Below are 142,830 nucleotides of genomic sequence, written 5' to 3'. Positions count from 1 at the left end.
CTCTGGTCAGGGACCCATGTCAGCAGATGCTGTGAAGAGGGACACTTTTAGCCTTGTCTTTTCAGGGCATTCCTCCTTCTACCAAATGAATGCAGAGATTAGTGCCATACTCATAATTTGACATGAAAAATATTTTTCCCCCAGCCTCTATGAGCTCAGAATACTCAATAGCATTTTCCAAGGTTTTATTTTTGCAGCAGTGCTGCTGTTCCCCCTCCCTAGCACAGGGCAGTCTGTGAGCCCTGGAGTTAAGACGGGGGCAGCCATTTGCTGCTCTGAGAGTCCTATAAGAGGAGGTGGTGACTGCTCCCAAGGAGGAATCTCTGCCAGACTTGAGGTCTTACTCCTTCTTGGCTTTGGAGATGAGGTAGCACAGGCTTGTCTGTGAGCCTCTGTCCACCCAGGGCATCTGCGCTTGCAGGAAGGTAGTCCTGATTATCAAAAAGATTATGTTGCTATATTAGGAAAAATCTGTGATTTTCTTGGCCTTGTGTCTGGGTTTTAGCAGAGCAGTGTCAGTCTATCTTCAACCAAGTGTCTAAGAGACATTTCTTCCTAGATATACAGGAACATACTTTATAGGGAAACATATTCACATATATTTATATTCACATTTTATGTGCTTTAGATCACTGGTTCAAAACTAATGAATTCAAACCAGAAGAAGTTCAGAGAAGGATAAGGGAGACTGGGGTGATTAGGGAATGAGGAGCTTCCATAACAGGGAACTAAAAGAGCTCTTTTCTCCCTTTTATTTTTTAATTCTTTTGCCTTGTAGCCCCCAAAATGAAGGGGCTATGATTGCTCTTTGAGAACATTTCACTGGAGTTAATGCCAGAGTTGAAGTGCTATTTTAATGCAACAGTTTAGTATTCGGAGCCTTTGTATTTGGAGGAGTCCTTAGGACCATGCTGCCTGAGAGCAGGTGAGGCTCTCAGGACAGAGCTGCTCATGGAAAGGCCATGCTCATGGAAAGGGATGGAAAATACATCCCCAAACCAAAGCCGGATGACAACTAACCTTACACCCCTAGCACAGGTCTCCAGTGACTTTCACAGGATGGAATGGATTACCTCAGGCATCATCTGCTGAAACGGGATTCAGGGTTCCTCCCATGAGAAGCACTAATATTCTGCTGTTTCTCCTCAGTAAGACACGGCTGTTTTCATGTGAGCTGAGGAACAAACAAAATTAGGAGAGTGTTTTCAGGATAAGTCCAGTTTAACTAGGCAAGTTACATGGTCTAAATTTCTTTCTTGGTGCACACCAAGAAGTGCTTCTCAATTTGAAGGCAAGAACAGTCATTTCTGCAGCTTTGTCTCTATAAGCCCAGCCTTAGGGGCATAGTGAGAGGAAGAGGAAGAGAATAAATTGAGACAGGGCTTTTGGAAAGATGCACTGGGCTTTTCTTCTTGCCGAGACTTGCCGAGGCGATCGGCTCCGGGGCAGACCCGTTCTGCAGCGGAGCGGGGGATCGGGACAGGCAGGGACTATCGGGACTATCAGGGAGTGTGAGCAGGAGATAGACTGGTGGAGCGACTCCCTGCAGGGCCTGAAGGAGAGGTACCGGGGCGAGACACCCCAAATGGGGGTGGACCCCCTGCCCTGTCGCTGTCGGGCAGTGGGAGGGGACCTAGGAGTTGAGGAGGAATGGAGACAGATCCCTGCTCGACCTCGCAGGCAACGCACCCCCCCACCGGCCCCTCCTTCCCAGGTGCCCTTACATAACAGATTTGAGGCCCTGGAGCTTGAGAGGCCGGTGGGTGAGGACGAGGTAGAAAGTCTACCCAGGAGGATGCCTAGGGCAAGGAAGCTGACTCCACGCCTCAAGACAGCCTCCACCAAGAAAGACAGAAGGGTGATCGTTGTAGGTGACTCCCTTCTCAGGGGAACAGAGGGCCCTATTTGTCGACCTGACCCTACCCGTAGGGAAGTCTGCTGCCTCCCTGGGGCCAGGGTCAGGGATGTTGCCAGGAAGCTTCCCAACCTGGTTCGCCCCTCTGATTACTACCCTCTTTTGATAGTCCAGGCTGGCAGTGATGATATTGAAGAGAGAAGCCTGAAGGCTATCAAAAGGGACTTTAGGGGACTGGGACGGTTAGTGGATGGAGCGGGAGTACAGGTGGTGTTTTCGTCCATCCCTGCAGTGGCAGGGAAGGGTACAGAGAGGACACGGAAAGCCCACCTGATTAACACATGGCTCAGAGGCTGGTGCCAACACAGAAATTTTGGGTTTTTTGACCATGGGGCGCTTTACTCAGCACCCGGCCTGGTGACCGCAGACGGGTCCCTATCTCCAAGGGGAAAATGGATCCTAGCCCAGGAGCTGGCAGGGCTCGTTGAGAGGGCTTTAAACTAGGAAAGAAGGGGGACGGGGCTGAAATAAGGCTTGTTGGAGCTGTACCAGGGGGAACAATGGCAAGGCCAGGGGAGAAGGCAATGGCCCGACTGAAGTGCATCTACACTAATGCACGCAGCCTGGGTAACAAACAAGAGGAGCTGGAAGCCATTATGCAGCAGGAAGGCTATGACTTGGTTGCCATCACTGAAACGTGGTGGGACCACTCTCATGACTGGAGTGCTGCAATGCCTGGCTATAGGCTCTTCAGAAGGGACAGGCAGCACAGGAGGGGTGGTGGTGTGGCTCTCTATATTAGAGAGTGTTTTGATGTTGAGGAACTTGAGGCTGGGAATGATAAGGTTGAGTCTCTGTGGGTTAGGATCAGAGGGAAGGCCAACAAGGCAAGCATCCTGGTGGGGGTCTGTTATAGACCGCCGAACCAGGATGAGGAGACGGATGAGGAGTTCTACAGGCAGCTGGCAGAAGCCGCGAAATCGTCAGCGCTTGTTCTCATGGGGGACTTCAACTTCCCAGACATATCCTGGAAGCACAACACAGCCCAGAGGAAGCAGTCTAAGAGGTTTCTGGAGAGCGTGGAAGATAGCTTCCTGACGCAGCTAGTTAGTGAGCCTACCAGGGGAGGTGCCCCGCTAGACCTTCTGTTCACAAACAGTGACGGACTGGTGGGAGATGTGGTGGTCGAGAGCTGTCTTGGGCAGAGTGACCATGAAATGGTTCAGTTCTCTATTCTTGGCGAAGTCAGGAAGGGGACCAGTAAAACCGCTGTCTTGGACTTCCGGAGGGCTGACTTTGAGCTGTTCAGGACAGTGGTTGGCAGAGTCCCTTGGGAGGAGGTTCTGAAGGGCAGAGGAGTCCAGGAAGGCTGGAAGGCAGGAAGGCTCTTCAAGAAGGAAATCGTAATGGCTCAGGAGCGGTCTGTCCCCACGTGCCCAAAGACGAGCCGGCGCGGAACTAGACCGGCCTGGCTGAACAGAGAGTTGTGGCTCGAGCTTAGGAGAAAAAGGAGGGTTTATAATCTTTGGAAAAGAGGGCGGGCTACTCAAGAGGACTATAAGGATGTTGCGAGGCTGTGCAGGGATAAAATTAGAAAGGCCAAAGCTCATCTGGAGCTCAATCTGGCTACTGCCGTTAAAGATAACAAAAAAAGTTTTTACAAATACATCAACACAAAAAGGAGGACTAAGGAGAATCTCCATCCTTTACTGGATGTGGGGGGAAACTTAGTTACAAAAGATGAGGAAAAGGCTGAGGTACTCAATGCCTTCTTTGCCTCAGTCTTTAGCGGCAAGACCAGTTGTTCTCTGGATACCTGGTACCCTGAGCTGGTGGAAGGGGATGGGGAGCAGGATGTGGCCCTCACTATCCACGAGGAAATGGTTGGCGACCTGCTACAGCACTTGGATGTACGCAAGTCGATGGGGCCGGATGGGATCCACCCGAGGGTACTGAGAGAACTGGCGGAGGAGCTGGCCAAGCCGCTTTCCATCATTTATCAGCAGTCCTGGCTATCGGGGGAGGTCCCAGTCGACTGGCGGCTAGCAAATGTGACGCCCATCTACAAGAAGGGCCGGAGGGTAGACCCGGGGAACTATAGGCCTGTTAATTTGACCTCGGTGCCAGGGAAGCTCATGGAGCAGATTATCTTGAATGTCGTCACGAGGCACTTGCAGGGCAACCAGGCGATCAGGCCCAGTCAGCATGGGTTTATGAAAGGCAGGTCCTGCTTGACGAACCTGATCTCCTTCTATGACCAAGTGACGCGCCTGGTGGATGAGGGGAAGGCTGTGGATGTGATCTACCTTGACTTCAGTAAGGCTTTTGACACTGTTTCCCACAACATTCTCCTCAAGAAACTGGCTGCTCGCGGCTTGGACTGGCGTACGCTTCGTTGGGTTAAAAACTGGCTGGATAGCCGGGCCCAAAGAGTTGTGGTGAATGGAGTCAAATCCAGTTGGAGGCCGGTTACTAGTGGAGTCCCCCAGGGCTCAGTGCTGGGGCCGGTCCTCTTCAATATCTTTATCGATGACCTGGATGAGGGGATCGAGTGCACCCTCAGTAAGTTTGCAGATGACACCAAGTTAGGTGCGTGTGTCTATCTGCCCGAGGGTAGGAAGGCTCTGCAGGAGGATCTGGATAGGCTGGACCGATGGGCTGAGGCCAACTGTATGAAGTTCAACAAGGCCAAGTGCCGGGTCCTGCACTTGGGGCGCGACAACCCCAAGCAGAGCTACAGGCTGGGAGATGAGTGGTTGGAAAGCTGCCTGGCAGAGAAGGACCTGGGAGTACTGGTTGATAGGCAGCTGAATATGAGCCAGCAGTGTGCTCAGGTGGCCAAGAAGGCCAACAGCATCCTGGCTTGTATAAGAAGCAGCATGGCCAGCAGGTCTAGGGAAGTGATTGTCCCCCTGTACGGCTCTGGTGAGGCCGCACCTCGAGTACTGTGTTCAGTTTTGGGCCCCTCGCTACAAGAAGGACATGGAGGTGCTCGAGAGAGTCCAGAGAAAGGCGACAAGGCTGGTGTGGGGTCTGGAGAACAAGTCTTGCGAGGAGCGGCTGAGGGAGCTGGGGTTGTTTAGCCTGGAGAAGAGGAGGCTCAGAGGAGACCTCATCGCTCTCTATAGGTACCTTAAAGGAGGCTGTAGAGAGGTGGGGGTTGGTCTATTCTCCCATGTGCCCGGTGACAGGACGAGGGGGAATGGGCTCAAGTTGCGCCAGGGGAGGTTTAGGTTGGATATTAGGAAGAACTTCTTTACTGAAAGGGTTGTTAGGCATTGGAATGGGCCGCCCAGGGAAGTGGTTGAGTCGCCATCCCTGGAGGTCTTTAAAAGACGTTTAGATGTAGTCCTTAGTGATATGGTTTAGTGGAGGTTTTGTTAGTGTTAGGACAGAGGTTGGACTAGATGATCTTGGAGGTCTCTTCCAACCTAGACGATTCTGTGATTCTGTGATCTCAGAGGGCCTCCCTGGAGCGCGAACATGCTGTGGGAGGCTCCCTGAGTTTGTTTGTAATGCTACTTTTTTCTCCCCTTATATACCCTAGAGCAAAGTGAAGTCCAGGCTGAGGAAAAGGCTGAATTGGCAATGTCTTTCTCAATCATGTGCCTTTGGGTCTGTTATAAATCCACTCTGGGCCTTACTACTGGGGTGACAGTATTAACCCCAGGTGTGCCTTAGGTCCAGCCATACAACCCCCAAATCGATAGTCTCTGTAATACATGTAATTCTGTAGCCTTTTGACTATTTTATACAGAAGCAATTTGGAAGAGATGAGTTTGAAGTAACCTCCTTCCAATCCAATGGTTAATCCTGTTTCTCAAAAGGAGGTCAGTGCCCCCAAACCAACCTCTTCCTGCATCTGCAGTCAGGAGTGCAAGCTCAGAGACATTCCTAGTTGGTCAAGGGACAAGGACTTGGCATTCATCAGTTTGCCCTGTCTTGTCTGCAATGCAAATCTGCTCTTGTTGTAAAAGACCTTTGTCCTCACAGCCATCTCAGGTTTTGTAGCTGGGTAGTAGCCATTTCATTTAGACTTAAAATAGAAGGGCAAAACAAGTTCAGGCACCCATATAGATCAAGTCATAAAATCTAGCACAGAGAAGCCCATATCATGGCTAGGGCTCATGTGAGCCTCCAACACTAGGTGAATTTCCCACCATAACAGACTGAGGCACATGCAGTATTTGACTTGAGGGAAATCATACAAGAAATATCAGAGGCTAAGATGCTATTTCACTGCTGGCATGGGTTGTCCTGCCCTTTACTCCACTGGTGCTGTTGGTCTGAGTAACAGATGAAGCGGGACCTGGTTGCCCTCTCACCCACCCTGCTGCGTGGTGTGGTCAAGATTCAGAGGATATTAGTGAGGGCTCAGAGGCCTCTGCAGAGTTTCTCTGTGCTGGCTGATATTTTGTTTGGGAAAGGTTCATCCGTCAATCACGAGTTGCAGAGAGCAGAAGGCTCCACCAAATCCTATCAATCTGACTGCCAGCAGAGGGACCTGGTGAATTGGTGGTGATCTTGAGATGCTGAGATTTGCTCATGGGTTTTTAACACCAGTACCATAACCAGCAGGGTTACTGGGTGGAAAGCCAGTGTGGCAGCATGAGGATCTGTCCCTCAGTGCTGCTGAGCTGTCTAAATGAAGATTTTTTTGTGCAGAGGACTAAACAGCTTTGGCTGTTATATTTTCTCATCTCCTTTATATAAATTTAGACTTTTCCCTAGTATGGAATTAGAATTTTTGCGCACTAACCATCTGGTATTTAGTAGGAGCTCTCTGCCTTGAGTCTCTGAGCTATCAGTGGAGGCAATCTATGATGGCAAGAGGCCAGCCATGTCCCCACTTCATCTGGTCTGCATACAACACCTTGCTGCCTGTGGTCCCAGTTTTGGCAGTTACAGTATGAAATTGTTTAAGGCCTAATGGAAGGTTTCATCTCCCTGTGTTTAACTCAGCACAGATAAAAAACAAAACAAACAAACAAAAAAAAAAACGTCTGTTGCACCTGCTGCTCTGGGAGGCTCCTTGCAAACTGTGGTATTAAATTTCAGCATAGACAGTGCGAACTAGAGCTGGGACTGGATCTACACTTCAGCAGGCAGGAGCTGCTTGCTAGGGAAGGAGCAAATTCTAATCCAGTTATCTCCCCTGCAAGGAGATATCTAAATAAAGTGAGAGCCTGAGGAAACTGCTGTGATAGTTGGTGCTTCGCCATTCCCTTTGCAGAGGCAATCGTGGCTTTCTGGTTAGGATGATGTCTTTCACAGTCAGCGTCTCCAGTGCTAGAGGAAAAAGGAGAGTGAGGAGAGTATGTGCAGGTAAGCAGACATCCCCGCAACACCCAGACTGGCGTGTGGACTGAGAGTCTTATCAAAGCTGTTCCCAGCACGTCATGCAGCAGCTTTTAATGCTGAGCAGCAGAGGCAGAGCTTTTGCTGAGAGAGCAAGGAAACTCTGAGACTGTGTCACTCTTGTCACATTGTTTACATACAAAGCACCTTCTGCCTGAAGGGGACTTGCAAAGGCTGCATAGGACGTGCAGGGGCTGATAGATCTGTTGGGGAACTTGTTCCAGCTACAACTATTTCAGTGGTTTGACAAGATCTACATTTGATACATATCAGCTGGAAGTGATGTTTGTCCTACATCATTCCTGATTTTGTAAAATATTTTTTTAATAAAAAGAGAATATTGGGATGATTGATTTGTTGCCAGCCTGCTAATTGATCAGAGGTGTTTATAACCATACACGTAGGTTGTTCCTGGGTCTGCTAAAGTGGCGGGATGGGCTGTGGGAGGATGGATCTGAGATAACAGTGCTTTTAATGTGGTATCCTGACTCAGGAAACAATCGGGAAAGAAAGGAAGCTACAGGGGACAACTCAGAGCACCAAGACGCTAGGAAAAGCCCTGTGGGGGGTGGTCGTGCTGGAGATGCAATTCCCGAACTTCTCTGCTATCCTGGAAGGGTGTTCTTACCAGAGGTCTCATGTTGGACGTTTTTCTGAGCTTCTGCTGTCAGTGCATCCGCACAGGCCAGATTTGATTGCCTTCTGCAGCCGGATTTTCTCCAAGCAGCACGCTCTTGCAATTTTACACTCTTGCAAATAACCAAAGCAGCTGAAAGCGCTCGCGGGGGGGGGCGGCTCTTTCTGCCGCTTGCTTCGCCCTGCGGGAGCCCCAACCTTGCGGGCGAGGACTCCCGGGACAGAGCCTCCCCCCAGAGCTGCCCCGGGGGCGGTCACGGCTGGGGGGACCGGGGGGGGCGGACAGCAGCGAGGTCCCGCCTCGGCGCCCGGCTGCAAACAGCGGAGCGGGGAGCGGCACCGGCTGGGTTAGCGGGGCTGGGGCCGGAGGGGGGCCCGGGGGGAACGTGGGGGGCTGGGGATGTTTGCAGGGGATGCTCGCTATTGTGTAATTGTTAAAGGAGAGCTTGAGGACGGTCGTTTGGTCTTTTATGGAGCTCTTCTGTTTGATAGATCCCACCCCCCCAAAAAAAAAAAAATCGATGCCTGTTTTTTTATTTTTCTTTGCATTATTTCGTAATACAGAGGTTTGTGCATGGCTTCTGCTTAACTGCTTGAGAAAGTCCAGCGCAGAGCCACAAGGATGATGAAGGGAGTGGAGCATCTTCCTTACGAGGAAAGGCTGAGGGAGCTGGGTCTCTCTAGCTTGGAGAAGAGGAGACTGAGGGGTGACCTTATTAACGTTTATAAATATGTAAAGGGCGAGTGTCAGGAGGATGGAGCCAGGCTCTTCTCGGTGACACCCAATGATAGGACAAGGGGCAATGGGTGCAAGATGGAACATAGGAGGTTCCACTTAAATATGAGACAAAACTTTTTTTACGGTGAGGGTGACAGAGCACTGGAACAGGCTGCACAGGGGGGTTGTGGAGTCTTCTTCTCTGGAGACTTTCAAAACTCGCCTGGACGTGTTCCTGTGTGACATGATTTAGGTGCTCCTGCTCCGTCAGGGGGATTGGACTAGATGATCTTTCAAGGTCCCTTCCAATCCCTAACATTCTGTGATTCTGTGATTCTGCTGTAGCACCTACTGAGAGAGGGAGTTAGGAGAATCTTATCAAGTAGAGATAGAGCGCTGACGGCATTAAACTGCCTACATTTGGCTAGGCTAAACAAGCCAGGTTCTTACGTTTCTTCTTGTTTGATAGGTTTTCTGTTTCCCACAGGCCCTTTATGCACCTGTTCATTTGAGTTTATCATTTTTAAATGTGGATGACCAGATTTGTTTTGTATGATACTCCTGTCACCAGTGCCTGTACAATTGTGCTGATGGTTCACTGCCTTGTTTAGTCTGCATTTGCTTTTCTTATGGCCACATCATCTCTGCAATCCCCCAGGCAGTTAGTGGTTATTATTCTGAACTTTGCTGTCAATACGCACAGTTGTCCAGCTCTGTACTTGCAGTGAAGCTCTCACTCAGGCAAACTAATACCACAGGACATGGGGAGAATGAAGCTTGAAAATGTACCTTTCCTTCAACACATACTTTTTGAATAGATATAAATTTTGTTCTGACTTTGTAAGCATGTTGTTTACTGCAAAGGGAAGAACGCTTGCTCCAGTCCATGCTGGTGCCTCTGTGAGGAGACTTAACCTGGGACACAACGTTAGAGGGGTGCCCATTTGGGACAACCTCATGGTGCTCAAGACTGGGTGCTTTGGACAGAGGCCCCTGGTAAGGCCACATTCCTGTGCATACATCCATCTAGGGTACCCAGCACTCAGAGTTCCTAAGTGCCTGGATGAAGTTGAGGTATTAGATAAATAAATACTTCTTGTCTTACTGCCTCATGTCTGATAATGTAGGAAGGAGCTGCAGTCATCATAGTCTGTGCATGCTTTAAACTGATGTCCTCAGGAGCTAACCTTCTCCATGAGGGTTGGTAATCACAGAATCACAGAATTGTAGGGGTTGGAAGGGACCTCAAGAGATCATCGGGTCCAACCCCCCTGCCAAAGCAGGTTCCCTAGAGCAGGTTGCCCAGGTAGGCATCCAGATGGACCTTGAATATCTCCAGAGAAGGAGACTCAACAACCTCCCTGGGCAGCCTGTTCCAGTGCTCCGTCACCCTTACCGTGAAGAAGTTCTTTCGCATGCTGGTGCGGAACTTCCCATGATTCATTTTTCTGGCCATTACCCCTTGTCTTGTCCCCACAAACCACTGAAAAGAGGTTGGCCTATCAAACGGGACTTTAGGGTACTGGGACGATTAGTAGATGGAGCGGGAGTACAGGTCGTGTTTTCCTCCATTCCTACAGTGGCAGGGAGGGGTACAGAGAGGACACGGAAAGCTTACCTGATAAACACATGGCTCAGAGGCTGGTGCCAACACAGAAATTTTGTTTTTTTTGACCATAGGGCACTTTACTCAGCACCCGGCCTGATAACTTCAGATGGGTTCCACCTGTCTCTTATTGGAAAATGGATACTAGACCAGGAGCTGGCAGGGCTCATTGAGAGGGCTTTAAACTAGGTAAGAAGGGGGATGGGGATGAAATAGGGGACGGGGATGAAATAAGGCTCGTTAGAGGTGTACCAGGGGGAACAATGGCAAGGCCAGGGGAGAAGGCAATGGCCCGACTGAAGTGCATCTACACTAATGCACGCAGCATGGGCAACAAACAGGACGAGCTGGAAGCCATTGTGCAGCAGGAAGGCTATGACTTGGTTGCCATCACGGAAACGTGGTGGGACCACTCTCATGACTGGAGTGCTGCAATGCCTGGCTATAGGCTCTTCAGAAGGGACAGGCAGCACAGAAGGGGTGGTGGTGTGGCTCTCTATATTAGAGAGTGTTTTGATGTCGAGGAACTTGAGGCTGGGAATGATAAGGTTGAGTCCCTATGGGTTAGGATAGGCGGGAAGGCCAACAAGGCAAGCATCCTGGTGGGGGTCTGTTACAGACTGCCAAACCAGGATGAGGAGACGGATGAGGAGTTCTACAGGCAGCTGGCAGAAGTTGCGAAATCGCCAGCACTTGTTCTCATGGGGGACTTCAACTTCCCAGACATATCCTGGAAATACAATACACCTCAGAGGAAGCAGTTCAGGAGGTTTCTGGAGAGCGTGGAAGATGATAGCTTCCTGATGCAGCTGGTAAGTGAGCCTTCCATGGGAGGTGCCCCGCTAGACCTTCTGTTCACAAACAGAGAAGGACTGGTGGGAGATGTGGTGGTCGGGAGTTGTCTTGGGCAGAGTGACCACGAAATGGTTCAGTTCTCTATTCTTGGCGAAGTCAGGAAGGGGACCAGTAAAACTGCTGTATTGGACTTCCAGAGGGCTGACTTTGAGCTGTTCAGGACACTGGTTGGCAGAGTCCCTTGGGAGGCGGTTCTGAAGGGCAGAGGAGTCCAGGAAGGCTGGGCACTCTTCAAGAAGGAAATCTTAATGGCTCAGGAGCGGTCTGTCCCCACGTGCCCAAAGACAAGCCGGCAGGAAAGAAGACCGGCCTGGCTGAACAGAGAGTTGTGGTTAGAGCTTAGGAGAAAAAAGAGTGTTTATGACCTTTGGAAAAGAGGGCGGGCCACTCAGGAGGACTATAAGGATGTTGTAAGGCTGTGCAGGGACAAAATTAGAAAGGCCAAAGCTCATCTGGAGCTCAATCTGGCTACTGCTGTTAAAGATAACAGAAAATGTTTTTATAAATACATAAACATGAAAAGGAGGACTAAGGAGAATCTCCATCCTTTACTGGATGAGGAGGGAAACTTAGTGACAAGAGATGAGGAAAAGGCTGAGGTGCTTAATGCCTTCTTTGCCTCAGTCTTTAGCGGCAAGACCAGTTGTTCTCTGGATACCCAGTACCCTGAGCTGGTGGAAGGGGATGGGGAGCAGGATGCAGCCCTCATAATCCGCAAGGAAATGGTTGGCGACCTGCTACAGCACTTAGATGTACGCAAGTCGATGGGGCCGGATGGGATCCACCCGAGGGTACTGAGAGAACTGGCGGAAGAGCTGGCCAAGCCGCTTTCCATCATTTATCAGCAGTCCTGGCTATCGGGGGAGGTCCCAGTCGACTGGCGGCTAGCAAATGTGATGCCCATCTACAAGAAGGGCTGGAGGGTAGACCCAGGAAACTATAGGCCTGTTAGTTTGACTTCAGTGCCAGGGAAGCTCATGGAGCAGATTATCTTGAATGTCGTCACGAGGCACTTGCAGGGCAACCAGGCGATCAGGCCCAGTCAGCATGGGTTTATGAAAGGCAGGTCTTGCTTGACGAACCTGATCTCCTTCTATGACCAAGTGACGCGCCTGGTGGATGAGGGAAGGGCTGTGGATGTGATCTACCTTGATTTCATTAACGCTTTTGACACCGTTTCCCACAACATTCTCCTCAAGAAACTGGCTGCTCGTGGCTTGGACTGGCGTACGCTTCGTTGGGTTAAAAACTGGCTGGATAGCCGGGCCCAAAGAGTTGTGGTGAATGGAGTTAAATCCAGTTGGAGGCCGGTCACTAGTGGAGTCCCCCAGGGCTCAGTATTAGGGCCAGTTCTCTTTAATATCTTTATCGATGATCTGGATGAGGGGATCGAGTGCACCCTCAGTAAGTTTGCAGACGTCATAAATTTAGGTGCGTGTGTCGATCTGCTTGAGGGTAGGAAGGCTCTGCAGGAGGATCTGGATAGGCTGGACCGATGGGCTGAGGCCAACTGTATGAAGTTCAACAAGGCCAAGTGCCGGGTCCTGCACTTGGGGCGCGACAACCCCAAGCAGAGCTACAGGCTGGGAGATGAGTGGTTGGAAAGCTGCCTGGCCGAGAAGGACCTGGGAGTACTGGTTGATAGTCGGCTGAATATGAGCCAGCAGTGTGCTCAGGTGGCCAAGAAAGCCAACAGCATCCTGGCTTGTATAAGAAACAGTGTGGCCAGCAGGTCTAGGGAAGTGATTGTCCCCCTGTACTCGGCTCTGGTGAGGCCGCACCTCGAGTACTGTGTTCAGTTTTGGGCCCCTCACTACAAGAAGGACATGGAGGTGCTCGAGCGAGTCCAGAGAAGGGCGACGAAGCTGGTGAGGGGTCTGGAGAACAAGTCGTACGAGGAGCGGCTGAGGGAACTGGGATTGTTTAGCCTGGAGAAGAGGAGGCTCAGGGGCGACCTCATCGCTCTCTATAGGTACCTTAAAGGAGGCTGTAGAGAGGTGGGGGTTGGTCTATTCTCCCACGTGCCTGGTGACAGGACGAGGGGGAATGGGCTCAAGTTGCGCCAGGGGAGGTTTAGGTTGGATATTAGGAAGAACTTCTTTACTGAAAGGGTTGTTAGGCGTTGGAATGGGCTGCAGGGAAGTGGTTGGGTCATCATCCCTGGAGGTCTTTAAGAGACGTTTAGATTTAGAGCTTAGTGATCTGGTTTAGTGGTTTAGTGGAGGACTTGTTAGTGTTAGGTCAGAGGTTGGACTAGGTGATCTTGGAGGTCTCTTCCAACCTAGATGATTCTGTGAGTCTGTGATTCTGTGGCCAAATCCCTCTGTCTCCCACACTTAAGGTATTTGTAAACATTGATAAGATCCCCTCTCAGCCTTCTTTTCTCCAGGCTGAACAGACCCAGGTCTCTCAGCCTTTCCTCATAGGGAAGATGCTCCAGGCCCCGTATCATCTTTGTGGCCCTCCGCTGGACTCTTTCCAGGAGATCCCTGTCTTTTTTGTACCGGGGAGCCCAGAACTGGACACAGTACTCCAGGTGAGGCCTGACCGGGGCAGAGTAGAGGGGGAGGATCACCTCCCTTGACCTGCTGGCCACGCTCCTTTTTATGCACACCAGGATCCCATTGGCCTTCTTGGCCACCAGGGCACACTGCTGGCTCATGGCCAACCTGTCGTCCACCAGGACCCCCAGGTCCTTCTCCTCAGAGCTCCTCTCCAGCAGGTCGCACCCCAGCCTGTACTGATACGTCCGGTTGTTCCTTCCCAGGTGCAGGACTCTACACTTGCTCTTGTTAAACCTCATTTGGTTTCTTCCTACCCATCTCCCCAGCCTGTCCAGGTCTCGCTGAATGGCAGCACAGCCTTCTGGCGTGTCGGCCACTCCTCCCAGCTTTATATCATTGGCGTACTTGCTGAGGGCGGACACTATTCCCTCATCAAGGTCGTCGATGAAGATGTTGAACAAGACCGGACCCAGCACCGACCCCTGGGGAACACCGCTATTCACAGGTCTCCAGCTGGACTCTGCGCCGCCGATCACCACCCTCTGAGCTCGGCCAGTCAGCCAGTTCTCAACCCACCTTACTGTCCACTCATCTATCCCACACTTTCTCAGCTTTTCTAGCAGGATGTCGTGGGAGACAGTATCAAAAGCCTTGCTGAAGTCAAGGTAGATGACATCCACTTGTGGTGTAATTGCCTAAAGTAACTAGGAAAATAAAACTAACATTCACATTTTAAAGAAAATGTACAGCATTGAAGAGGCTTTCAGGGTAGGGCGTAGCTGCATTACCTGAGCATTCGCTAGGCTTCCAACCTTAGATGCTATCGCACTAGGGGAACCTGGTGTGCTGGCTCTAAGGAACAGTACGGAGCATAGAGTGGAGTGGAGACACCATGGCTAGGCTCTGTGACCAGGTGGGGACTCGATTTTTCTTGTGCATACCGAGACCGATAAGCCGCACTTCTTGCTACCCTGAGCCAACGACCTGTCATGTTTTGACAAATGCTGTACTCTAGTGTACTTTTGCTCATTATAATATCATTATAATACCAAAACACACCTCCATCCCAAAAGCTACCCGCCTCCAAGGTGCGACCACCCCTCACTGAGCATGCGCTCTGAATTTCTCGGAGCCTATTACTTTAAATGGAGACGGGAAAACTTTTCACCAGTCATAACTAAGATATGCTTGACTAGAGTCACTCAAGCTCCACCTAAAAGATAGAAAATAATATAAATTGGCCTAAGAGAGAGGGGATGTCAGGGGAAGATACTATCATTAAGATACCACCGTCAGGGGAGATACCATCACGAGGGAATATACCATCCCGAGGACCTCCTGACTCCTGGGATCAGTCGACGGGCTGAGCCTCTCTTCCCCCCGATTGGGACGCATTTGGGTGAGATTTGAACACTTGGTTATACTGTGTGTCTCCGCAGAAACTTAGAAATCTCTATAGAGTCTTTGTGCCTTCTAACGCGTTAATTTCCAGGCTGCGCACCTGTGTATTTCATGCATGCTAGCTTGCTTTTGCAGACAGTAACTATCGCCGGTAATCCAAAGAACCTGTGTACCTGTTGCTGTAATAAATTGTGCATTGTTACTAGTCATGATAGTTCTCATTGAACACGGCTAGAGTAAGGGCGGTTATACGTTACTGGTGAATCCGTGACCGTGGTAGTTCAGTGCTCTGAATCCGACCAGACCCATATTGGTTAATGCCTTATTAGTGAATCTGTGATTGTGATAGTTCAGTACCCTGAATCCGACGGAACCAGAACGGTTAATCAGCTACACCCCTTAACGCGACACCACTGCTCTCCCCCCATCTACCCATCTGGTGATGTGCTGTGGTTTAACCTGTCTGGCAGCTAAACACCACACAGCCATTTGCTCACCCTCCCCCCTCCCTCTCTGGGATGGGGGAGAGAAACGGGAAAGTGAAGCCTGTGAGTTGAGATAAAGACAGTTTATTAAGACAGGAAAATAATAATAATAATAATAATAATAATAATAGAATTAATAATAATAATGTGTACGAAACAAGTGATGCACAATGCAATTGCTCACCACCCGCTGACCGATGCCCAGCCTATCCCCGAGCAGCCGGCCCCCCCACCCCGGCTAGCCACCCCTATATATTGTTTAGCATGACGTCAGATGGTATGGAATACCCCTTTGGCCAGTTTGGGTCAGCTGTCCTGGGTCTGTCCCCTCCCAGCTCCTGCTGCACCCCTAGCCTGCCCGCTGGCAGGACAGAGTGAGAAGCTGAAAAGTCCTTGGCTTGGTGTAAGCACTGCTCTGCAACAATTAAAACATCAGGGTGTTATCAACATTCTTCTCATCCTAAATCCAAAACATAGCACCCTACCAGCTGCTAGGAGGAAAATTAACTCTGTCCTAGCTAAAACCAGGACATATATCCACCCCTTATTTCATACCATTTATGTCATGCTCAGGTTACACCCTTTCCAATACATTCCAATTGATCACCATTTTCATTTATAATATACAGAATGTCCACTGAGTTTGCATAGCCGATGACTGACTTCAGGCTCCATCTGTCATAGCAGTCTTTCAGGGCAGAAGAGATGGTGTGTGATGTTGGATTGTCATACGCTGAAGCCCATTCTCGTTCCATCACATCGCTTTGCTTGTCCAGTTCTATCACAATTCATTCAGCAGTATCTGCATGGTTGTTACTGTGATACCATTACTAGGACATTGACATTTAGTAATGTAATGCATGTCGTCATGGTAGCGATGACATACAGTATTACATAATAAATAACATACTACAATTCAACTCATGGGCTATTCTCACCCAGTATTAAATCCCCTTGAGGTACACACCGGACCTCCCCATTCTTTTGCATTACCCACCAAGTGCATCCAGGTCCCTGAGCAAAAGCAATCCCACGAATGGGTTTGCCTTTTCCTGAGGCAGGAGTAGCCCAGACTGTTTTACCCAGCATGTTTCTTACGTGCACTACAGGGACTTTATCCCCTTCTACAGTACATAACAGGTTTGATTGGGCAGGTCCAGCTCGGTTGGCAGATCCCCTAGTATTGACTAACCAGGTGGCCTTTGCCAAATGCGTATCCCAATTTTTGAATGTCCCAGCACCCATTGCTTTCAGTGTAGTCTTTAACAGTCCATTGTATCTCTCAGCTTTCCCGGAGGCTGGTGCATGAAAGGGGATGTGATACACCCACTCAACACCATGTTCTTTGGCCCAAGTGTCTATAAGGTTGTTTCGGAAATGAGTCCCATTGTCTGACTCAATTCTTTCTGGGGTGCCATGTCGCCATAGGACTTGCTTTTCAAGGCCCAGGATAGTGTTCCGGGCGGTGGCATGGGGCACAGGATATGTTTCCAGCCATCCGGTGGTTGCTTCCACCATTGTGAGTACCTGGCGCTTGCCGTTGCGGGTTTGGGGGAGTGTGATGTAATCAATCTGCCAGGCCTCTCCATATTTGTATTTCAGCCATCGTCCTCCATACCAAAGAGGCTTTGACCGTTTGGCTTGCTTGATTGCAGCACATGTTTCACAATCATGAATAACCTGTGCTGTAGTGTCCATGGTCAGGTCCACCCCTCGATCACGAGCCCATCTGTATGTTGCATCTCTACCTTGATGGCCTGAGGTGTCATGGCCCCATCGAGCAATAAATAATTCACCTTTATGTTGCCAGTCCAGGTCCACCTGAGCCACTTCAATCTTAGCAGCCTGATCCACCTGCTGGTTGTTTTGATGTTCTTCAGTAGCCCGATTCTTGGGCACATGAGCATCTACATGGCGTACCTTTACAGCCAGGTTCTCTACCCGGGCAGCAATATCTTGCCACAATGCAGCAGCCCAGATGGGTTTGCCCCTGCGTTCCCAGTTGTTCTGCTTCCATTGCTGTAACCACCCCCACAGGGCATTTGCTACCATCCATGAATCAGTATAGAGATAGAGAACTGGCCACTTTTCTCGTTCAGCAATATATAAGGCCAGCTGAATGGCTTTCACTTCTGCAAACTGACTCGATTCACCTTCTCCCTCAGCAGCTTCTGCAACTCATCGTGTAGGACTCCATACAGCAGCCTTCCATCGCCGATGCTTTCCCACAATACGACAGGACCCATCAGTGAACAGGGCATATTTCTTCTCATTTTCTGGTAGCTTGTTGTACAGTGGGGCTTCTTCAGCATGGACCACCTCCTCCTCTGACGATATCCCAAAGTACTTGCCTTCTGGCCAGTCCATAATCACTTCCAGGATTCCTGGGCGACTGGGGTTTCCCATTCGAGCCCGCTGAGTAATCAGTGCAACCCACTTGCTCCATGTAGCATCAGTTGCATGATGTGTAGAGGGGACCCTTCCTTTGAACATCCAGCCTAGTACTGGCAGTCGGGGTGCCAGGAGGAGCTGCGCTTCAGTACCGACCACTTCCGAAGCAGATCGAACTCCCTCATACGCTGCCAATATCTCCTTTTCGGTTGGAGTGTAGCGGGCCTCAGATCCTCTGTATCCCCGACTCCAAAACCCCAGGGGTCGACCTCAAGTTTCCCCAGGTTCTTTCTGCCAGAGGCTCCAGGTGGGGCCGTTCTCCCCGGATGCCGTGTAGAGCACATTCTTTACATCTGGTCCTGTTCGGACTGGCCCAAGGGCTACTGCATGAACTATTTCCTGTTTAATTTGTTCAAAGGCTTGTCGTTTGTGGTCCGATGTAGTCAATCTGCCAGGCCTCACCATATCGAAATCCAAGCCATCTCCCCCTATTCCAGGGAGATTTTACTCTCATGGCTTGCTTGATTACAGCACAGGTTTCACACTCATGGGTGACCTGTGTGATGGCCTCAATGGTCAAGTCCACCCCTCGATCACAAGCCCATCTGTATGTGGCATCCCTCCCCAGATGTCCTGATGTTTCATGGGCCCATCGAGCTACAAACAGCTCACCCGTATGTCCCCAGTCCAGATCCACCTGAGCCACTTCAATTTTTGAAACTCAGTCCACCTCTTCGTTGTTCTGATGTTCTTCAGTAGCACAACTCTTGGGCACGTGGGCATCTACATGACGTACCTTTACAGCCAGGTTTTCTACCCGGGCAGCAATATCTTGCCACAGGGTAGCAGCCCAGATAGGTTTACCTCTGCGCTGCCAGTTGTTCTGTTTCCTTTGCTGTAACCACCCCCACAGGGCATTTGCCACCATCCATGAGTCAGTGTAGAGATACAGTACTGGCCATTTTTTTCGTTCAGCAATTTATAGGGCCAGCTGGATGGCTTTTACTTCTGCATACTGACTCAACTCGCCTTCCCCTTCCATGGCCTCCACGACTCGTCGTGTGGGACTCCACGCAGCAGCTTTCCATTTCCGATGGCTCCCTACCATGTGGCAGGATCCGTCAGTGAACAACACATACTGCTTTCTGTCTTCTGGCAACTCATTGTATGGTGGTGCCTCTTCAGCACGGGTTACCTCTTCTGTCGGTACTCCGAAATCTCTTCCTTCCGGCCGGTCCATGATCTCTTCCAGGATTCCAGGTTTTCCCATTCGAGCCCGCTGTGTAATTAACGCTACCCACTTACTCCATGTAGCGTCGGTTGCATGGTGTGTAGTGGGGATTTTCCCTTTGAACATCCAATGTAACACAGGTAGCCGTGGTGCCAAGACGAGCTGTGCTTCTGTACCCACAACTTCTGAAGTTGCTCAAACCCCCTCATATGCTGTTAGTATCTCCTTTTCAGTTGGGGTGTAATTGGCTTCTGATCCTCGATAGCCCCGACTCCAGAACCCCAGAGGTCGACCTTGAGTTTCTCCTGGGGTTTTCTGCCAGAGCCTCCAGGTGAGGCCATGCTCCCCAGCTGCAGTGTAAAGCATGTTTTGCACAGCTGGTCCGGTACGGACAGGCCCAAGGGCTACTGCACGAGCTATTTCTTGTTTGATTTGTTCAAAAGCCTGTTGTTGCTCGGGGCCCCACTCAAAATAGTTTCTCTTTCGAGTCACTCGATATAGAGGACTTGCAAGCTGACTATAGCCTGGCACATGCGTTCTCCAAAATCCCACAAGGCCTAGGAAAGCTTGTGTTTCTTTTTTGATAGATGGCGGAGACATAACCATTATTTTGTTGATCACATCCATCGGAATGTGGAGACGTCCATCCTGCCATTTTACCCCCAAGAACTGGATTTCCTGTGCGGGTCCCTTGACCTTATTCTGTTTAATAGCAAAACCAGCTTTCAGGAGAATTTGGATTATTTTCTTCCCTTTCTCAAAAACTTCCTCTGCTGTGTTACCCCATACGATGATATCATCGATGTACTGCAGGTGTTCAGGAGCGTCCCCCTGTTCCAGTGTCGTCTGGATCAGTCCATGGCAAATGCTAGGGCTGTGTTTCCACCCCGGGGCAATCGATTCCAGGTGTATTGGATGCCCCTCCAAGTGAAAGCAAACTGCGGCCTGCATGCTGGTGCCAGAGGGATGGAGAAAAATACATTAGCGATATCAATTGTGGCGTACCACTTAGCTGCCTTTGACTCTAGTTCATACTGGAGTTCTAGAATGTCTGGCACTGCAGCACTCAATGGTGGTGTGACTTCATTCAGGCCCCGATAGTCCACCGTTAGCCTCCACTCGCCATTAGACTTTTGCACTGGCCATATGGGACTATTAAAGGGTGAGTGAGTCTTGCTGATCACTCCTTGGCTCTCCAGATGATGAACTAACTCATGAATAGGGATCAGGGAGTCTCGGTTGGTGCGATATTGCTGCTGGTGCACAGTTGTAGTCGCAACTGGCACTTGCTGTTCTTCAATCCTCAGCAATCCTACAGCAGAAGAGTCTTCTGAGAGACCAGGCAGGGTAGACAGCTGCTTAATCTTCTCTGTGCTCAAAGCAGCTATGCCAAAAGCCCACCGGTACCCTTTTGGATCCTTGAAGTGCCCTCTCTTGAGGTAGTCTATGCATGGAGCCTCTGGGCCAGTCTCGATGAGGTGCTTTTGCCACTCATTCCCAGTTAGACTCACTTCAGCTTCCAATACAGTTAGCTGTTGGGATCCCCCTGTCACTCCAGAGATACAGATGAGTTCTGTCCCTTGGTGGCCTGATGGCATTAGGGTACACTGTGCACCTCTGTCCACTAAAGCTTTATATTTCTGCGGTTCCGGTGTGCCAGGCCATCGAATCCACACAGTCCAGTCAATCCAGTTGTCCCTCTCCTCTACCTGGCCAGAGAGCCCCACTAGTCCTGGTTGGAGCATCTGTCAATTAATTCTTCCAAATGTGAAGCAGAGGTCTCTTTGTCAGGGTCAGGAGTAATACTAGCCCTTCTACTGCCTCTGGGGGATTGTCCAACAGAAACTGGGGCAGCGATCCTCCTAGGGGCCTCTTTTGCTGCTGTATCTTTCCGCAGTTCACGTACCCGAGCAGCTAGGGCCGAGGTCGGTTCACTGTCCCACTTCCTCATATCTTCCCCGTGGTCACGTAAATAAAACCACAAGGTACCTCGTGGTGTGCGTCCCGGATTCTCCCTTGCTTGAGCTGGAGAATTCTGGCACTTAATGGCTGAAAGATTCTTCCATCTAGGTGAGGAGGAAGTTATGTGTTCTTCTAACCATTGGGACAGTCTCTTCACGGCTGAAATACAGGCCCATACTGGGGCAGAGAGATTTTCTTCATATTTATGGAGCTGGTTGGATATAGTATCCACTGTTGGCCCCATCCCCTCCTCCCAATCCATTGCTGCCAGTGTACTGGCATGTGGTGAGGGTGCAGCCCGTACCAACTTCCGCCGGATGCTGTGCACTGGACTTCATCAGGGTCTTTAGGTGTCTGGGCATTGTCCAAATCACTATAAATCATCTCCAGCACAGCTAATTCCCGCAGATGCTGGAGACCTTTCTCCATGGTGGTCCACTTGCCTACTTGATATACAATATCTTCCTTGTGGGGATACCTTTCTTTGACAGCTGCCAGGAGTTGCCTCCAGAGTCTGAGAACCCGTGTCCCTCTCCCAATTACTCTGTCAATGATCCTTTCTCTAGAGAGGGATCCCAGCTGCTTGGCTTCACTGCCTTCTAGTTGTTGGCTATTGGCCCCAGTATCCCAGCATTGAAGCAGCCGGGTGAGGAGGTGCTCACCTGGATGACTACTGAAATCCTTTCGTATTTCTCGCAACTCACTCAAGGATAGAGATCGAGTGGTTTCTGATTCATTTATGATTTCCGTCTCTTCTCCCTGATGTTGTTGTGATGACGCTGCTTTAGAGCTGCCTGCCTTTTTCTCTTCTCCCTCCTCCTTAGGAGGAGCTTCTTCCCTTACGAAACGAGCTGACTTCAGTTTCCATTGTTTTGTCTTGACTATAGGGGCAACTGATACCATAGATGGTTGGTCCTCTGGGGTGGTCACAGTGTGTGTTATCTCGTCATCGAATTCAGAAACTTCCCTATCCCCTTGAGGGTGCTGGGCAGTGTTAATTGACATTTGATAGGCATAAGCCAGACCCCAGCAGAGTGCAGCAAGCTGATGGAGTTCTCTGGTATTGACAGGGTCAGGGCATACGTCTTTCAAACATTCTACCAGTTTTCTTGGATTTTGCACTTGTTCAGGGGTGAAGTTAAGAACCATCGGAGGAGAAAAGCGTGACCATACCTGCCCATACCCCCACACACACCTTGCCACCCACAACTATTTTGTCTCGGGGCAGGTTCTTGGATGATATTCTTAATAAATTGTTTGACCTTAGGGAGGAAGAAAAACACTAGAACTAGTAATAGGAGGATAACATCCGACCAAGGGTATCCAAAATACTCAAAGGCTGCTGCAATTAGCCCACAGGGAGAGAAGAAGAAGGCACCGCTCCCGATATTATTCACAAATTGACTACTAGGGGAGAAAAAGAAGGCGGTGTAATTCTTAATATTTCCAAAAAGATAATCTCCAGGAGACCAGAATGATAACAATACAGGGCCTGAGTACCAGATGAAACTGAAGGCCAGTATGTTACAGCACAGCATGATAAAGAAACCAAACAGAGATTTTAGCACATTCTCTGATCGGATATAGAGGAGAAAAGAGAACAGAGAACGGACTACATACAACATAGTCACACAGAAAAATATTAACAGCAAACCGAACATTGTGACTAGCAAGTATGTTAGTTATAAATACTTTAACCAATTCTACTGTTATCTCAAGCCTCGAGCCCCACGTTGGGCGCCAAAAAGGACTATGGTGGTTTTACTCAGGTGGGCAGCCGAGCTCCACCACAACCGCTCTCTCACCCCCCCCCCCCCCCCCCATAGAGGGAGGGGGAGAAAATACAACACAAAGAGCTCGAGGTTTGAGATAAGGATGATTTAATTAAAGAGAAAGGGAATGGGGAGAAAAAGAAACAAAAGAAACAATAAGGCCACGCGGAAGCACAGAGAGAAAGAAAAAAAAGTTATTCTCTACTTCCCATCAACGAGCGATGTTCGGCCACATCCTGGGAAGCAGGGCCTCAAAACGCATAGCGGTTGTTCAGGAGGACAGCCCCCTCCCCCATGAGAGCCCCCCCCTTTTTATTGCTGAGTGTGACATCAGGTGTTATGGAATATCCCTTTGGTTGGTTTAGGTCAGCTGCCCTGGCGATGTCCCCTCCCCATCACTTGCCCACCCCCAGCCTGCTGGCTCTTGGGGGCTTGGAGGGAGTCCTGATGCTGTGCCAGTACTATGCAGCAATAGACACAACACTGGAGTGATACCAGTGCTGTTCCAGCTACGAGTGCAGAGCACAGCACTGTGTGGGCTGCTGCAGGGAAACTGGACTCCATCCCAGACAGACCCAGCACAATACCTTTCCTTCACAGCTGACAGGAGACGCCTCCAGAGGCTGTAAGATCATGCTCCATCTCCAATTGCTTTGTCAATGCCTGCGTCTCTAGCAAGGGATCCCAGCCGCCTGGCTTCCCTGCCCTCTAATTCCAGGCTATTGGCTGCAGTGTCCCAGCACCGGAGCAGCCAGGTGACAAGCTGCTCACCTATACAGCGACTGAAATCTTTTCGCACATCTCGTAGCTCACGCTCATATAGGTTTCGGCTAGATACTTCTGTTTTTGCGACATCTTCATCTTCATCCTCCTGCTCCTCTGATGGCCCGGCCTCGTCTTCTCTATACCTAGACCTAGCAGAAGACCCTACGCGTTCTAAATGACCTGACTCTCTATACCATTTTTTCACCTTGGTTACGGGTGCAACCGACACTGGTACAGTTTGTTTCCCTGGCTCAGCCTTGGGTCCCATTTTAGGGCTTGGAGTGGCCGCTGGGCCTGTCTCAGGGGTCGAAGTGGCCTCCGGGTCTGTCACTGGGGTTATATTGGCATTGAGTGCAGCTTGGTAAGCATAGGCCAAGCCCCAGCACGTTGCAGTGATTTCTGTATGTCTGGTACAGCCAGGGTGATGACACACCTTTCTCAAGCATTCTACCAGTTTTTTAGGATTTTTCCACTGTTCAGGGGTAAATTTCCAAAGCACTGGAGGTGCCCACTGCTCTAGATGCCTGCCCATATCCTCCCACTCTCCCTGCCACTCATAACTATCCTGCCTCAGGACAGATCTCTGGATGGCATTCCTAAGTAGTTGTTTAACCTTAGACAAAATCTGAAGTGCATTCAGGAGACATAACAATGAGAACATGCTGGTCTGAACATCCCAAGGATATTCGAAGTTTTGGAAAGCTACCATAACTCGCCTGGAGGAGAAGAAAGCGAGAGTGAACAAATGGGAAAAAACATCTTCCCCTGACCCCTCCATAGATGGGTTCCCTGAAGAAAAAGCATGAAAGATGTAGTTATTAATAGTTTCTGAGGTAGGGTTCCCAAAGTATGGAGTTGATGACAATGCTGAGTACAAATACCAGATTAGTCTCATGGTCGGTAATTTTATCATATCATAAGCCAGTGTTACACAGTACAGCAAAATAATAACCTTGTACCAACCCCCACAAGTGATAAGCAACACAACAGGGAATACATACAGTAAGTAATGTGCTATATAACTCAATTCGGAAAACAGGCACAGCAGACATGAGATCACAAAAATCGGCATCGTGATTAGTAACTATTAAACTGATGTAATGCTTATCAGAATCTTGTTTTAACACACTCTGGTCAAATCTGTCGTTATCTCAACCCTTTGTGCCCCACATTGGGCGCCAAAAGGACTGTTGTGGTTTAACCCGGCCAGCAGCTAAACACCACACAGCCATTTGCTCACCCTTCCCCCTCCGTCTCTGGGATGGCGGAGAGAGAAACGAGAAAACTGAAGCCTGTGGGTTGAGATAGAGACAGTTTATTAGGACAGAAAATAAAAGAAAATAATAATAATAATAATAATATGTACAAAACAAGTGATGCACAGTGCAATTGCTCACCACCCGCTGACCAATGCCCAGCCTATCCCTGAGCAGCCGGCCCCCCCACCCCGGCTAGCCACCCCTATATATTGTTTAGAATGATGTCAGATGGTATGGAATACCCCTTTGGCCAGTTTGGGTCAGCTGTCCTGGGTCTGTCCCCTCCCAGCATGATGCCATCATAGAAGGCAACGAGGTTGGTCAAGCACGATTTCCCCTTGGTGAATCCATGCTCACTACTCCTCATAACCTTCTTCTCTTCCAATTTGTAGTGGGTTTACGTGGCAAGTTATTGGTAGCAGGGGGCCATGGGGTGGCTTCTGTGAGAAGAATCCAGAAGCTGCCCCATGTTAGGTAAGGGCCCCACTGCTGACCAGAGATGAGAAAATAAGTGATGTTGCTTTGCGCCTCTGAGAGAGCATATTTAAGTCAGAAAAACAAAACAAACAAAAAAAAAACACTGCTACACAGCAGCTGGGAGAGTGAGAGGAGTGAGGAACAGCATTGCAGGCACCAAGGTCAGTGAAGAAGGAGGGGGTGAAGTGCTCCAGGCGCCAGAGCAGAAGTCCCCTGCGGCCTGTGGTGAGGACCATGGTGAAGCAGGTTGTCCCCCTGCAGCCCATGGAGTACCACGGTGGAGCAGGGTTCCACGCTGCAGCCCGTGGAGGAGACCACAGTGGAACAGGTGGACCTGCACCGATGGAGACTGCGGCCTGTGGAAGACCCCTGCCGGAGCAGATTCCAGGCCAGACCTGTAGCCCGTGGAGTGGAGACCACGCAGGAGCAGGTGACCTGGCAGGAGCTGCTGCCCGTCGGGGATCCAGGTTGGAGTAGTTCGCTCCTGAGGGATGGACCCCGTGGTACGGACCCATATCTGGAGCAGTTCTTGAAGAGCTGCTGCCTGTGGGCAGCCCACGCCGGATCAGTTCGGGAAGAACTGCATCCCGTGGGAGGGACCCCACAGCACAGGGGACGAGAGTGACCGAGAAGGAGCGGCAGCGAAGAAGTGCTATAGACTGACCATAACCCCCATTCCCCCGTTCCCCTGCACCACTCGGGGGAGGAGGTGGAAGAGGGTGGATGGGGGGAAAGGTGCTTTTGGTTTCTTTCCTTTGTTTCTCACTTTTCTAGCTTGTTAGTAATAGGTAATAAATCTTACTATCTCCCTATGCTGAGTCTGTTTTGCCCATCATAATAATTGTTGAGTGATCTCCCTGTCCTTATCTCAACCCTTGAGCCCTTTTCATCGTATCTTCTCCCCGTTCCTCTTTGAGGAGGGGGAGTGAGAGAGCAGTTGTGGTGGAGCTTGGCTGGCCACCCGAGTAAAACCACCACACAATTGCTTGGAGATGGCATCCAGAACAAGCTTTTCCAACACCTTTCCAGGGACAGAGCTGAGACTGACTGACCTGTAGTTTCCCAGATCCTTCTTCTTGCCCTTCTTGAAGACCAGAGTGACATTGGCTATCCTCCAGTCTTCAGGCACCTCTCCTGTTTTCCAAGACCTTTCAAAGATGATAGAGAGCAGTTCGGCAATCACCTCTGCCAGTTCCCTCAGCACACGTGGATGCATCCCTTCAGGGCCCATGGATTTGTGTGTTGATCCATGCGCTGATTTGTGTGCGTAAGGGCTTTATCTGCATCTGCTGATGTTTCAGCCACTGTGAACATGCTGGAGTGAGGGAACTGTCATTCCTCCTAGCAAAGGCAAGTTCCCGGCCTCAGCCCCCTGCCCAGGATCCGCCTGTATCCCTGTTTCAGTGCTCTGGACTGGGTTCCTGAAGTGGCTGTGGTACAGGGCTCAGAAGAAGGGTACGGAGTCGTTTTGACCAGGCTTGATCCAAGAGTGCCGCTGACTGTAGCGGCAGCTCAGCTGCAGTTTGTTTTTTCCAAAGCTAGCCTGCTGCTGTCCTACTTTTTATAATTTGCACAGAAGTAGAGGATGTTTTTTTCTCTGGCTGGCATTGTGAAGGAGCATCCTCTCTCCTGTGGCTCCCAGCTTGAAGGGAAGTGTTTCTCATCCCCCCGTCTCCCTGCCCAGCTGCTCGTGCTGGATGGAGCTGGCTGCGCTGAGCCTTTCTGCACAGGGCCAAGCCCTCTGCCAGACTCCGGGGCTATAAACGGACCTGGCCTCTTCCACGCCCTCCCAGCACAAGATGTTGCAGGAAATCGGAGCAGGGCCAGGCTTCCTCTGAATTAGGAAAACAAACCTTCCTACTGCTGCCTTGTGGTAGGACCTCTGTAAGTTTTGGCTTCGGGGGCAGCTATCTGTGCCCCCAGGAAGGCAGTGTTGTGGAGCTGCAGGTCTGCGCTGTGAGCGCGGGTGGTCCCCGACTTGCATGCCAAGCTGGGGCAGACCTGGAAGAGCTGTCACCGGTGGCCACCTCATGCATGGCACCGAAGATGTCCGTCTGATCCGAGTGCTATGTCCTGAGGGAAGGCCAATGGTATTGCTGCTGGCTGCATCCTGCTTTCACATCCGTATTAGGCACTTAATAAAAGAAGCCTGACTTTTTGCACAAATCCCCGTTTGCCTCCCTTAGTTTTGGGATTTATGACAGAGATCCTGGGATCTTTGAGCTTTACGTCTCTCCTGAGAGGTGGGGAGGATCAGCGCCGTCTTGTTCAGCAGGCACCAGGACCAGGAGTGTGCAGACCAAGGTGACTCATGGAGACAGTAGCTGCCCTGAATTTTAAACTGAAGTCTTTTGTGTCAGCTTGAGCAGAGTGCTACCCCCCGTCAGGCCATTCATTCCATGCAGAATACGGGTCTGTATTTAGAAAACTAATTTGTAGTCTCATGTTTAAGAAACGGAGTCTGAAAGTCTCCCAGTTATGTGCTTCAGAGAGGCTGCTAGGCCAGGTTCCTGTCTGGTGGCCTTTCACTGAGCAATGGTTTTGCATCCTTCTGGCTTGGTAACACCTAGAGGCTTCCTTACCTGCTGGCTATTGAGTCCTCAACAACCTGCAGGCCGTGGTTAAGGGAACGTTTGATATTCAAAAGGTGTGAGCCTGGTTTGTGGTTTCCAACACCTGCAGTTCTGCTTCTGGTTCAGGTTTTGCTGGGGCAGCAGATGCTATCTGACACTTCTGGCTGTTCAGGGTGCCTGGCTTCTTGTTTTTTTCCTCTACAGGGGCTTGGTTGTGCTGCAGATCGAGTGGGTTGGCAGAGCAGGTGGCTGGGCGGTGTGCAGGGAGCAGTATGTCTGCTCTTTTTTCAAGTGAGCTGCAAAATGTAATAACCCAGTCCGCTCATAGTGCTTATGGTTTGCTAAAACCTCCTTTCTATCTCTCTGCTGGGATCGCAGTCAAAATTTTGCAGGGATGAGGGATAGATGAGGTGTTTCCTTCACCCTTTCCCCACTCCATCAAGCTGCTGTGGCAAGGGTATCTCTGTGGAATCAATGAAATGAAGTTATTGTATGTAGATGTAGCTGCCTGATGTTGTTTCCTGTGGTTAGCTCTGCTGAAGCTGGGCCAGGCATCAGATCCTGTGGGTTTGCCAGCTCGACTTGGAACACTTCAGGGAAAACTTGGCTGGGAGGAGTTTTTCTGCTTGCTCTGTCCCTCCCAGATGTTCAGGGAGGCTGCTTCCCCCAGTTCTGCTTGGACTCACGCAACCTGCCTTCTGCTGAACACTTAATTCCCAGTTCTTCACCAAAGGATACATACAAGGGTGTTTCTTGAGTATACGTCACTGTTCCTCTGACTCTGGAACATGAAGCCTGGTTGGCATTTTGCTTGTGATAGCTGCTGCTCATCTGAAGCCCACAGTTTCTCCTCATCTTCCCATTCTTGTGTGTGCTTGTCTGGACTGGGAATATTGGTTTCCACATCTCGCATTTGATGTGCCTGGGATTGGTATGTACTGATCATCTTCATAGCCCTTATGCCTTGTGCTGGACTCTGCATTTCCTACTGAGTCCTCAGTGGAGCTGGGGAGGGCAGCGTGTGTCCTCCTCAAGACCTGTCTGAACCATCTCTCACCATGGATAACCCTTACAAATGCTCTGCTGACACCAGTATCTTTGCCTGGGCCAGGCTGTAAAGACTGTTGTTGGAGGACACTGCCTTAGGATGCTGTCAACCTGTCTGTTAAAACAATTGCTTTGAGATTTCAGAATTTTCTGCTTAAGAAACTGCCTAAGCACTATGGTAGCGGCATCTCGTGGGTGACTCGTTGGTGTCCTTTGCAAGAAGAACTTCTTGTTGGCTGGTGTCACAGCGGCTGGTTCAAACTGCACCCAGATCCCCCACAAGTGCCAGGGCAAAATACGGTTCAGATGGCAGCATGTGAGCACGGATTTGGTGTGCTGCTAATCCCACCTCAGTGCTGGGATGCGGAGTGTGGCCATCCTACTGCTGGCATGGTTGTGCTACCACACACATGGCTTTGAGACTCTGTCTGGCAAAGCCTGTGGTGTATCTGGCAGGTGTCTGTGATCGGGTGAGGGGCTGGGAGGGTTGGAGCAGAGCATGAAAGTTAGCATCAGAGCTGTCCCATGTGAAGCTCCACAGCTCCCTGCATCATGCCACGGCAGAGTATCCCACTGAGATGGGGCAGCACAGGCTCCGAGGGGACAGTAGTAGGGCTGAGTGTCCAGCTGCCTTGAGCCACATCCTAATGAGAAAGGGGGACAGAGAAGCCAAGCTGTATGGTGTGCACAGAGATGATGGAGGGAGACATCTGCCCAAGCAGAGATTAGAAATACCCTCTCGGTGTGAGAAACATCTCAGATAATTTTCTTCAGACAGGATCTTCTGTGAAGCTATTTTATTCGCGATTGTAATGGCGGGCGTAGCCAGGATTGTGTGTAGGGAGCTCAACTTCAAAATCTGTTCCTTCCCGGGACTGAGTATGATCTGTCATTTTTAGAAATCTAGAGAATCCAGACACAGTTGCTGCTGGAAATAGCAATCAGGGACAAGGCCTCTTCAATCTTTCTAGGCATCTGGGTGCAAATCCAACAAAAGTCGAGTTTCCAGAACTTAGTCAATTGCTTCCTTACTGTCTGATCTGCCCCACCCTTCCAGAAGAGGAAGGATGCCAAGGAGTGTGAAATTTCCACTTAATTCCTAGAGTCCACATTAGCCCTTGCAATATTTCTGACATAAAGTGATTTCTTTGATCAGAGTCAATATTTTCAACAATTCCATACCTGGGAGTTATTTGTTCTAGAATTTCTTTAGTTACTATGTTCGCAGTAGCAGATACTGAAGGGAAAGCTTCCACCCGTACCTGACAAATGATCTACCAAGACTAATAAGTATTTAAATCTACCTGCTCTAAGGAGTTCTGTAAAATCTACCTGTACATTTTGGAAGCGTTGAATTCCTGGTTCTCGCCCCCCTTTGGGCTGACTGCGGATAATTTTCCTATTTACCTTTTGACATACTACACAACTCCTGCATGCTTGTTCAGCCAGAGTATATATATATATATTCCTACACATACATATTTCCATAGCACAGCATCACACGTTGCTTGAATTCCCCAATGACCCTCTCGATGTAAAACAGTTAATATTTGCCTCATTAGCACTTTATTCAGCATTTCTCTCCCATCAGGGAGTATCTGTTTTCCTTTGGACTTTGTGACTCCTAATTCCTTAAAAACCTCTTTCTCTTAAGACTTTTTAGTTCTATTTAGTTTTGGGTAGGGGTAGCTCAAAGATTCCCTGAATCCTCTCTGGATTTATTCTTCATTCCCCCTCAGACACTAGATGCCCTAAATACTTGACTTCTCTTTCTACGAATTTTAATTTATTTTCTAATACTCCCAAGCCCTGTTTTCCCAGAAAGTTGAATAGCTTGTTAGTGGCTTCCTTCACAACTGTTTTCTCCTGTCCTGACAATAAAAGATCATCCACATATTGTAACAGTAACACCTCCTCGGGAGGTTGGAATTGCTCCAAAATTTGTTCTAGAACTTGCCCAAATAAATTGGTGGCCCTGTAAACCCCTGAGGTAAAACTGTCCATCTGTATTGCTGCTTCTGCCCCCATTTCAGGGTCTTTCCACTCAAAGGCAAATATATCTTTGCTCCCAGGATCTGAGAGCACCCCATTAATAACACTGTTATTCCAGCCTAACAATTTAGTATTTGAATGCCCAATTTCATTATCAAATCCTTTCCCAACAAGTTAGTCCCTGCCTTGGGTGCATACAATAATTGCCCAGTACCATTCTATCCCTAGTCTCAGCTTGGTGTCCCCAAAAAGTGGCACTGTTATCCCAGGCCCTTCTACCCCCATCACATTTAGGGTTTCATTAGTTAATTTAATCCCTGATACTTTACAGGCCAGTAATGACCTAGCTGCCTCAGTGTATTGGGTTCACATGGCAAGGTTCTGGTAGTGGAGGGGGCTGCAGTGGTAGCCCCTGTGAGAAGAATCCAGCAGCTGCCCCATGTTAGATAAATAAGGGCCAGTTTCAGCCAGCTCCAAAGGGGCCCACCACTGCCCAGAGACGAGCCATGAGCAATGCAGTTTGTGCCTCTGTGACAGCACATCCAAGAAAAGGAAAAAAAATGCTGCACAACAGCAGCTGAGAGAGTGAGGAGTGAGAAACCTCCCTGCAGACACCAAGGTCAGTGCAGAGGAGGGGGAGTGCAGTGCAGAGGTGCTCCAGGTGCCAGAGCCGAAGTTCCCCGTGGCCCACAGAGAGGCCCCTGGTGGGGAAGGCAGACCCCCACAGCCCATGGTGTACCACAGCGGAGCAGATCTCCACACTGCAGCCCATTTAGGAGCAGCCCAGGAAGGTCGGCACCCCACAAGAGGGACCCCACACCAGAGCAGGTCCCAAAGAGCCCGTTTTTCGCTGTCTGTGGAGAAACCCACACAGGACCAGCCCAGGAAGGTCGGCACCCCACAACAGAGCAGGGGGAAAGTGACCGTGAAGCAGTGGAAGCACCAGGGACTGACTGCTGCCCCCACTCCCGGCTGCCCTCCCCCGTGCCACTCAGGGCAGGGAAGAGGTGGAAGAGAGTGGATGGGGGATGGTGCCCCCAGCTTGTTTCTTTGTTTGTCATCGCTCCAGCCCGTCAGCAATAGGTAATAAATTTTATTAATCTTCCTATGCTAAGCCTGTTTTGCCCGTAACGATAATTGTAGAGTGATCCCCATTGAGGTACACTTGAGGAACCCTCGAGGTACACTTTTTCATTTATCAGGGAACTAGCTTTCTGAGAAGCCCTGACTCCCCTAGTCTGGATTTATAACAGCACTCTCTCCTCCTTCTTCCACTCCGGATACTCCTATTTGAAGTGGCCGGTCCGGCCACACTTAAAACATCTTCTCAAAGCCTGTCCCTGCTAGGATTTAGGCTGCAACACAGGTAGCTTTCCTTGTCTGCCATTCCTTCCTCTCTCTTCCTCTCCTTTCCATCCTGGGCCCTCTATCTCCCCCTCTGCCTCACTACCCAGTACACTGTGAATACCATTTGTTTCACTCTCTGCTTTTCCTTCTCATCTCCCCTCCTGGTGTACGCCTTCATACTACCTGCACTGTTCACTCCATCCCCCCACCTTCTGGAGCTTTTTCTGCATATCTGGCCAGGCTTTAATCACAAAATGAACTTTAAAGAGCCCTTGGGCTACCGGGTCCTCAGGATTCATCCCCGAGTACTTTCTAATTCTGACTCTGAGTCTCTCATATGATTTCTGTGTTGTGGGTTGCTATTATCGCAGTTAGATAAGCAGATATTTCTGCTCTATCGAAATTACTCTCGGTCTGTGGGGGGGGGGGGGAGGGTGTTCGTTCTTTCCCATTCTTGCATAGCTGCTTGCTGAATCATTCCCCTCCTAAACATTCTTCTCCAGGGAATAACATACTCAAGATTGACATTTCCCCCCCAGGAATACAAATTAGTCCTTAGAAACGGATTTGACTGTTCTGCTAGGCCCTCAATTAAAGACTTCATTTCCTTCTTAAAACTCCTAACCTCTCTGCTGGTAAGGGGGGAGTGGCGCTGGCCCCGCGTCAGCCCTGCACGGCCCCGAGGCCCCACCGGGACACCCCCGCCTCCGCTCCTGCTGCTCCGCGCTCCCCGGCGTGACTTCTCCAGGGACAACATCAATTGCAGTCCCTGTCTCCCCTCCTGGAACACCTGCCGCTGCCTCCGGTGCAATATTAGGATTATAGGGAGCATAACTTGATTCCTCCTCCGAAAATGGAACCTTATTGTTTACATATAAATTTCAAGCCTGAATTTTCATCAGACCCGTATTTTGGCCAAAATACTGAAGTTCCTTTTATTAGCTTTTTAGGCCAGACAATTACACAATATCAAACCATTTTCTAATTATATATATTTTTTAATCTTTTTCCCTAGTTTTTGGGTTGTTTTTCCAAATCCTTATCATTCTCTCCAAAGGACTATCTTTAAGCACAATCCCGGGGTCTCCAACCCCACCCTGCTGACTCTTGGAACTCTTAATCCCCAGCTCTTCCTGACGTGCTGCTGTGGACTTGACCACCCACAGGGTACCACACGCCTTCACCTAGGATTAGGACAGAGGTGGGGTGTACTGCCGAGCACCTCACTTCACCCTGCTCGGGGTACCGTACACCTAAGGGCCCAAACCCCCGAGACTCTCTTTCACTCATCTCTCTTTCACTTCGTCCCTCTCCAGCCAAGGGGACCTCGTTCGTCCCCTCGCAGGACTACAGAACCTCGCGGATCGGGACTCCACACTCGCTTCGCACTAAAAGTGCGTCTCATTCACACTCCACACAAGAGTCTCCCCAAACCCACCCCGGGGCAATATACGGTAAAGTTTCCCTTACCTCGGTCCATGCATGGCTTCCCGGTCCGGGTTATCAGCAGTAATCCCAGTGCCTGTTCCCGATCCGGGCTTGACTATATCTGGGCTGTGTCTGTGGTATTTCAGTGCTGGCCTCCCTTCTCCCCAGAGCTTCGCAGAGCCTGTCTTCAGATTAACAGTCTCGGTTCTTTGCCGGCCGTACTGAGACAACCCACCACCCCCGACGGGACCGCTGAAATCAGCAGGGTGCACCTTCCTGTCTGTAGTGGCAAGAAATCTTCGGTAGGCGACAAGATCCCGGACGAGCCCCCAAATTGTGAGAAAAAATCCCAAATAATTTTCTTCAGACAGGATCTTCTGTGAAGCTATTTTATTCATGATTGCAATGGCGGGCGTCCTGCCAATTAGGAGTGCATTTTAGTAAACAAATCATAACCTTTTATTCCCTATTACCCGACACCTGATCACCTCCCCTGTTTCCTCATTGGCTGAGTACTACAGGTTCACGAGCTACTCGACGCTCCTCTATACCATATATGTACAATTTTTCTTTTTTTTCAACCCTTTAATTTCTCCTTTTTCCCTTTAAGTTCTCCTTTCTTATGTTTTGAGAACTTGTGATCTTTGTTTTACTGTTCCCACACTGCTCATCCTGTTTTTCTCAAGCTTCCACCTTATTTTGGAACAGTGAGGCCTTCTACTGTCCACTTATCTACTTAGCATTTCTCCTTGTTATGACTACACAACTACCTTGGAATACAGAAAATGTGCAAAAACACAACTTAGTTTCTCACATCGGTGATATGCCACCTGCTGCAGTCCTCTGCTGTCTCCCTCTGTCAGGCTGGGAAAGTGAGCCAGCCAGTCTGCCCAGCTCCGGTTTATCAGAGGAAGGGCAACGCCTGTCTGTGCCCTTTCCTGTCACTCTTTTCCTCTGTCACTGCTCTGGAGGGAAGGCAGAGGCAAAGGAGCAAATTCTGTCTGGGGTGGTGGGAGTCCTGGTGCCTTTGGCTGGATAGGGTGGTGGCAGCAACACCCGCAGCCTTTGCCTGTGGGGGGGGGGGGGGCGCGTAGGTCTCATTTTGCCCTGCAGCATAGCAGCACTTTTGCCATGGAAGAGGCTGGGATGGATTTGGTAATGCTTGTGTCTCAGCCAAGCTGAGCTGATGTCCCCGGAGCAATGCTTCTCCCAGAGGATGCCACACTAAGTTATGTCCAAGCAGGGGGGGGTATAATACTCCATCACTGCACTTGTGACTGCTGCGTCTCAGCCTTGGTTCCTTCCCTCCCTTCCTCCTCCTGGAGGACAGACCTCACACTGCAAATTTTCTAACATCTTTTTTTTTTTTTTTTTTTTTTTTAGCAAATCTGAAAGCACTTGCAGGTGGAAGAGACTGGTGCAGGCACAGCAGTGTGCCAGGCACAGCTGTGGTTGTTGCAGAGAGCACACCAGCTCAGCCAGCCATTGCTGCCCAACCAGGAGATGAGCGAGGTGTTGGCTGTCTGCTCCTATCTCTGCTCCCCTGGGCTTCTGGTTAGGATGCGATTTATGTTCTGGTGGAACAAAATCTGGATTCTTCGAGTCTCTTCTTCATATAGTGCTCGGTGTTTGTGTTATCCATCCAAATGTCTAGCCATACAGAAAGGGCAAAGAGCAGGCTTGTTTATTCCTCCATCTTTTCCAAGTTCTGTGTTGTAATTTCCTCCACAATCTCAGTAATAAATACCTCCAGTCTCCCTCCACTGAGAACTGTGAAGGGCTGGAAATGCACTGCCTTGAAAAGTCTATTTGCTGATGGCAGAATGCCTGAGATGCTACTTCTAGGACCAATAGCAGGAGCTGCTGTTATTTGCTGCTCACCCCACTGAAAACTTACCAAACCAATGTTTTGGTTCTGTGGAAGCTGGCTGAGGCTGTAGCAAAAGCAACCAGACAATAATGGTCATGCGATTTTTGTCTGTCATTCAGCTTGTTGCAGGTGGACTCTTAACTGCTGAAGCCTGAGTCTGGCATCACAGCAAGACGGAGATTTGGGGAATGCTGGATGTGGAACTGAGTCATAATTTTAATTCTGCCTTATTCTTGTAAAGAGCTGAATGCAAATCTATGCACTCTAAAGTTTGTGCCTCTTTCAGTGGGCCAGATAAAGAGTTTAAAGCCCCTGTAGTGTTGCCCAGATCCCTGCTCCCTGCAGAGAGAGAGAGAGAAAAAAAAAAAGCCTCTTGGCAGCCTCAAGCTGTTTTTAAATGAGACAAATGCCTGGGGTGCCTGTCTGCCAGAGCTTCCAGCCTATACATCGAGTCCCTTTTTAGCATACTTCTCCGTGCATCTATATCTGGCTCCAGTTCCTTGCTCGGGGAACGTGACTTCATCATTGTTTTGGTATTTCCAGTGATTCAGCCTGGTCTGGGACAGGGAGGAGTCATTCCTGGTGCACGAGGACAGGTGTTCGCACATTGCTGGAATTCCAGCATGGTGCAGCCCCAGCCCTTCCACTGCCTTGACAGCTCTCCTCCAGTCCTCAGCTGATGCACTGCATTCCTGCCTGGCAGATGGTCTGGACACAGCTGGGAGAGGCACCCAAGCTCCTGCTTTTGGGGCCGATGGGGATCGCTGTCTTTGCTGCATACAGTCCTTGGTGAGGACGAAGGAAGCTGAGAGCAGTGGCATGTATGCCTGGGAAAGCCACAAGGAGTCTGCTTTATGAGTGGAAAATGAGCTTTGCAGAATGCTTATAACTATTTCCAGACTGCAAGCGTCCCATAATGAACTTAACTTCACAACAGCTGCAGAGACTTGGTGTTATGATGCTTATTTCACAGGTGGGGAAACCGAGGCACGGGACAGGGTAGTGGTCTGCTTGAGGTTTTACGCAGCTAGAGCTGGGAAAGTAAACTCCCATGAAGTGATGCTGACCATGCCTGTCCTCTCCGGTAGTGTCTGGATTCCTCCGGCGACCGTGGGCAGCAAGTCAGACCAAGGTGGAACAGTGCTTGTAGGGAGGAGCAGCTTCTAAAGCAAGACGAGTCCAGGCTGTGCAGATTCCTAAACCACATCTTCCGTGGGTATCACTTTCTTCCATCTCTCTGGGTGTGGTCAGAAGGCAAAGGGGAGAACTTGCAGCCAGTGTTCCCCAGATGAGGTCAGTGCTCGTGGCAGGCTGTGGATGCTGCAGGCCTCTCACTTGTACCTCGGCAGGACTGCAGTTGCTGCTGATGCTGTAAACCTTATTGCAGCCTTGATCTAAACACTTTCTGATGCCTTATTTGAGCCTGGGTTGTTGTGAATGGTTTTAAAACTGTTTGGAACTATCCAGTGGTTAGCCATTCCCTGGCTGAGACCAATTTGGCTGCAGAAGCCTCTTGGTTGAAGATATGGCTTCAGTGTTGTCTTGCTTAGCAGTGAACCAGTCTGTCACTATGCAGGAATAAATCATGAAGGCTCATCATGTTTGGAGAGGCAGCCTCTCTGTGGAGCCCCTATTGATGAACAGGTCCTTGGAGAACCAGTCCTGGCTGCATTTTGTTTCAGACAGACCTGGGGACTGGCACCTGGCACCAGATTTACTGTTGCTACATTGGGAAGTTTTCTCTTTATTTTTGAGCAAGAGCATCCCAGAGCTGGGAGAGTATCCCAACCCAAGCATAGCTGGGCTGTGCAGTGGTGGAGACTCTCTGCACCATGGAAGGGAAAAGCACAAAGCACCTTACTCACTGTAGCCTGGGGAAGGGATATCAGGAGGTGCAGAACAAGGAGTTTTAACCCCAACTGTCCTTCCCCAGTTTTCTGGGAACAGGGGACAACAGGTAATGCAGCCAGGCTGTTCTCATCAATAGGGAGCATTTTGGGCTGGCTTAATGCCTGGCTAGATGGGCCATGCTTGTAGGCATCACCAAGACATAGACCTGTTACAGTGGGGTCCTTGTGCTCTCCTTGAAGCTAGGTTAACAGTATTCACCAATGTGATTGACCTAAGTCAGCTGTTTTCAACCTTTTTCTTTTGAGGCTAGATGGTATTTTTTCAGAGATCTCCCCAGCCTCTACAGTATACACATCAGTTGCTACCAAACTCTATGGACTCCCTGTTCTTTGTCACTGGTGCCACCCAGAGGTCACTGATGTGAGCTGTATGCCTGTCTGGCATCAGCTGTACTGAAAATAGGCTGTGCCCGTTTAGGTATGCACCCTGAAACAGTTCCTTCTCAGCCTCTTGCTGAGGTCTTTCAGTGCTAGTTTAGTGGGTGGTAGTTGAAACCTGCTGAACCCCTCTACTGCTGGTTCCAGCTGTGGGGACAAAAAAGAAAAGCCCCCAAACCCTTTGACACATTGCTTCTTTGCTGAGCTAATCCCTATCCTTCCCATCTTCCTTATGTGGTCCAAGTTTCAATCCAGTTGATAAATTACCCTGAAATGGAAGGGAAAAGAAGAATCCTAGCAGGTGGTGCCAGAGGCAGTGAACTGGAGAAAGATGGTAAATCCCAGTGACCGGGGAGCCCCTGTGCATGGGGAGATGGACAGTGAGGGTGGACTGCTGCCCCATGAGCTGGTCTCACACACACGGATGAAGCAATGCTTTTCTTCCCAGCCGTGATGGGCTGCTGGAGCAGCATGCATCAGAGGAGGAGTGGGGCTGGAGTATCTCATGTTGGGCACAGGGTGGAAAACCGCATAGGTCTGCATTCCTGCTCTCAGTTGCTGTGCCTGGAATTGTAGGAGCTGCAAGGGAGCATGGAGCTGGGTGTCCCCACGGCTGGCAGCTGCCCTCCCACCCCACTGCGGGAGAGGGCAGGCGGTGGAGTCGGCGGCACAGTCCCATCACACTGGCTTCTTTCTGAGCTTGCTCTAAATAGCTCTCTGTAACATGAGCCACATTTCTGCCATAGTCCAGAGTGCATCTGTATTTACACTGGGGTTTTCATTAGCAATCTGGCTCTTGCACTGCTAGCAGCCCACAGCCCTCACTAGTCTCCTGCCCACACGCTCAGGGAGCGAGATGGGCACCCTGGCACCACTGTCCCTGAGGAGAGGCAGGTGATCGGCAGCTGGAGGAATCCCTGAGCCAGCTCCTGTCTGGAAGAAGCGCCTTGTCATCGTGTCCCACCATCCTGCAGCAACAGGGGGGACTGCCGGCGGAGACCCACCCCAGCCAGGCTCACTGATCCCCAAGACAGCACGGGAACAAGCTGGGTTTGCTTTGGATTATCGCTGGCTCTACGTGCTGTGTTCCTCCTGCTGCTCTCATGTAGTTGCTGCTGTGCCTGACTCCCAGCCAGAGCGAGCTGAGCCCGCCATCTGGGGAGATTGTATCTGGCAAGGTAGGAGCTGATCCCTTCCAGTTGTTCTGCTAAAAGTGGTGTGATCAGTCCTATCCCACCTGGAGAGAGTGCTTCAGTTAGTAGTGCATATCCCGTTTGATTGTGTATTCTGCTGTGGCTCTGATGACCAAGCAGTATACTGCTACATGGGAAGAAAATGCATATATCCATCTTGTTTTTACCTATGCACTGGCAAATCAAACCCTGTCTCCCTTTCTGCTCCAGCATGGTGCTCTGATACTCCAGAGTTCAGGTTGCCCAGGTAGGCGTCCAGACGGGCCTTGAATATCTCCAGAGAAGGAGACTCAAAAACCTCCCTGGGCAGTCTGTTCCAGTGCTCCGTCACTCTCACCGTGAAGAAGTTCTTTTGCATGTTGGTGCGGAACTTCCTGCGCTCCATCTTGTGGCCATTACCCCTTGTCCTGTCCCCACAAACCACTGAAAAGAGGTTGGCCAAATCCCTCTGTCTCCCACACCTCAGGTATTTATACACATTGATGAGATCCCCTCTCAGTCTTCTTTTCTCCAGGCTGAACAGACCCAGGTCTCTCAGCCTTTCCTCATAGGGAAGATGCTCCAGGCCCCGTATCATCTTTGTGGCCCTCCGCTGGACTCTTTCCAGGAGATCCCTGTCTTTTTTGTACCGGGGAGCCCAGAACTGGACACAGTACTCCAGGTGAGGCCTGACCGGGGCAGAGTAGAGGGGGAGGATCACCTCCCTTGACCTGCTGGCCACGCTCCTTTTTATGCACACCAGGATCCCGTTGGCCTTCTTGGCCACCAGGGCACACTGCTGGCTCATGGCCAACCTGTCGTCCACCAGGACCCCCAGGTCCTTCTCCTCAGAGCTCCTCTCCAGCAGGTCGCACCCCAGCCTGTACTGATACGTCCGGTTGTTCCTTCCCAGGTGCAGGACTCTACACTTGCTCTTGTTAAACCTCATTTGGTTTCTTCCTACCCATCTCCCCAGCCTGTCCAGGTCTCGCTGAATGGCAGCACAGCCTTCTGGCGTGTCAGCCACTCCTCCCAGCTTTGTGTCATCGGCATACTTGCTGAGGGCAGACACTATTCCCTCATCAAGGTCGTCGATGAAGATGTTGAACAAGACCGGACCCAGCACCGACCCCTGGGGAATGCCGCTAGTCACAGGTCTCCAGCCGGACTCTGCGCCGCCGATCACCACCCTCTGAGCTCGGCCAGTCAGCCAGTTCTCAACCCACCTTACTGTCCACTCCTCTATCCCACACTTTCTCAGCTTTGCTATCAGGATGTCATGGGAGACAGTATCAAAAGCCTTGCTAAAGTCAAGGTAGATGACATCCACTGCTCTCCCCCCATCTACCCAGCTGGTGATACCATCACAGAAGGCAATGAGGTTGGTCGAGCACGATTTCCCCTTGGTGAATCCATGCTGACTACTCCTCATAACTTTCTTCTCTTCCAGCTGCTTGGAGATGGCATCCAGTACAAGCTGTTCCAACACCTTTCCAGGAACAGAGGTGAGACTGACTGGCCTGTTGTTTCCTGGATCCTCCTTCTTGCCCTTCTTGAAGACCGGAGTGACATTGGCTATCCTCCAGTCTTCAGGCACCCTTCTCCCAAGACTTCAGTCTTTGGAGAAGGGCAGAGGGAGAAGAGACTCACAGAAGGCAAAAACCAAGGAAGTTCAGTAGGCATGGAAATGGCATGAGAGAAGTTATTCTTCTAGAATAACCCTATAAAATTAGACAAGGGAAGAGCCTCCTTTCTCTGAATAGTCTCAAAAGGGTATCTTCTTTTTCCTTCAGTCCCTCAAGGCAACGTGTTTTGCTATGGAAAAGCCTGAGGCTGCTGTTGTCCCTGGGGGTGGAGGCCAGTCAGTATTTTTGGTCTGGTGCCTTGTTTTCCAGCCAGCCTCACTGGCGTTTAATGCCCACCAATATACACCTTCACTGGGGCTCACCAAGAACCCCCTGCTGGATTTGCCTGTGGTAGCCCAGGATAGGTAAAATGAGAGGGCAGCAGCATTATATTCCGACCTCGCTGGTGTTTGGGGACAACTGTTCCTTTTTTTTTTTTTTTTTTTTTTTTTTTCTTCTCTACAGCAGCTGGGGTGTGCCTGCCCCTGCATGCACACAGCATTCATCTTCCCCTGCCTCTTGTACCTGGTCTTCCCTCCTATCTGGGGGATAGTCTCCTAAACAGGACAGACAAGGGTATCAGGCCTTCTGCAGGTGATGCTTTCCTTGAGGACTGACCCAAGTAACAAAACCTGTTTTAGGGCCCCCTGCATCCCCAGCTCCTAAGCGTTGAGGAGGGAAGGGGGAGTCTTCCAGCTTTCCCTCCTTAGTGCACCCTGCTCTGCTGCCAGTGGTTGTATAAATAGTGCCCACAGCATACTATTTTGGTAACAAGCTTTTCCCAGGATTCATCCAAATAAGTATGTGAACAAGTGTTAAAAATAACGCCAAGCCCTGCCCAAATGCTGGCATCGGTTCAGGGATGGTGTTTTGGGGCTCTTCATAGAAAGCCCTGGCTCTTGGGTGGGTGCAGCAGAAGGGGGCCAGCAGGGCTCCTACTGCTTCCCTGTCCTCGCTGCCTTGCTGACCACAGAGGATGCTGACCTTCAGCAGATCTGCTCTTCCCCAGGAGGATGTGAGACTTGCACTTCTAATTAGGTTATTTGCTACTGAGCTTTCCCTGCATGTCCTGTGCATTATCTCTGGGTCTAATAGGAGGCACAATGCCAGGAGGAAATGCCAGGAGGGGTTAACCTGGGCTTTGTCTAGTCTGCTGCCAGCTCCCTGCCACTGGCCAGATTTAGCTGCTCCTCCAATGTCTTGTGCCATAGCAATGGCATATGTAGACATTCTGGCCCTATGTTAGGTTTATCCTGAGCTGGAGATTGGTTTAGTTGTGGAAGGCATATTACCTTTGTATGTTGAATTAACATCTATATCTCTGGACATCCTTGTTATCCATATAACCACAAAAAAATAATTGCAAAATTCTGCCCTTTTAATGGGATGGTTGGTGCCTGTAACTGAAAACCAGACCACCCTGCAGAGACCGCAGGGATGCTGGGGAGCCATGCTCCTGGGGCTGTACTATGCAGGCTGCCCCATCCCACTGGGGAGCTGAGAGCTGCAGTTTGTTACCCTCAGGCTGGGTTTTGCTTGTTGATGCTCAAATCCTGTGCTAGGTATGTAATTCTCCTGCTCTCAGGCTGCTGGAGCATCAGCCTCTCTCCTGTTTTCAGGCCATGTGGGCCAGAGCAGCAGACCCCACTGCCTCCTTGTGTATGGAGCCCAGAGCTCATAGAAATGCATCTTGGAGGGCTCCGCTGGTCTAATATGGGATGTAGGAGAAGTTACACCTGTGGAACTGCAACCTCTACTGCTGTGATGTGGTTTAATATGTGGAGCCTTCTGCATGGAAGAAGAGGAAAAGAGCTGAGATGTCTCCTGGCTTTTTCCCTTTCCCTTTCCTTTTCCTTTTCCTTTTCCTTTTCCTTTTTCTTTTTCTTTTTCTTTTTTTCTTTTTTTTTCCCAGATATTGTGAGTATTGTGAGGCAGAATAACCTGCTCTGGGCAACCAGTCCTTCATCAGGGGCATCCTGCTCTTCTGTTCTTCCGCTCCAGCCAACATATGAGGCCTCTGAGTCATCATCACTGCTGTTTATTATTAGGTCTGAGCCAAGGCCCTGTGTATTATCATTACAGAGCTCCTGAGGGCATTTTCAGTGCTCTTTCCACCCTGGTATGCTCTTGTTCCCATGGCTGGAATGCGTCTGGGATGCATGGGGGCACGACCTCGTTTGCCATCTTTAAGCACCTCTTTGCTGGCTGTTTGTTGACAGACTTCTGTGAGGTGCCAGAGCACCACATCACAGTTTCCAGCAATTCCCGAAGTGCTGAGATAGCTCCACGGGGAGCATCACAGAGCATCATGCACCATCTCTTTAGTCTATCTCACCTGAGGGTTGAGCCCTATTTTGGTCTGTCTAATGAAGTCGATGAGTTTGTCAGGAGTCTCCTGTGACCTGCTTTGTCACCGGCACCAGGTCACGGGCACTGTGTGAGCCCAGGCTTTGCCTCTACCAACTTTACTTTCTATTTTAAAGAGCATGTCAGGATTTCCTCCCATGCATGAATCCCCTTTATCTCTATAGCATTTCCTTCACTGTGGGTCTTTTTCCGTCCTGAGCAAAACTGCTGCTCACAGTGTATGGACACATACTGGTATTGAACAGATTCCATTTAGAAAAAACAAACTTGAGTATGTTTTTAATAGCCAGGTGGATTAGCTACTGGATCAGCTGGCATGGGATGCTTTTCCACTCTCAGTCTTCACCTATAGGCTTACTGTGTCTTTCCAGAAGCGTATTTCTGTTTCTTCAGGTATTCTACCTGAATAAATTGCACTAGGCTTTTAATCCTGCATTAGAGGCTTCCTGGTCCTCTGAGTCAAACAGAAATCATATGAGAATAAGACCTCCGGAAGTCATGCAATTACATCTCCCTAACCCAGGCATAGTTTACTTAGACTATGCCATTCCTCATGTTTCTTCATCTCATCTCTCTTGAGAAACTCCCAGGGACTGGGACATCATTGCTGCGTCCAGTCCCTTCCCTTCCTCAGTTTCCCCTGATGCTGTGGCACACAGAGTTGGACAAAATCCTGAGTTGGGCATTTCTTTGTCAACAAACCCAGACAAAAAAAACCTTTCCAATTTCTCACACTAAGGGCCTATGAAAACCAACAGGAATGCGTACCTCTAAATAAGTAAAGCAAAGAGCTTCTGAGACAGACAGAACCATGAACAGTATGAAGAAAACCAGTCTTATCTTCTGTCTTTTTTTTTTTTTTTTTTGTGGAATAATGCATGTTTTATCTGTCATACCTGATGTTTAACCTAAGCTTCCCTTGCTGCCTGTCAGGCAGCCTATTCTTGTTGCCCCGGGATGTGGAGAATGGCTTATTAACTTGTTTTTGGCAGCAGCCTTTTATGCATTTCAGAACTGCTTTAATGTACCCCCTAGTTTTCTACAGACAGCTAACACACTTGCTTTGCATTTTACTTCTTTCTGTTTTTTTGTTGCTGTCTTTGAAGTCTCACCAGTTTGTCTATATTTCTGCCAGACTGGTGGAAAGCTGGGGCATGTACCAATGTTGGGTAGAGATGAAGGATTACTCCATTTCTTGCATATGGCATGCCTGTTCATACAGCTGGACTTATTGTTTGTCTGCTTCAAAGCAAAATGCCACTATTACTCAAGTTCAGCCTGTGATCTATGGTAACCACAAATCCCTTCTAAATGAGCAGGTCATGCACAATGATTATGGGTGAGGATGTGCAGTCTGTGCTGCATGAGGTGTCATGGTAATGATTATAATTTGTGTCCATTTGCTGTTTATGTATAGACCTTTTCCCTTCAGCTAACTGATGGTACAGACAAAGACTAAGAGACAACTACTCCATTTCAGAGCCAGCAGGTTAAATGCCCAAGAGGTGGACTGAGTCTCCAGGATTTAGTTACAAGCCTTCAATACCTGGGCTTTTTAGCAGACGTTTTCAATGGCTTTCCCTTAACTGTTGTTTCCTCTCCTCTTTGCAGCTTTTCTAAGCACCTACTGGGACGTGGGTGTCCATGAACACATGCAGACTTTTGTGTGGCACTATAATCTGCCACTCATGTGCTGCTAGGTTGCTGCTGAGGAATGATTTTTGAGTGTACCTTCAGTGGTCTCTTCTAATCAGAGAGTTCTTTGCAGAAGTACCAGTTATCTAAGGATTGCTTTATTTGGCATTAAAATGTAGCAAGCTGGGGCAGGTATCACTTCAGAGCAGCGCTGCATGTCCAGTTTGGGTGATAAATGTACAATCTTAGGAAAAAAAGCAATATAAACAACCATAATTAATATCATGCAACTCTAATAAATCAGCTGGTAGTTATGTGTTCCCTGGGTTTCATGGTAAAGGTGGGAGTGTTTGAGAGCTGGGAGATCTGCTGGAACACTTTGTGGAGAGCTGACAGCTCTCAGTGCTTGGCTTTTGTTGTTGCTCTGAGCAGCGATGGCAGAGAAGTGCCCAGGCATGCGCAGAGGGAGGCGACTGTGGGTTTTCTGCATGAAATCCAGAGCGATCTTCATACTTGTTGTTGCCTTGGAAAACTGGAATATTTATGACTCGGTACTAAAACAGGAGGCTTTTTCCATTCTTGGATGTGGCCTCTCCTGTGTCCAACAGTGACATTTTTCTCCTTTCCTGTTTGACCCTTTCCTGTTTTCTGTGCTACGTCCCACCCATTTACAGCCTCTGAGCAGAGGCTTGATTGCAGCGCAGTCACCCTCACTTGGAGTCAGCCAGGCGACGCCCCTGCAGAGGGAAGGAAATGTCACTTCAGTGTACATCATGGGAACCAGAAGCAGCCACCTTTCTTGAGCAATGCTCGCTGTGTACGCAGCAGTCTCTGGTTGTGCTTAGTGTGCAGACAATGAACCATCTCAGGGCTGTACAGATTCAGCTCAGCCCTGCAGTTTCTCAGCTGCTTAGCTGGAAGTACACAGTTTTTATTTGTGGTCACAATACGATTAAATGAATACAGCAGATCTGTGGCTGCCAACCAGCTTCAACATATAACGTTGTGGTTTAACCTGGCCAGCAGCTCAGCACCACGCAGCCGTTTGCTCACCCTCCCCCCTCCCTCTCTGGGATGGGGGAGAGAGTTAGAAAGAAATGAAAGCCTGTGAGTTGAGATAAAGACAGTTTATTAGGACAGAAAAGAAAGGAAAATAATAATAATAATGATAATAGTACTACTACGAATAATGTGTACAAAACAAGTGATGCACAGTGCAATTGCTCACCACCTGCTGACCGATGCCCAGCCTATCCCTGAGCAGCCGGTCCCCCCACCCCGGCTATCCACCCCTATATATTGTTCAGCATGACGTCAGATGGTATGGAATACCCCTTTGGCCAGTTTGGGTCAGCTGTCCTGGGTCTGTCCCCTTCCAGCTCCTGCTGCACCCCCAGCCTGCCCGCTGGCAGGACAGAGCGAGAAGCTGAAAAGTCCTTGGCTTGGTGTAAGCACTGCTCTGCAACAATTAAAACATCAGTGTGTTATCAACATTCTTCTCATCCTAAATCCCAAACACAGCACCCTACCAGCTACTAGGAGGAAAATTAACTCTATCCTAGCTGAAACCAGGACAACTGATAAAAAAGAAATCTGGAAGAACTAACAAAGAACTAGAAAGAATATTCATTACCTACTATGGGTTCATTCTTACACTTTTCTTCTAAAGCACGTGTTGCGGTTTAACTCAGCAGACAGCTAAACACCACACAGCCATCTGCTTGCTCACCCTCCAAGGGGGATGGGGGAGAAAATTGAAAAGAAAAGAACAAAAACTGATGGGTTGAGAAAAGGACTGTTTAAACAGAAAACAAAACAAAACAAAACAAAAAAAAGGAAAGAAAAAGAAAAAAAAACACACAAAAAAATAAACAAAGAAAACGATGAGCGACATAGTCGTTCACTGCCAGCTGACCGATGCCCAGCCAATCCCCAAGCAACAACAGCCTCCCTGGCCAACCCCCCAGTTTAATTGTTCAGCATAATATCACATCGTATGGAATATCCCTTTGGCCAGTTTGGGTCAGCTGTCCTGCTTCTTTTCCCTCCCAGGTCCTGCTGCACCCCCAGCCTGCCCACTGGCAGGACAGAGTGAGAAGCTGAAAAGTCCTTGGCTTAGTGTAAACACTGCTCTGCAACAATTAAAACATCAGCATGTTATCAGCGCTCTTCTCATCCTAATCCAAAACATAGCACCCTACCAGCTACTAGGAGGAAAATGAACTCTATCCTAGCCGAAACCAGGACAAATGTGGGAAAGTAAAACTTTCTTCATCGTAGTGGGGAACTCATAGTTTATGGCGTAAATGTATTAGTTAAAATACTTAGGTAAATTGTGATGTAGAGACAGGATTGTTTCCATTTTTGAAAACTGATTTTAACAGAAGTGAAACCAGTAACACCTTCATATCTGTTGTTAACATGGGCTGCTCAGATCAAGTGGTCGATTGCCAGATTAGGTGTATCTTTTTTTGGTAACAATACCCCTTCTATTTTTCTTTTGCCAATGTTTTGATTGGTGAGAGAGTTTTTATTCCCAGTCAGTGTGTCATCAATATTTGAGTGAGTGCTTGAAGATACAGGGTTGCTGTTACAGCTCAGCTCCTGCTTCAGACACTTTGAAATCTCAGGCTGCATCAGTTACATCCAGGTTTTGATTTAATTCAAGGTTTGCTGTACAGCTTTATGAGCTTTATTTATCAGATTGAAGCTGAGACTACAGACAGCGATTCAGGAACTGTTCTGCTGTTTCTGTCCTGATTTCTCTCTTTCTAAAAATGCTCAGCTATTTCTTTGTGCTCCTGCATGGGGAGAGCTGATTATTAGGGCTGAATGATGGGCACTGTCATTCTTGGATCAATTCTTCCTTTCCCACAGCTTTTCAAGGATTCATATCTCCTTCTTGCCCCAGTCTCCTGCACGTAAAATGTTGATAGTATCTCTTTCCTGGAAGAACAGTACAAGCATACTGGAATCCTGGGCTGGAAGGGACTGGAGACAGACAAGCTGGTTGTGGGCTGGATTTGGATTTCCTGTAGCCATCTCAGTATTGATGAGGTATGTGGAACTCAGCCCAGCCCAGTGGGAGCCATGCCAGAGCTAGCCCTATCTGTTAGTTGTGACTTTTTATGGAGCTTGTAGCTGTCTCTGTTCCTGGGCAGTAAGGCAGCAGCCGCTAACATTAGGAAGGATTCGACCTTAGTAGAAGGAAGAAGGAAATCACTATAGTGATTCGGATGAAGGATCCACCTAGCCCAGTATTTATTTTCCAAAAGAGGTTGCAGGTGGTCAGCCAGGGATGAGTGAGAGCAAGCAAGTAAATATGGTATCTCAATAATCTTTTTTTTTTTTCAGGGATTTGCTAAGTCTGTTGTATTTTATCTGTTTATTAACCTGAAATGGATCTCTCAAGTGCTTGTCCTGATTCCCATTGGATCCATGTGGACTTCTGACTTCTTCAGTCCATAATGCCCTTTGCTGAGAGGTGACAAGCAGCAAACAGGCTAAAGGAAGAGTAACCAGAATGCTGAGGAACTACTGGTCTGAAGGGAAGTTGTTGATACAGAATAGCCTTGAAATGGAAGCTATTCAATGTTCAAAATTGCATGGTTATGTGCATGAGAAATGAGCAAAAAGTTCAGCTCCAGCTAGGAGCTCACTGAGGAAAGTGAGAGAGATGGAGAAAAATCCAGGGTCTATCAGCGACCTTCAGGATAACTGAGCAGCCATGAAAAGATAAATGTCATCCACTGTGACATGTTAGAAAAATATTTGTAGCAGAGAATAGGGACATTTTTGTGCTTTAAGGCATGGTGCGATCTGGCTTGGAAGATTGTCAACATTTCCCATCACACTCTGAAGGCTGTATTCAAACTGGGTCATGTCCAGAGAAGGGTTACTTATGATCAAATCATGGAGAGCCTGTCTAATGCAAAGTGATTAAAGAAATGGGATGATATAACTTTAAACACAGTCTGGATAAATGCTGATGTTAAAGATAATTTTTGGAACAGGAGTGAATAGGGGTGAGCAACACATGCATAAAGATAAGCCAGAAATTTAGAGAAGGTTCTTAAACATCAGATAAATGAATTTGGGAATTAATTCTGTTAGACAATGGTTAGCAAACAACAAGAAATGCCCATTTTGGGGGGGGTAAAAAGCAGCAACAATCTTCTCATTTCAAGCCAATTTCTTATTTGGAGGTGTGACTCTGCCTGGGGTTGCTAGCCCTGAAGAAATCACTACTGCTGTTCTGGGCCATAGGCAGGTCTTGCTGGGGCATGACCACCATGGGGTGGGTGCCTGGTGAATCCTGCTGTTACGAATGTGTCTGTGACCTGCACAGCCTCACAGGCTCCTGTCCTGAGACCTGCTCCGAAAGGGAGACCCCATTGCTCTCTACAACGACCTGAAAGGAGGATGTGGGGAGCTGGGGGTCGGCCTCTTCTCTCAGATAACCAGTGATAGGACTAGAGGGAATGGCCTCAAATAGAGCCAGGGGAGGTTTAGGTTGGAAATTAGGAGAAATTTCTTTTCAGAAAGAGTGGTTAGGCATTGGACCTGGTTGCCCAGGGAGGTGGTGGCGTCACTGTTCCTGGGGGTGTTTAAGGAAAAGTTGGACATGGTACTTAGGGACATGGTTTAGTGGGTGATATTGGGGGTAGGGGCATGGTTGGACTAGACAATCCTGCAGGTCTTTTCCAACCCTAATGATTCTATCATTCTATGATTCTATGAAGGCAGGCTTAGCAGGGATCGATAGGTGACCCTCTGGGGAGAATGTGGAGACTGAGAGGTCAGGCATTGGCATGACACCACCGTGTGCTTTCCTCAGTCTGGTTGGATTTTTGACCTGTCGTTCAAGAACTCCCGTATTTGTTCCCACTTCACAACAAACAGAAAAATTGTCAAGTGCACATTGGTAACGATTAGCCTGTATTGATCTCTGTGTTTGAGAGAGAGATGTTCATTGACCTCAAAGAGCAGGGCTTGCAAGGATGAGGAATGCTTTTTTTTTTTTTTCTTTTTGAGGATTTTTATAAAGTTTGTAGCACCCCCTGCTTTCCTGATGGCCTGTGTACTCTGGGGCTCCTTGCTCCAGATGAGAAGGACCATACTGTTGGTTCAGCTGCCACCAACATCCCTCTCTCTGGCATTCCTGAAACAGCTGGAATGGTGGTGGATGGGGTTGCCTTGTCTCAGGGATTCAAATTTCTGCCACAAGCAAACATTGAGCAAGGTGGAAAGGCAGTGAGCTGCTCATGGATGGTCCAGCATCTGTGAAAGAGTAGTAATGTCTTTCCCTTCTGTGGCTGTGCTACAAATGATGTCATGATGAGCCAGAAGCTGTGGCCTGGGCATGTCCTCACAGCTTTTGCTGTGCAATTGCAGTGAAAGTGGGAAGGTTTCTTCCTGTTAGTACATGGGGCGTGCTGACCTTAGTGGCTGATTCCTGCACGGTACTTGAAGGCAGATGAAGGTACTCCTGCCAAGGCAGAACTGAGTTGGGCTTTTTTTCCCATGGTGCTCTGTTCACGTCCTGGTTGCTATCAGGAGAACGAAGTGCTGCAGGTACACATGGGTCATGCCCAGTATGAGTGCAGCACACGGGGCTCCCCTTGAAGGGAGCTCTGCTGCAGCGCAGCACAGCACTGGGAAAAGGATGTGTCTCCTCATTTGGAGTTCATGGGTGGGAGAAGGCATCGTGCATTCACTTCTCATACCTTTAGAGCAAGGGGGAATGAGGTGAGATGGCAAAACCCCTGCCCCACACCTGGGATGCCTATAGGCAATAAGACTAATGTTTCTTGATAGGCAGTTTTTTCCTGCCAAGCTGCACCCCACGATGCTGGAGTGTCCTGTACTTTGCAGGCCAAGCAGGAGGGGAGCCCTGTTACTGTGGGAGCAGGCACATCCTGCATCTCCATCTCCCTTGCCTCACTTCTCCAAGGAGCGCAGTCACCAGCTTGCTGTGTCCCTGCTCCCTGTGCATGTCCGTGGAATCAGCCGCACTCCCCTTCCCACACTGACTCATCTCTGTGATCAGAGAGAAGTCATCTCCTAGAAGACAATCCCCAAGAAAGATCTTTCTTCTTCCTCATTACTGCCTGTAATCTCTTACTGCCTACAAAGCTGTGGGACAGCCCATCAGCTGCTGAGAGGGGCAGGTCCAGGGAGGGAGATGCACCAAAGGGGACCTTGCCACAGCGATGTGAGGCCACACAAGCAAGGGGAAAGTGCTGAACTGAATAACCGTGTTGTGGAGGAGGGCACAGATGTTTATGTTGGGGAACAGTTGAAGAGTCATGTTTCCGAGGGAGCACCTTGCCTGCTGTATTACTGCCTCTATTTTTTAACAAAACGGCCCCAAACTCCATCAGCCTTGGTGTGCAGATCTGCCCCTCGAGGGAGGCATTTGCATTGGTCAGTTGGTCAATGCCAGTGTCCCGTGGTGGGGACAGGGAGGCAGGCAAGTGCTCAGCCTGCCAGCATTTCTGCCGCCTCCGTCAGCGCTGGCAAGGCAGAGAACTGGGGAGGGCACTGACATAGTTTCCATTCTCCTCTATGCTGTGGGAACGAGTCTCCTAGGTAACAAGCACGCCTTGTTTTGCTCCGAGCTCTCGGCTGGGCCTGGCCACCTCCTTCCTCCTCATCCTGGCCGAATGGGCCTGTGGCACCTGCTCGAGCCTGCCTTGGTTAGCGTTGACAGCACAGAGGGACGGGTCTAAATGGGTCTTTCTGGCATAGCTTTTTACATACACCTCTCCAGGGGCAGGAGCTTCTGCAAAGTACTGTGTTGCCTTGTTTTATTTGTTTTATTTGGTTGTCATTTTGAGTGCATCATGGCATAAAGCAAAAAGTACTCGGGCCCGTGACGGTTCTTCCTTTCTTTGCCCTGTGCATCTGTGTGACATTTTTAGCTGTTCTCTGCCTTGCCTGTCCCCTCTGCTTTGGAGGTGGGTTTTGGCTTTTGGACGTGGAGCTTCTTCCTCCACAGATGCTCAGCTTTGCAAGCTCTGCCAAGTACAGGGCAGTGGCTCTGGGAGCAGTGATGGTAGCGGTGATGTCCCTCCAGGATGGCTCCCTCAGTGGAGCTGCTCCAGTGCTGGGAACACCTCCCCTGGGACAACCTTGAGCACATCTGGGTTTGTGGGATGTGTGGTTATGCCCAGATGAGACAACAAAAAAAAAAATTAAAAAAAAAAATTACTGCACTGGGGAGGAAGGAGAGGGCTCCAGGTTCTATCCAGAAGAGAAGCCCTAAAGGAGCCACACGTGTCCCTCCATGAAGCTACCTGTGCCTCTTAAGGAGCTGCACTGACTTGCATATGGAGCAGGTTGTGGCTGCCTTTGGTGAAAGGAAGGTGATGAAAAAATCCTTTCATGTAGTCCTGGGGTAACAGGAGAGCCCGGCCTTTTGCAGGTGGCAATGCTTTGTTTCAGGAAGGAGGGTCTGCCGTGGATTGCTTTACGGACATGCCAGGATTTAGCCCAAGTTATGGGCAGCACTGTAATCACAAGCTCTGCTTAATAGTTACTGGGATCTTGGCTTGAGATTCCTTGTGACAGCTTGAATTTCAGACATCCTGTCACTGCAAGGTATTTGACAGTGGTCAAAGTGCTTGTGGCTGCATCTCACTCTGGGGGTGACTGCATTTCAGGGACACTGTGTAGATGCTGTTGATGAAGCTCTCTAGGACAATGCACCACAGAAATGTAAAAGAAGCTTCAAGAAGCTTCTTGTATTTTTCCTGATCTTTCAGTTTTAAGTCCTCCCATCCTCCTCCCATGCATTACTTTGCAGACGAGTGTTTTATCTCCAAGGGCTCTGGCTGACATTATCAATTGTAGAAACACAGCAGTCTGGTTCCTTTTGCTTTCATTTACAAAGCCAAAAGAGATCAGACAGCTTGCAGTCACGCAGCATCTGAAACCCAAGCTCATCACCTAATAAGATACTTCAGCTCTGTCCTATGGCATAGGCTTTGATTTTATGCTTCTCCTCATGCTACCTTCCTGATTTCCCAGTTCCTGTAAGAATCAATCCTCCATCTTCCAGCCTGATTTGTTCTCTCCCTTCCTCTCCTTCTCTGCTCCCTCCCATGCCCTCCCTTGTCTGAGGTCCCACAGGGGCTGATTGCAAGCTGGAGTGGCTGTGCTGTGGGCATGCTTGCTCCTTCACACGCAGCAACGTCACAGCAGCAGCAGCAGGAGCATTGGAGATGTGATTGCGCAGACCCTCTGCATTGCCAGGGATGCAGCTGTGACAAAAAATAATAATAATAATTGACTCTGTGTTTTCCACAGCATCCTGGTGAGAGAGCACGGAGCCCGCTGGAATCAGAGTGCTCAGCGCTGCCGGAGCAGAGCGTGTGCAGGGAGAGGAGACGGGAAGCAGAGGATCTGTGGAAAGGTGAGATGGAGAAATGAGCGGGGTGGGCGTTTGCCTTACTGATGGTTTTCAGACTGTTCATTGCCCTGTGAAGTGGCTGGCTTGCTTGTTTCTGCAGAGATTGCCAGCTACCCAATGAAGCGTAAAGATTTTAGGATTGCTTTGTCTGTTCGGAGGCTGCATTGTTTTGGAGCTGTCGTGATTATAACTGATGCAAGAGAGTGAAGAGGCTGGTATTGCTGTGCAGAATGCATGTTTATCCATTGTGGCTATGAAATAGCGGTTGTTACGTCCGGGGATGGTTGTGCAGAGGCAATCTGCATTTTGCCCCAACAGTGCAACTGCAACTTGGTGCAGTCGCACAGCTCTCCATTGTGTCTACCATGACAGCTGAGCCCACATGGATTGTTGTGATCCCATGAGCTGTCACGATCTCTGTACATCCCCAGCGGTGATGCTGCTGTGCAGCTCAAGAGCTGTTTTGACAGAGCTGTTTTGACAGACAGCACTTCCATGAAAAGACAGAAACAAAGGACGCGGGCACAAGAAGGGCTGCTGTCATTATGGCTTTTGGCTTTTAAATTTTATTTTATTTTATTTTTTAATGCTAGTAAATCAATTGCTCAAAAGGCATTAGGATAAAATAGCGTGGCAGGTAAAACCTTGCTCTTCTGCAAAATGATACACTGGGATCTGTGCAGGCTGGAATCCTTTGTGTTGCCCAGGGTGTGTCTGTGCTGGCTGTGTAAATGAATGCTTTCTCCCTGCCTCTTTTCGCCGATCAGATGAGAAAGGTTATATCTCAGAATGGAGGAATTGCTATTTTTAATTACTGAGATGAGTGGTCTGGGCTGGGTACCAGTTACTAGAGCTTAATTACATGGTCCTCTTATAACCAAATCCATCTTTTCCCTCCTCCCTGCCTTCCTCCTTCTTTTCCCTCCCCTACCCCCTGCACAAATCCTTCCCTCAAATTGCTGCTGCACATGCAAAAGGAGAAGGGCTTGAACAAAGAGAAGGATATATGTGGGAAAGGGATATAGATTGATCAGGATGACAGTTAGTGAGAACAATAAGGAGGAATGATTTGGGTATCTGTGATGCAGTGACATGGCCTTAGGGGGATGTATACATGAGGATATAGTAATGTAAGTAAATAAGCAAACAGAAGACGCAATCTTTTGGGGTTATAGAAGATGCTGAGCATGTGGGGATGCAGTTGTAGGTGTTTGGGAGGAATGTGGTGTTAATGGAAGTTAACATAGCATTGGCTATTGAGAAACAGATTATACAGGGACTGGATTGATGGGCGTTGCAAAGGTGTGTGGAGTATGGGGGAGTATAGAGATCTTCTGCATTTATTTTTTTTTAACCTCCAAACACCTAGAGCCTTGTCTACCAGTGCTGCTAATGAGTGAGCTTGGCACGTCTAACCTCTTCACAAAACCCTTCTGCAGTGTGCCAGCTTGGCAGAGTTCTTGGGGCAGATTAGCATTGAAATGACCAGAGAATAGTTCAGATAAAGCATCTTTAGGCCTGTCAAGAGCCACAGGATGGTAGGGATCATGTAGATAAAGTGGTGAGTGTTTGGCAGATCTATAGAGGAACCTTGGAGCAGAAAAGGCAGGTGTGAGGAGCATTGCAGATCTAGAGGAACAAAGTTGTGGGTCATAGACCAGCAGTAGAGGGCACAGGGGAGGAAATTTGGGTTCATGGTCAGGGAATGTAAATATGTTGTTTATAGTATCATTCTCAAGCCTCTCTCACTGTGTTCCCTGAGATGGTCAGTGCTGTGTGCATCCCTACCAGTTTTGTCGAGATAGGCGCGATCCTCAGCACAGCCTTTTCTGCAGCAGTTGTCTGAAGGAACCATTTCACTGCTGTGGATTCTCAGACAGTCGCTTCCTCTCCATCCCTGTGGAGCGGCAAGGATCTCCAGCCTTGACATTCAGTAGAGAAGATGCACCCCAGGTTTCAGTTCAGGCTGCCAGGTGGGAAGTGCAGGGCTTCACAGCGCGGAATGAATTCTGCTCACGGCTCTGTGACGATGTCCTGGCAGTGCCATAGGGCTTCCTGAACTGCAACTCCTTCTCCCCCCAGCCTGAAACCTCACCCTGGGACACTCTCTGTGTCATAGAATCATAGAATCATAGAATGGCCTGGGTTGAAAAGGACCTTAAAGATCATCTAGTTTCAACCCCCCTGCTCTGGGCAGGGTTGCCAACCACTAGAGCAGGCTGCCCAGAGCCTCATCCAGCCTGGGATCCCCAGGCCTCTGTCCCATACAGCCTGATGGAAGTCAGTAGTGGGATGTGCTTCTGGTGGTGTGAGAAGAGGGAAACATGCTCTTGGACCGTGTTTGTGCTATGGAAAGGTGGTGCTGCAGAGCAGCCTCTTGCAGGAGGGTGCTGGGGGCAAGAACAGCACGTGTGCATTCATAGGTGCATCATGGGCCAGAGGAAAGGTCATACAGTGAGATAGATCACTGCAGGATACATTCACTTGTGTTGTGCTGTGGAAGAAAATGTGTGTACCGTCTGTTTACCACATTTGCGTAACAGAATAAAAAGAAGGTGGTGCAGCCTGCTTTGCTGCATGGAAGGGAACACTCCTCAGGACGTGCAGGCTGTGCCTAGCTGGTAGGTGCTACTCTTACAGGAACATCTGTTAAGCTGTGAGAGTGCACAGATAATCTCTGCCCTGAGATGCTTGAACCTAAAAGATGGACAAGAGCTTCTGGTGACTGGAGCTTGCTGAACTGATTCACAGCAGGGAGATAAAATCACTGCTGTGTGTCTTCTTCACTGCCTTGATGCAAAATGGAGGGACGAAGTGCAGCTGGTTCCCAGGGTCCAAGGGCCTGGACCTGCATTGCATAAAGTGCAGGTGCCTAAGAGAGTATGCAGTGGTCTCGGAAATGGCCTGCCCATGGTTCCATTGCTGCCTGTCAGGGTGTCTGAGGCTCTGATAGCAAGCAAGGAACAATTTCTCTGTCCCAGAGATATTAATTTTCTTGCAGTCTGATGCTCCTGGTGAGACAAGATCTCACTCTGGTGTTATTCCTGATAGCCAGACAGTAACCCGCCTTTAGCAACCCCATGTCATGTTTTGCCCCATTTTAAATTTATTTCTCAGTCTCATTATTCTTTGCCAATGTTTTCTGAAAGCCTTATGTAGTATTAAGGGCAGGCCGACAGATCTAAGGTGGGTCACTTCCCTTCCTCTTTCAGAACAGGTACAGGCTTTACCTTTATTATTTGTCAGCCACATGACTTCAGCTCCTTTCCCTCTTTTTCCTCATCGGTATTTTTATTGAAAGCTCTGTTGTTAGCTGTGATCATGCAATGATTCTTTCATTGTCCTGGGATCAAGAATATCTTGTCCTTTCTGACTGGAGTGCATTAATCTCCTTGGATTTGTTTCCACTTCAAATGCTCATTTCCTTCTCTGCACTCTCTTTTCCCTGTATTGTCTAACCCCTCATTGACACAGCTTCCATGTCCTTCTTCATGCCAAAACAGTATCAAAGATGCAGTCTCTACTTGACTGTAATATCCTTCTTGGTGTGGTTATTCATTCAGTTTGGTCAGGAGCCCTGTTCTTCTAATTTCCTCACCTTTCTTGGTGATTCCAGATGTTTTTTTACTTACGATGTACATTCAAAGTCTTTTCTGAAGTAATTCCCTGAGCTCCTTGATCTTGTTGGCTTTATAACTGTTTTGCCTGGTATGCCAAAGATCTGCTCTTTAAAAATTAAAAAGGTTTCATTAAAGAGCTGTTTGCTTTTTACCCTTCTATTTAATGTAAACTGGATCAGCTGAGATAGCTCTTTAAATTGATAAACAGACCAATAGGTAGAGCTTCTAGGTGGGGGGAGCTTAAAGAAACACAAAGATGAAGATTATGAGTTCAGGTGGTCATCTGGATAGGAAAATAAAGGACTGAAGTTGTTAACTCTCGCAAACGAGCTGCCCTGAGCTGCAAGGTGGGTAGGAGAACCAGACTAGAGTGTGCTGTGTTCTTGGGAAGGGGTGGGACACATGGACAAGGAATGGGTACTGGACTGGGAAAGTCTGCCTTCCCGCTGGTTCCCAGATGCACAAGAGACTCACCTGTGCATATGTGGCTCTCTTTGCTCAAGAACATTCCTGCATACTTGTTCAAGGAAATTGAAAAGCATACTGTTTCAGGATTTATATTTTTTTTGGGGGGGGGGGGAGGGGGAGGAGAGAAACAAAGTTGTGTTTTTGCAATAGAAGGTGTTTTTGCAGTGGAAAATTCCACTAACCTTGCATATTCAAAAGTGATTGTGCAGCATAGCAGTGGGGAGTATGTTAAGCAGATAAGGGGAAGGTCCCACTGTCCCAAAATAAGGAGGATAGCTAAGAAAAACAGGATGAGCAGTACGAAATCAGTAAAAACAATAATCACGGGCCCTCTAGTCACGAGAGAAGAAGGAAAAAAAAAAAAAGGAAAAGGAGAAATTAATGGTTAGTCAAATCAAATTGTACATATATGGTATAGAAGTATGTCGAGTAGCTTGTGAACCTGTAGTACTCAGCCAATGAGGAAACGGGAGAAATCAGGTGTTGGGTAATAGGGAATATAAGGTTATGATAAACTTTTACTGTGTGCTCCTGCTTGCAGGACACCCACCATTGCAATCGTGACTAAAATAGCTTCACAGAAGAGCCTGTCTGAAGAAAATTATTGAGATTTTTCTCACGGGGGCAAGAACTCAAGTTATCTATGTGATGTTTGAACTGATGAGTTGCTTAACCATGATGCAGTCAACACTGGGAAAATCTTGTGCTCCTGAGTGTTGGCTAACACAGACTTGATTTGACACCAATTAGATCATTGCTCAGCTCCTTCTGGCCCCCAGGGAATGGGCTCTTCAGGTGCTACTCTTGAAGGGAGCAGGGAGTCTGTGCTCCCTACATAATTAGGCTAATCTCACTGGTTTGTTTTAATTCCAGAACCACACCTGCTTATGGGTAAACTGGCACCAACTGCAATTACTTCTGGAGAAGTGTGACCTAAATGCTTTCAGTGGGCAGGCTTTTCTCCATTCTGCTCTGCACACATTGGTGCAGGAGCAACCACATACCTACTTAGCCTCCTTTTACCTGGTACTTCCAATTCACTTAAATTGTTTATTAAGGCACCTTCTTTTGGTCCCCCTCTGGGGCTCCCATGGCAAAGAGCAGGGACACAGGCATTGTGCTTCTTACCATGTGTGTTCTGTGTAGCTCAGATAGCATAGCTGCCCTCACAGATGTCCTTCTCGGCAGGGAAAATGACCCATCTGGACCATTGTGCTAGGGAAATTTGTTGTTCTTCTTAGTGAGGCTATTTCCAGTGCCTGCTTGCACTGTATTTTTCCCCGCGTAGACCAGCTTTCAGACCTTTCCCAGTAACTCAACTGATAAAGTCATAAGCCCACGTATAGGAAGATCCAGTGGAGGTGTAAATAATTCATATCTCTGGTCCCAAGATATTGCTGGCCCACCCTGAGTATCTTCCTTGGCTTTGCCTAGTTTCTTCTTATGATCCATGGCAGGAGCGACACATCTGCCCTGAAGTTTGGCTTGCTGTGGCTGCCATCTCCATCACCGCTTGTTAGCATGTGAACAGTTGTAGTCACTTTTAAGGGATTTCTTGCCTGAATATGGCTTATCATGAGCAGTGATTGTAGCTTGACCCTTCAGAAGAACAGCAAGTGGATTTCAGCAGACATCTGCACTTAGTCATTTTCTATTGCCAACAAAATGTTCTCTCTAGTCCACATTCAGTGGCATCTTACTTAATCTACTGCTAAGAGATATCCTCCAGCTGCAGGTCATAGTGCTTGAAATGGCCATTGAGGGGAGCATCTTCCTTACTCAAATGTCTTGCCTCAGCTCCATGTCATATGCCTCATTTTCATTTCTGCAGACACTTGCTATTTATAATTATTGGATGTATAAAGCACTCTGAAGGTGGTGACTACTCCTTGTTTCTGTAATCCTGACAGCCTTCTTGATCCCACTTGCTTTCCTTCTCTTTTTCCTCTTTTCCCTGCCTTTCAGGGAGGACTTGGGAGAGGAAAGGTGAGGCTGCAGGGAGCACAGAGAGACCTCAGACATTCCTAGAGGTGTCTATCCCTTAGGACAGTAAGCCTAGACAGTTCATGGCACAATAACAGGGGAGGAGATGAGGAACTGTCAGAAACAGGTATGTCCCAGCACTGACAAGCAGTGGGCATGACAGTGGTTATCACACAAAGGTGGCAATACTCTCATCACAGGTCATTCAGCATACTTTTGACCATATCTTGTTGAGACACCGATAGCAGTCATTGATCCATTGGGGTATCTATTCTCTGTGCTTCTGCTGATGACTGCGCAAGCATTACAGACCCCCCAAAAAGCCTCCATCTCTGTAACTGACCCCTCCCAGACTTCGTGCTGCTGACATGGTTTGGTATTGCAGAGTAGTAGAAATACTTTTAACTGAAGCAACATGTTTGTATTTGTCCTGGAGGTACAGAGGGGTGATTCCTCTCTTTACCAGAGGATGTTCCACAGACAGTATTTTGGTCTCCTATCTTGTTGCCTGCTTTCCCCTTGGCACGAGTTGAGGTTAAAAAAAGAAAAACCACAAAAACCTCTTGGCCTGCTGATAAAAGCAAAAGGATAATCTTCTTTCATGGAGGCAGGCCACCAGACCTCGCTGATTAAATAAGCAAATTTCACCAGACAAAATTTCTTTCAGTCCAGACCTTAGTCAGTGATTGAGAACCCTGTTATCTCTTGAGGGCCCACAAAGATAATTTGCATGAAGACAGGTAAAACTCCCCACACACCTACCCCAAGTATTTGTGGAAGTTGAGGATGCAAAACCCCCACAAACCAACATCCAGAGGCAGGGAAAATATACATTCTCTGAGGAAAGGAGTTTATTTGTAAAAACAAAATATCCCTTGGTTTCTTCTATGCTAGTCTTTTTGTAAGCCTGGAGTTTTTGAGCTTGATGCTGACTTAGGTAAATGGTATAAGAGTGTTACAAGGATAGCTACAACAGTGTACTTTGCCAGGTTCCAAATTATCTGGCTTTGAACTACCAAAAGCCATGCTTTTGATGTCACGCTGGCCATGAGGAACTTTACTGATGAACATCTATATTTAAATGTTAAGGTACATAAGAAAAGGAATGGAAAAATATCACACAGTCTTTTAATGTTGATACATAAAGCAGAGGGCATCCCATCATCGATTGGGAAAGCATGTGCAATTAATTAGTCACCCCAGCTCAGAAGGATGACTACAGACTTGGTGGGAACTGAGAAACTGCCCAGGAATCTGCACAAAGTCCTGGAAAACTTTCATAACTGGAGAGACTGAAGAAACTGGAATTATTTGTGTGAAATGGGAAACTGTAGGATTCATGATATGAAATAATGAATGGCCTAGAGAAAGAAGATAGTGATTGATGTGCTGCCCAGCTTGTAGCATCAAAGTATTCAAGAGAATTAAGGAGGATTATTTGAAACTAATAATAGGAATAACTTTCACATACTGTGATTAATTAGTCCGTGAATCTTACTGTTAAACTCAAAGCCCAGCAATATTCCCAAATGGCTTGGCATTTGTGTGAATAACAAGACTACCCAGTGTATTTATAGCACATGTTCAGAACTGAAGTTGCAGAGTTTTGAAACCTCCTGGCTGAGTTGAGGCCTATCTCAGTTTAAGGGCTTAGGAGGGACAAATTCTTCCTCACCACATGATGTAGATACTTCTTCTTTGAGACTTCTGGTACAGAAAGGACACAACTTCAAGAAAGAAGATTTCCAAATGTGTGCATGTCCTATATAGGAAGACCTGGGAGCCTACCGTCTTGAGGGGTCTCTTCTACCCTCTTGAACGTGCTTGAAGTGATTTAAAGCAGAGTAGTCATACCTCTGGTGCATCCCCAGGAACGTTGACCTGATCCTCCAGTACAGAGCCAAGGATCATCTCTGCTCTCCCTTTTTCTCCAGTATAATAGGTCTATGCATCCTCTGCAGCCCAGCAAGACTTTCCTTAGCAGAAGACCTTGGTTAATCCAGATTTATCAGATTTAGTTAGATAGACCATTAATGCTCTGTTGAGCCCAGTCATTCCGAGCCTAATTAGCAAATGAGCCGTCTTCTGGAGCATTTTCCTAAAATAAAAGTCTCACTCAGGGCAGCTGATCACCGTCCCAGCTGGAGCTTTACAAGCCGAGTTTGGTTTGAGTTGCCAGCCCCTGTTGAGGGATAAGTTTCTCCTCTCAGAAGAAAAGTATTTTTAATCATTAGTAGAGCCTGGTCTGCTTCATAAGTATTTTATTAAGGTTCTGGCTTGCCTTTTGTTAGTTCTGTTGCATGGAAAATATTCTGTTATGTAAATTAATGCTGCAGTTTCATCCAGATCTTCTGAGTTCTGCCTTGCCACTGTGCAAACACATACACAAGTGGAGAGAGACGGGTGTCGGGATGGGGGAAAGCTCTTGTATGTGAGCAGGATGAAAAGCTTGGGACTGCTCAGAGGGGTGGCAAATGCAGTAAGAAATATAATGGTCTCCCTGTCCTAACACAAGGACAAATAATGAAGGTAAATATTGGTAAATTCTAAAGGACTGACTGACAGCTACTACTGTGGCATGTAATTATCTATGAAGCTCAATGATTCAGGATGTTATAGGGTTCAAAGGTTCAGAAAAAAATGGACACTATCAGGGATGTCGAGAATATGTAGCATTATGATTGTAAGGGCACCTAGCTGTTTATGGAGGGGTTATGAAACCTGCTTCTGGCATAAAGCATTCTCAAGTGGAGGCTGTCTGTGTCGGGAGGGGGAAAATGGAACAGCCAGTCACTTGTTTGCCCACTTTGGGATTATTACACCTCATGCTGAGCCTCTGAACTCTGCTGGCAAAGGCGAAGGACTGGGCTGTACTGGCCATCTGATTCAGTCCACAGACTTTTGTGCTCCCATGCTGAAATTAAAAATTCCCTGAGGCTGTTGATCCATGAAGGCTAAATATGTTCATCTGTCCACTGCTTCTTTCTCCTCCCTCTGTTTCTGAGCTAGTGGCAACAGTTGGCCTAGATTTTGTAATTCCTGGAAAAAAACAGCATTCTTGGTAGACTTGTTTTGGGCAGGGAGGTCACATCAAGACCTGCTCTGTAGGGCAAAGAGCAGTTTCTAATCTCACACAGTCTCACTGTGCGCTGAGAGCTGGGAAGGGTTAAAGTTTTCTGCAGTCTTGGCAGGAGTCAGCTGCTGGATATGGCTGCTGTTTGAAAAAACATTTAGATTTGCAGTGTGTGGAGGAACATCTAATAAAAACAGCCTGCTGCTGGGATGTTTTTCTGTTTGTGTTTGCTTTTGGGGTTTCTGATCCGGTTGCACACAGTATGTACTAAATTCCTTGTACAACTGAATCATTTAAAAGTAATAAAGCTCTGCAAATGCAGGTATTCTGGATAGCTGGCAGAACTGATGCCCATCACTGCAAGGTAACACCATACCTGCATTGCTTCTGGCTACTGTAACAAACCATTGGCGACTGTAACAAACATGGCTACTGTAACAAACCATTATACCACCACTGTGTTCAAGTCTGAAGATTATCCTGTAAGGGCTTTTTGACATCTCTGTCTGTTTTATTTATGGTGAGTTGTGGGGGTAATACTTTAGTTGTTTCAAGACCCGTGTTACCCATGGTTTTTTTCTTCAATTTCAACTGAATACCATATCCACGTTTGCTGCCCATTCTGCTTTTGCTGTGTTGCTACATTTATAACATAATGTTATACATCTAGGTTGTACATCTATAATCTGCTGTCCCAGAAATGGTTGTTTTTCACTTGACACTGACTGATTCGTATATATGTGGAGCTCTGGGCTAAACAGACAGTGAACATAATTTCACAGCCTCTTTAACTGACCTGTCTTATGACTGAGCTCCTTATTTCTCGCACTTTCATCCATGGTCATTGATACTTTTGCCTTGCAGTAAGGATTCAGGCTTACTTTGCAGCTGTGATTCCTGCCAGGCATGGTCTTGACAGAAAAGCAATGCCATCTTAATCTGGATAGAGAGCAAGTAATAATGAAGTCATGCAGCCATGGAGTGGCTTGTATGTATGTATGTTCTGACCTGCGCTGCAGTAAGATCTTATTTCCTGTGAAGACAGGCCTTTTTTGTCCCTTTTAGGGCTTAGCTCATCTCTTTTCCCCAAGTCATGAAGGTGATAGGGGATCTAGAGATCCATCTTGAGATGGAGCTGTCCTCATTTGCTTTCTTTGTGCATATGAAACTTCTGAAATTATCCTCCCATAACCTTTGGATAAGCAGGACCTCTCTTTTGCCACAGCCTGAGCAAAGTTGAGCTGTCTGAAGCCATCTTCCAGGAAATGTTAGGAAAGTCCTGAGGGCCTAGTGGGAGAGATTTGTGACCTATTAATTCTAGGGATGCTTCACATCCCCAGCAACCCCTGAAATCTCCAATACTGAGAACATTCCCACACATATGAAGCATCTGTGCCCTCTCTGCCTCTTGCTGTGATCTTGGGAACCTTCACCCCTGCAGCACACACCTGAGCAAAAAAGGCTGCTTGTTCACAGTTACATGTAGCCATATAACATATGTTGGGAACAGCCTTGCCATCTTGTGTGCCTCCAGGCAAAAGTCAGGGAACCAGCTTTGATCTATGAAGCCGCAGACATGGTCCTCAGCTGGTCATGTCTGTACAAAGAGCATATTCATGAAGTAGCCAGCTGATAGTCACAGCCCTGCTTTGTGTCTTTGTAGATGGGCATCACATTTGCTAGCCGCCAGTCAACTGGGACCTCCCCTAATAGCCAGGACTGCTGATAAATAATGGAAAGTGGCTTGGCCAGCTCTTCCGCCATTTCTCTCAGTATCCTCGGGTGGATCCCATCTGGCCCCATCGACTTGCGTACATCCAAGTGCTGTAGCAGGTCGCCAACCATTTCCTTGCGGATTATGAGGGTCACATTCTGCTCCCCATCCCCTTCCACCAGCTCAGGGTACTGGGTATCCAGAGAACAAATCATGTAGCAGCCAGGCGCCAGAACCCAGCTGGGTCCATGGTTCAGGAAGGAATTGTGTAATTTCTGCTCTTGCAAAATCTTAGATATGCTTTCAGAGTGCTCAGGCTGGAAGATGCTATGGAAATGTGGTCCCTCCTCCTGCTGCTGCCACTACAGTGTCTGCGATAAGAAAGGATTTACTGTGCTTGGAGTTTAATTCAGCAACAATTGCAGTGACATATTAACAGCTAGCAACATCAGAGTCTCTTTCTCCTCTGTAGATTTGCATATGGTAATTAGGAGTATATGTGGTGAGGGCTGGGGCAGAGGACAGCTGGAGGAGGAGGAGGAGCAGATTCCAACCCAGATCACCGGGGCCATGTCCCTGAGTCACGGCCTGCAAGCGGCTCCTGCTGAGTGCCAGCTGGTGAGTCACAGAGCAAGGGAGCACAGACATGGGAGAAACTGGTTCAGTCACTGTCCAGTGGTGGCTGGTATAGAGCTGCTGTTTGAGCTATTGTTAATGCCTTCTGTAACTCAAAATGCCCCAAACAGCTGAGATTTCCTTTCCTCTGACTAGGAGGCAGTACCTGCTGATCCTAGCTATGTCATCGTTAGGCATGCACGTACTATGTATTATTACTTTCATCTCACTCACCCTGTCATCTCTGCTGGCAAGCTTCTCATCTCTGACCTGAGCAGCTCCTTGCTGTCATGTGCACAAAGCTGTGATTGACCGTCACATGCTGCAGTTTCCATTTTGAACACATCATAATCCTATATAGTTCTGGGATGTAATGATACATTAATAATGGACTTAGTCAGGCTGTCCTGGAAACCTCTGCAAAAATCTCTGGCCCAGGCAGCACCTTGCTGTGGAAAAGGAAGTGGTCTTTTCAGGAATTTGCTCAAGATCACAAGAGGAACCAGCCTGACCTGAGGCAGAAATTTAAGAAGTATCTAGTCCTTCAATCTTGCGGCAGTCCCCTGTAAACACTGGGTGCTGGAATAGTCTCCCTGGAACCAGGCAGACCACCCTCATTCTGCTCCCTGTTTCCTGAGGGAGGTAAGGGCAGCAGGAGCCTTAGGATGAGTCAAACAACTGCTATTTCATCTTGCACCTTTTCTTTCATTAAACATGCAGGATGATTTATTATATCATTTAATGAAGGTGTGAATTTGGCAGAATTGTATTAATTGGCAATAAATGAACATATCTCCAAACAAATACCATTAGGTAGTCCCACCCTACAACAACTTATGGACTTCCCAAGTCCTCAAATCTATTCTCTTTTTACTCACTTGGATAGATCAGTTCTGTCCCCAGGCCATTCACCCTGTGCCCCTTGTTCTATCTTCATCATGCTGTTCTCCGAATGCCCTCCAGATTGCTGGAATTTTCCTATTGAGTTTTTTTTTAAAAAAAAAAAAACACATTCAGTGCTTTCAACCAGTGCTTTTGGCAGCTTTTGGTTTGACAAAGACAGGGCAGGGATGAGCTACATGACTGGGATCCTGGAAACTGGTGGCAGAACCAGTGAGTAGCAGCCCCAAGCACTGAGAATTCCCATGCTACCTGTCCTGCGGAGTGGCTGGAGGGTGACTTTTGGTTTGGGCTCTTCTCCCAGCCCTTTTGCCCAGAGTTGTGAACTGGAGCCCTCTCTCCACATGGAGCAACGAGATGTCTGTATTGTGCCCATGTCTGCAAGCTCAGACAAAGTGCTGCTTTTTGCAGCATTTCTACTCATGCTTGTTTTGTAGAGCTGTATGGCTTCAGCTGTGTTAGTGCAAATGTTCTGCAGAAGTCAGGGATTCACATGGAACGATGCTGAAATAACAAGCAGCTCCAATACAAAAGGATTTTGCCAGTTCATCTATGGAACTAAATGCCCAGCTTTTAACCCTGTTCTTCCATCTTTCACCTTTGTTTGATCTTGGTTCATGTGAGGAAGATGATGATGACTGAAACCATAGACATTCATAAAGAGGCAGCAAGAACCATCACAGGTAAAAGATTTATATTGGACATTTGATTTCTGTCCTGGTTTCAGTTAGGACAGAGTTAATTTTCCTCCTAGTAGCTGGTGGGGTGCTATGTTTTGGATTAGGATGAGAAGAGTGCTGGTAACATGCTGATGTTTTAATTGTTGCAGAGCAGTGCTTACACCAAGCCAAGGACTTTTCAGCTTCTCGCTCTGTCCTGCCAGCGAGCAGGCTAGGGGTGCAGCAGGAGCTGGGAGGGGACAGACCCAGGACAGCTGACCCAAACTGGCCAAAGGGGTATTCCATACCATCTGACCTCATGCTAAACAATATATAGGGGTGGCTAGCCGGGGTGGGGGGGCCGGCTGCTCGGGGATAGGCTGGGCATCGGTCAGTGGGTGGTGAGCAATTGCATTCTGCATCACTTTATCGTACACATTATTAGTAGTAGTACTATTATCGTTATTATTATTACTGTTATTATTATTATTTTCCTGTCTTAATAAACTGTCTTTATCTCAACTCACAGGCTTCACTTTCCCGTTTCTCTCCCCCATCCCAGAGAGGGAGGGGGGAGGGTGAGCGAACGGCTGTGTGGTGTTTAGCTGCCGGCCGGGTTAAACCACAACAGTCCTTTTTGGCACCCAACATGGGGCAAGAAGGGTTGAGATAACGACAGATCTGACCAGAGTGTGTTAAACTAAAATTGGTATAAGTATTAGACCTGCTTAATAGTTCCTAGTCACAATGTTGATTGCTTTAATCTCAAGTTTGCTGTGCCTGTTTTCCAAATTGAGTTTTATAGCACGTTACTTTCTGTATGTGCTCCCTGTCCTGCTTTTTATCCTTTCCGGGCCCTGGTTTAAGATCGTAATGGTACTGTGTGGTGTAACAATGCCTTATGATATGATGAAATTTCTGGTCATGACCATAACCTGGTATTTGGTAACCGCTGTATTGGACTTCTGGAGGGCCGAATTTGAGCTGTTCAGGACACTGGTTGGCAGAGTCCCTTGGGAGGCAGTTCTGAAGGGCAGAGGAGTCCAGGAAGGCTGGGCACTCTTCAAGAAGGAAATCTTAATGGCTCAGGAGCGGTCTTTCCCCACGTGCCCAAAGACAAGCCGGCGTGGAAGAAGACCAGCCTGGCTGAACAGAGAGTTGTGGTTAGAGCTTAGGAGAAAAAAGAGTGTTTATGACCTTTGGAGAAGAGGGCGGGCCACTCAGGAGGACTATAAGGATGTTGTAAGGCTGTGCAGGGACAAAATTAGAAAGGCCAAAGCTCATCTGGAGCTCAATCTGGCTACTGCTGTTAAAGATAACAGAAAATGTTTTTTATAAATACATCAACACGAAAAGGAGGACTAAGGAGAATCTCCATCCTTTACTGGATGAGGAGGGAAACTTAGTGACAAGAGATGAGGAAAAGGCTGAGGTGCTTAATGCCTTCTTTGCCTCAGTCTTTAGCGGCAAGACCAATTGTTCTCTGGATACCCAGTACCCTGAGCTGGTGGAAGGGGAGCAGGATGTGGCCCTCACTATCCACGAGGAAATGGTTGGCGACCTGCTACAGCACTTGGATGTACGCAAGTCGATGGGGCCGGATGGGATCCACCCGAGGATACTGAAAGAAATGGCGGAAGAGCTGGCCAAGCCACTTTCCATTATTTATCAGCAGTCCTGGCTATCAGGGGAAGTCCCAGTCGACTGGCGGCTAGCAAATGTGATGCCCATCTACAAGAAGGGCCAGAGAGTAGACCCGGGGAACTATAGGCCTGTTAGTTTGACTTCAGTACCAGGGAAGCTCATGGAGCAGATTATCTTGAGCATCATCACGCAGCACTTGCAGGGCAACCAGGCGATCAGGCCCAGTCAGCATGGGTTTATGAAAGGAAGGTCCTGCTTGACGAACCTGATCTTCTTCTATGACAAAGTGACGTGCGTAGTGGATGAGGGAAATGCTGTGGATGTGGTCTACCTTGACTTCAGTAAGGCTTTTGATACCATTTCCCACAGCATTCTCCTGAAGAAACTGGCTGCTTGTGGCTTGGACTGGTGTACGCTTCACTGGGTTAAAAACTGGCTGGATAGCCGGGCCCAAAGAGTTGTGGTGAATGGAGTTAAATCCAGTTGGAGGCCGGTCACTAGTGGAGTCCCCCAGGTCTCAGTACTGGTGCCAGTCCTCTTCAATATCTTTGCTGATGATCTGGATGAGGGGATCGAGTGCACCCTCAGTAAGTTTGCAGATGACACCAAGTTAGGTGTGTGTGTCGATCTGCTCGAGGGTAGGAAGGTTCTGCAGGAGGATCTGGATAGGCTGGACCGATGGGCTGAGGCCAACTGTATGAAGTTCAACAAGGCCAAGTGCCGGGTCCTGCACTTGAGGCGCAACAACCCCAAGCAGAGCTACAGGCTGGGAGATGAGTGGTTGGAAAGCTGCCTGGCAGAGAAGGACCTGGGAGTATTGGTTGATAGCTGGCTGAATATGAGCCAGCAGTGTGCTCAGGTGGCCAAGAAAGCCAACAGCATCCTGGCTTGTATCAGAAACAGTGTGGCCAGCAGGTCTAGGGAAGTGATTGTCCCCCTGTACTCGGCTCTGGTGAGGCCGCACCTCGAGTACTGTGTTCAGTTTTGGGCCCCTCGCTACAAGAAGGACATGGAGGTGCTCGAGCGAGTCCAGAGAAGGGCAACGAAGCTGGTGAGGAGTCTGGAGAACAAGTCTTACGAGGAGCGGCTGAGGGAGCTGGGATTGTTCAGCCTGGAGAAGAGGAGGCTCAGGGGCGACCTTATCGCTCTCTACAGGTACCTTAAAGGAGGCTGTAGTGAGGTGGGGGTTGGTCTATTCTCCCATGTGCCTGGTGACAGAACGAGGGGGAATGGGCTCAAGTTGCGCCAGGGGAGGTTTAGGTTGGATATTAGGAAGAACTTCTTTACCGAAAGGGTTGTTAGGCATTGGAATGGGCTGCCCAGGGAAGTGGTTGAGTCCCCATCCCTGGAGGTCTTTAAAAGACGTTTAGATGTAGAGCTTAGTGATATGGTTTAGTGGAGGACTTGTTAGTGTTAGGTCAGAGGTTGGACTAGGTGATCTTGGAGGTCTCTTCCAACCTAGATGATTCTGTGATTCTGTGATTCTGTGATTTGTACTCAGCACTGTCATCGACTCTGTACTTTGGAAACCATGTCTCAGAAACTATTAACAATTACACCTATTGCCTTTTTTCGTCAGGGAGTCAGTCTGTGGAGGGGACAGGGGAAGATATTTTTTCCTACCTGTTCACTCTCCCTTCCTCCTTCACCACCCTCTTATCCTCCGAGATAGTTACGATAGTTCTCCAAGATGTTGAATATCCTTGGGATACTCAGACCAGCATGTTCTTGTTGTTATGTCTCCTGAATGTGCTTCAGGTTTTGTTTAAGGTTAAACAACTACTTAGGAATCTCATCCAGAGACCTGTCTTGAGGCAGGATAGTTGTGAGTGGCAGGGAGTGTGGGAGGATATGGGCAGGTTTCTAGAGCAGTGGGCACCTCCAGTGTTTTGGAAATTCTCCCCTGAACAACTGCAAAATCCTAAAAAACTGGTAGAATGCTTGAAAAAAGGGTGTCATGACTCTGGCAATTCCAAAGTGACACAAATCACTGTAGCGTGCTGGGGTCTGGCTTGTGCCTATCGAGCTGCAATTGATGCTACTATCAACCTAGTGACAGACCCTGCAGCCACTCCAGCTCCTGTGGCTGGGTCAGAACAACAAGCTGTAGCAGTGCAAGTTGCCCCTGCAGATGGTATTCCAACCCCTGTGGCAGACCCTGTGGCTGGGTCAGAGAAACGAGCTGTAGCAGTGCAAGTTGCCCCTGTAGACAAGGTGAAAAAATGGTATAGAGACTCAGGTCATTTAGAACGCAGACAGTCTTCTGCTAGGTCTAGATATAGAGAAGACGGGGCTGGGCCATCAAATGTGCAGGAGGATGAAGATGAGGATGAGGATGTCGAAAAATCAACAGTAATTACCCGAACCCTATACCAGCGTGAGCTACGAGATGTGCAAAAAGATTTTGGTCGCTGTATAGGTGAGCAGCTTGTCACCTGGCTGCTCCGGTGCTGGGACACTGGAGCCAATTGTGTGGAATTAGAGGGCAGGGAAGCCAGGCGGCTGGGATCCCTTGCTAGAGACGCAGGCATTGACAAAGCAATTGGAGATGGAGCACGATCTCACAGCCTCTGGAGGGGTCTCCTGTTAGCTGTGAAGGAAAGGTATCCCTACAAGGAAGAACTTGTACGTCTACCAGGCAAGTGGACCACCATGGAGAAGGGAATTCAGTACCTGAGGGAATTAGCCGTACGGGAAGTAATTTATAGGGACCTAGACAACAGACAAATATCCACAGATCCAGATGAAGTCAAGTGTACCCGACCCATGTGGCGGAAGTTTGTACGGAGTGCACCATCATCATGGGCCAGCTCATTGGCAATAATGGCCTGGAAAGAGGATGAGGAACCCACAGTGGATGAAGTGGCTAAACAACTCCGGCAGTATGAAGAAAGTCTCTCCTCTTCCCTACAGGTCTGCATCTCGCCTGTGGAGAAACTTTCTGAAAGCATCCATCAACTAAAAGAGAATACTTTGGAGAAACTTTCTGAAAAGGTCCACCAACTTAAAGAGAGTTTATTTTCCTCCCCACCTGTACAAACCACTGTCTCAGCTATTAGGGGTAAGCATTCATCCGTGCAAGGAAGACAATATGGTGGGTACACACCCCGTGCCACCCTGTGGTTTTACCTATGTGACCATGGAGAGGACATGAGAAAATGGGATGGAAAATCTACTGCGACCCTAGAGGCACGGGTACGTGAGTTGCAATAGAAAACAATCGGGAGAAAGGGGTTCTCTGAAAAGTTTGCTGCTCCAACTTCCAGCAGGCAGTCTTTTAAACACAGAAATGAAGATTCTGACCAGGACTAGAGGGGCCCTGCCTCCAGCCAGGGGGAGGAAAGGGACAACCGAGTTTATTGGACTGTGTGGATTCGATGGCCTGGCACGTCTGACGCACAGAAGTATAAGGCTTTAGTAGACACTGGTGCACAATGTACTCTAATGCCATCAAGCTGTAAAGGGCCAGAACCCGTCTGTATTTATGGGGTGACAGGGGGATCCCAGCAGTTAACTGTATTGGAGGCTGAAGTGAGTCTAACCAGAAATGAGTGGCAAAAGCACTGTATTGTGACTGGCCCGGATGCTCCGTGCATCCTTGGCATAGACTATCTTAGAAGAGGATATTTCAAGGACCCAAAAGGGTTCCGCTGGGCTTTTGGCATAGCTGCCTTAGAGACAGAGGACATTAAACAGTTGTGTACCTTGCCCGGTCTCTCAGAGGACCCTTCTGTTGTGGGGTTGCTGAGGGTTGAAGAACAGCAGGTGCCAATCGCTACCACAGCTGTGCACCGGCGGCAATATCGCACCAACCGAGACTCCCTGATTCCCATCCACGAGCTAATTCGTCAACTGGATAGCCAAGGAGTGATCAGCAAGACCCATTCACCTTTTAATAGTCCCATATGGCCAGTGCGAAAGTCTAATGGTGAGTGGAGACTAACAGTGGACTATCGTGGCCTGAATGAAGTCACGCCACCGCTGAGTGCTGCAGTGCCGGACATGCTAGAACTCCAGTATGAACTGGAATCAAAGGCAGCCAAGTGGTACGCCACAATTGATATCGCTAATGCATTTTTCTCCATCCCTCTAGCAGCAGAGTGCAGGCCACAGTTTGCTTTCACTTAGAGGGATATCCAGTACACCTGGAATCGACTGCCCCAGGGGTGGAAACACAGCCCTAGCATTTGCCATGGACTGATCCAGTCTGTGCTGGAGCAGGGGGAGGCTCCTGAACACCTGCAGTACATCGATGACATCATTGTGTGGGGTGACACTGCAGAGGAAGTTTTTGAGAAAGGGAAGAAAATAGTCCAAATCCTTCTGAAGGCTGGTTTTGCCATAAAACAAAATAAAGTCAAAGGACCTGCACGAGAGATCCAGTTTTTAGGAATAAAATGGCAAGATGGACGTCGTCAAATCCCAATGGATGTGATCAACAAAATAACAGCTATGTCTTCACCAACTAGCAAGAAGGAAACACAAACTTTCCTAGGTGTCGTGGGGTTTTCAAGAATGCACATTCCAAATTACAGTCTGATTGTTAGCCTGCTCTATCAAGTGACCTGGAAGAAGAATGACTTCAAATGGGGCCGTGAGCAATGATGAGCCTTTGAACAAATTAAGCAGGAAATAGTTCATGCAGTAGCCCTTGGGCCAGTCCGAACAGGACCAGATGTAAAGAATGTGCTCTACACGGCATCCAGGGAGAATGGCCCCACCTGGAGCCTCTGGCATAAAGAGCCCTGGGAAACTCGAGGTCGACCCCTGGGGTTTTGGAGTCAGGGATACAGAGGATCTGAGGCCCGCTATACTCCAACCGAAAAGGAGATATTGGCAGCGTATGAGGGAGTTTGATCTGCTTCGGAAGTGGTCGGTACTGAAGCGCAGCTCCTCCTGGCACCCCGACTGCCGGTACTGGGTTGGATGTTCAAAGGAAGGGTCCCCTCTACACATCATGCAACTGATGCTACATGAAGCAAGTGGCTTGCACCGAATACTCAGAGGGCTCGAATAGGAAACCCCAGTTGCCCAGGAATCCTGGAAGTGATTATGGACTGGCCAGAAGGCAAGTACTTTGGGATATCATCAGAGGAGGAGGTGGCCCGTGCTGAAGAAGCCCCACTGTACAACAAGCTACCAGAAAATGAGAAGAAATATGCCCTGTTCACTGATCACAGAATCACAGAATCGAAGGGGTTGGAAGGGACCTTGAAAGATCATCGGGTCCAACCCCCCTGCCAAAGCAGGCTCCTTAGAGCAGGCTACCCAGGTAGGCGTCCAGACGGGCCTTGAATATCTCCAGAGAAGGAGACTCCACAGCCTCCCTGGGCAGCCTGTTCCAGTGCTCCGTCACCCTCACCGTGAAGAAGTTCTTTTGCATGTTGGTTCGGAACTTCCTGCGCTCCATCTTGTGGCCATTACCCCTTGTCCTGTCCCCACAAACCACTGAAAAGAGGTTGGCCAAATCCCTCTGTCTCCCACACCTCAGGTATTTATACACATTGATGAGATCCCCTCTCAGCCTTGTCTTTTCAAGGCTGAACAGACCCAGGTCTCTCAGCCTTTCCTCATAGGGAAGATGCTCCAGGCCCCGTATCATCTTTGTGGCCCTCCGCTGGACTCTTTCCAGGAGATCCCTGTCTTTTTTGTACCGGGGAGCCCAGAACTGGACACAGTACTCCAGGTGAGGCCTGACCAGGGCAGAGTAGAGGGGGAGGATCACCTCCCTTGACCTGCTGGCCACGCTCCTTTTTATGCACACCAGGATCCCATTGGCCTTCTTGGCCACCAGGGCACACTGCTGGCTCATGGCCAACCTGTCGTCCACCAGGACCCCCAGGTCCTTCTCCTCAGAGCTCCTCTCCAGCAGGTCGCACCCCAGCCTGTACTGATACGTCCGGTTGTTCCTTCCCAGGTGCAGGACTCTACACTTGCTCTTGTTAAACCTCATTTGGTTTCTTCCTACCCATCTCCCCAGCCTGTCCAGGTCTCGCTGAATGGCAGCACAGCCTTCTGGCGTGTCAGCCACTCCTCCCAGCTTTGTGTCATCGGCATACTTGCTGAGGGCGGACACTATTCCCTCATCAAGGTCGTCGATGAAGATGTTGAACAAGACCGGACCCAGCACCGACCCCTGGGGAACGCCATCAGTCACAGGTCTCCAGCCAGACTCTGCGCCGCCGATCACCACCCTCTGAGCTCGGCCAGTCAGCCAGTTCTCAACCCACCTTACTGTCCACTCCTCTATCCCACACTTTCTCAGCTTTGCTATCAGGATGTCATGGGAGACAGTATCAAAAGCCTTGCTGAAGTCAAGGTAGATGACATCCACTGCTCTCCCCCCATCTACCCAGCTGGTGATGTCATCACAGAAGGCAACGAGGTTGGTCGAGCACGACTTCCCCTTGGTAAATCCACGTTGACTACTCCTCATAACATTCTTCTCTTCCAATTGCTTGGAGATGGCATCCAGAACGAGCTGTTCCAACACCTTTCCAGGAACAGAGGTGAGACTGACTGGCCTGTAGTTTCCCGGATCCTTCTTCTTGCCCTTCTTGAAGACCGGAGTGACATTGGCTATCCTCCAGTCTTCAGGCACCTCTCCTGTTCTCCAAGACCTTTCAAAGATGATAGAGGTCGGTTCGGCGATCACCTCTGCCAACTCCCTTAGCACACATGGATGCATCCCATCGGGACCCATGGATTTGTGTGCGTTGAGCCCACTCAGGCGCTCCCCAACTACCCTCGGGTCAACCACGGGGGAGTCCTCCATTTCCCAGCCCCTTTCTCCCCCCACCAGGGTCGAGGAGTCCCGGGGGGGAGTCCTTGAAGCAAAGACTGAAGCAAAGAAAGCATTCAGTATCTCCGCCTTCTTGGCATCTCCCATTACCAGGACACCCCCATCGTTCAGCAAGGGACCCACATTATCCCTAGTCTTCCTTTTACTGTTTACATACTTTAAAAAACCCTTCTTACTATCTTTTATCTCTTTTGCAAGCCTCATCTCTAGGTGGGCTTTAGCCTTCCTCGACGCGTCCCTGCAGGCCCCGACAACACTTCGATACTCTCCCAAGAGGACAGGCCCTTTTTCCACATTTCATAGACCTTCCTCTTCCTTTTGATCTTGTCGATGAGCTCCTTGCTCATCCACGCATGTTTCCTGCCCCCCCTTCCCCGATTTCCTACTCTTAGGGATGCACCGATCCTGAGCTTGGAAGAAGTGCTGTTTACATGTAGCCCAGCTCTCACAAGCACTCTTGCCTTCTAGCAACTTAGCCCAGGAGATACCCCCAAGCAGGTCCCAGAAGAGGTCAAAGTTGGCTCTTCAAAAGTCCAGGGTGACAATTCTGCTTTTAGCCTTACTTCTACCACCAAGTTCCATCTTGAACTCCACCATCTCATGGTCGCTGTATCCCAAGCTGCCCCCAACCTTCACATCCCTAACAAGCCCATCCCTGTTGGTAAGGACAAGGTCCAGAAGCACCCCCCACCTCATCGGCTCCTCCACCATCTGCGTCAGGAAATTGTCTTCAACACATTGTAGGAACCGTTTGGACTGCGCGTGCCTGGCCGAGTTGCTTACCCAACAGATGTCTGGATAATTGAAGTCCCCCATGATGGGTCCTGTCGTATTGTGGGAAAGCATTGGAGGTGGAAGGCTGCTGTATGGAGTCCTACACGATGAGTTGCAGAAGCTGCTGAGGGAGAAGGTGAATGGTGTCAGTTTGCAGAAGTGAAAGCCATCCGGCTGGCTTTAGATATTGCTGAATGAGAAAAGTGGCCAGTTCTCTATCTCTATACTGATTCATGGATGGTAGCAAATGCCCTGTGGGGGTGGTTGCAGCAATGGAAGCAGAAAAACTGGCAGCGCAGCAGCAAGCCCATTTGGACTGCTGCATTGTGGCAAGATATTGCTGCCCGGGTAGAGAACCTGGCTGTAAAGGTACGCCATGTAGATGCTCATGTGCCCGAGAATCGGGCTACTGAAGAACATCAAAACAACCAGCAGGTGGATCAGGCTGCTAAGAATGAAGTGGCTCAGGTGGACCTGGACTGGCAACATAAAGGTGAATTATTTATAGCCCGATGGGCCCATGACACCTCAGGCCATCAAGGTAGAGATGCGACATACAGATGGGCTCGTGATCGAGGGGTGGACCTGACCATGGACACTATAGCACAGGTTATTCATGATTGTGAAACATGTGCTGCAATTAAACAAGCCAAACGGTCAAAGCCTCTCTGGTATGGAGGACGATGGCTGAAATATAAATATGGAGAGGCCTGGCAGATTGATTACATCACACTCCACAAACACGCAATGGCAAGCGCCACGTACTTACAATGATGGAAGCAACCACCGGATGGCTGGAAACATATCCTGTGCCCCATGCCACCGCCCGGAACACTATCCTGGGCCTTGAAAAGCAAGTCCTATGGCGACATGGCACCCCAGAAAGACTTGAGTCAGACAATGGGACTCATTTCCGAAACAACCTTATAGACACTTGGGCCAAAGAACATGGTATTGAGTGAGTGTATCACATCCCCTTTCATGCACCAGCCTCCGGGAAAGTTGAACGATACAATGGACTGTTAAAGACTACACTGAAAGCAATGGGTGCTGGGACATTCAAACATTGGGATACACATTTGGCAAAGGCCACCTGGTTAGTCAATACTAGGGGATCTGCCAACCGAGCTGGACCTGCCCAATCAAACCTGTTATGTACTGTAGAAGGGGATAAAGTTCCTGTAGTGCATGTAAGAAACATGCTGGGGAAGACAGTCTGGGCTACTCCTGCCTCAGGAAAAGGCAAACCCATTCATGGGATTGCTTTTGCTCAGGGACCTGGATGCACTTGGTGGGTAATTGTTGTGGTTTAGCCCGGCTGGCAGCCAAACATCACACAGCCGTTCACTCACCCTCCCCCCTCCCTCTCCGGGATGGGGGAGAGAAACGGGAAAGTGAAGCCTGTGAGTTGAGATAAAGACAGTTTATTAAGACAGGGAAAAGAATAACAATAATAATAATAATAATAGTATTAATAGTAATAATGTGTACGAAATAAGTGATGCACAATGCAATTGCTCACCACCCGTTGACCGATGCCCAGCCTATCCCCGAGCAGCCGGCCCCCCCTCCCCCCCGGCTAGCCACCCCTATATATTGTTCAGCATGACGTCAGATGGTATGGAATACCCCTTTGGCCAGTTTGGGTCAGCTGTCCTGGGTCTGTCCCCTCCCAGCTCCTGCTGCATCCCTAGCCTGCCCGCTGGCAGGACAGAGCGAGAAGCTGAAAAGTCCTTGGCTTGGTGTAAGCACTGTTCTACAACAATTAAAACATCAGCATGTTATCAGCGCTCTTCTCATCCTAATCCAAAACATAGCACCCTGCCAGCTACTAGGAGGAAAATTAACTCTGTCCTAACTGAAACCAAGACAGATATCCACCCCTTATTCCATACCATTTATGTCATGCTCAGGTTACACTCTTTCCAATACCTTCTAATTAGTCACCATTTTCATCTATGATATATAGCAACCATGGCAGCGATGACATACAGTGTTATATGATAATTAACATACTACAATTCAACTCATGGGCTATTCTCACCCAATATTAGGTCCCCTTGAGGTACACACCGGACCTCCCCATTCTTATGCATTACCCACCAAGTGCATCCAGGTCCCTGGGCAAAAGGAATCTCCATATTTGTATTTCAGCCATCGTCCTCCATACCAAAGAGGCTTTGACCGTTTGGCTTGTTTAATTGCAGCACATGTTTCACAATCATGAATAACCTGTGCTATAGTGTCCATGGTCAGGTCCACCCCTCGGTCACGAGCCCATCTGTATGTTGCATCTCTACCTTGATGGCCTGAGGTGTCATGGGCCCATCGGGCTATAAATAATTCACCTTTATGTTGCCAGTCCAGGTCCACCTGAGCCACTTCAATCTTAGCAGCCTGATCCACCTGCTGGTTGTTTTGATGTTCTTCAGTAGCCCGATTCTTGGGCACATGAGCATCTACATGGCGTACCTTTACAACCAGGTTCTCAACCCGGGCAGCAATATCTTGCCACAATGCAGCAGCCCAGATGGGTTTGCCCCTGCACTGCCAGTTGTTCTGCTTCCATTGCTGTAACCACCCCCACAGGGCATTTGCTACCATCCATGAATCAGTATATAGAGAACTGGCCACTTTTCTCGTTCAGAAATATCTAAGGCCAGCTGAATGGCTTTCACTTCTGCAAACTGACTCCATTCACCTTCTCCCTCAGCAGCTTCTGCAACTCGTCGTGTAGGACTCCATACAGCAGCTTTCCATCTCCGATGCTTTCCCACAATACGACAGGACCCATCAGTGAACAGGGCATATTTCTTCTCATTTTCTGGTAGCTTGTTGTACAGTGGGGCTTCTTCAGCACGGACCACCTCCTCCTCTGATGATATCCCAAAGTACTTGCCGTCTGGCCAGTCCATAATCACTTCCAAGATTCCTGGGCGACTGGGGTTTCCTATTCGAGCCCGCTGAGTAATCAGTGCAACCCACTTGCTCCATGTAGCATCAGTTGCATGATGTGTAGAGGGGACCCTTCCTTTGAACATCCAACCCAGTACCGGCAGTCGGGGTGCCAGGAGGAGCTGCGCTTCAGTACCGACCACTTCCGAAGCAGATCAAACTCCCTCATACGCTGCCAATATCTCCTTTTCGGTTGGAGTATAGCGGGCCTCAGATCCTCTGTATCCCCAACTCCAAAACCCCAGGGGTCGACCTCGAGTTTCCCCAGGTTCTTTCTGCCAGAGGCTCCAGGTGGGACCATTCTCCCCGGCTGCGGTGTAGAGCACATTCTTTACATCTGGTCCTGTTCGGACTGGCCCAAGGGCTACTGCATGAACTATTTCCTGTTTAATTTGTTCAAAGGCTTGTCGTTGCTCAGGGCCCCATTCAAAAGCATTCTTCTTACGAGTTACTTGGTAGAGCGGGTTTACAGTCAGACTGTAATTTGGAATATGCATTCTCCAAAACCCCACGACACCTAGGAAAGTTTGTGTTTCCTTTTTGCTAGTTGGTGGAGACATAGCTGTTATTTTGTTGATCACATCCATTGGGATTTGACGACGTCCATCTTGTCATTTTTTTCCTAAAAGCTGGATCTCTCGTGCAGGTCCTTTAACTTTATTTTGTTTTATGGCAAAACCGGCCTTCAGAAGGATTTGGACTATTTTCTTCCCTTTCTCAAAAACTTCCTCTGCAGTGTCACCCCACACAATGATGTCATCGATGTACTGCAGGTGTTCAGGAGCTTCCCCCTGCTCCAGCGCAGACTGGATCAGTCCATGGCAAATGCTAGGGCTATGTTTCCACCCCTGGGGCAGCCGATTCCAGGTGTATTGGATACCCCTCCAAGTGAAAGCAAACTGTGGCCTGCACTCTGCTGCTAGAGGGATGGAGAAAAATGCATTAGCGATATCAATTGTGGCGTACCACTTGGCTACCTTTGATTCCAGTTCATACTGGAGTTCTAGCATGTCCGGCACTGCAGCTCTCAGCGGTGGCGTGACTTCATTCAGGCCACGATAGTCCACTGTTAGTCTCCACTCACCATTAGACTTTTGCACTGGCCATATGGGACTATTAAAAGGTGAATGGGTCTTGCTGATCACTCCTTGGCTCTCCAGTTGACGAATTAGCTCGTGGATGGGAATCAGGGAGTCTCGGTTGGTGCGATATTGCCGCCGGTGCACAGTTGTGGTAGCGATTGGCACTTGCTGTTCTTCAACCCTCAGCAACCCCACAACAGAAGGGTCCTCTGAGAGACCGGGCAAGGTACACAACTGTTTAATGTCCTCTGTCTCTAAGGCAGCTATGCCAAAAGCCCAGCGGAACCCTTTTGGGTCCTTGAAATATCCTCTTCTAAGATAGTCTATGCCAAGGATGCACGGAGCATCCGGGCCAGTCACAATACGGTGCTTTTGCCACTCATTCCCGGTTAGACTCACTTCAGCCTCCAATACAGTTAACTGCTGGGATCCCCCTGTCACCCCATAAATACAGATGGGCTCTGGCCCTTTACAGCTTGATGGCATTAGAGTACATTGTGCACCGGTGTCTACTAGAGCCTTATACTTCTGTGCGTCAGACGTGCCAGGCCATCGAATCCACACAGTCCAATAAACTCGGTTGTCCCTTTCCTCCCCCTGGCTGGAGGCAGGGCCCCTCTAGTCCTGGTCAGAATCTTCGTTTCTGTGTTTAAAAGACTGCCTGCTGGAAGTTGGAGCAGCAAACTTTTCAGAGAACCCCTTTCTCCCGATTGTTTTCTTTTGCAACTCACGTACCCGTGCCTCTAGGGTCGCAGTATTCATGTACCTGAAACCAGGACAGTAATGCAAAAGAATGGGGAGGTCCGGTGTGTACCTCAAGGGGACCTAATATTGGGTGAGAATAGCCCATGAGTTGAATTGTAGTATGTTATTTATCATATAATACTGTATGTCATCACTACCATGATTGCTATATACCATAGATGAAAATGGTGATTAATTAGAATGTATTGGAAAGAGTGTAACCTGAGCATGACATAAATGGTATGGAATAAGGGGTGGATATCTGTCTTGGTTTCAGTTAGGACAGAGTTAGTTTTCCTCCTAGCAGCTGGTAGGGTGCTATGTTTTGGATTTAGGATGAGAAGAATGTTGATAACACCCTGATGTTTTAATTGTTGCAGAGCAGTGCTTACACCAAGCCAAGGACTTTTCAGCTTCTCACTCTGTCCTGCCAGCGGGCAGGCTAGGGGTGCAGCAGGAGCTGGGAGGGGACTGACCCAGGACAGCTGACCCAAACTGGCCAAAGGGGCATTCCATACCATCTGACGTCATGCTGAACAATATATAGGGGTGGCTAGCCGGGGGGGTGGGGGGGCCGGCTGCTCGGGGATAGGCTGGGCATCGGTCAGTGGGTGGTGAGCAATTGCATTGTGCATCACTTATTTCGTACACATTATTATTAGTAGTGCTATTATCGTTATTATTATTATTGTTATTATTATTTTCCTGTCTTAATAAACTGTCTTTATCTCAACTCACAGGCTTCACTTTCCCGTTTCTCTCCCCCATCCCAGAGAGGGAGGGGGGGAGGGTGAGCGAACGGCTGTGTGGTGTTTAGCTGCCGGCCTGGTTAAACCACAAGAATTTCATAGATGAAGTGGCTGAGATTTGTAGAAATAGTAATATGTTCAGAAGACCCAGCCTCCAAAAAGCCAGCATCTCCTCCAACTGATATTTCTGATGATCTTGCTCCTGCCTCTACTTCCTCCATTCTCTATAAACAGTCTTTTTGTATTTAAATCACATTTATTTCTTAAATCTCTGCATGCCTCCCCTGCTATTGCTTTACGTTCTGTGAGAAAAGCTGGATTACTGTCTTCTGGACCCAGCCATGCTTTGTGTGCAGCTGGCAGCGTTGAGCAGAGCAGGCTATTAAGCAATCAGTGATGGAACTCCAAAAGTGTGCCCAGAGTGGTAACAGATAGCGGGATATGCCTGGAGGTCTGTGACCACCACACCTCGCCATCAGCACTTGGAGGCAAGGCCCAGATGGCTTCTGCACCTTCCCAGCAGTGTTATAGTGGCAGGAAGCTGTGCTTCAGAGGCCAAGGAGCTGCACTGACAACCCTCAACTTAGCACAGCATCCTCAGCCTTTGAAGGTGGAGCAGAGGAGGAAGGTGGAGGCCTCTACGTAGCGCTCAGCAAGGCCTGACAAGGAGTGGCTGCATCCTTTCTAGAGCACGACAAGGCTTGGCCAGCAGTTCTCAGGTCAGTGCTGAACCACCCTTTGGTGCTCAACACTCCTCCCCCTCGACTTACCTGGAGCTTTACTGCAGCTCAGAGCTTTTGCCATATGGATATGTGGGGTAAGCACTGATAAGCAATTCTCCACCACCACCATAGGTGTTTCGTTGTTGTGGTTTAACCCGGCCGGCAGCTAAGCACCACACAGCCGTTCGCTCACCCTCCCCCCTCCCTCTGGGATGGGGGAGAGAGTTAGAAAGAAATGAAAGCCTGTGGGTTGAGATAAAGACAGTTTATTAGGACAGAAAAGAAAGGAAAATAATAATAATAATGATAATAGTACTACTAATCATAATGTGTACAAAATAAGTGATGCACAATGCAATTGCTCACCACCCGCTGACTGATGCCCAGACTATCCCCGAGCAGCCGGCCCCCCCACCCCCCCGGCTAGCCACCCCTATATATTGTTCAGCATGACGTCAGATGGTATGGAATACCCCTTTGGCCAGTTTGGGTCAGCTGTCCTGGGTCTGTCCCCTCCCAGCTCCTGCTGCACCCCTAGCCTGCCCGCTGGCAGGACAGAGCGAGAAGCTGAAAAGTCCTTGGCTTGGTGTAAGCACTGTTCTACAACAATTAAAACATCAGTGTGTTATCAACATTCTTCTCATCCTAAATCTCAAACATAGCACCCTACCAGCTACTAGGAGGAAAATGAACTCTATCCTAGCTGAAACCAGGACACTCATGAAAAGCTGTTCTTCTCTGCTTTGTGTTACCTTGACTGGCCTGAGGCATCCCCAGGTAATGAGGTGTCTGGCCCTCGCCTTCTACAGATAACCAGTAAGCACCTTAAGAAAGAGCTGACTGAATAAACAACCCATGTTTCCCCCTTTAGCAGCAGATGGTGTCAGGATGGAGCAGGTAAAGAATTTTGACATTTTGACATTCTAGATGCTGAAGCGTCTAGAGTCACAATGCTCCTTGCTTCCCTCCCAGCCTTGTGCTACTGTGACACTTTTCCATTTTCCATTGCTGGGTGATGCTGTGTTTGCTGTTGTGTGTATAGGACTGAGAAAGCTTCAGCACTCTGTGGGCTTGTGCTATTGCAAGTGATAAATAAGAAGAACTAACCTATTTGGCTAAAAGTGTCTGGGTACAGACTGCCTATCCCTACTTCTGGAAATCTCTCCTTGCAAAGGGGTGTGATGGCTTTACGAAGAGCTGATCAAAGCCAGCAGAATCTGAAACTACTCTGGTTGCTGGATTTTACACCCCAGTGTAGATCTCAACCTACCATACCCTAAACAGAAGAGGGAGGATCCTTCTGCAGTCTTTCAGAATCAGGGAAGAAGAGCCAAGAGATGGTACAGCCAGGGAGAATGGGTTGGGAAATGAGCAGTCCCTATGCTGGTAGTGCCACTGCCTAACCTCCCTGCATCCCTGAGACAGGAGGATGTCCCAAGGGAGAGAGTGGTGTCTAGAGCACAAACAAAAATCATGCATATTCCTAGGGAAGCTGTCAGAATGGCTCCCGGCAGGAGCTGGCAGCATGCCCCATTTGATATTGGACCTCAGAGCCTTGTTATGGGGACAGGCTGTAGGTGCAGGCAGAGATGCTGCAGCATCGGTGACAGTGAATCACAGTCCACCCAGATAGCCTGCGCTGCCACTGAAGCCAAATAGCTGGGCAGCACTGTGTGTTGCAGCCAGAGCTGCAGAGGGACAGCTGGGAGTGTGCAAGCTCCCTTGATATTTTGCTGTGAAATGTCAGTGTGCCTCTGCAATCCTTGTCCTCCCACAGCAGCATCTGCACCGACGTGAAGCATGTGTTCCTTGGCAGGGCTTGTCAGCAGATGGGTGCTGGTGCTCCAAGCAGCCATTTTCTAGAAGCAACAGTGTCCCCATGCTTCAGCAGTTCGTTTGTCACGGTCTGGATCCTCAAAATGATGCCTTTCAAGCTGTCGCATTGTGGCAACACTCAAAATACAGCAAAGCCTTACAGAGAGGTGCAATCTAAGTGTTACAACCAGCTACGAGGGTAGTAATGAGGGAAGGGGAGGTCTGAATGAGCAAGAAGGCACTGGGAGACCAGGGCTGGCTTTTTTCCACAGTGCTGGGGGAGAGACAGGATAAATAGGGACTCCCACTGCTACAAGTACCATCAGTGGTGCACAAGGTTCAAAACAGGGTGCGAACACTGCCCAAGCTACTGAACAACACTTTCAGCATGTGTGTGCTAGGCACAGAGCCAGGAGCTGCTGTTGCTGATGGTGGTTCTTGTACGGTGAGGTCGTGGGAATCCGTGAGGTACAAGATCTCCCAGGAACCGGACTGAGAACGGACTCATGCCTTTCAGTCACTGCAGGGCTGTGGGGCAGGAGCCAGAGGCTTGTAAGAGGAGTTGCTGAAAGGGCAGTGAAGGGTGATATAAGCATTAGGAGACTATAAGTGGGGGGAATTTAGGGTCTCACGACAAGCCACTGGATGTGGTCCAGGTGACCTCTCTACTTCAGAACCTAATCCTGGGTGAAGCATCCCAGCAGAAGCAGGTGTGAGGGTGTGTGTGCCCCTCATGTAGGTCTCTGGTAGAGTCTAGCCTGACCCACAAGGCTTGTCAGCTTACTAACACTAGTGTTAGTATTAACTTTTACATCATTGGGTTTTTACTGTAAAGACCAGGTCCATTACCATCTTTCTATTTTTTTTCTGCCAACACTTCCTGTCTCTGTAAGAATCAGTATTATGCGTGGGAGGAAAGTACTTCTTTTGATCAGCTTTATTTTAGCATTTTTAATTGCTATTCTTATGCTGTGAAGCTGGAAGAACTGAAGCTCCTGATCGTCTTTCTGTAGAGCTTTCTCATTGCTTACACTGTTGCTCTGACTTCACTTATCCTACGTTTCTCAGTTTCTTTTCTGGGCTCCCATGTGCCTGTGCGGCTCTGGTCCAAATCCATTATCAACCCATAGTCACACACACTGGGTTAATTTAGATAAAGACTTAGATACCGTAAAAGTCACTTTTTGGAGTCTGAAGGTCACTGGTGGCAGCAGACCCAGGGCCCTGGTGTCCAGAGATCACAGTATGTGGTGACAGGGTGCTGGGAGCACTGGGGATGCCTGGATGGGATATGGGATGTGGATTGCTGACCAAGGGTGTTTGAACTGGGGTTTTCAGAACTAGGGATTGATATATGAGAGCCCTAATTCCCCTCAGCATCACCCTGGGTCAAAGTTTTTTTCTGGTTTCTCCGTCTCCTTGGTGCCTTAGCTGCCCCCCTCCCCCCCCCCCCCCCCCCCCACACACACACACACTTCTCTGCATTGGTTTCTCTGAAATGCAGAAGTGCTTGCAGGTCGGTCCTCTGGGGCAGTTGGGGAAGGGGGGCATGAATAAGTTCCCTGCTCTCTCATGTCACATACAGGTGAAGGTGCTTCCTCTAGTGTTACAACAACCTGCTATTTACTGAACACTGAAGGAGTCAGGCTCTTAGTGTCCTGGTTGAATGGCTCCAGGGACTGTGGGCAGCAGTATTGTTGCAAAATACAGTAAATAATTAGATAAGCAGATAAGTGTCACACATAAAGTGACAGAGCAGTAGGAGACTGTGAACCAAGCACCCAGGACCATAGGAGGAACCAGCCTGAGATGAGGCTTAGACATCAGCAAAAGGTTAGCAGAAGGCAGCGTGCTGCATGGCACCTATTTAACCATCAGCAGTTGCTCCTCATGGCCTCTCTGATGGAATCATTTACTCCTTCTCACATGAGAGGCCCTTGTGTGCTTAAGTAGTTGCATACTTTGGCTCTCTCCCTGGGCACCATTAAAAGAGTTCAGGACCTCATGGATTTTGGAGAAGAATGGTTGTTGCTGCTTTCCTGTTCCAGTCTGTTCCTGCTTTCCAGTTTGTGCCCGGACCTCTGTCTCTCTAGTGCTGCAGTGCAGTGAAGGGTCTTGTTTGTAAAGGAAAGTTGAGGATACCTAAAGGCATGTAAAGATATCAAATCCAATGTGAGAAGATGGATTGCTCTCATCAAAGTGCAGCTCCTCATTTCAGATCCTGTGCTGTCTGCCTGTTTTCCTGTGAGTCTGCAATGCCATCAGCAGTAAGGTCTTCATTTGACCCAAAACCTGTGATGTCCTTTGACCACTTGAGTGAAATCATTTACCCTAGGTAAGTTTGAGAGGGGTCATCTGGAAGCACAAGCAGTGTTCCTGGAGTCCAGGGAGAGAGGGACATGTTTGTCTTCCATTGTAATGCTTTCCCTGAAGAAAGATCGGTCAGGTACTTGTACTGACAAGGACCACTCTGTTTAGGTCATGAAGTCTTCAGTCAAACCAAGGATGCTTTAAATATTCACTGCCTTTCTTGAGAAGTGACTTTCTTTGTGTTTTTGTCTCTCTCTAGATATCTGAATTCCCCCAAGAGAAGTGTCCTACCAGCCTCTCATGCACAGCCCTACCTGTCCACGGGTAGCACCAACTTAACTGATGTCCTGAAGAGCATTCCTCACCATGGATAGTCCACCAAAGCTGACTGGCGAAACGCTGATTGTCCATCACATTCCCCTGGTGCATTGCCAGGTCCCAGATAGACAGTGCTACTCCGTGAACAAAAGGACCAACCCTTTCTGTCAGCCAGATCTCAGCATTACATGCACCTCTGCCCTTCCAGAGAGAGACCTCTCACAGACAGACTCCTTGGTGTACAGCAGCTTTTTCCGGACCTCCAAAAGTTCAGCAGAGGCCTCAGACAACAAAGAAGGAAAAGCGAGGGACTTGACTGTCCCTAGTGCCAGCAAGCGACACAGCCCTTTCTTACTGAACGAGGCTGAAGACCTCAGCCTCTTTGGGGATGACTTGGGTCCAAAATCTTTCCATCTTCACAACTCCCTTGTGGCTGGCAAACCTCCCTTTCATCTGCATGAGCTAGCCTTGCCTCCTTTCCACCTCCACGACTCCAACCACATTGTGAAATCCTGGAACATGGCCAGCCGGTCCAGTGTGGTAGATGGGCAAGAGGACAAAATCAGCAGTGATGACATCCATAAGAGGAACAATGCGAAACGGTGCCACCAGGCCACAGAACGCATGGAGCTGGATGAATGCAGCTGCCATTGTGGCAGCTCCTCCAGCTTCTCCTTTGATGGTGGCAACCAGGAGTGGAACCAAAACACAGGTGAATCACTGAGGAATCAGGATGCCCTGCACAGTCGGGCATGCAGCTGTTCCAGCTCCGAGCTCCATCACTGTCACTGCTACAGTTCGTCAAGTCAGTCTGAAGTGATTGACCAGCAGATGGGCTACATCAGTGACTCTTCCTGCAACAGCTCTGATGGGGTGCTGGTGAACTTCAGTGCTCTCTACAACAAAATGAATGGCCATTCTCAATCTAACCTGAATTCAGCCAACCTGTCCTGTGACTCTTCCTTCTGCAGCCACTCAGACATGGGAGCTTTTTACCTGAATTTGCATTCATCACCCACAGAATCCAAGATATTATGTGGGTCGCATCACCCAGAGAGTTCAGGGAAGGCATATGAGTGTCACCACTCCTCCTCACCTGTCCTTGATGCTAACTGCAACTCCTACCACCTCCACTGTGAGCCTTGCACTTCAAAGAGCTCAGACCTCACTGCCTGCTTCCAGAGCCAAACACGGCTCGTTGTGGCTACTCAGAATTATTATAAGTTAGTCACGTGTGACTTGTCTTCCCAGTCATCCCCCAGCCCAGCAGGATCTTCCATAACTAGCTGCTCGGAAGACCACACCAAAGGTAGCCCAGCCCAGCCCACTGAATACTATCTTTTTAGAAGGCCTGACCTGAGACAAGAAGAAAGCAATGTGGAGTGCAGTGAAGAGGAGACAAAGGGAGAAACCACACAGAACATGACTGAGGGTCAGGTCTATGTGAATGTGTCACCACCTAACCTCAACACAAGCCGGCAGCGCTCCAGGAGCTATGATCAGAAACTGGACAGGAGTCCTAGCAGCAGGCTGGGCTCTCTGGAGCTCATAGTGAGCTGTCCAGTCAAGTTGAGTGAAAGTCCAGCGATACCCATCCAGAGTTCCCCCCCGAAGCGAGCGACATCTTTTGCTGAACTTGCTAAAGGCAGGAAAAGGAACGGCACCTCCCCACTGCTTTGGTCCAGTGGCGATTCCTTCTTGGAGTTCTCCCCTATCCCTGAGACACAGCAGGACTGTCCAACCTTCCTTGAAGAAAGAGCTTGCCACAGCCAGAGTCTTCCACCCATGCCCTTCATCCATGGCCTGAACTGGAGCTTCGAGGGCTTCTGTTTGAATCACCCTTTTGGGGACAGACAGGCTTTGTGTTCCACCAAAGACTTGGTCTCCACTGAGACCGTCCCCAGTGGGCATGGGGCAGGTGAGCAAGCCTCTCTCTCCCTGCTGACGGAGGCAGATGCCAACTTCTCAGGTAGCTCTGCCAGTGACCACGGACAAAGAGATGTTAGAGCCCGAGCAGATGGTAAGGAGACAAACTAGGCAGAGTAGAGAAGTAACAAGAAAAGCTTTTTGGAATTAGAGGGGAGCAGCAGAGGAATGTGCATGGCAATGAGACACCAGAGCCTACACAGTTTCCTGGTATACTGGTCTCTGGGACAAAGCCCTGCTGTGCTTATTTCAGACCCAGATCAGTGCAAGTGGCTTGTCCTTCTATTTCTTTAGAAAACGGAGGTTTTGTGCAAACCTCCCATATCATGTAAGGGAGGATAAGCACTTAGGGTCTGTGCAGCTTTGAGGATTGTCTCATTCTGACTCCCTTTCAGGGCACTGTACTCCCCCAGCCCGTGACCTGCCCTTAGCTCCCAAGACATTTACAGATGCTCCGTAGAGCCATGTTCCCAGCAGACAAAGGGAAGGGAACCATTGGGTAGTTTTTAGACTTTCTTTTTTTGGATCTATATGGGGCAGAGGTGGGGAGGGAAGTGGCATAGCCAACAGTCCCCTTTTGATGCAGGGCTCACAGAGATCTGTCTCTGCCAACACTTACAGTATGAGCCCTACAGAGATTAGAGGAGCTCTGTGTGTTTGCTGTAATATCCCGTCCGTTTCTTCCACAGTGCATAGGCCTGCAGCAGAGGTTCCTCTGGAGGAGCGCATGGACATTACCAGGGTAATTGTCCCAGCTGCCTCTGTGGGAAAGCCTGTAGCACCTGAATTGCTTTCCACACTAACATTGGCATTACATGTCTCCAACCGAGAGCAACATGCAAGCCTAGAGGGTCTGATAAGGGACCAGAGGGAAAGCAACCTCTGCTAAAGGCTAGCTATAGGGAAAGAGGGCTGGCATATCCCATGGGGAGCAGGTAACACTGGGGGGGGGTGTCTGATTGCGACAGGTCCTACAGTCCCTCAGCATCTTTGTCCCAGAATTTGCTGTGGGCTGGAGGAGTGGCAGGGATGCAAGCCAGGACCTGCCAGGCCATGCTGGGGTGCTGTGTGGGTGGCAATCAAGGAACCTGGTCAGCCTGGCCAGGCATGTTGTGCCTTTCAGCTGTGTCCCTTGAGATGTGGCCCCATCAGGAGCAGCAGGCATGCATGCAGAGGAGATCAGGAGGTGGTGCACACCCTTAGGAAATTCTTGTCCATCATTTGCTGGGGCAGACTAACTTTTTCCAGGGTTGGAAGCTTCTAACTCTGCTGTGGGCCTGATTTCACTGAGAACACTTGGGGCTGGTACAGGGAGAGGGAGGAAGGGAGCTGCGTGCTTGGGGGGGAACAGGTACAGGAGTTACATGTCCTTACCCTGCCAGCTCATGTGTGTAACTGGTTCAGACTTGAACCGCTCTGCTTTTGTCACTGGTATATAGCTCATCCTCTTCCTCCCACAGCTGAGAGCATGTTCCCTTTTGCCTGTGATCCACCAAGCTCACAACGATCGTCCCTTTGCCCATCCTCATGCTGTCCCCCTTTCTCTCCCAAAAGGTGGCAGCACAGACAGCAAGCCTGTGGTGCGCTACAGAAAGGACCAGCGTCCCACGACTCTGCCCATCCAGCCCTTTGTTTTCCAGCACCATTTCAGCAAGCCGCCCAAGGCCCATGCTCTGCACAGCCATTTTTCCTCCAGCTTTTCTCAGCTCTACAGCTTGTCCAGCAACCGGCCTGCCAGCCAGCAGATCTCCTCCAATTCCCAGACATCTGCTACCTTGGCAGAGCAAGCTGCGGCATCAGGGAGCCAAGCCCACAACATGCTGCTGACCCAGCGCTCAGCGGATGGAGCTGCCTCCCTCAACGATGGCTGCATCAAGAAGACGGCCCCTGAAACAACCCGGCCATCCCCCCTGGGCAGTTATTCTCCCGTGCGATGCAACGTGCCTTTCTTTCAGAGCATGGACTCCTCTTCCTCACCCACCGTGGAGAGAGCTGGAGAGAGCCAGCCTCCCAGGAGCAGGTCCTGCCCCATCTCTGCCAACCTGCTTCCTACCAGGTCTTCCCCTGCTGTCAGTGCCATGCAACCCTCCCAAGTCACCAAAGCTGATGCCCTGAGGCAAAAGGAGAACCCCAGGCTGGTTCCCAAGAAGGCGGCACCATTGGAGCCAAGCCCACCGCTCTCCGAGTACCGACTCCACAGTGGGTCTCTCCTGCCCCTTTCACTGGGTGGTGTGCCCATGAGCCAAGGTGGAGCCCATGCAGATCCCCACTGGAGGAGTGGCAGTGAGACGAGCAGCTCTGGTCCCCTGAGCAGCATGGGAGTATGGCCCCTCAATGGTAGGTACCTATCCACCAGGACGTGCTGGTGGGGAACATCTCCAGCTCCCTGTCTGTGGCTGCCCTCTATAGCACCACCCTTCCCACAGCAACAACCTGAGCCAAAATTGCATCTGGGTGCTGCAGCATCCAGCAGCCCTTGTGATCACTGCCTGCAAAACGAAGTCATGTGCTAAGAGCATGTCCCTCCAGTCCTGACTCCTACACAGTGTCTCCTGGGAGGGATGCTGATCTTACAGCTCCCCATGCTGGGTGCTGGCACCCTGAACCTTCTCCTCCTGTACCTGCAGCCACCAGGCCACTTGGGCTCCTGCCCTGCTGTGCCAGGCTATGGCCTCCACCTCCCCCTATGTATATGTGCTAACGTCCTGAAATGCTGCTGGACTTAACTAACTTGCTGTCTATCTTTCTCTGTTCTTCCTCCTTCTCATTCTTCTCTCCCCATTTGCCCTCCATGTCCTCCTGTCTGCTCGCATCCTCTCATCCGGTGCACGCTGCCTGCGGAGTTGTAGCAAACCACCTCTCCCCTCAAGTGCTGAAGTGGCGAGAGTACAGGCAGAGGAACCCCCTGGGCCTGGACCGCGTTTCAGGGCTGCCTGGCTTAGCCAGCAGCCTAGACAGGAGGCAGCAGAAACCCCGTCTGAACCAGGGGAACCCCATCTTTGAGTTCCCTGGCACCCTCAACACCAACAATTTCCACTGCAAGCTGAACGGTGTGCACCGCCCTTCTGCTGGGGGGTCTGGGGGTGACCTTGGGGCTCAGGTAGAATGTCCCAGCTACGCCTGGCCTCATCACTGCTCTGCCGGCTCTGAGCAGGAGGGTTGATGCATCTGCTCACAGTGGGGCTGAGGGGTGCAAGAGGAAGGTGAAAATTGCCTTACTGGTTGGTACAACATGTGGAGCCTCCTTTCTTCTCCATGAGCTGAGAACAGTCAGGTCTGGCTCTGGGCCAGATTGAAGGGCCAGCTCAAACCTCAGCAAATGCTCCAGGCCTGTGTCCAGCTTGTAGTTCATGTCTTACACAGGGGTTGTGCCCCTTGGAGACCTCATGTCTGTGTTCCAGTGGCTGCCCATCTGCCCCAGCATCTCTCAGCATGCTAGATGTTGGGCTGTAGCTCAAGACTCCTGGAGAAGTCACCCCTTGGAAACAGAGCCCATCCCAGGGGCCAGGCAGAAGGCATGTTGTTTATTGCCTATCGATGCCTGTGAGTGACAAGTAGGGATTCTCAGTCTGCTCTTCTTCTGACCCACTTGCATCCCTGCTGGGGCTACCTGCACAGCAGCCCTGAGAATCTGCTGCAGTGAGTTTTTCTTTAGCACTAGCCCATGCAGGTGAACCTCCCACAGCATCTTCCAGTGCCCATGGGTCCTCAGCCAAGCTAGAGCTGGATGTTGGGTGAGCTGCGGGGTTGAACATGTTGCAAACCATTGCTGGTAGAGTAGCAAGCCTATAGCCTTGCTGTCCCAGTCTTGGACAGAAAGATGGGAAGACTCCTGCTGGTGCAGCCTGCTTCTGGGAAAAACAATGTGGGAGAGGCTTTGGGGCTGACCCTTCTCCCTCCCGTCTTGGCCCTGCAGGACAGTCTATGAGGCAACTCCAGCTTACCTACACTGACTTCTTCCCTGACTACTTCTCACTAGCTGAGAAGCCCCCAGCTGAATTCTGCCTCTCCCCGGATGGCAACACAGAGTCCATCTCTATCGACTTGCTGCAGAAGAAGGGTGAGTCTGTGTGTCTCTTGTGGCAGTGGAGGAGAATGTGGCATAGCACAGCATAAGGCAAACAGTGCTTCTCTCTCACACCTCATCTCTGTAGACATAATGGTTTCTTTGCCTGCTCTTCTCTGCTGTAGCATCATAACTAGACGTTCCCCCTTGACTGCCAGCTGTTTCCACGACATGTTCATGTGTTCTCTGCACCTCGCCACATGCTACAAAGTATATATGAGCTGCTTGTCCCAGGAAGTATGATGAGAAAAGGCCTTAAGTCCACAAGAATGTATGAAGAGAGCAGGCAGGTATGGGAGCATGACCCTAAGGCAGGGCATGCTGCCACCCCATCTCAGTATAAAGGATAGACCTCTGAATCTGTGTGGTGTTGCAGGTGTGCTAGCCTGAGTGTGTGATTTAGTTAAAAGGTCTGTTGGGTCCTATATGGTGAAGCCTTTATAGGGTGGGAGCCTTTTAAGGGTGGAAGAAAGGATTCCAAAGCAGGACAAGATACAACTGTGATAGGACCCATACTAGAGGCAGACTTGGGGACAGGATTCTGGCAGCTGCCTCTGTGTCATGTTGGAGGCAAGTGATGTGCAGAAAGGTTCCCGTGCCCTTACCAGTTGTGTTTGTGATTCCTAGATGGCAGCCTTCCCCTTTGTTCCACTTCTATTCTTGCATTGTGCTGGAGCAAATGTCAGATTACCCACCACTGGCTTGTTAGTGTCATTACATAGCTTGCCAAATGCATGGTTTCTGCCCTGTCATTGCCTCAGATCCCATTTCTGCTCCCACAGGGGATGGTGCAATGGAGGTGATATTCCATGTCCCTTGGGAATATTTGACAGGATGTCTTATCAGTCACTTATGTCTTCAGCCACTTCTAGAGCTTGTCTTACTGCCAGGCTGATGTGTGAGTGCTGGAACCAGCTGAGGAGTTAGGACAGACTTTGCATGCTTTTGGCAGAGATGAGGCATGAGCCGATTATGTCCCCAGAGAGACTACATGTGCTGACACGGCCTGGAAATACACCTGCCTGATTTCTTCATGAAGCATTTGGTCTGGGTCTGTCCTAGAAGCCCCTTGGGCAGCTCTGATTCTCTTTCCCTCTAGGTCTGGTGAAGGCAATCAACACTGCTGTTGACCTGATTGTGGCTCACTTTGGAACCAGCAGGGATCCAGGGGTGAAGGTAAGTCTTGCTTTCAGTATGGCTGCTCAACATCATGAGCAACTTAGAGAGGATGGAGAAAGATTGCCTCTCCATTCTTTTCCAGTTCAAAAACTAAGAGGCATCAAGTAAAGCTAGTAGTACTAAGAACAAAACAAAGAAACCTGATGTTATGTCATGCAGCAGACAGTAAATGTGTGACAGTTCTTGCTGCATGATATTAGGGATGCTAAAAGATTACATGTGTTTAAGGGAAGATTGGAAAAATACAGGGAAGGGAAATTCATTGATGTCTACTACACACAAAGGGATCATGTCCACCTTAGGTAGTCCTAGTTGTAGGCTGGGACAGCATTATTAAATTGAAGTATTATATATTTTTGCTCCGGTTTGACTGTTTCTTATGTACTTGCATGATATACTCTACCTGGTAGAGAATACCAGGCCAGCTGGACCTCTGGTCTGATGCAGTACAATGGCTCTTTTTTCTCATATAGTAGAGAGTTATGTCTCCTTTCTCCATCTGTCTCGTGATTGTGCTCTGGCACTGGTGGCAGGGCACAGTGCAGTGCCTTGATGTATGACAGGACTCCATAATGATAAAAAATGTGTTAGTCATTGCCCATCTGGGGCAGGTGGTCTTTCCCTATGGCCTTTACCACATACCCCCTGGCTTCAGAGTGCATCTTGATTGCCCATGGCTGTCTTTGGCTTGTGCTCCTCTCACCTCCCATTTCTGGACTAACACAAGCAGAGCAAGCTTGATTGATTGACCCAGACAGTGTTTTCAGTCCTGTGATGCTCAGCGTGTTCGTGGTGCCTCCTCTCAAACCTGAATAATATCCTTCAGCTGCAGGGACTCTGGGGCAGCAATGTAACACTGTTTGGAAATGACAACTGCTCCTGGAGTGCCATCCACAAGGAGAAATTTGACTAGGACAGATTCCAAGCCAATTCAGTCTTATCTCACAGCCCAGGGTAATTTGCCCCTAATTACAGTTGTTGCTGAGGCAGAGATTGTTGTGCAGTGTAACTTGAGCTGTTTGGATTTCCACAGCTTTTTGAAAACTTCACTGTGAATTTCCTTCGCTTGCTGTCTTGGTTTGGGAAATAATTGCAACATTCACCCATTACTTTACTTGCCAGACAATGCTATGGTTTTGATCCAGGGTTTCTTTATGTGTCAGAGTGACAAGGACTGAACATTCACCTGTCAAAAGGCAGCAACGGTACATGATGCTCCCATGCTTGATGGATCTAGCAGGATTATTCCTGACCCAGAAGTTCAGTCTGAGTTCAGAACTTTGTGGACCCAACTGGCCAGTGTAATTCCAGCTCAGCTGGTAAAATCTGTGTCCCAAATACAGCTGCCTTGGACCACCAACATGATGTGTAAGGTCCAGGGATGACCCCTTTGTATTGACCCTTGGCATCTCAAGGACTGCATGCAGCAGAATGTGTCCTTCTCTGCTGATGCTGGGCTCTTACATGCCTCCTCACTTCAGCCTGGGCTCTGTCCAGCCATTTTCCCCTCATCCTGTTTATTTATAGTAATCCCTAGGAATTATAGCTCAGCTTGTCACTGACTTAAGTGTTCCTTAACCCCTCTGTGCTGGAAGTTCCTAGGTCATTTTCTGCTTCCTGCTTCTAAAATAGCAACGTGAAAATCTTCTATGTCAGCAGAAAAAGTCCCATCTCTTTTCTTTCTCCAGCAAGACAGCCTTGGTGTACCCGTGAGGAGAACTGGGTATCCCTTCTAACTGGAATATCCTCTTTCCAAGCTGGGATATTCTCTTACCAAGCTGTCACCTTATCTCAGCTTGGGCCAGACCTTGCAGAGAGCAACCCAGAATTGTTTTATGAGGCAGAAAGGGTGAAGAGGAAGAGCCTGCCTGTTCCAGGAGCTGCTGAGCTTCATCATAGCCTGGGTATTGCCAGCTAGGTGACTGTAGTAAGCAAGTGGGACTGGAATGTTTGCATGTGTTTGTACCATGTAGAGCAATTACCAACCCTCTCCCTGTTGCCTCTTCTCCCTTAGGCCAAACTTGGGAACAGCTCCGTGAGCCCCAATGTGGGACATCTCATCCTGAAATACCTGTGCCCAGCTGTCCGGGACATCCTGAGTGATGGGCTCAAGGCCTACGTCCTAGACATGATCATTGGCCAGAGGAGAAACATCCCCTGGAGCGTGGTGGAGGCATCCACCCAACTAGGTATGGAGGATGTGTGGTGATGCTTGCCGCTCTGTGGTACTGCTGTGCTGTGGCTGGGAGGTGCTGGGGAAGGTCCAAATTCTCCTATAACAGGCCCTAGCAATTAAAAAAAGCCCAGACAAAAACCAAAAATAATTCCCTTCCCCCCCCCCCCCCCCCGAGTTTCTGGGTTGTTTCTAAACTTTCATCTTTAGCCTTGCACAGCTGCAGGTGTAAGGCAGAGCTCTGATCTATAAGAAAATTTGCACACACAGCTTACTGCTCTCAAGTATGCCCATGTCACCTGCACCCTCTGCTAGTACCAGTCTGCACCCCAGATTGTGGCAGTGGCTACCATCCAGCAGAACTCCTTTCTGAGGTTACAGATTACAGGTCCACACTGATTTCTGCATCATGAAGAGCTTACAGCCAGGGCTGGGAAGCCTTCTAGCCTGTTTGTGGCAAATCTCCTGCTCTGGGTTTCTCTCTGTGATTGCAAACACCCCAAATTATAACCAACAACTTCAATGTTATTTTTGCCTGGTGATTCTGAACCGAGGGACATGATTGTCCCTGAATTGTGGGAGGCAGGTCCCTGGGGCACCTTCATGCATTGAAACTCTCCCAAAGTTTTGGAGTGACAGCCTGAGAAAGACTGCAACCCATCTCTGTGGAGTCTAACTGTTGGGATGGAGTGAACTCATCTAGTGGAGGGTCATGTAGGCATGGGAGCTGGACACATTATCATAGAATCATAGAATATCCCGAGTTGGAAGGGACCCATAAGGATCATCGAGTCCAACTCCTGGCACCGCACAGGTCTACCCAAAATTTTAGACCATGTGACTAAGTGCACAGTCCAAACGCTTCTTAAAATCAGACAGGCTTGGTGCAGTGACTACTTCCCTTAGGAGCCTGTTCCAGTGTGCAACCACCCTCTCGGTGAAGAACCTCTTCCTGATGTCTAGCCTAAACCTCCCCTGCCTCAGCTTGACACCATTCCCGCAGGTCCTATCACTGGTCACTAAAGAGAATAGATCGGCGCCTTCCCCTCCACTCCCTCTTGTGAGGAAGCTGTAGACCGCGATGAGGTCTCCTCTCAGCCTCCTCTTTTCCAGGCTGAACAGGCCCAGTGACCTCAGCCGCTCCTTATACGTCTTCCCCTCTAGGGGTCGCCCTCCTCTGGACACTCTCCAACAGTTTCACATCCTTTTTGTATACTGTGGTGCCCAGAACTGCACACAGTACTCGAGGTGAGGCCGCACCAGTGCAGAGTAGAGTGGGAGGCATGGGAGCTCAGACATCTTCTGGCTTTGCCTGAAGGCTGCTTCCTGTGGTGCTGTTTTGACTTTGCTGACCACAACTAATCCCAGCATTTCACTTCTCTTGACAGGTCCCTCTACCAAGCTGCTGCACAGCCTCTATAGCAAGATCAGCCAGTACACGGAGCTCACCAACCACGACATGAGGTTCAATGCATTCATCTTCGGCCTTCTCAAGTAAGCAGGCTCCCTGGGCTGACTGCATGTCATTGTCCAGGGCTGGCAGAAGGTGCTGCTCCTTGAGTGCAAGCAGGCACAGTTGCCAATGAAAAGACTTAAGAAACCTGGGAAGCAGCTTCCCAGTTGTAGGTGAGAGAAGGAAGAAGCTGAGAGCCTCAGGGAATACCAGAGGGATCAAAACCTACCCCTACTAGGCCAGGACTGAGAAGGGTTGGTTGTAGCCCACTGAAGAACATTGTCAGCTTATCCTGACAAAATGCTAGGTGGGAAGAGTCTGTCTGCCAGGACTCATATAGGGATCAACATAACATATGCATATATTACTCCTGAAAATCCCTGTGACACTGCTTCCTAGGGCTGCAGTGAATCCCAGCACATGAGTCTCTGAAAGGGAAATTGCCCTGGTCCAGGACTCAAGGCTGACCCTTCTAGTTTGGATAAAGAGTGTAAACACTATGCTCAGTGTTAAACAGAAAAAGTCAGTGGTGTTCTGTCTCTGCCTGTGACAGGATGAATGCTGTTAGAATGGTACTTCCCTGTTCCTCTGCAGATGTGAGCAAGACCTTTGAGACTGGCAATGGAGTCCCCAAGGTCTCCAAATGTTGTGGGACCCCTAGGAGAAAACTATGCCCGTCTCTCCCGACCCAGGCTGGCCCAGCTGTCTTCTGCTGGCACAGGATGCCAGCATATTTTGGGCCAAGCTTGATGCAGTGATTTCATGTTTGTAGTTGATTTGCCGCTTCCATGTGAGCACTTCTCAGCAAAGCTAAGCTCTTTATATAGAAGCTAAGTGGTGTGGAAACTTCCTGGGAGCACGGCTGTTAGGGATTACAGTTGCACAATGCCACATTGCAAAGCAAACAGGTGTGCTCCTTCACAGGCTGGGTGGCTGTGATCAGTGCATGCTGATGGGAGTGATGAAGGGGGCAAATTGATTTTTGCTTTTTCTCTTCTTCCCTGCCTGTGTTCCCTTCTTACAGTATCCAGTCCTTGGAGTTCTGGTTCAACCACCTCTACAACCATGAAGGTAAGAGGCTGTGGGCTAGAGAGGACCAAATTCTGCATATTGTGCAGCACAGATCTAAGCTCTGGGACATATTTGTCTCTTGGTGGTCTCTCAACCTGTTCTGCTCCCCTTTGCTCTGAGCTGAAGGGCTAGACTGTATTGCACTCCTGGTGCAGATGTTGCTGGATGGCTGCTCAGCTAAAGGAAGGGAGGTGGAAGTCAAAGCTCCATGCAGCTCCCTCCACCTGAGCTGTGGAGACCCTGCCCGCCTGTGTCCTTCCCAGCTGCAGCTGGTAGCCAAGGCTATATCCTACAGTACAAATCCCTCAGTCTACCCTCAGGAGACCAGATCTAACCCTCCTCAAATGTCTGTGTCCCCTGTCCAGTGCCTGAGAGCTTCGTAGAACTGGAAGTGTGAACACTTATCTGAAACCCTTGAGGCATGTGAAATAGAAAGGAAAGCCTTACGGCAAACAAACAGCAGATTTTCCTGGATGTATCTGTTATTTTTCTTTTTAACCAGAAGTGTTTCTGGAGTGTGTAGATAACCTAGCAGCAACAACCAAGCTGCCTGATGCCTAGAAGCTTCATGACTAAGTGCTAAGTGCACAGTGAGGCAGACACCCTCGACCTGCTGGATTCCCTGAGAGTGCTGCTGGCTCAGTGCATGCCCAGCCTAGGGCCCCATGCACTGCAAGAAGTCCAGCCCAATATCTTCTAGCAGGTTTGGGGGCTGACAGCAGACATTGCTTGGGTCCGTGTGTGCTGTCAGCACTTTGGAGCAGATTGCCTTTGTACTGAGCAGTGTAACAAGAGGAAGCACCCTGTTTTTCTGGAGCAGGACAACCGTTGCAAATCTTCTGTTTCAGTCTGTTTCAAGCCATCATTAAGAACTGAAAGTGTGAGGTGGGGCTGCCAGGTGGCTGAAGGCTAGGCATAGGGTTTGCAGATAAAGTGCAAATCCTGTCTGCGGTGTAAGTTTAACTCACTGCAGACAAATGGGCACAGAGCCTATGCCAAACTCTGTCCCTGTGAGTGACACCTGAAAACAAAGCTAGTGGCGGGGCAGTGCAGAAGTGGCCAAAGGAAGTGTAGGATGAATGCTGCAGGTAGAAATACTATTCTATTTTCTGTTAGGATCCATGGTGCAGCCCAGACAGATCCCTGGAAAGGCTGCATTCTGCTGTCCCTGACACCTCTCCCTGTAGGGCACTGGTATTGGCACAGATCTGCAGCTCCTTGTTCATATCCAGGGGGCTGGAAAAGAGAATCTTAATGTGTGCCAACCCTCTCTGATGCTTTTTGTTTGCACCCTGCTCCCATGGCATTTGTGACAGAGGTTGTTCCAGTGGGTAATCTGACAGGCAGGTGGTAGCTGCAGGAAGCAGGATCTGGGCAAGTTTGCCCAGTGTTGAGCATCACACTGCAGCCACAGCTGTGACCAGAAACCAGTGCTCAACTCCTTTCCCCAGTAGCTTCTTGGTGGCTTGGCAAAGGTGGCAAGGGCCTCTCATCTAACCAATGCCTCTTGCCCTACAGATATCATCCTGGCACACTACCAGCCGGTGGGCTTCTTGTGCCTGTCTCATAGCGTGTGCCAGCCTCTTTTCGAGGAGCTCCTGCTCCTTCTCCAGCCTCTATCCCTGCTGCCCTTCAACCTAGACCTCCTTTTTGAGCACCACCTGATGCAGATGGGCAAAGAGCAGCAGCAGCAAAAGGAGCTGCTGCGTGTGAAGCAGGACCTGCTGCTTTCTGCACACTCCACCCTGCAGCTGATGCGGACGCGGGGCAGCAGCGAGGATCCCGATGGCTGCAGCACTGCCCCTGAAGCATGCAAAGTGGGTGGCAGAGATGGTGGTGTGTCACCAGGCCACAGCCCTGAACGAGCTGCAAGTGAGAGGGTCAAGGGAGTGGGGGCCTCCTCTGGAGATGTGGACAGGGAGGAAGAGCGGAGGAAGGTGCGAGAGAGCACGTGTGAGGGGAAGAAAGATAAGCAGGTGGGCTGGTGGTACCAGCTCATGCAGAGCTCTCAGATTTACATCGAGGGCTCGACTGAAGGCTCAAAGCTCATCCGTTATGAAAAGAAGAAGGCCTTGAGTGCTGTCCCCAGGCCAGCTGAAACCCACAGGACACCACCTCCACGTGAAGACGTGGTGGAGGGTGCAGAAGCCTGCCCCATTGCTGAAGGCATCTTGGAGGAGAAGCCCAAGGCCGCCAGCAGGCCAAGTCCTGGAGCTGTGGAAGAGCCCCTGGAAAAGCCCCAGCAGGTACCAGCCGGTGAAGAGGTCAAGGAGCGGAGCTGGCTCTTCTGGATGGGCAGCCCCCCAGACTCAGTGGTTACAGAGCTGAAGCGCAGCAAGAAGGAGACTGGGACTCAGCAAAGTTTGGGAGCAGCAGCAGCCCCCCAAGAGGAAAGCAGCACCAGTGTGTCAGAGAGCAGCCAGCCCATCAAGTGGGGACACTTATTTGGGTCCAGGAAGGTGCAAAAAGAGCCCAGGCAACCTAACAGGTAGGGACATGGGTGGCTTAGGGCTGGAGGGGCTGGTTAAGCTGGAGCCGCAGCAGTGTGGGCGGGACTCAGGCCAATAGCCTACCTCTGGACTACACTGTGGTGGTACAGCAGAGGTGAATAGGGAGGTCTGTGTGTCTGGAGAATGCTGGGTCCCTTGGAAAGGAAACAGTCTGGGGACTGCAGTGCATGTTGTGCATGATCCAGACCTCTAAGGCATGATCTTGCCATGAGAGGTTGCCTTCCCCACCACGACCTGCTTCTCTCTCCTTCCTGCAGGTTGCCTTCCGGCTGGCTGAGCCTGGACAAGTCCATGTTCCAGCTGGTGGCCCAGACAGTTGGGGCAAGCATGTGGCGAGAAGCAGCCCCTGAGCCAGAGCCCCCCCGGACAGAGCCACCTGAAGTGTCACCCGTGCCACGGCCAGCCCAGGGGCTGTGTCCCAACCCTCCCTGGTGAGCAGTGGCATGTGACTGTCCCACAGGGGCTGGGGACGTGGTGGGATGGAGTTCACATGGGTCTGGCTGTTGTGGCAGGAGGGGTTTCTGCCCCCCTGGTGGTCCTTGGACTTCAGTGGTGTGAGCATCCTGTGGTGATCTAACTCTTTCTCCCCTTCCTCTGCCCGCAGCGAGGTGAAAGCTCTTTGCCATCACATTGCCACTGAGGCAGGACAGCTGAGCTTCAACAAAGGGGACATCCTACAGGTCATCTCCAAGGTGGATGGTGACTGGCTGCAGTGCAGCCTCGGCTCCAAGAAGGGACTGGTGCCCATCATGTACATCACCCACCTGGAGGATGAGGACTATTGACGTGGCTGGGAGGCCAAGCACAGTACTGTGGGCTGCTGAGGCTCCTCTGGGGATGCCCACCCTGCCAGAGGAACAGACAGCTTCTTGCTAGTTTCTTACCTTTCTTGCCATTACAGAATACAGTAACCATAGGTGGTTCCTTCTTGCTCTTCCTCATGCAGCTGCCAAAAGCCAAACCGGCCATGGGGCCTTCTGCGAGCTGCACCTCGTATTGTCAGGCATCGCTGTGCATGCAGCCACACCAGGGACCATCTGAGCCCCCTCCACCCCATGCCACCTCCAGCACCTGTAGGTGGTGGGCTTGTACATAGCAGGGATCCAAGCAGTCCCTGCCAGCGCGGCACTGGCTCAGTTTCACACTAGAGGGTGCAGGATGCTGGCCGTCCCCAGCAGGATGCTGGCCGGCCTCCAGCACCCCCGCTGTCATCAGCTACGGGGTGGGAGCACAGTGCACTGCCACGCTGCCTGGCCACAGCTATGGGAGGGGAAGGGGTGCGTGTGTGTGCAGAACGAGGGTGTGGGGGGTCATGAGGAAGGCGCGTGGATGTTCAGTGTGATGTAGGTCAAGGTTGGGTAGTGCCACCCTGTGCGGAGCTGGGTGCTGCGGGGGTGCCCCCACGCCCTCCACACTAAGCAGGGAGCCAGTGCCTCGGATGCCCTGGGATGCTTGGTGGAGGGGGGTGGGAGGGGAGGCGAGGGGGTGAGGGCAGGGTCCCTGACAGGGCTAGGGATGGGATGCTATTTGGAGATGGGGGCCATGCTCCCGGCAGGGAGAGCAGGGGGTGCTCCCAGAGGGAGCAGGGGAGATGGGGATGGGGGGGGGGGATGCTCCCCGTGGCGTGGGGTTGAGGGCAAGTGTTGTGCACAAGCACAAGGGGCTGCTGGGGGTCCTGGGCTCCTTGGCAGAGGCAATGCCAGCCCATCCCTGCCTTGCCATGTTCTTGGGGTGGGGTGGGAGTCCTTGCCTGCCCACTGGGTGGGGGACAGTGTTAATGAAAGGCTGTGCCAGTATTTGGTGCCTTGGCCGGGTGGATGCTACTCACGGCATTGTGCCTGGGCTGGCTTCCCCGTGGCGAGGGGCCCTGGTCTTGCAAGGTTACCTCCTGCTTGTACATCGCTTAGTGGATGTCACACCATATTTAATTTGTATTTCCCCATTAGAACGAGGTGTCTCACCTTTATTTATTTCTTTATTCATGATGCATATTAATAAAAAAGGTGCTGATTAAGGTCCCTTGCTCTGCAGCCTTATGATTTCAGCCTGTCCCTGAGAAGGGCCTGGGAGATACCTGTGCTTTGCCCTGCCTCCAGCCATAGCCAGCAGCAGACCTTCAGAGCAAGATAGGTTGTCCCCTGCTATCCTTGGCTCATGGCAGACCATGGGAGAGGTAGATGGTCGCCACCTGGCCAAGAGTGGTAGATCCAGTCCCTGTATCATCCAGAGGTCCTTTCTTCACCCCTCCAAAGAATCCCCAGACCCAGGTTGGATGTGGCTGCCCCTGCCCCTGTTTCCTTTCTCCGCTGTCCTGGGTGAGCCCATATTCTTTTGTCCCTTTCCAGCTCTGGCAATGCCAGAGTGCCTCGTCTTTATTCCCTGTGCATGCTTGCAGGGGCCAAGCAGGCTTCGGACAGCGGTTCACACCAGTTCAGTCTGGGATCTTCTTTGCCAGGGTGCTCAGGCCCAGGGCGTTGTGAGTCAGGCGTCCGTAGGTACGGCCAAACTGGAACTTGTAAACTGCGGACAGCGGGAGGAGGTCTTGAGCAGTGCAGAAAGGAGGTGGTGAGGATGGGTTTTGGGGCTGGGGACCCAGGGCCTGGGACAACCTGTCCACAAGGCTGAGTGGCTGTGGGTCACCTCACAGGGAACAGCTCTGGGGCATTTGCACTTTGCATATGTGGGTCTATCCTCACCCTTGAAGGATGACCCTAAATGATGCTGAAGCTGCCAGGAAGAAACTTGTTTGGGGGTACAGGCAAACCCCAGTGGGGTTCTGCAAGATGTGGCTATTAATGGAGTGCTTAGGGACCCTGCTTGTCCCCTCTCATCCCAGCCCTATCCCTCTCCTTGCAGCCTCACCTGAGATAAAATATTTTGGGGGATCATCATCCTCCATGGAGTAGGGGGATCCTTGTGGCTGGAATGCACATGGCAATGTGCATGGGGCAGTGGCGGCTGCTGCTGCTCCAGTGGCTGGGTGGCCTTGGTGGTTACCTGGCTCACGAGGGTCATCTGCAGGGTCCTGGTGGGGATATGGGGGTGTGAGTACTGCCAGGGGTAGGCTGAGCAGGGAGAGGAGCCTCCAGTGCTGCTGTGCCCTGGAGCTGGTCCCAGTCTGGGGAGGGAGACTCAACCAGCCCTCAGCACAGGGAGATCAGCATCCCCCCGGCACCCCTTTGGCTGGGACATGGTGGCAGAAAGGTGGATGTGGTGGGGTGCTGGTGGTGATGGAGGGAGGGGCAGATGCTGTCTGCTGGCCTGCAGCTTTATGAGCACCTCCAGAGAAGATGGGAGCAAAGACAGTAATGTCACATGCACGGGTGCTTCCCTGAACCCAAACCCAGTAAACTTCCACTGTAGCAAACAATGCAGGACCCTTGCTTTGTTACTGCAACAACTGAAGTCCTTCTCAGCCTCCTGGTGACAGGCTCCCCATAATGGCCAGCCCCATGTCCCCCTGCCCTCCATGGGGTCTTGGGACAGCAGCCGTGTCCTCCACTCCTGCTCCTTGTGGGCAGATCCCAGCCATTGCTGGACGATGTTGCTCCTGGCCTCCTTGAAGATCTCAGAGTAAGTCTTGGCAAAGAAGTGCTGGGCTCGGGGGATGAACCCTGGGAGCAGAGCATCCGTCACGTGGGAAGCAAGAGGGAACCCTGCCTCATGGCACAGGGGTCTGCTCTGAAGCAGTGATGGGGCACTGGGGCCCAGCATTAGGTGAGGTAAAGGCATGGGGGTGGGATGGAGGGGGAATGGAGGGTGCAGTGGGAGCACAGATGCTTTGTAAGGACTAAGAGCGGGGAGGGGACAGCAGCACTGGCTGCTGGCACAGGCAAGTCACCACGCCAGGCCGGATGGCCTCTTCCTACCTGTATATCCAGGGATGGCCGTGCAGCTGAGGGGCTGAGCGCCTGCCCCCCTGCAAGCTCCCAGCCCTGGGGGCGCAGCACCCCAGCAGGACCTGTGAGTAAGCTGCAGCACCAGCCGGTGGGAGCTTTGGACCAAGGGGCTGTGCAGGGGTGGGGACTTCAGCTCCACATATGGTTTCCTCACACTCAACCTGCGGTGTGCACAATGATCAGCGTAGCTGCAAGAGCAAAGTGAGGGCAGGTGGGAAGCCACGGGTGACAGCCCCTGGCCACCAGCATGTCCCAGCCCTGTGGCACCGCCGTGCTCACCCTGGCTGCTGACAGAAATATGCATGCTGGCTCCCCAACCCCAGAGCCAGTCTCTCCAACCCCAGAGCCAGTCTCCCTCAAGCTGTTTGGGGTCCCGTAGTGCTGGGGATGGGGGGGGCCCTTGACTGTGCCACTTTGCTCCGGGCTGCTGCTGCCTCCCTGGCATGGCTGTGGCTGTACAGGGTTGCTATGGATGCCCTTTACACAGTGTCCCGAGAGCTGTCGGTTCCCTTCCTTCCCAACACGGGGAGAAAAAAACACCCTTGGGTGGTGGGGCAGGGGCTGGCAGTGCCCAGGGAGCTGGGGAGCAGCAGCAGTGCCCTGTGGGGCTGGGGGAGCCTGGAGGGGGAGAGAAAAGGGGCACAACCTGGACAGGGAGCAGTGCACAAGGACACTGCTGCTCCCAGAGCCTGGTCCCCTGCAGCTGGCGCTTACCCAGGAATGGAGTTGGGGTTTGGAGTCGTCAGGACCCGGCTCATCTGTAGGGCAGAGGCTGTGGCCATGGCTGGGTCCTCAGCTGGATCCCTGGCTGCCTGGCAGGGCTGAAGCAGTGCGGGCACCTCTCCATGATGGCTGCAGGAGCCTGGGGAGGGAGGAGCCACCTGAGCACCAGGAACCTGCCCTGGGGACAGGCATGGAGGGGTGGGATGGGGATGCTCACAGGGCATGACAGGCAGGGAGAGGCGGGATGGGGATGCTCACAGGGCAGGACATGCAGCCCCAGGTGAAGTAAGCAATAGATGCTAAAGGGTTAACTGTAGAACTGTAGCAGGTCTGGAGAGGTCACCCCATGCTGATTGTGCAAGTTTTAGCTAACACAGATGTATATTGTAAACTAATCACAAGGACAGTATTGAGACAGTATAGCCCTGGAGGATAAGGGATTTCTATAGGTATTGTAAACTAATCACAAGGACAGGATTGAGACGGGATAGCTCTGGAAGATAAGGGATTTCTATAGCCCAGGCCATTGTGAACACTAGTTAGCAAGAAAAGAAAAGCGATAAAATGGGAAGATAGCACATTCCCGGTTAAGCAAGAACCGGTTTAGATGAGTTTTGCAGCTGAGGTGAAAAGTCCATAGTGAGGAAGACGTACAGCCTTCATCCTGAAGACCCCAGCCCACGACCACCATAAGGCACTGCGCGTGCGCCGTCGGGAGGATTTAAAGGCGGAGACAATGGAAATGATTTCTTGGAACTCGTAATAAAGACCGCCCTTTTGGGGAAAGGTTATGAATATGTATAGGCATTTCCTTACCTGTGTAACCCTTTCTGTATAAATACAAGATGAACTACTGTGGTGGGTGCGCACGATTGTGGTGGGGCGACCCCCCCGTGCTGCCCAGTGCTGAATAAACATACCTACTTTACAGGTTATAGAGTCTGTTTTCCGCATGTCACAGGGTTGAGCACAAGACCCTAGGGGTCTGCCAGGTGATGGAGAGTTGCCTTCAGAGGGGGGAACCCTACAGCTGAGCGTGGACAGTGTCTGTGGACAGACCTGCAGGTCGGTAACCCCTGAGAGCTCTGTGCCTGCTGAATACAGATGAACATCCAGCTTTTGGGCTGGCAGCACAGCCTGGGGACACGCTGAGCCCCGCACAGTGGCCAGCTCAGCCCAGGCTCACAGGAGCCAGTTCCTGGGTCCCTGTTGGTGTGACCCCGCTGGTGGCAGCACCCCGAGGTGCTGAAGCAGGAGCCTGCAGCCGGACACGGGATCCAGGGAGGAAGATGGGGAACCGAGCTCTGTGCAGGGCTGGGCTGAGCCAGTTCTCAGCCAAGAACTGCCCACCAGTGACAGCCATAATGGGCTTTCTTTCCATGATCCTACATAACCACCAAAGCTTGGAAAGTCCAGTGGCATCTTGCTCAGCTTCAGAAAGGGGAAATGCATGAAAAGCGGAAACGGGTAAGATGTACCCAAAGGAAGCAGCACTGTCCAGCAGCCTGTGCAAGGATTTAAGGCAGCCTTTCAGGGCTCCTGGTATCAAAAGGCAGAGGGGAATCAGCAGGGCTAACTACTAGGGCCAGAGGTTATTTGGAACAGAGGCTCTTCAAAGAGCTGAAGTCATGGCTAGATGACACAAAATAGCATCGGGCAGGTAAGATGTAAAGATTTAATCAGTAAGATAAAAATAAAGAGTGAAGAGCCTGTAGAAGCAGCCAACAGTCCTTTTTGCAAATACTTCATGAACTGCAAATCTGTCCCCAAAAGTCTGTAGTGTTGATAAGTCAGAGCATGAAGAACTGAGAGGAGACAGATCCTTATCAAAAAGCTAAGGGGGTGTTTGGATTCACCTCACCTGGGAGAGCTCTGGTGCCAGGCTGCGAGTGCTGAGCTATTTACTGTCCCTTTGCCACCTCTGAGGGTGGCACTGCGGCAGGATGCAGTCCTCACCGCGGGAAGGGGAAGGGATGAGATGCACGCTGCTCATCCTCCCAGCTGTGCCACAAATGCCACGCAGTGACAGTGGGGTGGCCGTGGCACTTGCCAACCCGACAAGCCCAGGATCACCTGTGTCCCAGGCACTGAAATCAGGCCAGGTGCTGCCTCTGCAGTTTTGGCTTTGCCTTGTGTAACCAGAGTGTGTAGCAGCTGCCCGAGCAGCCTGGAGTGCTGTGGGAGGCAGTGGCGGCTTGCGACACCCTCTGTCCTCTGCATGGAGCCCAGTTATGCTCAAGTCCAGATTTTTCTGAAGCAGAGCAAGAGGAAGTGTGAAGAGTGAGAGAACGAGCAAATATACAGGGCTTCCTGGCAGCGAGGGGGGGGCATACTTCCTCTACGGCACTTGAGGTTTTAGATGGGGTAATGAAGGGCTCTTGGAGAGGTCAGGCTATTAACACTGGGAGCAGTGCAACGGAGGCCCCGGGGATGTGTTATTTTAGGGGATTTTTTTGACATGTGGAATTTTCCTAGTTATTTTCCAAGGATTCCCCCAAAAGGGGAACTTAATTCCTACTGATGTGGTTTGCTTTCGCAGCTCTATAAGTATTTCTTGAGCCCCTACACTGAAAGACTCCAAAGCCCCAAAAGGCAGGAAGAGGCAATGGCGGAGCTGCTGCTGTTGCTGGAGGCAGAGCAAAAAATCTCCCATCTGAGGAGGAGCACAGCTACCTCTCAGCTAAATCCCAAGCTGTGCCATGCTGTGGGGTCCTGCACATGCACTTGCAGATGAAAGAGAGGAGGCTAAGAGTATTTTCTGAGCACAGGAGGGCACAGGAAAGGTGCTGGCTCTGTCCCCAAGAGGTGGAAGGCTGCTGGAGTATCTGCCTGCAAGCATCACCATTAGAGAAAATAAAACACATCAAGGCTTCTACCACCAGACAAGCTCTCAGGGCCTGGGATCACTGCCATGGCACCCATGCTGCAGGTCCCCATGGCTGTCACCAGTGTGTCACCCAGCATCTGCTCTCAGCCTGTGCTCGAGCACCCAGCCAGCACCTTGGCTTTCCTGCCCAAGCATGCACCCCTGGGTCACTAAGACCATCAATGCACTTCTGGTGGCCTTCTGGTGCCATTACAGGTAGATGTCCCCCTACCTGTAATGTCAAGGTACCCTTTGCCCTTCTCCCCAAAAGCTCAGCCCCTGGTGGGTGGCCACATGCGTGACCCTGTCTCGCTGTGCTTCCAGTGCTTGAGAAGCCAGAGCGGCGGCTGTGACTGGATGCCAGCACGGGGATGCTGTGGTGGCAGGCGCTGCCCTCCTGCGAAGGGGAGATCCTTGGATACCAGGTACCAGGGGAGCAGGGGCTGCCCATGGGCCCCTCACCTAACTGGGTGCCTCAGGCTGAGCACAGGCAGCAGGGAGAGGTGTGAGCCCTCCTCTGCCCCAGGGCCCAGCAGCTCCAGGCGGCCGCAGGGTGCTTGCGGTGAGGGCAGGACCCTGCTGTCCCCGGGCAGCAGCAGCAGGGAGGCGGGTGCTGGTCCCCAGCAGCTCCTGTCCTTCCTGCAGCTCAGCGTTGTGGCCCGGAGCGCGCATGACGGCAGCTTCCTTGAATTCCAGCAGGTGACAGTGAACTGCTCTGTCACTCAGTACAGGCCACCTCGTCAGACACCAGGGAGCAAATACACGGTGACAATCCAGGGCCTGACGGCTGCTGAAGCCAGGGATGCATCCCACCTGGAATTTCAAGCCTATGTCTCGGGTAAAGGTTTCTGTGCCATGGGCCTGCTTAGGCTGGTCCCTGTCTGTCTGCCCTGTGCCATATAAGATAGCGTCCTGGCCCCAGAGCTGCGACATTGCTTCAGCCCCTGCTTGGGTCTGCATGAGCAGAGCTGGCCCCTCTCTGCCACTACAGAAGATGGATCGTAAGGCAGGGCTGGGCATCACTTGGGCTCACAGCCAGAGAGCACTAAGACCCAGGGACTGTGTGCCCTCATACTATCCAGAATGTGTTGGATGGGCTTCTGGACCCTGTGGTTTTTTAATGGAGATGGGACACTTCTCTGTGCTCCAGAGCCTCCCTGCCTGTCTGACCTGAAGGCAGGACAAGGCTGTGCCTCACTGCCTGTCTGCTGCATGTAGCTAGGACTGCAGAACCTGGACACACGCATACACACATTCACACACCCAAAGGCAATGTTTGGGCCCCCACCCCAGGCTGTGGCACCCACTGTTGGCTGGGTGCTTAGTTTCAGGGAAGCCTCCAGGTCCCTGGCCGTGGACTGTGGTCACTGTGGTGGCTGTGCTGTCAGCGATGGTCATGCTGTCTGCAGGGATCCTGTGGTTTGCGCTGTCTAGGTGAGTAGGCAGGGAACTTGGAGTTGCTGATCTGCCTCAGGCCATGCTGGGCTAACGGGGTGGCTGGTGACAGAGTGGGCTTTCTGCACTGCTCTCACCCTTTTCTGGGTGCCATGGGTGCAGCAGCTAGTCCTACCGTGGCTTGGCTGTAGGGCTCCTGGCTGGGTCTCCAGATCAGCAGGGCCCTGGGCCACATCAGCCTCTCCCCAAACTCAGGGCATCCCTTTGACTTCCCAGGAGGAGGAGGGCCTTGCCCAGGAAAGCCGAGGAGGACCATTACACAGGTAGGGCCACGGCAGCAGGGCTGGGGTGGGAGGAGAGCAGGTCATTCCCAGGAGAGCCTGAGCATGAGCCCCCAGGGTACCTGGCGTGAAGAGTGCCCTGCAGCCCCCCCGTGCTGCTGCCTGCCTGGGTTTGCACTGCTCCTTCTCCTGCAGACCTGGGTCTCTCAGGCTGTTTCTGTCCCCTGCAGAGCTCAAGCCCTATGAAAACTCGGACCACTACTGTGTGATCAAGGAGAGATTTCTGGCTGAAGAAGATGCAGGTAGGAGATGGTTCCCACACACGCCGGGGAGAGGGTCGAGAGCGACCTGAAGAAAGGGCCGGGGCAGTGTCAGGCAGTGCCCAGCGCTCCAGCCTGTCTCAGCCCCTTGCGTGTGCAGGCGGCTGTGGCAGCGTGAGCTCCCCGCGCTGCCGAGGGCTCTCAGCAGCCTCTGCCCTGGGTGCTGTTGGTCTCCGCTGTGGGGGTATCGCCATGGGGGTCGACAAGCCCCATGGTTGATGATAACATCGGACTCTTAACGATGAGGCCATCAGGAATGTAAAGAGTTCAGAGGGAACAAAGAAGGGTGATTCAGGAGACGCCATGCCGTCTCGGGTTGCCTGTTCTCCAGCCATTAAGGCATGGAAGTTGCTGGGTGTTTGCTGTTGCCAGGCAAAGTTGTTGACCAATGAATAGTTAGTTAGTGGAAAAGTACTGCTGTAGAGCGAATGGTATAAGAAGGGAGCCTGTCCTCAATAGGGAGTGGAAGCTATGCCCTCAATAAAGAAGTAGAAGTTATGGATCCTTAAAGAACCCTGGCCTCCGTGTGGTCCTTACGCCACATTCTTCCCTTTCAGAAATGTTTTTCTAATATCAGTGATAATACTATTAACTTGCTTGTCAGTTCGATAATATTCAAAGAAATGCATGATCAATGTTTTTTTTTTTTGAGTAGTTTTTGAAAGGAGGTTTCCCTGATACACAAAGCAAACGGTAGTTGCATGATGTGAAATGATCAATGTATATGATTTGTTTAAAGCAAATAGAAATTGTGACCGGCCTGAATTTTCTGTTTAGAATTGTTGGCAAGAAAGAAGAAAATGAGTGGAAGGAATCAAAGATACTTTTCTGAACCATTACAGTAAACTTATATCGCCCATTCAAATTCATATTTGGTGTTTTGGAAAGTACTAATTTGATTTCTGATTTGATACCTGTAACATAACCAACGTTACAGATCTGGGAAAGGCTTGTCCTCCAACTTTTTATCTGCTTTTGAATGTAAGAGCAGTTCTACTGGGTCACCCCAGCCTTGTATCCTGCCTTTGACAGCAGCTGATAATTGATGCACAGGAGAGAGTAGAACAACAGGATAAGCGTGTATCCCCAGCCTCCAGCAGTTTGTGGCTCAGTTTGCGTTTTTTCCTACATTTTATTTCTTTTTTCTTAATATGTAAACTTCTGTGTGTGTGCATGTGTGTTAGAACAAGTTCTTCTATGGCTTAAATGTATAGTAAAACATACAGATACTTTATTCTACAATAAAGAGGTAATGACAGGAATTCTATCAGGAGACTGTAATTTCAACTTGGTTTTAATGATTAAATTGTGCAGTCTTTACTGTTGTATCTAATACGTTTCCCCCATGAAAAATATATATTTATTGTAGAAAGATGGAATTAGGTAAGGCCGTATATACCAACGATGATTGCTAAGGTTCTTGTCATTAATATCGCGTCTTCCTGATACGTGAGGACTAAAGCAAATGTTCATTCTCACCACAGACAAGATACTTAAATATTTTTTTAAACCTTGAAATCTTGATAACTTATGTAGTCCTAACTTGAAAATTATTTTCCTCAAATACCAATCCTGAAACTTATGCAGGGCGGTAGCTTGTATGCTACTAATGTTGTGGTTTAACCCGGCCAGCAGCTAAGCACCACACAGCCGTTCGCTCACCCTCCCCCCTCCCTCTCTGGGATGGGGGAGAGAAACAGGAAAGTGAAGCCTGTGGGTTGAGATAAAGACAGATTATTTTCCTTTCTTTCCTGCCCTAATAAAAATAGTAACGATAATGGTACTACTAATCATAATGTGTACAAACAAGTGATGCACAATGCAATTGCTCACCACCCGCTGACCAATGCCCAGCCTATCCCCGAGCAGCCGGTCCCCCCACCCCGGCCAGCCCCCTCATATTAATTGTTCAGCATGAGGTCAGATGGTACGGAATACCCCTTTGGCCAGTTTGGGTCAGCTGTCCTGGGTCTGTCCCCTCCCAGTTTCTTGCGCACCCCCAGCCTCCTTGCTGTCTGGGCAGCATAAGCTGAAAAATCCTTGACTTAGCGTAAGCACTGCTCTGAAACAACATCAGCATGTTATCAGCTTTATTCTCATCCTAAATCCAAAACACAGCACCATACCAGCTACTAGGCAGAACATTAGCTCTACCCCAGTCGAGCTGGGCAGGGCCAGCTCAGTTGGCAGATCCTCCCCTAGAGTTGACTAAAAAGGTGGCTTTTGCTAAATGTGTATCCTGATATTAACGTCCCAGCACCCATTGCTCTCACTGTAGTCTTTAACAGTCCATTGTATCGTTCAATTTTCCTGGAGGCTGGTGCATGATAGGGGATGTGATATACCCACTCAATGCCATGCTCTTTGGCCCAGGTATCCATGAGGTTGTTACGGAAATGAGTCCCGCTGTCTGACTCAATTCTTTCTGGGGTGGCATGTCACCACAAGACTTGCTTTTCAAGGCTCAGGATAGCGTTCTGGGCGGTGGCATGGGGCACGGGATATATTTCCAGCCATCCGGAGGTTGCTGCCATCATTGTAAACACGTGGCACTTGCCTTGGAGGGTTTGTGGGAGTGTGATATCATCAGTCTTCCAGGCCTCCTCGTATTTATATTTCAGCCTTCGTCCTCCACACCAGAGAGACTTTAACCACTTGGTTTGCTTCACTGCAACATGTTAGGGAATCCCGTTGTTTCCCCTAGCAGAATAGGTCTCCCCAGGCATCCAGAATTCGCTCAGCAAGTCAACTCTTATTTTATTGCATCAAGAATTTAGAGGTACCCATATATCAGCTCGAGCTGGGTGCCTCCAAGGAGGGACCACGCTCAAAACATTCCCTGGGTTCCTTTATACCCGTACAATCTTTGATTTGTCCGCTATAGTCCAATCAGTTCTCAACGCATATACGTTATGTTCCTTCAGATTGGTGGTTCTTTGTTGCAGGGCCGAATGGCTTCTGTTATCTCCTGGGGCAGGCTCTGATCTGATGCCTTCCTTGGTCAGCACATCCCCCCTTCTGCATCGGCGCCACCCAGGCCCCCAAACGGTGCCACTCACTGTTGCTCAATCACCACTACATACCAGGTTCAGGTGAAGCGGAGCTCATACTGTGGCCTAAGGCTTCACCAAATGTACTTGACTAATATCAAACAGAAGCTACCTGAGTTCCTTACATACCAGCAGCTTGTTTCCCTTTCAAGCATGTTTCACAAGCATGGATAACCTATGCTATGGCGTCCAGTCCACCCCTCCCTCATCAGCCCACCTATATGTTGCATCTCTTCCTTGATGACCTGAGGCGTCATGGGCACATAGAGCTATAAATAACTCACCTTTACGCTGTCAGTCCAGATCCGCATGAGCCACTTCAATCTTAGCAGCCTGATCCACCTGCTGGTTGTTTTGATGTTCCTCAGTAGCCCGATTCTTGGGCATGTGGGCATCTACGTGACGTACCTTTACAGCCAGGTTTTCTACCCAGGCAGCAATATCTTGCCACAGTGTAGCAGCCCAGTTAGGTTTACCTCTGCGCTGCCAGTTGCTCTCCTTCCATTGCTGTAACCACCCCCACAGGGCATTTGCTACCATCCATGAATCAGTATAGAGATAGAGAACTGGCCATTTTTCTCGTTCAGCAATATCTAAAGCCAGCCAGATGGCTTTCACTTCTGCAAACTGACTCGATTCACCTTCTCCCTCAGCAGCTTCTGCAACTCGTCGTGTAGGACTCCATACAGCAGCCTTCCACCTCCAATGCTTTCCCACAATACGACAGGACCCATCAGTGAACAGGGCATATTGCTTCTCATTTTCTGGTACAGCTGGGCTTCTTCAGCACACGTCACCTCCTCCTCTGGTGATATTCTGAAATCCCTGCCCTCTGGCCAGTCCGTGATCATTCCAAGTTTCTTGGGCGACTGGGGTTTCCCATTCGAGCCCGCTGTGTGATCAGTGCGACCCACTTACTCGACATAGCATCAGTTGCATGATGTGTAGAGGGGACCCTTCCTTTGAACATCCAGCCCAGCACCAGCAGTCGGGGTGCCAGAAGGAGCTGTGCTGCAGTACCGACCACTTCCGAAGCAGATCGAACTCCCTCATATGCTGCCAATATCTCCTTTTCGGTTGGAGCGTGGCAAGCCTCGGATCCTCTGTATCCCTGACTCCAAAACCCTAGGGGTCGACCTCGAGTTTCCCAGGGCTCTTTCTGCCAGAGGCTTTGGGGGGCCATTCTCCCCAGCTGCGGCGCAGAGCACGTCTTACATCTTTTCTTGTTTGGACTGGCCCAAGGGCTATTGCATGAACTATCTCCCATTTAATTTGTTCAAAGGCTCGTCATTGCTCAGGGCCCCATTTGAAATCATTCTTCTTCCAGGTCACTTGATAGAGCGTGCTTACAATCAGACTGTAATTTGGAATGTGCATTCTCCAAAACCCCACGACACCTAGGAAAGTTTGTGTTTCCTTTTTGCTAGTTGGTGGAGACATAGCTGTTATTTTGTTGATCACATCCATTGGGATTTGACGACGTCCATCTTGCCATTTTATTCCTAAAAACTGGATCTCTCGTGCAGGTCCTTTAACTTTATTTTGTTTTATGGCAAAACCAGCCTTCAGAAGGATTTGGACTATTTTCTTCCCTTTCTCGAAAACTTCCTCTGCAGTGTCACCCCACACAATGATGTCATCGATGTACTGCAGGTGTTCAGGAGCTCCCCTTGTTCCAGCGCAGACTGGATCAGTCCATGGCAAATGGTAGGGCTGTGTTTCCACCCCTGGGGCAGTCGATTCCAGGTGTACGGGATGCTCCTTCAGGTGAAAGGAAACTGTGGCTTGCACGCTGCTGCCAAAAGGATGGAGAAAAATGCATTAGCGATATCAGTTGCGGCATACCACTTGGCTGCCTTTGACTCTAGTTCTTTTTGGAGGTCTAGCATGTTGGCACTGCAGCGCTCAGTGGTGGTGTGACTTCATTCAGGCCACGATAGTCCACTGTTAGTCTCCACTCGCCATTAGACTTTTGCACTGGCCATATGGGACTATTAAAGGGTGAATGGGTCTTGCTGATCACTCCTTGGCTCTCATGTTGATGAATTAGCTTATGGATGGGAATCAGGGAGTCTCGGTTGGTGCGATATTGCCGCCGGTGCACTGTTGTGGTAGCGATTGGCACTTGCTGTTCTTCAACCCTCAGCAACCCCACAACAGAAGGGTCCTCTGAGAGACCGGGCAAGGTAGACAACTGTTTAATGTCCTCTGTCTCTAAGGCAGCTATGCCGAAAGCTCACCAGAGCCCTTTTGGGTCCTTGAAATATCCTCTCCTAAGATAGTCTGGTCACTGCGAGGACAGTGTGAGAAGCTGAAAAGTCCTTGGCTTAGTGTAAGCACTGCTCCGCAACAATTAAAACCTCAATGTGTTATCAGTATTATTCTCATGCTAAATCCAAAACACAGCACGCTACCAGCTACTAGGAGGAAAATTAACTCTATCCTAGCTGAAACTAGGACACTTGAAAATTATTTTCAGGACTGATATTTGAGGAAACTTATGCAGGGTGGTGGCTTGTATGCTACTATAAAGCATCTAAAGCATCCACTTTCAGAAGGGATAGGCCAAGAAGGAGAGGCAGTGGGGTAGCCCTGTATGTTAGAGAGTATTTTGATTGTCTCAAGCTAATAACTGATTAAGGGATCAGGAGCACAGGTGGTGTTTTCCTCTAACCCTCCAGTTACAGAGAATGATGACAGCAGAAACAGAAAGAGCCAGGAGATCAATACCTGGGAAAGGCTTTTCCTCCAACTTTTTATCTGCTTTTGAATGTAAGAGCAATTCTACTGCATCACCCCAGCCTTGTGTCCTGCCTTTGACAGCAGCTGATAATTGATGCACAGGAGAGAGTATGCTTGTGTTAGAGCAAATCATGCAGAGCACGCTGTTTTTTTGCTTCCTTTTTTTGCGAAGGAAATAATCATCAATGTGTTTCAGGAGTCTCCTGGGTCTGTTTGTTTCAGCTGTGTGATTTTCCCCAGTTAAGGTCTGGCAAGTTGAAATCCCCCATAAGGACAAGAGCAGCTGATCTGGAGGTATCTCTTCGTTCCCTAAAGAATAAGTCATTGGTGTTGTCATCCTGGCTGGGTAGTCTACTATAGACTCCAATAATGACATCCCCTTTATTTGCTTGTCCCTTAGTCCCTACCCAGAGGCTCTTAACCGTGTCTTCGCCAATTGCAAGCTCTGTACAGTCCAGTGCCTCTGTTACATAGGGCGCTGCCTGCCCATGCCTATCCCTTCTGAGGAGCCTGTAAATGTCCATCGCAACACACCAGTCACAGGCCTCTTCCCACCAGGTTTCGCTTATGCCAGTGGTGTTGTAGTTCTGGGGCTGGGCCACCATAGCATAAAGGTTTCTTGCTGTTGTTAGTACTGTTTGTGAATTACCTGCCGTTTGCAGTTGTGTGTACCTTTATTAATGTTTGGATTTGAAGATGTTATTACTTTGCTCTTTTCCCGATTTGCCAAATTGCCTTTCATGTCTTTATCAGCAGGCTTGGTGATCCTACATCTGCTAATGGAGCTAGGCTATTGCTTCTTACGTGACAGACTATGTAACAGGATTTTCTAGGGACAGTGGCTAATTACTGACAGCTTGCAGTTTGTCAGTAAGGCCAATTTAGCTGGATAGCATTTATGGTTTTGGGTTCTTGAACAAATGAAAATGATGCAGGGAATAATCAAAATGCTTATTGGGAAAATGTTCTTAGATATGATCATATTCTTCTGTGGGAGTGTGGCCATGGGGGTCGACAAGCTCTGTGGTTGGTGATAACATCGGACTCTTAATGATGAGGCCATCAGGAATGTAAAGAGTTTAGAGGGAACAAAGAAGGGCGAAAGAACTTGCGAAAGAACTTCTTCACGGTGAGGGTGACGGAGCACTGGAACAGGCTGCCCAGGGAGGTTTTTGAGTCTCCTTCTCTGGAGATATTCAAGGCCCGTCTGGACGCCTACCTGGGCAGCCTGCTCTAAGGAACCTGCTTTGGCAGGGGGGTTGGACCCGATGATCTTTCGATGTCCCTTCCAACCCCTACAATTCTGTGATTCTGTGAAAAAAAACACAGGCATTTTGCATTGTGTGTATAGCCCTGTTAAAAAAAAAAAAAAGGTGACTGTGATGGTTGCAGTTGAGTAAGGGACAGCTCTGCATTTAGTTGTGCACCCTTTGTCAAAGATGTCTTTTTTTTTTTTTTTCTGTTGGAGAAACTACAGCTGACTGATCAGTGATCGTATAGGTATCCATGGTAGGTGTTAATTTTATCTTTACAATCAAGTTAAAAAATGAAAATGTCTCAGCACACCGTTAACTAAGCTAGTTGATAACTTGATTTCCCCACTGAACACATGATGTTTATTTTTTCCAACTGTTAGAATAGTTGCATAAGTGTTTAGTTGAAATATTTTAAATTAATACAGTTTTAATTCACTGTGTTGACCTGATCGTGTAGTTTTCTTCAAGGCTCATATTTTCAGTAATTTAAAAGAATATTCTATTGTTTTTTTCGCTTTCTCTGTCAACTTAACATAAACAGTGCCTCAGCCATATGCTTCTAGTTGCAATGGTCTCTGTTATGAATATGTGAAATTAGATTATTATTGTCTTGTTTTAAGCAGTTGACTTGACATAAATGATTTAGCATACAAGTCTGACTTTTGATTGTGCCATTATTAAGTATTTCAGAAGTAATCATAGGTGTAGGGAGAATGCTAGCTTTCTTTGTACTGTTTTGGTCCTACTTCTTCCTGTCTTTTTGTGCGGTAAAGACTCTGGGCATGTCTTGTGGCATGTAGAGTTGATCTACCTTTCTCTGCCTTTTTTTTTTTCTTCTCTGCTGCTGTAGTTTGAGGGTTGCCCATGTTTTCCCAGAACACACCTTGCTGTTCTCTTATGTATTTTTACCATGCCTGGTATAGTACGATTTTACTCTTAAGAGCATTTTAGTGTCCTGCGTTTTCAAAATGATGTAATAATGTTTATGAAGGGTATTTTATATTATGGTGCAGTGTGTGTGAGAACTCTCTATGTACAAGATTAGCTTGGTTAAAGGTATTAATGTAAAGTTTGTGTTTTGTTGTTTCTGTTTTTTGTTTGTTTTTGAAACCTTTGGGCTACTCAGCCCAGGCTGTACCCCATATTTTAAGACAATTCTGATAAATCTTATTTTGGGACAACAATTTTCTTTTTTCCTAAGAAATCAGTTTGCTGTAAATATGATGAGCTTGAAAAATTGTCTCCAGCACAAACAAGGTTGGGCATAATGTTGGTACAGTAAGAAAAAAAAGGGAAGATACAGGTTACTGGTTGCTTTTGACTATTTAAGGCTATGTATTGTATCTTCTGTTGGTTAAAAATTATTAATTGGGATTCATAGTACTCAGATTTTGGCCTTTTGTTACGTTACCTGCTCAGAATAGAACAGAAGAGGAAAAAGAGGACATTAACCACCAGTGCAACTCCCATTGCAGTCATATGGAAGGAATTAGCAATAGGAGGTGAGGCAGACTGGTTTAATTAGACTACTGAAATCAAGATCATAACTTCTAAAGGCCGGAGAGGACAATTGGAGCGATTGACCAGATTATCACATTTGGTAGGAATTCTTGCTTAGAGTCTAGTCCTGGTTGTGTGTATAACTGTGCTGCAAGCATTATGTGCTTTTAGCATAATTCATCTTAGTTTCTGACTATTTTGCGGGGATTCCAAGCTGAACTGTAGAAGCTTATGTAGAAGTGGCTATTGGAAACTTTCCTAAGTTCACTTATTTACTGAACTGTTTGAGAGATACAAGGATGCAAATAGAACTGCTGACCATGGATGAGGCCAAGTGCTGTTCGTACCTATGTCTCAGTTTCTTCATTTTTGAGGGTAACAGTCTTTGCTTTTTGATATTGTTGAATTAATTGAAATGTACCTATCCCCAACATTGATACTTTCATTTATTATAAATACATTTCACGGAATCTGTGAAATTTATTTATAATAAAGTATCAATGTCGGGGATAGGTACATTTCAAATAATTCAACATGCATTACAAGATACTTTGATTTAGCAGCTTTTCTTGTACAGCCAATTCTCTCTGTCCTGCAAGTGTTGAATCTCTTAGTTACAACAGGAGATAAATATGAATAAAATAGCTGAGAATTAGCTTTTTTCTCCTCAAGACTGAGTTTCACAAATTGGCAGTGTTATCTGAAAAAAAAATACAATTTTCCTTTTTTCCTTCTTTTTACATCATTTCCTTCTAACACAGGTAAAAATAAGACACACAAGTTCTGATAAACTTCACAAAATCTGAGCTGTATTGCTTTTCTTATTGTGCTTACATAATTTTAAACTGTGTTGTATTTGATTCTACATGGTAAATCAAAATGCATTGCATGTAGGGCAAATGTTTCAGAAAGCTATTGGCAGTTTACAGCCCACAAAATCTTGGGAATTTTCAAGGGTTGTTAGAGGGATAGTCAAAGAAGGCTTGGATGAATTTTGTTTTCAAATTCAGGTTGAGATTTGGTGACCAAATCTCTTCTCTATTTCCAACTTCCTTCATCAGTAAAGCAGCAGCAGGGAGGAATGCTGCACATCTGTCTAATGATGAGAGCTCAAGTAGTTGTGTGTGTGTGGGGGAAAGCTTTTGGAGTCTTTGCAACAAGACAGTAAGGAAGATGCAGAGATGCTAGCTGGTGTATGCTTTCTTGGTGGCTCAAAAGCAGTCTTCCATACTAATGGCAAGACTGTAACAGAGACTTCTTTGCATGCTTCGTTGAGTTAGAAACTGGGTGGGTAGCCGGGCCCAAAGAGTCATAGTGAATGGAATTAAATCCAGTTGGAGGCCGGTCACTAGTGGAGTCCCCCAGGGCTCAGTATTAGGGCCAGTTCTCTTTAATATCTTTATCGATGATCTGGATGAGGGGATCGAGTGCACCCTCAGTAAGTTTGCAGATGACACCCAAGTTAGGTGCATGTGTCAATCTGCTCGAGGGTAGGAAGGCTCTGCAGGAGGATCTGGATAGGCTGGACCGATGGGCTGAGGCCAACTGTATGAAGTTCAACAAGGCCAAGTGCCGGGTCCTGCACTTGGGGCGCGACAACCCCAAGCAGAGCTACAGGCTGGGAGATGAGTGGTTGGAAAGCTGCCTGGCAGAGAAGGACCTGGGAGTATTGGTTGATAGTCGGCTGAATATGAGCCAGCAGTGTGCTCAGGTGGCCAAGAAGGCCAACAGCATCCTGGCTTGTATAAGAAGCAGTGTGGCCAGCAGGTCTAGGGAAGTGATTGTGCCCCTGTACTCGGCTCTGGTGAGGCCGCACCTCGAGTACTGTGTTCAGTTTTGGGCCCCTCGCTACAAGAAGGACATGGAGGTGCTCGAGCGAGTCCAGAGAAAGGCGACGAAGCTGGTGAGGGGTCTGGAGAACAAGTCTTACGAGGAGCGGCTGAGGGAGCTGGGATTGTTCAGCCTGGAGAAGAGGAGGCTCAGGGGCGACCTTATCGCTCTCTACAGGTACCTTAAAGGAGGCTGTAGTGAGGTGGGGGTTGGTCTATTCTCCCATGTGCCTGGTGACAGGACGAGGGGGAATGGGCTCAAGTTGCGCCAGGGGAGGTTTAGGTTGGATATTAGGAAGAACTTCTTTACTGAAAGGGTTGTTAGGCATTGGAATGGGCTGCCCAGGGAAGTGGTTGAGTCACCATCCCTGGAGGTCTTCAAAATACGTTTAGTGCTTACTGATATGGTTTAGTGGAGGACTTGTTAGTGTTAGGTCAGAGGTTGGACTAGGTGATCTTGGAGGTCTCTTCCAACCTAGGGGGTTCTGTGATACTCTTGTGATACGTAATTTGGCTTGAAAATATGGAGAAGTGGGTATCCTCTGCACCTTAAAAACATTATTTTAAAATAAATGAAATGTGTGGGCATGTTTAACCCTTGCTTCACAGTATGCCATCATTGTGATGGTTAACTGTAACAGGATGCTTGTGTTAGAGCAAATCATGCAGAGCACGCTGTTTTTTTGCTTCCTTTTTTTGCGAAGGAAATAATCATCAATGTGTTTCAGGAGTCTCCTGGGTCTGTTTGTTTCAGCTGTGTGATTTTCCCCAGTTAAGGTCTGGCAAGTTGAAATCCCCCATAAGGACAAGAGCAGCTGATCTGGAGGTATCTCTTCGTTCCCTAAAGAATAAGTCATTGGTGTTGTCATCCTGGCTGGGTAGTCTACTATAGACTCCAATAATGACATCCCCTTTATTTGCTTGTCCCTTAGTCCCTACCCAGAGGCTCTTAACCGTGTCTTCGCCAATTGCAAGCTCTGTACAGTCCAGTGCCTCTGTTACATAGGGCGCTGCCTGCCCATGCCTATCCCTTCTGAGGAGCCTGTAAATGTCCATCGCAACACACCAGTCACAGGCCTCTTCCCACCAGGTTTCGCTTATGCCAGTGGTGTTGTAGTTCTGGGGCTGGGCCACCATAGCATAAAGGTTTCTTGCTGTTGTTAGTACTGTTTGTGAATTACCTGCCGTTTGCAGTTGTGTGTACCTTTATTAATGTTTGGATTTGAAGATGTTATTACTTTGCTCTTTTCCCGATTTGCCAAATTGCCTTTCATGTCTTTATCAGCAGGCTTGGTGATCCTACATCTGCTAATGGAGCTAGGCTATTGCTTCTTACGTGACAGACTATGTAACAGGATTTTCTAGGGACAGTGGCTAATTACTGACAGCTTGCAGTTTGTCAGTAAGGCCAATTTAGCTGGATAGCATTTATGGTTTTGGGTTCTTGAACAAATGAAAATGATGCAGGGAATAATCAAAATGCTTATTGGGAAAATGTTCTTAGATATGATCATATTCTTCTGTGGGAGTGTGGCCATGGGGGTCGACAAGCTCCGTGGTTGGTGATAACATCGGACTCTTAATGATGAGGCCATCAGGAATGTAAAGAGTTTAGAGGGAACAAAGAAGGGCGATTCAGGAGAGGCCTTGCTGTCTCTCCAGCCGTTAAGACATGGAAGTTGCTGGGTGTTCACGGTTGCCGGGCAAAGTTGTTGACCAATGAATAGTTAGTGGAAAAGTACTGCTGTAGAGCGAATGGTATAAGAAGGGAGCCTGTCCTCAATAAAAGGGAGTTGAACCTATTGTCATCATTAAAAAAGTTGAAGTTATTGATCTCTTAAAGAACCCTGGTGTCCGTGTGGTCATTATGCCACACTCTGCAGGTAGAAGTGGCCGGGCTGGAGAGAGCAACCGTCCCTGTCCCTGCCCCTGCCCCTGCCTGTCCTGGAGTCCTCAGGAGCCAGACAAAGCAGTGAGGGAGAGGAGAAGATGGGATGAATGTCCCCGGATCAGTGCTTATGGCACTTTCATTGCCTCTTGGTCCTCCACAGCTGTAAGCAGGGCCTCACAGCCCATGCTGTGTTATTGCTCCCCTTCCAATTTCCTCCCTCATTAAGCTCCTGCACGCTTTGTAGCAGACCAGGAGCAGCCCAAGGCCTGGGATGAAACGCTTGCGCCCACAAAGTTGTGTCCTCCAGTATTTTGGCTCAGCCATTTTTGTCCTGACCTGGTGCCTGCAACTGTCTTTTGAGACCAAAGCAGCTCACTGGGTTCCCAGCCCCTCTTTGCTTTGCAACCCCATCCCCATCTAGCTCCAGGACTCTGCCTGAGTTTTGTCCAAGCATGCTGCCCTCTCAACTGTGCTGTTGTATCCAAACAACCAATAAAGTGGTCTGGTTTTCAGGGGGCTGCCTGCCCCACTACAGCATCCACCTGGTCATGAGTCCTCCCTTTTGTGTGTGTGAAAGCTCTGTCTGTGTGAATCTTCACAGAGAAACTTGGCCTAGGCTTTTGCAGGGGCGATCACCGCTGTCTTCTCCAGCTCTGTGGGTAGGCTGAGATGTCTGTATCTCCTCCTCCTGTCCTTGGGGTCACATTCTGTCATGAATGGGCTGTGACAAACTGTGGGATGTGCTTTTTGTACCCCGGAATGCAGCCATTGTGGGAGGGAGGGACATGCGAGAGGAGCACCTCCTGCCCTCCTTCTGCACTGCCCTTGGTCAGTGGCCTTGGTGGGATTGTTTCTCTCCCGTGTTCTCACTCTTCTCTCCCAGCTGCTGTTGTGCAGCAGTTTTTCCCTTTGCTGCAAAGAAGCTTCTTGAGCCAGATGCCATGGTTTCATCTCGATACTTGCACCTCTTTGCAGGCAGTTGCACAGGTGTGTGTGTGCTGAGTGGTGGTGAGTGGCACTGAGACTCCAGTCCTGCCCTGGCAGTTAATGCAGCACAGCCCTGTGACTGTAGGGCTGAGGCTGTCTCCCTGTCCTTGCACCTCTGCTGGTTGCCCAAGGAGAGAAAGCTGCCAGCTGTCTTGGTAACTGGATCTGGGTTGTGATCTTTTCTCCTTGGGAATGCCACAAGTCTCCTGGATTGATGTGGCACCTCTCAAGTCTGCAAGATGTGCCTTTCTGCATTTGCCATCCCAAATGGTAGGATGCATCTCCTGCATGTCTTCCAACTCCTGTAGAGCACTCCCCTTCCTGACAGCCAAAATGAACAGCCAAGTGCTGTGCTGTACTTTTATTGAAGTCCTCCCCTGGGAAGTCCCTCACCTGGGAGTTTTCTCCTGTTAAAATCTACCACCATCCACTGACTCAGATCTGCACAAGTAAGTGACTCTTGTGGTCTCTTGGTCTGACTTGTTCTCTAGTTGTAGAGGTATGTCTAAGAATAAAGCGGCACAAGTTATGGTGGGAGGGTTCAGTCTTTGTTGTGCCAGTATCGGGGAATGCTGACATTTGAGAGAGACTTGGAGCAATAGGAAAATCCCTGCTTTATGTGGGACTGACAGGTAACAGGGTGACTCTAGGCACTGCAAGCAGGAAACCCTACAGATATCAGCACATCATCCTCGCCTAACAATTTTGCACAAGAGCCTTACCTACCGCTTGCAACATGCTGCAGGTTACAGAAGCAACCTGACAGCCAGGCAGCTCATCCCAAGAGTTAGCCAAGGACCTGAGGCATGGGGAGGCTGATCATTCCCAGGGCATGTGGCTCTGGCAACTGGCCCCAGCAGGGACAGGTCATGGGAAGCCAAGGGCTGAGTTTAAAAAAAAAAGTTGAGGTCTCAGGGACATTTTCCCAGCTTCCAGCAATTTGTAGGTCAAGCACTTCCTGAGTCAGAGGGGCTATCTTTGCACACAATGGCTCTCGATGGTGTTTTCTTCCATGAGCTTGTCTAATCTCTTTTGGAAAATACAACAGCCTTAGGATGCACTGTGTACACTGGCAGGGAGTTATCCAGTTTAACCTAACACTGCGTAAAGATCCCCTTTCCTTTATTTCTAAATTGCCAAATTTTGAATGCTCCTCCCTCCCAGTATTATGGAGAAAATTGAATGGCAGCCATTCCCTTTCCCTCCTCTCTGAGTCCCTCATTTTATACAGCTGCCATATCCTGCCTCCATTTTACTTTTTCCTGCAGGAAGAGTTGTGGCTTACTGGTTGCTCCCCGTCTGGAAGGCATCCCTGGTGTCTGCTCAGTCATCTTTCTCTGATCATCCCTATTTTCCCATAGCCTTTTGGAAATGGGGGTGCAGGATTGCACATGGTGTTCAAGAAGCAGGTGAACTAAAAAGAGGTGAACCATGAATTTATCTTGTATTGTATTCTCATTTGTCCTGGTATGCATGCGTGTTGTAATGGGCAGTGGGCCATGAGCTGCCTTTGACAGACTTTCTAGTACTTGAAATCTTGTGCTCTCATGGCTCTGAGGAGAACATCTTGCTGTGAAGGTGCAATTGTTTCATGTTTATCTAAGCTGCATTTTATCTGCAGTTCTGTTTGCCAGTCATTGGAGTCTGCTGTGGTTCTGCAGCATTTTGTCACAGCTGGCTTCTGTTTTTAACACCAGGCAGGGTCTGCATCGTCAACAAGCGTGACTCCTTGCCCCCCCCTGAGTCTGAGACTCCACTCCCTGAGAAGAGCAGACCTGTTTCATTTTGGAACCAGTTGCTTCCTCAGGTGAGAACTATCCTCTTGTCCCACCCCAGAGATGAGCTCGGTGACCAGAGGAGGGTAAGAGCTGTCACCCCAGGCAGGATGGTGGTCCCACTACCCCACTGTCCAGTGTTAGCCAGTGGCAACAGGAGATGTGCTTAAGAAAGCACATATGAGCCTGGCCACCCTCCATGAGCCAGCCCCCATGCCCAGGGTGGTAGGAGTTGGGATGTTAGAGGGGCATGCTGCTTATCCCTTGTTGGACCTGTTGTCCATGAATTTCTCGAGTCCCTCTTTGAACCAGCTGAACCTGGCAGCTTCTGCTGTGGCAGGGAGCTGCACAGCTTCATCTCCTCTGAGTAAAGGCTTCTCTTCTGTAGTTGTGAGCTGGTCTCCCACCTGTATGGGAGAGACTCTCCTGCTTCTGGTCTAGCAGGTTTGGGGGAACAGTGCTTCCACATCCATCTTCACCCCAGCCTTCAGGATATTGTAACCCCCCATCATAGATCCCCCTCCCAACTTGGAGAGGAGTACCTGATTATGAACAGCGAATTTGGAGGTCAGTTCCTTCCCTCCATCATTGCCATGATTCTTGCCCTCCTCTGCCTGCCCTCCTGGAGCTGTGGGCCCCAGAACAGCACATGGCAATCATGGTGTAGTTGCATCCAGGCTTTACGGCTTTGGGATAATGATGTCTTTCTGTCTTTTTCTCAGTATTCTCTCCGATGACACAAAAGGAGGCTGGCAGGAGGCTGTGTGCACGTCTCAGGCGCCTGCGTGTGCCTGACTCCACACTGGACACCCCTCTGCACCTCAGCAGCAGCCCCGCTCCATGTTACACCTCTGAACCCATGGCCATGCAATGCAGCCTTTTTAAAAGCAGCGTTACCCCTGCCTCTGTCGGGATGTGCCCTGCGAGGCAGAAACCCCTGGAGAGGCTCATCAGCGGCTGCAGCAATAGCACGCGCCATGACGCGTGAAGGCGCTGGGAGCTCTGCTCACATTTGGCTCTGACTCTAAGCTGGGAAGAACCCTGCTGACGAATAAACTTTGCGCAGGGCACAGCCGTGGGCCCTGAAATGCAAGAAGAAACATTGGAAATGCCTTCGCAAGTGGCTCGCCCCAGCCTGAAGGAATGGCTGCTCGGTTTGCCGAGGCGGTGGGATTTTATCCCCATTTTTTGGCAGGGCCTTTCTGCTGGCTGAGGCGGTGCAGCTGCTGTGGGTGCTGGCGTGGGGCATGCGGAGCCATCGGGCTTGGAAGGGGAGCCCGAATACTGGTCCGAGGATGGAGCCCCAAATTAGGGCCATGCAGAGACACAGCAGCACTCTTGTCTAGAAACTCTTGGACGAGTATGAAGATTTGCTTCCCTCAGTTGCCCAATCTGCACGCTGCAGAATGCAACTGAGCACACGGCTGGTTGAACACGTACCTGCAGCCCAGTCGAGCCTTTTCTGCCCACCCAGCGTGGGATGTTGCCCCTGCTGGTGAGGACAGAGGGATATGGGGAGGAGGTCCTAGGAGCCAGCGGGTGTTTTGGGCAAGGGATGGAGAGGAGAAAATATCCAAAGTGACCTGCGGAGCAAAGCAAACGGACACCTTTGCGTGGGATTTTTGCCACGAATCAGCGTAAGCAGTGGGGTGGGAGCTGCCCCATGGGATGGTGTGAGCATGGGTGAGTGGTGGTGGCAGAGGCTCCCTGGGTGGCGGAGGCAGTTGTGGAGTGGGCTGGGGGCATCTCAGCCCCTGTTTGCCCTTACCCAAATGAGCTGGAGTGGGGAAGCAAGTCTGCGGGGATGGCAGGGGCAGCTGGCGGGGTGTCTGCCGCCGCCCTGCCCTCTGCTCCAGGCTGCAAGAGACAGGCTTGGGGCTGAATGCGGCAACCAGAGGAGCTGCACAGCAGCAAACGTGGTGCAACAGAGCCCACAGCAGGACCCTTCCCATCCCACTGACACGCTCTCCGTCTTCTCTGTGCAGGATGCCCGAAGCTCCTGTGGGACCCAAGCCTCTGCTTTGTCCCAGAGAAGAGATTTTATGGGCTCAAGGAGGAGCTGACACTGAGCTGCCTCACTGGGGATGATCCTCCTCTCGCTGTGATCAGATGTGCATCATGGACAGGCTGGGAATATGCTTGGGAGGGGAAGGACATGCAGGGAACATGGCATCGCATGGAAATGCGCCTGACCTGCACAGGTAAGTTGGGGAGCAGGAGCTCTCCCCTGCTGCATGCTCTTCTCGGTGAGCAGGGTCCCCGGGCATCTCGCCGTGGCCATGGGATGCCTCAGCCTCGGCTCTGAGACAGGCCCCAGCCAGGAGCAGCCTCCGAGCTGGGGCGGGACAGAAGCCTCCGGCGGGACCCGGCCTTGCCTCTGTCCGTGCATCTGCTGCTTGTCCGCTCCTGCAGCTGCTCCTGAGCAGGCGATCGCGGGGACGTGAGGACGGGAGAGCAGCATGCCGCGGGTCTGGTTCTTGCCTGGGCTCCTGCCTGCAGGGTGGCCGGGTGCCGGGTCACAGCCACCCTGTCCTTGGTTGGCCCCGCACTGGCAGAGCGTGAGCCCGGGTATGTCCGCAGTGCGCAGGGCTCGTGGGGAGGGCGGAGGACAGGAGGCAGTAGCCTGGAGGCCAAATTCTGCCCCATCCTCTCCCCTCTGAGTGTCCTCCTCCTCCACTGTGCCCAGGCAGACGCTGCTTTCCTGTGCTCGGCACCCCTCAAGTTTCCTCATGGTCTTGGTTACGACCTCCAGGAGCCTCCTGCCCTCCCAGTCTCACACAAATTTGCCTTTGACAGTAAAATGCTCATGGCCCCAGTGGGACCCTAACCTTCATCTGACACCAGAGCAGGACGTCTATGAGGAGGAAGAAGTGATGCTGAGCTGCCCTGAGGGTTTCCAGCTCCCCTTCCAGCAGGCTAAATGTGCATGGATGTGCATCCAACTACATGGATGGGGAGGAAGAGCACAGGTGCCTGGATCCACATCGAGGGGCCTGTGGTGTGCCTTGGTACGTGGGGTGGCAGGAATTACCTTCTCTGCAGCCCTGTCATCCAGTCCTGCCCCCTCCATGCCTCTCTGCATTTCCTACATCCCCACTGTGTCCTGGCCCATGCTCCCGATGCCTGAGCGCATCCCTCGGTCTCCCTGGGTTTGATGCCTGAGACCACTGCCCAAGCAAACGGTGGACCAGCCTCACCCACCCCTGCCTGGGCAGCCCCAGCCCCAGCTGGCACTCACCTGCTTTCGCCTCTGCCAGAAATGAGCCAAAAGACCTTGTGGGACCCAAGACTCCGTCTGGCACCAGACCAAGAGGAGTACAGGAGGAACGAAGAAGTGATGCTGAGCTGCCCTGAGGGTTTCGAGCCATCTTTCACCCATGTCAGATGTGCAGGGGAAGTCCGGCCCAACATTCATGGGAAACCTGTGTACATCGAGGAGTGGCTGAGAAAGGGCACAGGAGATGCCTGGATCCGCATTCACTCCAAGGTGGAGTGTGTGGGTAAGGGAGGCACCAGGAGCTCTCCTGGGGCCCCTGCGTGCTGGAGGAAGCAGGGGGAGCTGCCGGAGGCAATGGGAGGCAGCCCCTGTGCCCGCCCAGGGCTCACCCGGGGTCCCCAGGGGTGCCTGGGCAGGGAGGGGGCTGGTGGCAGCCTCTGTGCCCGAGAAACCTGGCAGAAGTGGGCTGCGGCAGCCGGCCAGGGGCAGCGGCTGGACCTGCCCCAAGGGGCCAGGGCAGAGTGCCCGGCATGCGAGACGAGGGTGCCCAGAGTCCCTGGAGCTCCTGCTTCTCCTGGGCCTTCTCGGGAGGGCTGAGGAAGCAGCATGGGGCCTTTCCTTCCCTCATCCCCTTCCTGGGGCCATGGTGCAGGAAGCTGCTCCACATCGTGTCCTGCAGCTCCATCCCTCACCGTAGTGTGCCAGGGCAGGGATCCCCTGCTGTGAGAAACAAAGTCGTGTTTTTGCAATAGTTTTTTGCACCGTTTAGTTTTTTGCACTGTTTTTGCAGTGGAAAATTCCACTAACCTTGCATATTCAAAAGTGATTGTGTGGCATAACAGTGGGCAATATGTTAAGCAGATAAGGGGAAGGTCCCACTGTCCCAAAATAAGGAGGATAGCTAAGAAAAACAGGATGAGCAGTACGAAATCAGTAAAAACAATAATCACGGGCCCTCTAGTCACGAGAGAAGAAGGAAAAAAAAAAGGAAAAGGAGAAATTAATGGTTAGTCAAATCAAATTGTACATATATGGTATAGAAGAGCGTCAAGTAGCTTGTGAACCTGCAGTACTCAGCCAATGAGGAAACGGGAGAAATCAGGTGTCGGTTAATAGGGAATATGTTGTGGTTTAGCCCGGCTGGCAGCCAAACACCACACAGCCGTTCGCTCACCCCCCCCCCCCCCCCCGGGATGGGGGAGAGAAACGGGAAAGTGAAGTCTGTGAGTTGAGATAAAGACAGTTTATTAAGACAGGGAAAAGAATAATAATAATAATAATAATAATAGTATTAATAGTAATAATGTGTACGAAATAAGTGATGCACAATGCAATTGCTCACCACCCGTTGACCGATGCCCAGCCTATCCCCGAGCAGCCGGCCCCCCCCTCCACCCCGGCTAGCCACCCCTATATATTGTTCAGCATGACGTCAGATGGTATGGAATACCCCTTTGGCCAGTTTGGGTCAGCTGTCCTGGGTCTGTCCCCTCCCAGCTCCTGCTGCACCCCTAGCCTGCTCGCTAGCAGGACAGAGCGAGAAGCTGAAAAGTCCTTGGCTTGGTGTAAGCACTGCTCTACAACAATTAAAACATCAGCATGTTATCAGCGCTCTTCTCATCCTAATCCAAAACATAGCACCCTGCCAGCTACTAGGAGGAAAATTAACTCTGTCCTACCTGAAACCAGGACAGATATCCACCCCTTATTCCATACCATTTATGTCATGCTCAGGTTACACTCTTTCCAATACCTTCTAATTAATCACCATTTTCATCTATGATATATATAGCAACCATGGTAGTGATGACATACAGTATTATATAATAATTAACATACTACAATTCAACTCATGGGCTATTCTCACCCAATATTAGGTCCCCTTGAGGTACACACCGGACCTCCCCATTCTTTTGCATTACCCACCAAGTGCATCCAGGTCCCTGGGCAAAAGCAATCCCACGAATGGGCTTGCCTTTTCCTGAGGCAGGAGTAGCCCAGACTGTCTTACCCAGCATGTTTCTTACGTGCACTACAGGAACTTTATCCCCTTCTACAGTACATAACAGGTTTGATTGGGCAGGTCCAGCTTGGTTGGCAGATCCTCTAGTATTGACTAACCAGGTGGCCTTTGCCAAATGCGTATCCCAATTTTTGAATGTCCCAGCACCCATTGCTTTCAGTGTAGTCTTTAACAGTCCATTGTATCGTTCAACTTTCCCGGAGGCTGGTGCATGATAGGGGATGTGATACACCCACTCAACACCATGTTCTTTGGCCCAAGTGTCTATAAGGTTGTTTCGGAAATGAGTCCCATTGTCTGACTCAATTCTTTCTGGGGTGCCATGTCGCCATAGGACTTGCTTTTCAAGGCCCAGGATAGTGTTCCGGGCGGTGGCATGGGGCACAGGATATGTTTCCAGCCATCCGGTGGTTGCTTCCACCATTGTGAGTACCTGGCGCTTGCCGTTGCGGGTTTGGGGGAGTGTGATGTAATCAATCTGCCAGGCCTCTCCATATTTATATTTCAGCCATCGTCCTCCATACCAAAGAGGCTTTGACCGTTTGGCTTGCTTGACTGCAGCACATGTTTCACAATCATGAATAACCTGTGCTGTAGTGTCCATGGTCAGGTCCACCCCTCGATCACGAGCCCATCTGTATGTTGCATCTCTACCTTGATGGCCTGAGGTGTCATGGCCCCATCGAGCAATAAATAATTCACCTTTATGTTGCCAGTCCAGGTCCACCTGAGCCACTTCAATCTTAGCAGCCTGATCCACCTGCTGGTTGTTTTGATGTTCTTCAGTAGCCCGATTCTTGGGCACATGAGCATCTACATGGCGTACCTTTACAGCCAGGTTCTCTACCCGGGCAGCAATATCTTGCCACAATGCAGCAGCCCAGATGGGTTTGCCCCTGCGTTCCCAGTTGTTCTGCTTCCATTGCTGTAACCACCCCCACAGGGCATTTGCTACCATCCATGAATCAGTATAGAGATAGAGAACTGGCCACTTTTCTCGTTCAGCAATATCTAAGGCCAGCTGAATGGCTTTCACTTCTGCAAACTGACTCGATTCACCTTCTCCCTCAGCAGCTTCTGCAACTCGTCGTGTAGGACTCCATACAGCAGCCTTCCATCTCCGATGCTTTCCCACAATACGACAGGACCCATCAGTGAACAGGGCATATTTCTTCTCATTTTCTGGTAGCTTGTTGTACAGTGGGGCTTCTTCAGCACGGACCACCTCCTCCTCTGACGATATCCCAAAGTACTTGCCTTCTGGCCAGTCCATAATCACTTCCAGGATTCCTGGGCGACTGGGGTTTCCCATTCGAGCCCGCTGAGTAATCAGTGCAACCCACTTGCTCCATGTAGCATCAGTTGCATGATGTGTAGAGGGGACCCTTCCTTTGAACATCCAACCCAGTATCGGCAGTCGGGGTGCCAGGAGGAGCTGTGCTTCAGTACCGACCACTTCCGAAGCAGATCGAACTCCTTCATATGCTGCCAATATCTCCTTTTCGGTTGGAGTATAGCGGGCCTCAGATCCTCTGTATCCCCGACTCCAAAACCCCAGGGGTCGACCTCGAGTTTCCCCAGGTTCTTTCTGCCAGAGGCTCCAGGTGGGGCCATTCTCCCCGGCTGCGGTGTAGAGCACATTCTTTACATCTGGTCCTGTTCGGACTGGCCCAAGGGCTACTGCATGAACTATTTCCCGTTTAATTTGTTCAAAGGCTTGTCGTTGCTCAGGGCCCCATTCAAAAGCATTCTTCTTACGAGTTACTTGGTAGAGCGGGTTTACAATCAGACTGTAATTTGGAATATGCATTCTCCAAAACCCCACGACACCTAGGAAAGTTTGTGTTTCCTTTTTGCTAGTTGGTGGAGACATAGCTGTTATTTTGTTGATCACATCCATTGGGATTTGACGACGTCCATCTTGCTATTTTATTCCTAAAAACTGGATCTCTCGTGCAGGTCCTTTAACTTTATTTTGTTTTATGGCAAAACCGGCCTTCAGAAGGATTTGGACTATTTTCTTCCCTTTCTCAAAAACTTCCTCTGCAGTGTCACCCCACACAATGATGTCATCGATGTACTGCAGGTGTTCAGGAGCCTCCCCCTGCTCCAGCGCAGACTGGATCAGTCCATGGCAAATGGTAGGGCTATGTTTCCACCCCTGGGGCAGCCGATTCCAAGTATATTGGACTCCCCTCCAAGTGAAAGCAAACTGTGGCCTGCACTCTGCTGCTAGAGGGATGGAGAAAAATGCATTAGCAATATCAATTGTGGCATACCACTTGGCTGCCTTTGATTCCAGTTCGTACTGGAGTTCTAGCATGTCCGGCACTGCAGCACTCAGCGGTGGCGTGACTTCGTTCAGGCCACGATAGTCCACTGTTAGTCTCCACTCACCATTAGACTTTTGCACTGGCCATATGGGACTATTAAAAGGTGAATGGGTCTTGCTGATCACTCCTTGGCTCTCCAGTTGACGAATTAGCTCGTGGATGGGAATCAGGGAGTCTCGGTTGGTGCGATATTGCCGCCGGTGCACAGTTGTGATAGCGATTGGCACTTGCTGTTCTTCAACCCTCAGCAACCCCACAACAGAAGGGTCCTCTGAGAGACCGGGCAAGGTAGACAACTGTTTAATGTCCTCTGTCTCTAAGGCAGCTATGCCAAAAGCCCAGCGGAACCCTTTTGGGTCCTTGAAATATCCTCTTCTAAGATAGTCTATGCCAAGGATGCACGGAGCATCCGGGCCAGTCACAATACAGTGCTTTTGCCACTCATTTCCGGTTAGACTCACTTCAGCTTCCAATACAGTTAACTGCTGGGATCCCCCCATCACCCCATAAATACAGATGGGCTCTGGCCCTTTACAGCTTGATGGCATTAGAGTACATTGTGCACCGGTGTCTACTAGAGCCTTATACTTCTGTGCGTCAGACGTGCCAGGCCATCGAATCCACACAGTCCAATAAACTCGGTTGTCCCTTTCCTCCCCCTGGCTGGAAGCAGGGCCCCTCTAGCCCTGGTCAGAATCTTCATTTCTGTGTTTAAAGGACTGCCTGCTGGAAGTTGGAGCAGCAAACTTTTCAGAGAACCCCTTTCTCCCGATTGTTTTCTTTTGCAACTCACGTACCCGTGCCTCTAGGGTCTCAGTAGATTTTCCATCCCATTTTCTCATGTCCTCTCCATGGTCACGTAGGTAAAACCACAGGGTGGCGCGGGGTGTGTACCCACCATATTGTCTTCTTTGCACGGATGCATGTTTACCCCTAATAGCCGAGACACTGGTTTGTACAGGTGGGGAAGAAAATACACTCTCTTTAAGTTGGTGGACCTCTTCAAAAAGTTTCTCCAAAGTATTCTCTTTTAGTTGGTGGCCACTGGTTTGTTCAGGTGGGGGGGAAGATAAATTCTCTTTAAATTGGTGGAACTCTTCAGAGAGTTTCTCCACAGCCGAGACGCAGGCCTGTAGGGAAGAGGAGAGATTTCCTTCGTACTCCCGGAGTTGTTTAGCCATGTCACCCACTGTGGGATCTTCACCGTCTTTCCAGGTTATTATTGTCAATGTGCTGGCCCATGTTGATGGTGCATTCCGTACAAACTTCCGCCATATGGGTCGAGTACACTGGACTTCATCTGGATCTGTGGATGTTTGTGCGTCGTCTAGGTCCTTATAAATTACTTCCCGTACGGCTAATTCCCTCAGGTACTGAATTCCCTTCTCCATGGTGGTCCACTTGACTGGTAGACATACAAGTTCTTCCTTGTAGGGATACCTTTCCTTCACAGCTAACAGGAGACGCCTCCAGAGGCTGTGAGATCGTGCTCCATCTCCAATTGCTTTGTCAATGCTTGCATCTCTAGCAAGGGATCCCAGCCGTCTGGCTTCCCTGCCCTCTAATTCCATACCATTGGCTCCAGTGTCCCAGCACCGGAGCAGCCAGGTGACAAGCTGCTCACCTATACAGCGACCAAAATCTTTTCGCACATCTCGTAGCTCACGCTGGTATAGGGTTCGGGTAGTTACTGTTGATTTTCTGACATCCTCATCCTCATCTTCATCCTCCTGCACACTTGATGGCCCAGCCTCGTCTTCTCCACACCCAGACTTAGCAGAAGACTTTCTGCGTTCTAAACGACCTGCGTCTCTATACCATTTTTTCACCTTGTCTACAGGGGCAACTTGCACTGCTACAGCTCGCCTCTCCGACCCAGCCACAGGGTCTGCCACAGGGGTTGGAATACCCTCTGCAGGGGCAACTTGCACTGCTACAGTTCGTTTCTCTGACCCAGCCACAGGAGTGGGAGCGGCTGCAGGAGCTGGAGCAGCTGCAGGGGCCGGAACGGCTGCGGGAGCTGGAGCCGGGACGGCTGCGTGAGCTGGAGCTGGAACGGCTGCGGGAGCTGGAACGGCTGCGGGAGCTGGAACGGCTGCGGGAGCTGGAGCCGGGACAGCTGCGGGAGCTGGAGCCGGAACGGCTGCGGGAGCTGGAGCTGGAGTGGCTGCAGGAGCCGGGACTGGAACGGCCGCAGGGTCTGTCACTAGGTTGATAGTAGCATCAATTGCAGCTCGATAGGCACAAGCCAGACCCCAGCACGCCACAGTGATTTGTGTCACTTTGGAACTGCCAGAGTCATGACACCTTTTTTTCAAGCATTCTACCAGTTTTTTAGGATTTTGCAGTTGTTCAGGGGTGAATGTCCAAAACACTGGAGGTGCCCACTGCTCTAGAAACCTGCCCATATCCTCCCACACTCCCTGCCACTCGCAAATATCCCGCCTCAAGACAGATCTCCGGATGAGATTCCTAAGTAGTTGTTTAACCTTAAACAAAACCTGAAGCGCATTCAGGAGACATAACAACAAGAACATGCTGGTCTGAGTATCCCAAGGATATTCAACATCTTGGAGAGCTACCGTAACTAGCTCGGGGGATAAGAGGGTGGTGAAGGAGGAAGGGAGAGTGAACAGGTAGGAAAAAATATCTTCCCCCGTCCCCTCCACAGATTGACTCCCTGACGAAAAAAGGCAATAGGTGTAATTGCTAATAGTTTCTGAGATATGCTTTCCGAAGTATAGAGTCGACGACAGTGCTGAGTACAAATACCAGGTTAGAGTCATGACCAGAAATCTCATCATTTCATAAGCCATCGTTACACCACACAGTACCATAACAATCTTAAACCAGGGCCCGGAAAGGATAAACAGCACGACAGGGAGCACATACAGAAAGTAACGTGCTATAAAACTCAATTTAGGAAACAGGCACAGCAGACTTGAGATTAAGGCAATCAACATTGTGACTAGCAACTATAAAGCAGGTCCAATACTTATACCAATTTTAGTTTAACACACTCTGGTCAAATCTGTCGATATCTCAACCCTTCGTGCCCCACGTTGGGCGCCAAATGGACTGTTGTGGTTTAGCCCGGCTGGCAGTCAAACACCACACAGCCGTTCGCTCACCCCCCCCCCCCCTCTCCGGGATGGGGGAGAGAAACGGGAAAGTGAAGTCTGTGAGTTGAGATAAAGACAGTTTATTAAGACAGGGAAAATAATAATAATAATAATAATAATAATAGTAGTATTAATAGTAATAATGTGTACGAAATAAGTGATGCACAATGCAATTGCTCACCACCCGTTGACCGATGCCCAGCCTATCCCCGAGCAGCCGGCCCCCCCCTCCACCCCGGCTAGCCACCCCTATATATTGTTCAGCATGACGTCAGATGGTATGGAATACCCCTTTGGCCAGTTTGGGTCAGCTGTCCTGGGTCTGTCCCCTCCCAGCTCCTGCTGCATCCCTAGCCTGCTCGCTAGCAGGACAGAGCGAGAAGCTGAAAAGTCCTTGGCTTGGTGTAAGCATTGCTCTACAACAATTAAAACATCAGCATGTTATCAGCGCTCTTCTCATTCTAATCCAAAACATAGCACCCTGCCAGCTACTAGGAGGAAAATTAACTCTGTCCTACCTGAAACCAGGACAGAATATAAGGTTATGATAAACTTTTACTGTGTGCTCCTGCTTGCAGGACGCCCACCATTGCAATCACAAATAAAATAGCTTCAAAGAAGATCCTGTCTGAAGAAAATTATTGAGATTTTTCTCACAATTTGGGGGCTCGTCCGGGATCTTGTCACCTACCAGACAGTTCTTGCCACCACGGACAGGAAGGTGCATCCCGCTGATTTCAGTGGTGCCGTCGGGGGTGGTGGGTCATCTCGGGATGGCTGGCAAAGGACCGAGACTGTTAATCTGAAGACAGGCTCTGCGAAGCACTGGGGAGAAGGGAGGCCAGCACCAACACACCACAGACACAGCACATACACAGTACAGGCACAGGGATAACTGCTGATAACCCGGACCGGGAAGTCCATGCACGGACCGAGGTAAGGCAAACTTTACCGTATATTGCCCCGGGGTGGGTTCGGGGAGACTCTTGTGTGGAGTGTGAATGAGATGCACTTTTAGTGCGAAGCGAGTGTGGAGTCTCGATCCGTGGTTCCGTAGTCCCGTGAGGGGCGCGGCCGTAGACGGATGAAGCGAAAGAGAGACGAGTGAAAGAGAGTCTCGGGGGGTTGGGCCCTTAGGTGTACGGTACCCCGAGCACCGTGAGGTGAGGTGCTCGGCAGTACACCCCACCTCTGTCCTAATCCTAGGTGAAGGCGTGTGGTACCCTGTGGGTGGTCAAGTCCATAGCAGCACGTCAGGAAGAGATGGGGATTAAGGGTTCCAAGAGACAGCAGGGTGGGGGTGGAGACCCCGGGACTGAGCCTAAAGATAGTCCTTTGGAGAGAATGATAAGGATTTGGAAAAACAACCCAAAAACTTGGGGAAAAGATTAAAAAAAAAATAACGATGGTTAGATATTGTGTAATTGTCTGGCCTAAAAAGCCAATAAAAGGAACTTCAGTATTTTGGCCAAAATATGGGTCTGATGAAAATTCGGGCTTTAAATTAATAAGTAAACAATAAGACTCCTTTTTCAGAGGAGGAATCAAGTTATGCTCCCTATAATCCTAGTATTGCACTGGAGGCAGCAGCAGCTGCTCCAGGAGGGGAGACAGGGACTGCAATTGACGCTGTCCCTGGAGAAGGAGCGCACTCTAGGCTCTGGCAAGAATTAGAACAAGGTAGAAGAGATATTGAGAGTTTCGCCTTCCCTGATACTAACAGTACTAACACTAACTGTGTATCCTCTTAGAGAGGTTCCAGGGGGACAAGGACAAATACTTTATGTGAACTCCCCCCTTACCAGCAGAGAGGTTAGGAGTTTTAAGAAGGAAATGAAGTCTTTAATTGAGGGCCTAGCAGAACAGTCAAATTCGTTTCTAAGGCCTAATTTGTATTCCAGGGGGGCGGGGGGGGGTGGTGGTGAAGGGATGAAAGACACAGACTCCTGATGGCTCTTGAACAGGAGACCTTTATTGCCCTTTTTCACCACTACATATACTTTCTCTGTAGCCCCATGCGCTGTCCACGCGCCCGAATTTGTCATACAATTGGTTAGAGACCCTCAGACACATGCCTCGAGCCAGCCAGCAATTGGCCACTGCCCAAAGCTCATCTTTAACACTGTAGCCAATTTACTTTATCTCGACCTTGCTCAAGTTTTTGTTTCTACCGCTTGTTTCCTCATTATCTCTAATTCAGGGACTTGTGAAACAGTGCAAAGCCACCTGCGAATTCTTCTCCCACAGGGGGGAATGTCAATCTTGAGTATATTATTCCCTGGAGAAGAATGTTTAGGAGGGGAATGATTCGGCAGGCAGATATGCAAGAATGGGAAAGAACTAACACCCTCCCCCCCCCCCCACAGACCGAGAGTAATTCCGATAGAGCAGAAATATCCACTTATCCAACTGGGGTAATAACAACCCACAACACAGAAATCATATGAGAGACTCAGGTCCAGAATGAGAAAGTACTCGGGGATGAATCCTGAGGACCCAGTAGCCCAAGGGCTCTTGAAAGTTCATTTTGTGATTAAAGCCTGGCCAGATATACAGAAAAAGCTCCAGAAGGTGGGAGGATGGAGTGAACAGTGTAAGTAGTATGAAGGCGTACACCAGGAGGGGAGATGAGAAGGAAAAGTAGAGAGCGAAACAAATGGTATTCACAGCGTACCAGGTAGTGAGGCAGAGGGTTGGAGATAGAGGGACTTTCGGGAGGCGTCGTGCCCAGGATGGAAAGGAGAGGAAGAGAGATGAAGGAATGGCAGACAAGGAAAGCTACCTGTGTTGCAGCCTAAATCCTAGCAGGGACAGGCTTTGAGAAGATGTTTTAAGTGTGGCCAGACCAGCCACTTCAAATAGGAATATCCGGAGTGGAAGAAGGAGGAGAGATTGCTGTTATAATCGGAGCTTCTCAGAAAGCTAGTTCCCTGATAAATGAAAAAGTGTACCTCGAGGGTTCCTCAAGTGTACCTCAATGGGGATCACTCTACAATTATCGCTGCGGGCAAAACAGACTTAGCATGGGAAGATTAATAAAATTTATTGCCTATTGTTGACGGGCTGGAGCGGTGAGAAACAAAGAAACAAGCTGGGGGCACCTTCCCCCATCCACTCTCTTCCACCTCTTCCCTGCCCTGAGTGGCGCGGGGGGGGCGGGAGTGGGGGCTGCAGTCAGTCCGTGGTGCTTTGTTTCCTCCTTCACAGTCACTCTCTCCCCTGCTCTGGTGTGGGGTCCCTCTTGTGGGGTGCCAACCTTCCTGGGCTGGTCCTGTGTGGGTTTTTCCATGGGCAGCGGCTCTTTGGGAGCTGTTCCAGGTGTGGGTCTGTGTCGCGGGGTCTATTTTTCAGGACAGGTTGGTCCAGCTTGGGACCCCCTGGGCCCCTCCCTGATCACCTGGTCCTGCATGGGCTCCTCTCCATGGGCTGGGGCTGCAGCGTGGAGACCTGCTCCGCCGTGGTACACCATGAGCTGCGGGGAGGGGTAGTCAGCCTGCTCCACAAGAGGCCTCTCTATGGGCCGCAGGGGGGCTTCAGCTCCAGAACTTGGAGCGCCTCCTCCCCCTCCCTCTGCACTGACCTTGGTGTCTGCAGGGAGGTTTCTCACTCCTCACTCTCCCAGCTGCTGTTGTGCAGCAGTTTTTTTCCTTTTCTTGGATGTGCTGTCACAGAGGCACAAACTGCATTGCTCATGGCTCGTGCCCCACAAAGGGGCAGTGGTGGGCCCCTTTGGAGCTGGCTGAAACTGGCCCTTATTTATCTAACATGGGGCAGCTGCTGGATTCTTCTCACAGGGGCTACCACTGCAGCCCCCTCCACTACCAGAACCTTGCCATGTGAACCCAATACACTGAGGCAGCTAGGTCATTACTGGCCTGTAAAGTATCAGGGCTTAAATTAACTAATGAAACCTTAAATGTGATGGGGGTAGAAGGGCCTGGGATAACAGTGCCACTTTTTGGGGACACCAAGCTGAGACTAGGGATAGAATGGCACTGGGCAATTATTGTATGTACCCAAGGTAGGGACTAACTTGTTGGGAAAGGATTTGATAATGAAATTGGGCATTCAAATACTAAATTGTTAGGCTGGAATAACGGTGTTATTAATGGGGTGCTCTCAGACCCTAGGAGCAAAGATATATTTGCCTTTGAGTGGAAAGACCCTGAAATGGGGGCAGAAGCAGCAATACAGATGGACAGTTTTACCTCAGGGGTTTACAGGGCCACCAATTTATTTGGGCAAGTTCTAGAACAAATTTTGGAGCAATTCCAACCTCCCGAGGAGGTGTTACTGTTACAAATACGTGGAGGATCTTTTATTGTCAGGACAGGAGAAAACAGTTGTGAAGGAAGCCACTGACAAGCTATTCAATTTTCTGGGAAAATAGGGCTTGAAAGCATTGGAAAATAAGTTAAAATTCGTAGAAAGAGAAGTCAAGTATTTAGGGCATCTAGTGTCTGAGGGAGAACAAAGAATAAATCCAGAGAGGATTCAGGGAATCTTTGAGCTACCCCTACCCAAAACCAAAAAGAAGTAAAAAGTTTTAAGAGAAAGAGGTTTTTAAGGAATGAGGAGTCACGAAGCCCAAAGGAAAAAACAGATACTCCCTGATGGGAGAGAAATGCTGAATAAAGTGCTAATGAGGCAAATATTAACTGTTTTACATCGAGAGGGTCATTGGGGAATTCAAGCATTGTGTGATGCTGTGCTATGGAAATATGTATGTGTAGGAATACATATACTCTGGCTGAACAAGCATGCAGGAGTTGTGCAGTATGTCAAAAGGTAAATAGGAAAATTATCCGCAGTCAGCCCAAAGAGGAGCGAGAACCAGGAATTCAACGCTTCCAAAATGTACAGGTAGATTTTACAGAAGTCCTTAGAGTAGGTAGATTTAAATACTTATTAGTCTTGGTCGATCATTTGTCAGGGTGGGTGGAAGCTTTCCCTTCAGCATCTGCTACTGCGAACGTAGTAACTAAAGTAATTCTAGAACAAATAACTCCCAGGTATGGAATTGTTGAAAATATTAACTCTGATCAAGGAAATCACTTTATGTCAGAAATATTGCAAGGGCTAATGTGGACTCTAGGAATTAAGTGGAAATTTCACACTCCTTGGCATCCTTCCTCTTCTGGAAGGGTGGAGCGGATCAGACAGTAAAGAAGCAATTGACTAAGTTCTGGAAACTCAGCTTCCCCAAACGAAGTGCTTACCTTTGGCACTTCTCCGAATTCAAACTGCACCAAGAAAAGATGTGGGAGTTTCACCATATGAAATATTTTTTGGATTTCTTTACATGGACAAAGGGAATGAATTAGCTCAAATTGAGACAAAAGATGCTTTTCTTAAGAACTGTCGTCCTCTTTGTCATCTCTCAGGACCTGTGGATCATTAGCTCAAACCCCACCCTTGGAAGCCCTGATCCATCCATTCTGTGAGAAACACTCTGTAGCCAATAACTCAGGCTCAGGCGAGGATCTCAGTGAAGTAGTAACTTATTCGCGATTGCTATGGCAGGCGTCCCACAAGCAGGAGCGCACCTACTAGTCACACAGTACGGTTTATATACTTTACTTCTCGATGACCGGGACCCTCCCCTGTTTCCCCATTGACTGGGTAATCCAGGTTCACAACCTATCCGATGCTTCACAGACAATGCATGGCCTTCAGTTGCCGGCCTGTTAAATTTCACATTTCTTTTGACTTTTTTACTGTTTGAAGTGGTAATGTTTCTTCACTTATCTGACTTGACTTGACACCGTGATTTTCACCTAATTGTTCTAAGGAGTCTGGTTGTCTGCATTTTACAAGGTCGCCTGCTAAGTTTTCTTATCACTGCAAGCATATCTCAATGCCCCATTCCTTACCTTTAAACAATGTAGCTCTGCAAAAACAACATTTTTATTCCCACAATTCCCCCCTTTTCTTCTTTATAAATTGTTGATTTTTGCAAAACTTTTCTCTAAGGTGTAATTTGGTAGATATCTTCCTCTTCTTCACTTTCTTTGCTTTCCATCTCCTCTAATGTCATCCTCTTATTTGAGTAAGGTGGTGGCTCCATGGTCATTTGTTTCAATAGTGCAGTTTCAATTAACCACTGTACTAGTCCTCTTACACAGGGGATAATGCAACAACCAATGGCCGTCAAAACTCCTGCTACTACGATCAAGGATGTAAACATGGACACTACTATCCCTTTCCATTTACCAAACCAAGATTCCAACCGTCCGGTGATGGAAGTGCCTGTTCCTAAGTTTTCTGCCAATTCACTGGCAAGGGTGGTAAGCCCTTGCAATGCTCTAGTTACTGTGCCATCCGGGGCAGTATTGTTGGGTATAAAAGTGCAACAGTGGTTGCCCAGTATAACAGACACACACCTCCTTTCTTCTCATATCTAATGCTATTCTGTTTTCCCAAGCCATTTTGCTGGTGGCATCTAGTTGTTCAGCGATTCTTCTTATCGCATCCCTTGTATAATTTATGAATCTCTGCTGATTATAATAAATACAATTAACCCAATCCACATTCTTATTGATTGTTACCCACCAGAACAGTGACTCAAACCCTGCAGAAATTTGATTCCTGGCTTCCTGTTCATCGGGAACTCCTCTAGGCACCCCTATAGAATCTATGTACACTCTATCATTAAATGATACTCCTAAGCTTCTTTTACTTCTTCTGGGTATTTGTGATGTTTCTCTTTCAAATGCCAGGGTGAAGGGTATAGCTAATTGAACAAGTGCATAAGTGCCTCCCCAGTTAGATGGTAGGGTGGACCGTAAGATCTTCCCTCCACAGTACCACCAGAGATCTGCCCTGGGGATCTCAAGTCTTGAGCAGTTTCCCATCGAGTCCTTGGTAGCATTCAAGGTCCTCGTGCACAAGGCAAATTCTCCCAGATGCCGGGTAGCACTCACACCCTGCCGTGAGAGGCAAGCTGTATGGTTACCTATAGCTGTGGAGAATGCAGGGGGAACCCTGATATTGCTATCACGCAAGGAAGGGAACAGCGAAGAGAGAGGCTTACAGGCCTCATTTCCCCAGGCAGTCTTTTCTTGGTACAATGCAATCATACATCGCATCCCCTGGGAATCCTTGGTCCACCCCAATGGGCAGGGCACTATCTGGGCAATCGGTCGTCCCGAGGCACAAGCATAGCAATTGCTATGGTTGAGACTCTGGACAGTATATTTGACCCATTCTATCCAGGCATTCACATCGCCATACCCTGTTTCAATCTCAAATGTTTGAACTGCCG

At 49.6% G+C, this 142,830-nt stretch overlaps 1 protein-coding gene and 1 long non-coding RNA gene across 5 annotated transcripts; both read left to right on the top strand.

Annotated features, from left to right (window-relative positions):
* Positions 1–52,801: 52,801 nt before the first annotated feature.
* LOC121062988 (iporin-like) lies at positions 52,802–102,345 on the top strand. 4 transcript variants are annotated; one of them, XM_040543301.1, is made up of 12 exons: positions 52,802–53,035; positions 85,921–87,999; positions 89,460–90,242; positions 90,755–90,955; positions 91,822–91,965; positions 93,071–93,147; positions 95,165–95,339; positions 96,712–96,817; positions 97,801–97,847; positions 99,366–100,335; positions 100,615–100,788; positions 100,962–102,345. In XM_040543301.1, exons 2-12 carry the CDS (start codon positions 86,028–86,030, stop codon positions 101,140–101,142), a joined length of 4,830 nt encoding a protein of 1,609 aa, XP_040399235.1. In that variant the 5' UTR covers positions 52,802–53,035; positions 85,921–86,027; the 3' UTR covers positions 101,143–102,345. The 4 variants fall into 4 exon arrangements, with proteins under 4 accessions (XP_040399235.1, XP_040399234.1, XP_040399236.1 ...); XM_040543300.1 differs by having other exon boundaries at positions 90,749–90,955; XM_040543302.1 differs by lacking the exon at positions 90,755–90,955 and having other exon boundaries at positions 100,962–102,344.
* A 6,295-nt stretch (positions 102,346–108,640) lies between these two features.
* On the top strand, positions 108,641–109,826 carry LOC121063002. Its single transcript, XR_005815777.1, has 4 exons — positions 108,641–108,683; positions 109,171–109,279; positions 109,517–109,563; positions 109,752–109,826. It is a non-coding gene; the product is annotated as an uncharacterized LOC121063002 (long non-coding RNA).
* Positions 109,827–142,830: the final 33,004 nt, after the last annotated feature.

Source organism: Cygnus olor, assembly GCF_009769625.2.
Source record: "Cygnus olor isolate bCygOlo1 chromosome W unlocalized genomic scaffold, bCygOlo1.pri.v2 SUPER_W6, whole genome shotgun sequence".
NCBI classification, from domain to species: Eukaryota; Metazoa; Chordata; class Aves; order Anseriformes; family Anatidae; genus Cygnus; species Cygnus olor.
The sequence above is the reverse complement of the archived record's forward strand: the minus strand, read 5'-3'. Positions and strand labels throughout refer to the sequence as shown.

Bases quoted from the DNA above. Each gene is read 5' to 3' on its own strand.
- LOC121062988 (XM_040543300.1), top strand. From the start codon at position 86,028: ATGGATAGTCCACCAAAGCTGACTGGCGAAACGCTGATTGTCCATCAC. The intron at 90,243-90,748 runs GTAGGTACCTAT...CTGCCTGCGGAG, and splicing joins GGGAGTATGGCCCCTCAATG to TTGTAGCAAACCACCTCTCC. The intron at 100,789-100,961 runs GTGAGCAGTGGC...CTCTGCCCGCAG, and splicing joins CTGTGTCCCAACCCTCCCTG to CGAGGTGAAAGCTCTTTGCC.